The sequence below is a fragment of the Phycodurus eques genome, chromosome 2 (genome assembly GCF_024500275.1).
Source record: "Phycodurus eques isolate BA_2022a chromosome 2, UOR_Pequ_1.1, whole genome shotgun sequence".
Classification (NCBI taxonomy): Eukaryota; Metazoa; Chordata; class Actinopteri; order Syngnathiformes; family Syngnathidae; genus Phycodurus; species Phycodurus eques.
In genome coordinates, this window is record NC_084526.1 from 26006046 (window position 1) to 26150224 (window position 144179).

Here is a 144179-nt window from a genome sequence, read left to right on the forward strand (position 1 = left end):
CACCTACAAAGCTTCACCAATTAGTGTCCTCAGTTCCCAAACGTTTATTGAATGTTGTTAAAAGAAAAGGTGATGTAACACAGTGGTAAACATGACCCTGTCCCAGCTTTTTTGGAACATGTTGCAGGCATAAAATTCTAAGTTAATGATTATTTGCGAAAAACAATAAAGTTTATCAGTTTGAACATTTAATATCTTGTCTTTGTAGTGTATTCAATTAAATATAGGTTGAACATGATTTGCAAATCATTGTATTCTGTTTTTATTTATGTTTAACACAACGTCCCAACTTCATTGGAATCGGGTTTGTAATTCAAATAGCACTATTTATTATTTGTTTTAATTGTGAACCATTTTATTTTCATTACAATAAATATTATCCAGTTGTTGGCAAGCGTACTAGCTTTGTGTGGTGATACACAACAAAAACATCCTGATTGATCACATGACAACAAAAGACTACACTGTAGTTTTTTTTCTCTTGCTGTGGTCATTCATTTTTATTGGTCATTTTGGAAAATGTGAGTGGCAGCTAGCGCATAATGCGGTATGTACTCTTGACTTCGAGCAGGACCAGTGAGGGATTGTGGGGGAAAGTATATGCTCTTTCTTGACAGAGGACATGAGAAAAGCGTGGCCGCAACACACTAAGACACTTTCCCTCCATGTTTTCTTTTTCTTCGTCTCGAGCGAGGAGGCACAGACTTGATAAACCGAAGACCCATGAGTGGCATACAACAAGGTTGTGTGAGTTTCGAAGCTGAATGACCAATTGAAGGACCAGTGGATCTGACGAGGAAGCTGTGGGCGCAGGGGCAAATAAGCAAGGATGGACTAATGCTAAGCTATGACTATCGCGCCATTGCAGAGACCCAAGACTGTTGAGCAACTGAAGTTAGACATTTTTTTTAAAATGATTGAATATTTGCAAAGAAACAATAACGTTTATCAGTCTGAAGATTAAATAGTCTTTGTAGTGTATTCAATTGACTATGGGTTGAAAAGGATTTGCAAATTATTGTATTTTATTTCTATTTACATTTTACACAAGGTCCAAACTTAATTGGAATTAGTGTTTGTCCATAGAGTGGTTACACGGGTGCTACGCTGAGTATAAAATGTCCTAAATTGTAGAAAAAGCACAAAAAATAAAAGAAAAGAAAAGAAAAGGAAACGCAAGACAGCAACTGCAAAGCTCAACATGCTGCTTGCAGAAAGTACTGCACAAATTCCAGCTTTACCTATCGAACTCCACTGGGTGACAGTATTGTTATTATGTGGCTATTAGTCATCTTCAGAGACTGAGCAGTATTATTTTAGTTAGGTTTTATTAAAGCATGGTGAACTTCTCTTTATACTTGTATGACAGCATGTCAAAATGTTGTTCAAAAATTACCTTTGGAGTTATCAAGGTTTTATGATTGTGACTGTTTTTACTCTGGAGCAAATCAAATGACTTTATATTATATTTGTTATGTGTATTCTTTCTTTGGGAACGAGACCCGATGAAACATATTGTGTTCAATCTATATTGTTTACTTTGATAAGATAGGGGTAATACCAACAACATCCCATTTTATCTCATCATTAAGTGAGCGTAAAATTAGGTTTTTATTTGGTGCCTTTCACCCTTGAGATATTCAAAGCAATTTTAAAAAGTTCCCGCATGTAGCACTGATTGTTGAGGATGCTGCTCTGAACCTTCAGGTAAGGCTGTTTTTGTCAATACTATATTTGTAATATTTTGCTTCTGAAAGGCATTTGGTTTGAAAAATTGATGCTCACATCCATAACTCTTGTACCTGCCTTCACAGAGGAATGAAACCTATCCTTCCTTCTTCCTAAGCCAAGCCTTCCACACAGGTTTAAATTTTCTCCCCTTTAGCCTCTGGACATTTAGCCGTCCCATTACTCAGTGGACCTCAGCCAATTGGGTCACGTCTTATTCTTGTTCTGTCATATGAATGCATGAAAATCTTCTCTTGACTTCTCCAACATCAAGCTCAACAAAGTATTCCAAACATGAGAAATTCAGCACGCAGATCAGCCTCCTGGTAATGGAAAATTGATGAGTTCTGGACTTGTGATTTCTCCAGTGACTATGAAAGATGGTAAGATGGTGGCTTCATTGCAAATCCTGTGAGAATATCAGGTTTGCAAATTCGAGTAATCAGTCTAAACACTGAGTTCAAAGAATACAGGTTCATTGGAGTCTTGTGACATTTTTTCAGAAATCAGACAAGTTAGAGAGTCATTTGATTAAATTTACATTTCTGCATACAATATAGTCTGTGTGCCAAAGCTGCATTGGTGTTTGTCATTGTGGAGAAATCAGCCCCATTATTTTACCCTTGGTGTGTGTGTCTTTGTGTACAGTTTGGTTTAATTTGCGTGAGAGTGTCCTTGCGTGTGGCTGTGAAAATGGACTACGGAGTTTAAGCACTCTGTTCTCAGTCTTCCACAGAACGGCCTCTCTGTGTAGCAGTGCCAGGGTAGTGCAGAACAGGGAGGAAGGAGGCGGGGGTTGCTAGGGGAGGGGTCAGGGCGAGTTGGCGAGGGATGGGCATCCCACAACAAAGGGCAGTGGGGGTGATAATCCCACCTAATGCCCCCTGTCTGCACCATGTCTGCAGTGGCAGATTGAGTGCACTCATGCAAAAGGTTACTTGGGTGATCAAGTACTCTGGTCGGGGGGTGGTGCGGGCGTCACAGGCCACATGTCTTCGGTGGTCTCAGCGGGCCGTCGTCCGCGCAGATCAGCAGAGGCGGTGATGTTCGGTAGCAGCTGATTCAGCAGAGCCAGGCCCTGTGTGTCATTGGCGGTCATGCATTATGCAAGCGGTCCTGCACTGTGTCGTCATAGACTGCCACACTCTTGGACACCGCGCAAGGGTCAGTCAGGGGTGAGACCACATTTTCTGGAATAGCATCGACTTTCACAAATGATTTTCCAGTTTTAGGTATGTTTACATAATAGTCACCTTGTTACTTACAAAAAGATGACCTGAAAAAATTACACTATAATATGCATGCCAGGTTACTATAGTTGGTATTGTTTGAATAGAACACAACATTCTTGTCCACCCGCTTCTTATCCAGAAAGTACTTAACATGAATGCGCGTTTCGTCTATTTTTAAAGACAACTACTTCAGCTTTTGCAATGTAATGATAATGGTGTTGTTTTGAAAAACATACTTGGGTCTGATTCTTATACGTTCTACAATCTTTAATTTTTTTTTACCAAATTAATACAGTAGTTACCCACAGTACGGTTTAACTAGCAGTTCATGTCTGCCTCACAATTTGGAGGTTCTAAAATGTGCTTTTTTAAAAAGAAAGAATTAAAACGTGTTTCCTTACAGGATACTCTCAAGGGTCTCCTCCAAAAACCTTCGGTGTCAGCAGTGGCAAACCAAGTTGATGGAATTAGCTAGTTTGCTCTTGCTGGATTCGCACTGCCCGCTTGCCACTTCGCCAATGGCTAATTGAAACAGGATGTGGCGAAGCCAATATTTCCCACGTTCACCACGCTGGCAAATCAAAATTGCCTTCGTCAAACCTCAAAAGCCCATCCTGTTAAAAGTTCAAATGAGCGCGTTCATTTTGCCGTGTCTGAACGATGTTATTGTTTTCGTTTTCCCCCCCACTTCGTAAAATGTTTCAATCCGGCGTCCAGCCGCTGCGAGCAATTAGCAGTCAGGCTCACTTTCCTGGCGGCATGGAGGGTTGCATCGGGGAAGACACGACCCGATGCTGCTTGGCGCCGAATTGAACCATGTATATTTATGACGGCGACGTATGTTTGAAGTGTTGACGGTCAATGTGTTCTTCAATTCACGTTAGTTGTCGCGGCTAGCTAGCTGCCTTCTTCATCGATGCACAAACTGCTAATCCCACTTTGGTTGTTATGCCGAGCTGGTTTGAAGCAGGGCCGTACGTAGCGAGCTAGTCATTTGCGGGCCTACGGCAAACATATGCAACTTTTCCATTACATGTTCCAGAATGGCCTGGGCCCGCTTCTGCTCCGGGCTTGCTTGGCCTGGCCTGGCCTGGCCTCCGTTGCTTTTCCATACAGCAGGCACCAACCAAAAGTGGGAGGGATTGGAGCAGGATCAAGAAGAAGGTGACGCGATCGTTTCTAATTGCGCATTCCATTTAATCGTAAAAATGCCCGCACCTCCTAAGTCGACCACAGAACAAAAGCTGCTTTAAACCTGCTGCACACTGCGCCACGTGGTCGAACCAACCCGACAGGACCGGACCAACGTTTAGAGTTGCCCACGCGCCCCCGCACACAAGTTGATGCTCAGTGAGCCTGTCGAGGCGTTTAATGCTGTGTATTCAGTATTAAATTTTTACAAGGTATGAAGTTAAAAATCAAACAGTCAATATTCCACTGTGCTTTAAGGTTTGTCTTTTCACAATTCAAGAGTAAAATAAAGATTTGTTCTTAATATCAGTTTATCATAAAATTTAAGCCTGGTCTACGAGAAAGAGGTGTTTATTTGTTGGCTTAAACCAATGTTGTGTTGATGATACTATAGAATAATTTAATTCTTGTGTTTAGGGAATATTGCTGAAGATAACAAACTTCCTCCCAAAATCGCATGCTAAATCGTAATGGCAATATTTGTTTAAAAGCAACAGAAAAAAAAAACTCGTAATTAAGAGTATTTTCCCGTATTGTTCATCCCTACTCCTGATTGACTGAATGACTTAGGTAGATTTAATTGGTCCCACTTGGTTAAAGCTTATCGGCTTCCCAGTGACAAGGACTGGCTAAGTGTGGCTAAAGGTTTAGCCACATAAACACACGTCATTTTGTGGCTAACTACACACAAGTTTGGCTAGGATATTTTCATACAGTTTCGCCACATTGGCTAAGTCTACAGGGGTGTCAAACTCATTGTTGTCGCGGGCCACGTTGTAGTTATGGCTTCCCTCCAAGGGCCTTCATGACTGTGAAGCCATTGTGTCAACCGTCGAGACCTTCAAGTTCCTGGGAATTACAATCTCTCAGGACCTGAAGTGGGCGACCAACATCAACTCCGTCCTCAAAAAGGCCCAGCAGAGGATTTTTTTCTTCTGAGAAAGCACGGCCTGCCACCGGAGCTGCTGAGACAGTTCTACACAGCGGTCATCGAATCAGTCCTGTGTTCTTCCATCACAGTCTGGTTTGGTGCTGCTACAAAAAAGGACAAACTCCGACTGCAACGGACAATCAAAACTGCTGAAAGGATTGTCGGTACCCCCCTACCTACCCTTGAGGACTTGCACGCTGCCAGAACTAAGACAACGGCGTGCAAAACCCTCTCGGACCCTCCGCACCCCGGTCACCAGCTCTTCCAGCTCCTTCCCTCAGGTAGGCGCTACCGATCAATGCAAACTAGAACTAGTAGACATTCCAACAGCTTCTTCCCTCTTGCGATCAACTTCTTAAACACCTAACCTATAATTCCATTACAATAAGCTGGCAATTTTTTGACTTGAGTTCGTTGTCACATTTCTGTGGGGCCAATTATGTATTACTCGTGCACTCACTGTAGTTGTCTCGCCATGCTGCACTATTTGCATATACTGGCCACTCATGCCAGAGTAGCATCTGCTCCATTTGCACACTGATTGAGGAGTATCTGTAACATTTGCACAACCAACATTGTCCCAGATGATCGCACTACTCGTCACTTTAAACCCCATACACTCCTTGAAGTCTCAGCGCCCTTTGCACAATGGTCATTGCACCGGACTATTGCAATATTAGTCATTCGAACTGCTCTAAGTGCTAGAGGACTCTGCATCTTTTTGCATAATTGTTTTTTGTCAATGTCTTTATGTCCCCAAAGTGTTCTGTAAATTGACTGTCTGTTGTACTAGAGCGGCTCCAACTACCGGAGACAAATTCCTTGTGTGTTTTGGACATACTTGGCAAATAAAGATGATTCTGATTCTGATTCTGATATAAAATATTGTCTCATATAATGACATATACACAACAAATTGATGGATAACTAGTTTTAAAATCAGAAGCCAATAAAAATGTTTCAACTATTATTACATTTATTTAAAAAAGGTGATGTGGAACATAAAATGCTTGCAATACTTCAACATTATACAAGTAAAGACACCAATTTTGGTATTTTCACAAGAAACACACATGATTTGCTTTCGCGGGCCACATCAAATGATGTTGCAGGCCGGATCTGGCCCCCGGGCCACCAGTTTGACACCTGTGAGCTAAGAGTTTTCATGACCCAGTGCCAACCCTGCTATTGACCTACATTTTCTTGCTTATTAGAACCTTGTGGTTGTGATTTAAAGGTTGAAGCAAGTGGATTTAACAGGACTTTGTCTGACTGTTTATCTCGTTTTTGTGTCAATGTTTTTCTGAGAATAACTGTTGCAACTTAGATTTGATATATTTAGCTTTGCTGATTGCATAAAACTACATATAAGAAGGACGGTGAGGCTGACATGAGGCAGGCATTTTTTTTTTTTTTTACTTTTTTATGGCTAATCACCAGCACGCCCGCAACCCTTGTGAGGATAAGCGGTACAGCAAATGGATGGATGTCATTTATTTGCTGCTTCCCATTGCAGTAGGTGTTCAATTAATTTCACTTTCAGAAAGATGTTTCATGGTGGCAATGAAAAAACAAGTCCTTCAAATGACTCATTCAAACCCCCGTAATTTTGGAATGATTTTGCTCCGAGCTCAACATGGTCCCATTTATCTGTCAATACAGTCGTAAGCGACCATGCTCCTAGTCAAGGAAGCAACAAGTTCATATAGCGGATGAATAATCTTAACTGCAATCATCTGTTAAAAACACAACCACACAAAATCCTTGACACAGGATTTTGTGGTCTCATTGACACCACTGCTTTGGATGAGGAAACTACAATATATAAAATTCATTTCAGCACACTGCGCTTTGATGAGCTTAGTGTGAGGATAAATTCTGTGGTGCAATTTATATGTAGTTGATGGATAGAGACACAGCATAATCCATAGCCGGCCAGTCGGTGTGTCGTCAGGCACGGCAACCCGTGGGCGCAGGTAATAACCGTCCAGGAGAGCTAGCGGGGTGGCAGCAGACGCGACCAACCACACAGCGCGCAGGGGAGCGACACGTAAGACCCCCATACTGTAGGCCACTGGCAAAGCTAGCTTTTGGCTGAAGAGTGGTGCTGCAGTAAGCAGCAGAAAGCTAAACACTGTTTAACTCCTCTTTCGGGCTCGCACAGTGTTACATTGAGGAAGTCGAGTCTAACAAATGGGTTTGAAGTGCGGCATTCATATGAGACATCCAGCCATCCATTTTCTTTACCGCTTCTCCTCACTAGGGTCGCGGGCTGCTGGAGCCTATCCCAGCTATCTTCGGACAGGCGGCGGGGTACACCCTGAACCGGTCGCCAGCCAGTCGCAGGGCACTTAGAGACAAACAACCATTCGCACTCATATTCACACCTACGGGCAATTTAGAGTCTTCAGTGTTTTTGGTCGTATTGTATTGTCATTTACTTTTGTTTTGTTACTTTCGTATTTCCAAAATATTAAATTACATTAAATTTTATTGTATTCATTAAACTTAGGAATATTGTTTTGTTATAGTTCTCAAAGTGTATGAATTGAAAAATAAATGCTAAATAGAATTTTTTTCCCCCCGAATTTATCATTGAATAAATTAACGTTTATTACTACATAAACACACAAAACTACAGAAATTGTAACCGTTGATTACTGGTGTTGATTCCCAGGTACCGGGAATCAGTAGTGTACCGGTTCAAATGTGAAAGGTACCCATCCCTAATCAGGGCCTTGCAGAAAAAAAATAAAAAATAAATAAAAGTTGGGCCGGTGCATACCGCGTAGGCCTACTTAACGGTTATGTACAGTATGTACTTCATTTTGGTTCACAACAGTCCTGCAAAACTTTCAAAGTTAATCTGCAACAGTTTTTGATAATTACAAATTGTGGGTAGCTACACGCAAGTGGTTGAAAAGTTGAACAGTCATCTGCAAAACCGCATACTAAACCGACGCCAGAGAGGTGGATGTGTGTTTAGGAGAGCGCAGAGCTCATTGTCACATTGGCTACTTTGGACCCAGAGACCAAACATTTCTTTACTGGACCCAAAGATGGAAAATGGACAATAGCTAACATACTTAGCAAATTCAGACTGAGCTTGTTACAGCCTGTTCTCTTGCCCTAACTTCAGGAGCTTCCAGGGCAATGTGAGAAAACTCTTTTTCCTCAGACTGTGGCGCCGAATGCTGCCCAGATGCAAGGTCCATGTGGTTCAGCTTGCTTCACATGCACAAATTTCAATCTGAGTGGAAGTGTTGATGAGGACGTTCAGAAGGATATTGACACCCTACTCAAAGTAGGTTAAACGTGTGTTCATGTGTGTGTGTGTGTGTGTGTGTGTGTGGAGTGTGTTGACATTGCATGTTGAGCCCTTCAACTGCACCCACCGTGGTGCTTTTTCAGTTTGAGAATTGAATTTGAAATGAATTTGATGTGCCACCTGAAGACTGAGGTCTGATGAAGAGTCTGCGCTGCCTGTTCAGGGTGGCATGGAGCTGTAACATGTCCGAGGTGACTTTGGGTGAAAGGCAGACTCCATGGACTGGTCACCAGTCAGTCAAAGGGCACATATAGAGACAGACAACCATTCACACTTCACAAGGTGACTGAGTGGGAACTGAACCTACTCTGCCAGCACGAAGATCAGGCTACTGTATCACTACGCTGTCAGTGACTTGTTGAAAAACAGACTTTATTATCCATCTGCTGAACCACATATCATATTTGAATAGCTGTGTAAACTAAGTCGACCAACTGTGAGATAACTAAATTAAAGATGATCATGTTAAGGTTGGGTAGCAGCAGCGCATCCATAAGATCATGGTTTGAGTCCCACTTTGAACCAAAATGGGAACATTGAAAGGGTTAAATATACCCTCACAATGTCAAAAATACTGAATACACCTTCACTGAATGTGAATCAAATCTTAAGCAAAGACACATCTTTAACCTTGTGTATTAGTAAAGTGGGGCTGTGTTTCCAGGGAGATTATAAGTCATTGGTGAAAGCATGGCTGCTGAGTCCTTGACGTTGAGCTCTTCTCCGTCCGTACTAGTCCACCAGGCAGCGTGCTGCGGCTCTGGCAGATCGAAGGTTCTCGAGGTGCGCGTGTTTATGGCTGTCGCACCTCTGACAAAGGGAGCCATACATAACACAGAGTAATAGAGGAAGACAAGCCAATCAATAGCCAGAGAGGCCGTTTGACCCACGCTTTAAAATGACAAATCTCCTGCCTTGCATCACTGAGATTGTTTCTCTGCTTTGCACTGCAGCCAATAGCGGCCTGGAGGGCCAACCAGCCAAATGACCAAGAATAGACGCAATGTCTATCAGGGGAACGAAGCTTTACAGTGCTCCGCACAGCTGATGTGCATGTCCGCATGTGTGCAAAGATATCAAATATTCCAAACTGGCAGTAATGTAACACTTCACCAACTGTTGAATCATCTCTCTCCTTCCAGGCTGATAACTTACATCTTACTCACTTATTCACCTTTTCTTTACCTTTTGATCAACCTCCTCTTTGTCTCTTTTTATAAGTTCAACTTGATCAGAATCAGAATCAAGAATTTATTTGCCAAGTATGTCCAAAAAAACGCACAAGGAATTTGTCTCCGGTAGTTGGAGCCGCTCTAGTACGACAACAACAACAACAAAAAACAGTCACTGAGCAATAAAGGGTTGCTAATTATCTGGTAATGCCGGCACTTTTCTTTTTTTTTGACAATTGTGACAATTGTCCTCGAGCACTAAAAAATAAAATCATCACTTCGTTCCTCATTGCATATTGTGCATGTGGACTACTTTGTCTTTGTACTTTCTCAATTCTTCCATCCTGCCAGAGCACACACCGTCGCCTCTGCTATCATGAACTTGTGCTATTTGTCTTCAAGTGGCCTGTCCTGTAGATGACTCTGGCCTTTGTGAGGATGCAACCTCTGGGTCACATAAATCTGCGCGTGCGTATGTGTGTGGCTTCCTGAAGGGCAACTAACTCAATGGCAACAAGTCAAGGAAGTATTCATGCTTTTTTTTTCATTTTTCAATGTGGCAGACAACATGAGTTTTTTTGTTTTGTTTGTTTTTTTCAGGGGGCATCACGAAAGCCTTGTGTGCCCCGGGAGGCATTACACCTTTGTTTGCCACTGATTCACACTCACATTCACACCTACGGACAATTTAGAGTCTTCAATGAACCTGCCACGCATGTGGGAGGAAACCGGAGTATCATATAGACATTTATCGCTTTCCTAATTATTGTGACAATTCATTAACATGATCACTGTCTTCACATAAATGAATATCATTAATGATCAATAATAACATAAAATAATAATAATGTCATTAAAGTCAAGTTTGGATCAAACCGATAGCCTTTCGCATTAATCAGTACTCAAGAAGTAGATCTCAGTTTCAAAAAGGTTGGTGACCTCTGCTCTAAATTGCAGCATTCCATGTTCTCGCTGCCCTCATTTTAATTTATGTTACTGTGGCCAGCAGGCATATGCAGAGACGTCAATTCTCCATTGTTGTTGGTTGTCTGCGAGCCTTGTTCTAATTGCGCGGCAAGGTTTTTGCAGATTTCTGTGGTTCTATTTTTGTTTCAGAAAAGTTGACCCATACTGAGGTGAATAGAACCCAGTAGAACTACTGCGCACAGTGTGCAGTGGAAGAGTGTTGGCTTTCAAATTGGCAATTTCAAACTACTGCCACACTTTATAGTTAGCTGTTCTGGTATAATGCAATGGGTTTTTCAATTCAGAATGGCTCGCTCGTGGACACATTTGCAGAAATAGGCCGCAAAGAAAAAAATTGACTTGGTTGTTTAATTTCACACTTGATGCGTTGACAGGCCCTCCGGAGAGCCTAGTATTTGCATAAAAACCTAAAAAAAAGTAAATTATCCATTATATGGCCCCTTTAAGATTCTAGTCACATAATTTGAAGTGGGTTTTTTTTTCCCCTCAAAACAACAAGATGTATTTAGTAATCAGCAATTTGTAGTGTGAACATAGTATTTACTGTTTCTAATGGTGTTGCCACTTCTTAAGTAGGCATTTGAAAGAAGATCATTCTGGCGTGTTTTGTTTTCATTTTTTTTTTTTTTTTTAGTACAGTGAGGACCACAGATGGCCACAATCTTTACATTGATTGGACAAACAAGACAGAACCACAGCCATTGATTGCAAAATCCACTATTAAGGACTTAACTGGGCCGGGCACACAATGTTATCACTGCAGAGTCACAAGAGGAAGAAGAATGAATAAACATGCACAAAGACTGTCTGCTCGCAGTGAGTTACAATAAAAATACATATTCTGAAAAAGATGAAAAATTATTAGCGTGTCCTGTACTTCTATAAGCTGTGATACGGGGCAGAATTACAGGTTGCAGCCTTCCTGTATGCAAATAGATGTGGTGGTGTAAATGCATATACCATGCCTGCTGTGTGATTTTGTACCGGGGGATGGCGAGAGGGCGAAGTGTGAAGAGGGAGGAGGTGTGAAGGTGGTGGGCTGGAGGGGGTCTCATTCATCAAGTCATTACGGGAGGTGGCTCTTGTGGTATTTCTGCCTGTCCATCAGTGGAGGAGGACGGGGAGACATTCCCGGAGGACACAAGCTCCCCCTCCTCTTCTTCCTCCCCCATCTAATGCCCCTGCCCTGTTTTTCCTCTGACAGCTCACCTTCTGACTGCTATTACCCCCTCCCTCCTCTCTTCCATCACACAGGGCCCCACATTATCTGCCCCTTTTACCACATCTTCCATCTCTCCATTTTCCGCTCCCCCCTTCACACGAAGTATCCTCCCTACGCATTTTCACTCTCACTACTTCCCTGACTCTCTTTTTTACATTTCTCCCGGGAGACAGCCCCTGACTCTCAGATGTCCCTCGCATGCCAAAAATTACTATTGACATTTCAATTCAGTGGACTTTTTTTCTTCCACTGCTCTCTGCTGATGCCTTATAGCAGCAGGACATTTACATGTCAATGGGCCAGACAAAAGGGAGGCAGAGTGTACCCATCTCCATGTCCTTAAGACAGTGGCTGTGACTCCAAATTTATGGCTTCACCAGTGATGATAAACCTTTTGTGTCTGTTCTATAGATGAGTAAATGTCTTATTAAAATCGGCTTGCGGTGCCGCAACAGGACTTGTTTGTAAATACTCCCATTTGTGGATCGATGCGCTACAATGTCAGTAAACCACAAAAAGAAAAAGTACAGCATTCCACTTTAAAACAAAGCATTGTAAGTCGAAAAAAAATGGTAATGTGATTTTGGGTCCTCATTCAATAATTGTTCTCATAAACAAATGTATTCTTCCAAACTATTTAAAAATAGTTGTTGCCTAAGAACACAAAATCAGGTGTTTGTTTTGCAGCTTCACTTCATTTTCAATCGAATGATGGCATTTCTTCACGCTTCCGATGGACCGATTTGACATAGTCTGTTTTTTCAACTTGGAGTAAGGAAAAATAAAACATAGCAATGTATGGACATACTGTATAGCTTAATGCCGCTTTTATTCTCTGCTTCTCTCTGCCTCCCTGTTGGCGACTTGAGTTTCTTGCAGCCAAATCTACACATAGCATTCGAGAGTATGGTGGTGAGAGGTAAAAAAACAAAACAAATAAAAGCTCAAGTCCTTTGCAGTTGCACTTGGTCTCGGTGTTTCCTGGTAAAGGTCAGTATTGACAGTTGGGAAGAACAGTGGGTCTTATTCATTAATATAAATAAATAAATAAATAAGTTTGAGCAACTAAGCAATTGGGTGTTCTGACACTGGTGTGAACAGTTCTGCCGCTTTTTTTTTTTTTTTTAATCAAAAGAACTCAGAACTTAAAAGCAGACTTAAAAAAAAAAATACAGCTGAATAAAACCCATATGCTAAAATTTAAGTAATGCTTTAAATTATATGTTGTATAACATGGCAGTGAAATGCACTTTGCTCAAAAATGTCTCTCTCAAATCTGCTTAATGTTCGTATGAGTGTAAGAAAACAAAGTTGCGTGAAAAGTGCAGAGGTAGAACATAAGAACTGATAGAAATTACTGGCTGCACGCTTACACAACACTGCATACACTTTTGTTTGATACATCCCATTGCAGATACACACCCAGATATCCTTATTAACATATAGTTGCATTACGCTTACTCGCGCCGACACAACAAACGCACAACATATCATTATAGGGTGCGTTGGGAAGTTCACTCCGGGCGCGATCTCTGCACCCCGGAACCTTCGGTAACTCAGAGCGTTGTTAACGCGTGTGTGCCACTCGATACAAGTATAATTGACACATTCAATATGGCGGCTGTACTCATGTATCCCTAGCAATAGCCAACACGCTCATTAGAAAAGTTCTAGAAAGTGGAGCACACTCTGTCTCTGGGTGTCACGGTCTCGGTGCGCGATAGGAGCATCGCACCGAATTTCCGAACGGACATCAAACACAGGCGAAGCTAGGATTGGTCCAAGACTGCATGACGTCATGACGGGAAGCAGTTTTGGCCACAAAACAAGCAGGCTGAAGCTTGGACGGGTCTCTTCTCCATGGCCGTTGTTCTGAACCAAGTAGAGGAGACCCCAGTCAGTTGTTGCATCGTCAGTTGTAAAAGGCTAACGGTACCACCAGCTGACTGGTCCCACAGTGCCGAGGCGCCCCTCTTACTGTAATTATCGTCAAGGAGCCGCATCGCATATGTAATAGCCTTGTTTTGGAGAAGACTGGCGGCTGTTCAAGGGAGAAAAAAAAGCCTCACAGCATTGATCTGACCTTATGCGTTTAGCTTTAGCATGGGTTAAGTGTTTAGCCTTAATTGGGACCAAATTCATGCAGGCGTTTGTGTAATTACGCCAGAGTCAATCCCCATTCCTCCTTAGCGCTATCGAGCAGCTGCTCACTTCAATGAAAGCACGTGTCAAATTCTGGGAGAGGAGCTGCTGTGCATATCTGCGTGCAGCGTCCTGTATTTGCAAATTATTTCATTTAGTACACAGAGGAAGGAGAAATTTACAAGACCAACTAGTTGGAGGGCAGCAAGCAAATCAAAATTTCCCCTCGCCACCACCAGACTTCAAGTCTATACAACAACCTACCAATCTCATGCTGATCTTCCTTCATCATCATCATTTCCACCTTCAGTTCCAGGAAATTTGAGCTCTTGGTACATGTAGTTCTGGGAACTAAAACGTTCCGATCAGATATGCTCAGCTCTGTGAACACTGCCCCAAACGTTCCTGGACCTACTACCAGGTTCATCTTTGAAATTTCTCGAGGACTAAATTTAGAGCGTAGTTCCTGGGGTTCAAACACACGGGCGGGCTTCCAAATGTTCCTGCTTCAATACATTTGATTATCATTAAAAAAGTAATATATTTCCGTAGTTCAAATCAGGCACGGTGGCCGACTGGTTAGAGCGTCTGCCTCACAGTTCTGAGGACCGGGGTTCAATCCCCGGCCCCGCCTGTGTGGAGCTTGCATGTTCTCCCCGTGGCTGCGTGGGTTTTCTCCGGGAACTCCGGTTTCCTCCCACATCCCAAAAACATGCATGGTCGGTTAATTGACAACTCTAAATTGCCCGTAGGTGTGAATGTGAGTGCGAATGGTTGTTTGTTTGTTTGTATGTGCCCTGCGATTGGCTGGCAACCAGTTCAGGGTGTGCCCCGCCTCCTGCCCGATGATAGCTGGGATAGGCTCCAGCACGCCCGCGACCCTAGTGAGGAGAAGCGGCTCAGAAAATGGATGGATGAATGGATGGATGGATAGTTCAAATACACACATAATATATATATATATTTCAATTATTATTGTTACAGCCAAGGAAAACCCAAAATTTACCATCCCAGGAAATTAGAATATTCCACTAGAACGAATCTCAATTATTTTTGATGTAGAAATTTGGTAGCAATTGGTTTGGTAGGTCAGGGAGTATTTTGTTTAAAACAAATATTACTACTAATATTAAACTATACTACGATAGACTAATTTATGGAGATGAACTCATATGAAATATGTGAGTGAGACCTTGAGGGACAAATATTTATGATGCTTGGAAGAGAGTTGAAAAAGATTGCCACCCAGTCGGAGGTTTTCCCTGCATCAAAAGCCCTGTCACACTGACATTTAAATAAACAAATTAAAAAAAAAAGGTCTAAAATGCTATTTGGCGGCGCATACGTCACTACTTTGTCCTTCAAGGCTTTCACTAATCTGTTTAATTTTGTCCTGCATTTTCCACTTTAACATAAAGTTGTAAACTTGCCACACACACCTTGACTTGGCACCTTTATGCTCAGCGAATACTGACGTAATTAATTGGAAACTTCATTTCTCCGTGAGGTTTCGTGTGCTTGTTTTATCATGACAGCCCCCTGAGACAGACACGCACGCAAGCGCACACGGCCACAGACACACACACTGGCATTAGGAAAGCAACATAGAAGCTGCCACGCTTGTAGATGGAACTTCTCAATTGATCGTCTCCTCTGTTTTTACTGTGTGGATAAAGCAGGAACTGCAACACTAAAAAGCAAGCCCCCCCCCCCCCCCCCCCCCACTCCTCGCCTCTTTTTCATTATAAGTGTAAGGGTTTGAATCTCAACTCAGGCCCTTCTTTGGCAGTTTGCGCCGTCTCCTTGTGCTTGCGTGGGTTTTCTCAGTGTTCTACGGCTTCCTCGTACAAAATATATACAAAATGTACAAAATGGCTGGATGGATTGATGAATGGAACCTCCAAAACGCAATACATTTTCATATAAGGTTAAGTAAGGCATTATGCTTTTTCACAATACAGGCAAACATCCAATGCTACGGTTTTGCTCTCTTCTGGACTCATTGGGGCTCTTTCATGGGTTTATGAACGTTTACTTCGGTCCTCTTGTGCTTGCTTAAGTTGTAGGTTTCCTAGTTTTTGACAGTTTTGCAGGTTGTTGTGTGTCTTCTACAGGCACTTAGTGCTTGATTGGTTTTTCTCTCTTGGGCATGTGAACTAAGCTGCAGAAAATATGAAGTAAGTAGATTATGTTTGATGATCCACGCTTCATTTCTTACGGGATTAGCTACTCCTGACTGCCTGGGTTTATGGGTTTTTAATATAAAGTTGAAGGATTCAGCCTAGTGACTGAAATGTTGTGTTCAAGATCTTAAAAACTCACCATAACTGCTCAGCAGCTCTTTGTTTGCTGAGAGAAATTTGGCTGTGGTGAACATCAAGAAATGATCTGTTAGTCATTAAAACTGTAGTGGCTAACACACCTGACTTCCATGCAGGCAGTATAGGTCCAGTTCCCGCTGAGTGACGGCATGAACGAGATTTTTAATGGCTGTTCGATCTTTATGCAGTATGTAATGTAGTTCTAATCCAATTCATTGAATTCAGCGAGATTTGCGATTGCTCGACAGTCGTCTATCAAAAAAACTTTTGTGAGTGTGATTGGTCTCTGGGACTGCTTGTCTTCAGCCGTGTAAGATGCTCTAAAATGCTTTTCACCAACATTATCATTATCAGTGATTTAATTAGTCAGTGAACAAAGTCAACTTTTTACCTTTGCTGCACATTCAGGCTCGCTGTGTCCATCACACGGGCAGCAAGCACACCATCCATATTTTTCATCTGTTTGTCTTCTTCGTTCCATCTCACAACGAGCAGGATTATTGCAAACACGTTAATGAGCTAGCCGAATGCAAAGCCAAGCTCGCTAGCACGTTTCGACTGAGAGCAGCACCTCAACACCCGTTATGTGGGTCTGCGCATTGCCGCTTTGCTCGATAGACTTTGAATATCCTCTCCGTCTGCTTTGTGCCAACAAAGACAATAATTACACAGGCGGCCATTCAATTAAAGGAGGTCGTGCACCTACATGGCATGTCACAAAAAAAGAAGAAGCACGGTTAATTAAATTATTCAGCTGGGGTCTTTAGGCCACGGCGCAGTAACCTGTATACCCAGAGGGAGGAAATGCTGCGGGTGAGCTCCGTCTTTCAGGTAAATAAAACAGAGAAGCCAATGAATAAAACATTTTCTTTTCTTGTGTTGAGAGAACGCACAAGATCTTTTTTTAATAAGTCTAATTCATGCACATTCCAGGAGTCAAATGACTGACTGGCTGCCGGCAGATTAACATGATTATGAAAAGAATCGAGAAGTGGTTCCCAATGAAGGCAATGTCATGTTCTTTTGACGACAAGATGACTGTCATGACAGCGCATTTTAAATCACTGTCAAGGTTTGCAGAGGGAAAGTACTAATATAGAAAAATGCAGCCACAAGTGCAGACACAACTCAAGTATTTCAATTCTACTCAGAAAGGAAACAAAAGAAAATAGAGCATCGATAGCTGGAACGACGACGATTAACCTCAACACGACAGTGGCAGCAAAGATCTGAACTGAACTGAACTGAAATGAAGCATTTATTAGTCCTGCAAGTTGCAAAATGGGAAAATGATGGTTTTACAGCAGCAAAGTTCATAGTAACTGCTCACAAAAATAACACCAAGAACCAAAAACGGAAAATATCTACGCACGTATTTACAACATCAGTGTATTACAATGAGGAGAGCAACAGTGGAAAAATTTGAAATTATTACGCATTGAGGATTTTTGTTAAATCTTAGGTTTTTATTTGTGGGGAAGTGTTTACCTTTCACAGTAAAATGATTCTTATTCAAGACAAGACACCCTCCGGCACGCCATAGGATACCATTGAAGCGTTAGTTACAATTGGTATGAAGAAGGAAAAAATACTTCCAATTTGAAAAGTTAAGAGTTGTTAAGGTGATAGCTTTAGGAACTCCTATGTCTAACGTTTTTTTTTTGTTCAAATAACATTTGTTTATACTTTAAATGATCTTTGTGTAACGACAGAAATATGACGTTTTTTTTTTTTTTTTTTTTTTACAACCCACTTGACTTTTTAACTGTTGGCTATAATACTTTGGAACACTGTATTTTAAGTAATTTTACCCCCCAAAAATACTTTTTTTCATGGTGGCTTGTTCAATAAAATTCCCATTATTATAGGAGCGAATATAATTATTGATAATAAAAAAATATTCATTGTAAATTGTTGAAAGCGAAAACGAACAGATCAGCACGTTTAATCATTTGGAACACTCATTCTATGTGGCAACTGTACATTGACAAACAAATACTATACTGTATAAGCAAATGTGAGTGGCAAACTATACGAATGAAAACACGAGTGACAATGTGAGCCGCAGCAACAATAGTTAGCAGCACTGTATGTAGGACAAAATTAGGAATCTAATCTATGTATGCTATTATAGGAAACCAGCAGGAACAAAGTGTGTACATTTAGATAATTATTGCATTCATATTTATAAAGTGTGGGATGCGTTGCACGTGTGATTTCATGTTTGCTGCATGTGATGAAGAACTTGGACTTCATTCACTCCAAGGACACTCTGCGGTGGAAGGAATTGAAATTCACTGCGTGGAGCGGAGAGAGAAGAGTGTCTGGATAAACAACAGTAACATGGGGGTGAGCACACTCAATTAAGCTGCTATCACTGAGATGGAAGCACAGCTTTTGTCACGTGAAGGCAGAGGTGGCGAGGGCAAAGAGGCAACGCTTCATGTCGAGTGACTGCTGTTAACTCGCAGGGCAAACACTGTGACAGTGTGTGCCAACTCTAACAGGTGGAGTGTGTCGGGGTGAGCCTGCCTGCCTGTGTGTGTGTGTGTGTGTGTGCCGGAGGGGTTTTGAGTCAGTGGGGTAGGGCAGAAAGACTGGCGCCAAATGACCATTTCCCAGGAATTCCTCAGGATTAAATGAAAAGGCCTCCACAGATACTCTTTCACTGTTAGATCTCTGTGGCTTTACTGTCATAAGCGGCTGCTCTGTGCTATACTTTAGCTTGTGTGTATCCAGTTGCTATTAATGATATAGTGGAATGCACATTTTCAATAATAGCCCATGAAGATTTTGTGCAATTGTTTGCTTGTGATGCGTTAGAGTGGGTCTACAAATGCCACACCAACCAGCTGCAACATTATGACTGTTTGCACAATATCCATATTAAATATTATACCATTACTAAAAAAATAAATAAATGATCATTTAAATAATGTATCAAAAATAATTGAAACCCTCGGTTTTGACAAATTCAGAATTTCTTTAAACATTATATACTGTGTGTTTACAATTTTAAAGGTTCATTTTGAATTCCTCTCAAAAGGAAAATGTTTTACTGTATCTTTGTAAAGGCCAAATATTTAATACAGCTCTTGTATTGGATATCATTCTATAGTGCAAGTGGACACACAAACAACGTGACCCACACAGGACTATTTGTAGACATATTCACGAATGTACAACTCTACTTTTTGTTTAACAAACGCTATACATGCAGTACATTATTTACAAATGGAAATTGCCAATTAATAACAACAAAATAATCATTGTAGTACACAGACAGGCATTAATACCATCTGTGGAAGCTCCTGTCAGCAACAAGTTTTTGCATTTATGCATATTTGTCAACAGTTTTGCATTTTCTTCTGTCTCGAAGTTGCAAAGTTTCTATGTCGCCGTGTGGGTCAAGAAGGCACGCTCATCTACCACCGTACGTTTTTTGTTGTTGTTGTGTTTTTACAACAAATATTTACTGTAATTAAGACTTTAACGCTGCATTAGCCTGGGTTAGCGCGTTCAGATTTATGCACTAATTCAGGTTAAGTCGCTGCCTTGAGGAGCCCCTGAAAATAAGCAAAAAGAAAACAACATAATGTTTTAGAATAATATTGGTAGTGAAGCGTACTGTATTAGCCATTTGTCCTCAATCTCTTGGACAAACTGTAACACTATACTGCAATATCACTGTATTGCCACCAGTAGGAGTAAGCAGTTCCAGACCAGTCTCCAGCCCATGATGAAACCCTGCCGTTATTGATTTTTGATTTTTATTTGTGTGTGTGTGCGTGTGTCTGTGTCCATACTCTGTGCGTCTCCCAGTGACCTCTTGACCAATCCCGGCTGATAGTTGTCATCACTGGTGATGACTGAGCTGCACCAAGCCAACAGAGCCATGACGCTTCCTCCATCTGGCAGCATGTCCTGCTGAGGGACTCCCTCCTTCCCTCCTATTAATAAACGCACTGTAAGAAAGGGCTCCACTGAATGAATCTGCTTGAAGACATTAATGAGACATTAATGAAGTATTGACCCCTGAGCCACACTGCTGTTCACTCAGTCTGTTTATGTACAAGCACTTCTATCAACAGGCGGCTTAGTTTCCCCCCACCACCCCCCCGATTCTTAACAATCAGCTGCTGATTGACACATGCATTTGAAGCTACTGCAATGTTTTCATCAGGGCAAAAGTAGAATAAATGTTGCATTTATTGGACTCTAAAAACCCACGCGCCCATGACAAACTCATTCGTTGTACATGCGCTGCGTGGATGTACAAACAGAACGCCGCGTCGCTTTGCAAAGCGACGCGCAAGTTGGGTGTTTGACATCGTGGCACCGTGCCTCAAGTTGAAAAATGTTCAACCCGTTGTGATCTAATAGGTGAGGGGTTGGCGGAGTGATTTCAAAGTGTGGCAATAGACCACCCAACAGGAAAAGCATCCATGCTACTTGCTAGGAGGTCACTCAGCAACCACTTCCAAATATTGGGAACACCAAGAAAAAAGTGCTGTGTGAAAAGGCCTTTAGACAATGGTGGCTGTTCAATAGAGGGCGCTGCCCCACCGCTCAGCTGTGAGCCTCCTTGAAGAAGAAACAAATAAATAATGAAAATGAAATACTGTATTATAATGACAATATTTCAATGTAGATGCACATCTATTTTTAGATGAGAATGATGAATAGTGTACAGTTACTCGTGAGTAAAATAGTTTCATTTATCTCTGTTGTCTCATTTTGTGACTGACGGAACGAAAACCTTGACTCATTGACTCTTGTTAAAGAATAAAAGAGATAGGAGTAGTAGAGTTGCATACGATTGGACTGCGTTCTCCATTGACATATCTGGCGGTCAAGTTCACTCGCTCTCTGCTGTAATTGCTGTTGATTTATTTCAAGTTTTTACATCTGATCGGACTGCAATTTGAAAGCTAAGTTTGCAAACATCGGTTGCTAGCTTGCAATGATGCTGTTTGTGTGGCGCTCACTGCTCCATGTGCGTGCATATGTTGCAATCTTCTGTCATCGCTGCTGTTTTTGTTTGAGGTAATACATTTCAAATACATGTCAAAAATGTTATTCATATCTATCTATAGATGCATTTCTTTTTATGACTGTTTAGTGCGAAAAAGACAGAATGCCAGCAAGTATTTTCTTTATTTTTTTGACGACTTTTTGCTTTTACTCCCTACATTTGAAAACAGATACAGTATCTGAACTTTCCATTCCTTACCTTGTCAAAATAGGCTTGCAACTTGTCAAACTCTGCGGCTAGTGTAGAAAGAGTTAAGTCGTGTCGAGTTAAGTGTGTCAGGACGATGGAGTTTCAGCCAAATAGTTAGTTTACTCGCCTTCCCGTCAGAGAATGTAGGCTCCAACCGAGAGTTGGCTGCCATTGCTATTTACAGTGGGTACGGGAAGTATTCAGACCCCCTTACATTTTTCTTTTTTAATAAATTGCAGAAATTTCAGCAATTCCTTTTTTTTCTGTCCATATGGGGTGTTGTGTGTACATTAATGAGGGGAAAAAAAATACTTAAATTACTTTTGCAAATGGCTGCAATATAACAAAGAGTGAAAAACTTACTTTCCGTACCCACTGTATATACAGCTATCCATCTATGCATTTTCTCCACCGCTTATCCTCACAAGGGTCCCAGCTGACTCCGGGCGAGAGGCGGGGCACACCCTGAACTGGTCGCCAACCAATTGCAGGGCACATATAAACAAATAATCAGTCACACTCACATTCACACCTACGGTCAATTTACAGTCTTCAATTAACCTACCCTGCATGTTTTTGGAATATGGGAGGACTACAGAGTACCCAGAGATCAACATTTTTTTTTGTTCGATATTGCAATTGTCAGGTAAATGTTCTATATGAGTGAATAATAAGTCAGTGGGGACTACTAAATGTAATTACGGTTATTTTCTAAATGCCAAATAAATAGAGAGAGCAAGAATGTGAGCGGAAGTCAATGTCATAGTGATGCTTTTGTCGGCGGTGATGTTGAGACACGAAGGAAGTACTCATCATTTGCCGCAATTCAACCGATCCATCGGTGATAATCATAATCATATATTGTTGGCGCAGTTAAGGGGTTAATTCACTCCAAGTTCAATCAGCGCTCCTTTAGAAGTCGTAACATAAGGAGAGGTGACGGCATCAATTCACCCTGCGGTGGAATAATTAAATTGGAAAATAATTAGCAAAGCTGCATCATTAGCCGGTGAACTTTCCATTTAATTAAATTAAGTTTTACACTCGTGACTACATTAAACCTGAACGCCTCACTGATTTACAGATCTTTATGTGCGCTGTGAATTCCCATTTATGTGTGTGTGTGTTTATTCAATTCGACAATGTTAATTTCTTTTGCATGCCACGTAATTGATACAGAACAATGAAACGAGTTTCTTTTTAGTGGGATCACACAGAAAGAATGTGGCACCGGAAGAATGACCCTGCATGTTTGTAGTTTGTGGAATTGTTTCATTCTGATTGTGCGTGAGCCTAATGATCTCCAAATGACAGTAATGTGTACAAGTTTTGTGCGATGGGGTCCAATTATAAGTGCATGCAGTCACTTGGCAACGCACACATACACACACGGTGCCTGCTCAGAGTATGTGTTGATCAGTATCCATCAGCAGCACCCTGACACACACTCAGCATCAGCCACAGTTCACTGTTCAAATCTAATTGATAGACAGCTCAATCATAAACATCCTGAGACTTAGAAAACATGAGAACTGAAAAGGGTACTCCAAATAAAAATAATACCATGTCAATGCTCATGCAATGTTCCCCACTTAAGATATCGCAGTTCATCATTCACAACTAATTGTTTTTTTATTTATGTTTAAAAAAAAAAAAATTTATAGTACAGTGGACCCCCACTATTCGCGGTCCAGCAAATAGTGGGGCTCCACTGTACCATGGTTTCCACTCCTGCCCACTCCTGTCAGCCTCTAAGGTGCACAGCGGGTAGTGGTTAGCATGATTGCCTCAGAGTCGAGAGGTTCTGGGTTCAGGCCTTTAAATCACCACTGACTAAAACAGTGACTGTGACTTCCTAAGATATTGTCTGCTTTCTGTATATCAGCTGTGTAAGTCCAACTAGTGCTAATGTGAAGGAGGCCCTGAACGAGCTGTACCGCTAATAAACAACAAACTGCTCATGCAGATGGCATCTTTATAATTGCTGGTGACTGAAACCAGGCAGGTATGAAGACAGTTCTCCCCAATTTTTACCACCATGTGGACTCACTCTGGAGCTGTTTTACATGAGACACTTTAAGCTTTCCCTTGACCTTACCTTGGCTCATCAGATCAGTAATCTGTAATGCTAATACCAGCATACAGATCCCTGCTGATCACAGAAAGACCAACAGTGAAGCAGGTGAGGGTCTGGCCTCAGAGTGCTATGTCAGCACTACAGGACTGCATTGAATGCACTCAATGGGCATTGTTCAAAGAGGGTGCCACAGCACACCAGCTCACCGACAGACGAATGCCTCTTTGTCCGCATACATCAAGGAAAGTATTGAGGACGTTTGTGTAATCAGAAAAATTACCTTTAGGATGAACCAGAAACCCTGGATGACCAGTAAGGTGAGGCAGCATGCTGAAGGCAAGGAATGTTACATTTAAGTCTGGAGACGCAACTGCACTCAGGTCAGCAAGAGCTATTCTGAACTGGCCATCAGGGTTGCAAAATGAGGCCACTGCCAGAACGGAATCCAATCTATCAAAATTACAAAGGAAATCTACCAAACTGTAAAGAGGACACAGACTTCCGAGAAAAACTGAGCAATTGTTTTGCATGGTTTGAGGCACTGAACAACAACCAGGCAAAGAAGTCCATCCACTGCTCTGATGAGCAGGCCCTCATGCTTAAGGTAGCTGACATCTGGCAGACACTCAAGAGGGTCAACACTCAGAAAGCAGCAGGTCCCAATTAAATTTGTGGAAGACTGCTAAGGGAATGTGCTGACCAACTGGCCCAGGTACTAACAGACATTTGTAGCACCTTGCAAGATTGTTCCAAAATGTTTTACCACAGCTATCATAATAACAGTGACCGAAAAAGCCAACCAGCCTCAATGACCATCACCCAGTGACACCCACTCCTATCATGATGAAGTGTTTCGAGAAGCTGGTGAAGGACACATCAACTCCTGACTCCCCCCATTCATTTAATTCCTCTCAGCTTGCTTACCACTCCAACTGCTCCACAGAAGATGCCATCTCCTCCGCAACCTACCCGAGCCTGTCCCATCTTCAACTGGTGAGCAAACTACCCTCCTTAAGTGTTAGCACCACAGATGGGAGTGTGTGCAAGTAGGGAACAACAACTCCAGCACTATCTCCCTGAGTATCGGCTCTCCTCAAGGATGCGTCCTGACCCTGCTACTCTTCCCCCAGATGATCCATGACTGTCAGGCCAGATCCAGTACAAATGACATCATTAAGTATGCGGACGACACAACAGTGGTGCGCTTCATCAGAGAAAATAAAAGGAAGCAGATGGGTGATAGAGCAACTTGTGGATCTTGGTTTGGTCTGCAAAGCCATGTACTGGAAAGCTCTCCAGAGAGTGGTAAGGATATTGGAGACAAATGCTGTGTGGCCAGAGCACGGATGATAATCAGGGATCCAATACATCCACACCATGGACCGTTTAGCCTGCCAGCCTCTGGCAAGAGGTTCCCTAGTATCTGGTGATTCTGCAATAGCTTTAGAAGCTTTCACAGAATTAAAGCAGATAGAAAGGAAGAACAAAACCACTTTGCTGGTTATAAGTAGCACCAAATATTTTTAAAAAGACAAAAGCAAACAAATTGTAAAAAGTAATTTTTTTCCCACAATATCGTCTTCAAGGAAAGACACCCAAATAAAACAAACAAAAAGTGATCAAATTAAAGGTGAATAGGGAAAAAGATGTTTTGGACAAACAGTTGGCAAAATTCCTAGTGATCGTTGGGTGATGTAAATTAAACGGCAAATGTCATGAGATATTTTGGCACATTTCTCATTTGGCACAGGTCATCATTGAACAGGCATCATTATGAGAATTTCCCCTTCTCTATAAGTAGCAGAATTTTAGAATTTTATTTTCCTCACCAACATGAGGATCTGCATTCTCCATATACAAATGTAAATGGAGCTAAATCTTTAAAGGCCTTCATTCTAAAGCTGTCTTCTCCTTGTTTGCTGGTGGAATCTACAGTCTACTACCAACATGATGTCATCTCACCAAATCAATGTGTATATAGACATGGCGAAAATGTTGGTTTAACGTGTGCATCGCTAAATTGCCAAACAGGATTGACCTTCCACGACTTAAGTCATTGTTTTCCCAAAACATACACTTGAGGTCATTTAAGTACAAAGGTTTCTTTGTTTTTTTTTCTCTCCAGAGACACACTCCTCACAAGGATGTACAGTGTGTACAAATCCACATGGAAGCATGTATTTGTGTTTGACAATGTTTGCATTGCATGGGCCACTTACACAGCTCCACAGAGGACATACTGTAGGACTATCTCCATTAAAACAGGAATTTCAGCGAGACAAAGAGTGAAAATCCACACAGGCAAGGTGAGAAGATGCAAATTCCGCACAGGGGAGGCCGAGACCTTCAGAACTGTGAGGCGGATGTGCTAACCAGTCTTCCACTGTGCCGCCATTTTCTTTGTTTTGATCCTTATTAGGGTGTAGCCTATTCCAGCTGAGTTTCAGCGAGAGGTGTGGTCCACCCTTGATTGGTTGCCAGAAATAACCATTTCAGACTGAAGACAATTTTGTTCTTAAGTGAACCTAACATGAATGTTTTTGGAATTCGGGAGGAAGCCTGAGTACCCGGAGAAAACAAATGCAAGCATGGGAAGAACATGCAAACTTCGCAGTGGACACGCGGCTCTGGATTTGAACCCCCAACCTCCGAACTGTAAGGCCCAAAGTTGTTGATATCATTACAATTAATACTACCACAACTACAGCACTAGTACTCGTAGTATTAATATAAGAGGTGCAACAAGTAATCAATTCATCGACAACTGATTATGGAATTAATCGATAACTATTTTGCTAATCGATTAACCATTTAGGTGGCACGGTAAAAAATGGTTAGCACAGCTCTGCGGACCGGGGTTCAAATCCCGGCCTCACCTGTGTGGAATTTGCATATTCTCTCCGTGCCTGTGTGGGTTTTCTCTGGGTACTCCGGTTTCCTCCCACATCCCAAAAACATGCATGGTAGGTTAATTGAAGAATCTAAATTACCTGTAGGTATGACTGCGTGCGATTGGTTGTTTGTTTATATGTACCCTGCGATTGGCTGGCAACCAGTTCAGGGTGTACCCCGCCTCGCGCCCGCAGTTAGCTGGGACTCTCGTGAGGAGAAGCGATGCAGAAAATGGATGGATGGATGGATTAACCATTTGGAGACCATGATCCAAATCCTCCTAATTTCATTCTCTCAACAATAAATATTCTCAGATTTTTGTAGTCCTCCAGTAATCAGTCTACTTTCATGACTGATTACCTGTATCTTTGTGTTTCATCAAAATAAGAGATTTACAAACATCTTTTACTTGGGAACCTTCTTGCCTATTGTCATGTTACGGTGTAAACCATTAAATGAATCATAATCAGTTTATGTTTGTGTATTTTCTGCGCTGTCCATTTGGAATAATGTTCTGTTTTTTAATAAAGGGATGGGAATTTAATTGTTTCTTAATCTGATTCATTGATTAAGCAATAACTAAAGTCATCGTTAGTTGCAGCCAGAATTAATGTCATAGGACCTCTTAATTAGGCAACCCGTAGTTCCGACGCCAATGACAGAGAGCCAGTTCTTGCAGTATTAGAATCCAGTGAGGGGACCTTCACAATGATTTGGAAGCTATTTATATGTGAATACGAGAGTTCTACATGCTGTTGTTTTCACAAACTTCTATAATCTGTTGAATGTGCATATATACAATATAGTGTTGAGTTAATAGATCAAAAAAAGTGTTGTGCTTCATTAAAGGGTCATGGCGTACACGAAAGTATTTATTACATCCCCAAGCCTATAGAGACAGCCTCTCAATGCAGACTAGAGGTGCCTGTATGCAGCCATGTCTCCCCTTGCTCGTCTGCGGCCCGTGTTAATATGATTAGACTGGATTATGGTAATGTGCGGGGGGATCTGGTGGGTTCGAGGCCATGCTTTGCCGCTCTTGTTTCGGGGAATAGCTAATTGGTTGGGCTGCTTTGATGTTGTGGTGACGAGAGAAGGGGGTTGGTGGGAAAAAAGGATGGCAGAGGCGCCTTACAAGTCAAGCCTGTTTTATTTTTGGACTACACTAGATGTGTGTTGGCGAGAGGTGGAAAGGAAGGAAACCTGATGAAATCATGTGAGACATGAGATCCAACAATGATTTTATTGCTATGCTCTAGTTCATGGTCTGTATTTTTTTTTTTCCAAATGAATATCTCTAGAGGCTGAGTAGAGTTGGTGAGTGCAACGTAAAATGCAACATCACACGCACCATTGGGTTATAAAGTGAAACCTCCATTAGTCAAGAGTCAAAGTCATTTTTTGGAGTTCAACTACAGCTTTCGGGAAAAATATACTGCAAAAGTTCAAACCAAATCTTGTAAGACTTCATCATCCAAAAGATTAGCTCCACAAGTGTGTTGCTTGTTTTTTTTTTTTTTTTTTGTGAGGTCACCATCAAAGGAAACTAATGTTGGCAGATGAGAAGTGTGTAATAACCACTAAACCACAAATGTAAATTAATGTGCTATAAGAAAGGTCTTAAATTTAAATTTAATTCCACACCCTGGTGTGAGTTTTCATGTTATCTGGTTGGCTTCCTCTCACATTCCCAAAATATACGTTAGGTTAAATTGTTGACTTTTAGGTTTCCCTCGCCCGGACGCGGGTCACAGACCCCCCCCGTCTGGAGCCAGGCCTGGAGGTGGGGCTCGAAGGTGAGCGCCAGGTGGCTGGGCCTGCACTAATGGGGCCCGGCCAGGCACAGACCGAAAGGGTAAAATGGGTCCCCCTTCCCATGGGCTCACCACCTGTGGGAGGGGCCATAGGGGTCGGGTGCAGTGTGAGCTGGGGAGTGGCCTACGGCAGGGACCTTGGCGATCCGATCCCCGACTACAGAAGCTTGCTCTAGGGAATGTCACCTCTCCGGCAGGGAAGGAGCCCGAGCTGGTGTGTGGGGCTGAGAAGTTCCGACTATATCTAGTCGGACTCGCCGCCACACACGGCTTGGGCTCTGGTACCAGTCCTCTTGAGAGGGGTTAGACTGTCTTCCACTCTGGAGTTGCCCACAGAGAGAGGCGTCGGTCAGGAAGTCGACTCTCAGATTCAGAAGGAGCAGTGTGGTTCTCGTCCTGGCCGTGGAACAGTGGAAAGCTCTACACCCTCGCCCATGGTCCTCAGTCGGAAAAGGGTGGCGTGCCCTCTCCAGGTCAGGGATGAGATCCTGCCCCAAGTACAGGAGTTCAAGTATCTTGGGGTCTTGTTCGCGAGGGAGGGAAGAATGGAACGGGAGATCGACAGGCGGCTCGGTGCAGCGTCTGCAGTGATGCAGACTTTATATCTGTCCGTTGTGGTGAAGAAGGAGCTAAGCTGAAAGGTGAACCTCTCAATTTACCGGTCGATCTACGTTCCTACCCTCACCTATGGTCACGAGCTGTGGGTCATGACCGAAAGAACAAGATCCTGGATACAAACAGCCGAAATGACTTTCCTCCGCAGGGTGTCCGGGCTCTCAGAGATAGAGCAGCTCGGTCATCCGGGAGGAGCTCAGAGTAGAGCCGCTGCTCCTCCACATCGAGAGGAGCCAGATGAGGTGGCTGGGGCATCTGATTCGGATGCCTCCCGGACGCCTCCCTGGTGAGGTGTTCCGGGCAGGTCCCACCGGGAGGAGACCCCGGGGACGACCCAGGACACGCTGGAGAGACTGTTTCCCAGCTCGCCTGGGAATGCCTCAGGATCCTCCCGGAAGAGCTGGATGAAGTGGGTAGCGAGAAGGAAGTGTGGGCGTCTCTGCTAAAGCTACTGACCCCGCGAACCGACCTCGGATAAGTAGAATAAAATGGATGGATGGATAAATGTTATTAAAATAAAACATACAATAAAAACATAAGTTTGGCATTTAGCAAAACAAACCTTTTGCTTTGCAAAGTGACTTTCAAGTACAGACGCTTTCCACAAAACAATGTGAGTGGCATTTAGAAATATACTTTCTTTGGGATGCGGTACAAAAAATGGATGGATTTTCTATGGGTCCTTAATGACGCCATTACTGCACGTCAACAGGGACGCTTTAAAGAAAGGCTCTGCGTACCATTAAAAGTCAAGACAGTTTCATAAGTAAAAATCTGCAATTTTATTTGCATATAAAGGCAGCTAAATATATCACAATGAACTGAAAAGAGAGGACTAACATTTCCATACAATCAGAGAGAGAGCGAGAGAGAGAGAGAGAGAGAGAGAGAGAGAGAGAGAGAGAAAGAGAGAGAGAGAGCACGAAAAGAGCATTTACAGCAGCAAAGTCAAAACTACTATTGGCAATGTTTTTTTTTGTGCTAGCAAGATTGCATTTACACACAGTGCAAAATTAGAAAGAAAACAGCAAAATAAAACAGGAAAAAAAAAATCTGATTTGACACTTGAAAGGACAACTTAAGCATGTTTAGGCAGGCGCGTTGCTGGGAATAAAGAGCACCTGATGGATTGTGACTGAAAATTTTTCTTTTCCTTTCATCCAAAATGATCAAGATTAAAAAACGATTACATTTTCTGTCAAGGAAATTATAAAGGAAAATCTTTCCTCCCCCCTTCAAACAAAACTTTCAGTACAGAGGTTTTACAACATGAATATATAATATATATACTTTTTATACATTAACTTTCCAAATTAGATCAGGAGTCATTGAATGGGATTGACTATAAAGTAAACATTTGGGCTGTAATTCAATAGCTTTCGGTCCCTGCGTCCGCCAGGTGTTTGACAATAAATAAGGACATTTTTTTTTTCTCTGATCTCACAGAGAGAGAGAGTGGATCTCTAGCTGAGAACATTAAAGCTAGTTTAAGGCAGCGTCTCTGTCAGCCAATAACAAAAAATAAAAAAATGAAAACTAAACACAAAATAGATGACACAACAGTAACACATTGAGGGCATTCATTGTTCGGTCAACGTTAAACCGAACAAGGAAATTGTACAAATTCACAAAGCATCACTTATCTTACAGATGTGGACAATATTTATCAAGAGCAAGATTGTTTAATCACAAAATCCCCCTGGAAAAGGAGAATACCAGTGTCCGCCTCCCAAAATTCTTTCTGCATTCCGGTGTGGTTAATGGATTTGTCTCCCTGTGATAAAAAGAAAAGAAACTGGAGCTCTGAGATGAAATTTAAGTCAGTAATTTAAGTCAGGCCAAAAAAAGGGGCTCATAATTGGAAAATTAATGGAAAGGAAAGCCTTTATATGAAATCTGCCAAACTTGTTGATTGTGTTTGGCAAACTGAATCACAGAACATACCAGAATAATTAAAAAAAAGAACACCGATATTCTCCTTTAAGTCTACGTTGCCCTGTCTATCCTGACACGTCTCCAAATATTCATCATTTTGGAGAGGACCATCAGTTTGCAAAAAACACATTCTTTGTTTTTTGTGTTTTTAAATCGACATACTTGTAGAAAATTGTTTTCTTCTTTCCAAGTGCCACCTGCCCCCCTTTCCTCTGCTCTCAGGAGCTGGAAGGGTTGGGCAGGTCAAACACGATGGGAGGGTTGGTCGGCTGGAAGCTGACGGTGCAGGTCGACGCGTTGACGAATGTTGTGTAACCGTCTGTCATGATGCCGTAGCCTGCGACAGAGAATACCCCAACGTCACATATCGTCATGTAATCATTGAAATCAATATCAAATGTCTTAAAACTTTATCAGTTAACCATTTCATCCCTAGCTACAGTGCACCTTTCTTCATGCTACGAATTGCTAGAGATATGTGAAAACCAAAAGGGCAGCCTACCTTCATGTATGCCTCCAAAGGCATGGAGTTTGGGTCGCACCCTCTTCTGGACCGTGTTGAGCAGCTCCACACAGCCAACCCTCTGTAACTCCTTCGGAACCCAGTCTCGGAAACCTGCACGCACACAAACCAATTCAGACAATCCTTTTTGTTTTAAATATACTGTACTGTTTACAAATTTTGGCTATTCTCAAAGAGTCTTGGTGCGGAATAGCCCGAGTTCACTGTACATTTCATAGTCGAAAGGCATGCTGCTCATCCTGTCTAAGCAATTTGCAGTTTCTGCAACGCTGACAAGAATGAGACAGTAGATGGCAATGAATGGCCTTCATTGTGAAGCCACACAAAGTCAACTTAAACAACATGACTACCTCAGTAACCCATGTTATATATCATGCAGTCATTTCCACTTTTTATTATTTATGTTGCAAGTCACACCAGTTGCAATGCATTTAAACATAAGCAACCAGACAATTGAGTCATTACATATTCCTCTCGCCTTCACCATTACGAGCTTGCTTTTCCGTCTTGATTCATCATTAGATGTCTCTCGTTATAGCAGAATTACTGATTGGTAGTAATGCCACTCACAAAATGCAATTTATTTAGATTATTTATATACAATTTATTTAGGTGCAGACATTGGCTGAATTAAGATTATTTAGCGAAATTAGAACAATAGAAAGGGAGATTGGCCAAATCATATCAGGAAGAGGGAGTTTTTGTTTTTGAGCAAATTACTTTTGAAGCTTTAAAGAAAACACTTTCAGACACACAATTCAGTTGTGAAAATGTTTGTGTGCACAGAGAATATTTTCTAAAAATGATAATTTCATGTCAATTATTATGTAAAATGCCATACACCTTTGTTTTAAATTAAGCAATGTTTGCAACGCTCCAGTTTGTCAATGTCAATTTTCTTGGGTTGGATGTCATGGAAACGTTATAACATCCATCCATCCATTTTCTGAGCCGCTTATCCTCACAGGGGTCGGGGGAGTGCTGCAGCCCATCCCAGCTATCATTGGGCAGGAGGCGGGGCACACCCCGAACTGGTCGCCAGCCAATCGCAGGGCACACACAAACAAACAAACATTCGCACTCACATTCACACCTACGAGCAATTTAGAGTCTTCAATCAACATACCATGTATGTTTTTGGAATGTGGGAGGAAACCGGAGTGCCCGGAGAAAACCCACGCAGGCACGGGGAGAACATGCAAACTCCACACAGGCGGGGCCGGGGATCGAACCCGTGTCCTCAGAACTGTGAGGCAGACGCTCTAACCAGTCGTCCACCATTCCGCCACGTTATAACATAAATGTATAATTCATTCATTCATTCATCTTCCGTTCCGCTCATCCTCACTAGGGTCGCGCGCGTGCTGGAGCCTATCCCATCTATCTCTGGGCGAGAAGCGGGGTACACCCTGAACTGGTCGCCAGCCAATTGCGGGGCACATATAAACAAACAACCACTCACACTCACATTCCTACCTACGGGCAATTTAGAGTCTTCAATTAACCTACCGTGCATGTTTTTGGGATGTGGGAAGAAACGGGAGTGCCCGGAGAAAACCCATGCAGGCACGGAGAGAACATGCAAACTCCACACAGGCGGGGCCGGGATTTGAACCCCGGTCCTCAGAACTGTGAGGCGGATGTGCTAACCAGTCTTCCACAATGCCGCCTATAAATGTATAAAATAAACATAAGTAACATTGTCATGTCCAACGGCCATTAATTGAAAAAACACACTAGGACAATAGGGATAGGCACAACAACCGATTAGTCAATTAAGTGATCTTTGAGGTAAAATGGAGTGAACTACTGTAGCTGTCTACTTAAGTCTCATTTACAGGGATTCCTTGGGTTAAGACAAACTTATTACCCGAATTTGTACGTAAATTGGAATGTGCCGTAGTAATCAATAGTAATCAGTAATAATCAGTAGTAATCAATGTCAACGCAGTGGTAGAGTCATAATTACAGAAAATGTTTCTGAAAAACACATTCAGGCCATAAATATAAAACAATCAAAGGGAAAACAGCAGGTACCAAGTTAAATAAGCCAAGTCATTTACCTTTTCCTATTTTATGAAAATAATATTTAGGACAACGAGGACTCCCCATAAAAAAAATCTACTAACCGATTTATTGATCGCTAACTTAGCCCTATAGTTGATCAAGTAAATTTAGTCAAACGGCCACAAGTACAGCAAACCCCATTTTAACTACTTGTATATATCATTAAAATATTTGATTCAGACAACCAGCATATAGTATTGACGTATCTTTAGACACCCTCCAACCAAAATCTGATCATTGTGCTTGTTTGTGGCATCTGTCACAGTGGTACAAAATGGAGTTTCCATGCAATCAAACCCAGAAGCGTCAGCAGCAGCAGCAGCAGCCCCTCCGTAGGCAAGGGGGAAGGAAATCACTCAATAAAACCAGATGGAGAACACAACAAAGAAAAAAGGAGGGGAAAAAACAAGGGAGCCTAAACACCCAGAGAGAAAACGCAGTCAGCCTGTGGTGATAAAATCAACAATACATGTTTGTTCCTTTCATAAAGTCAAACAAATATTGAATCGTGAAGTGTGTTTAGGGTTCGCTCTGCTACTGTTTCACCAGCTGCGGCACCTTCAGTATACAGCCCTGCAAATTCGGAACAATGAGGTACAAACCCATTAGATACGGTGTTTGGGGGGTGCTGTGATTGGTTAATTGTACTCACCCAACGGAGGGCCGTGGGTCATCAGGATGTCGATGCCTTCTGGGACGAGGTTCCATTTATCCAGCAGAGACTGACCCCGAGGCAGATTGAAGCCCCAGCCATTGAACCACGGAGACCTGCGAGAGGCGCATGGAGAGAGCTCGCATAATCATCATTACAACAAATACCTTATTCATTTTCACTTGATCTTTGCATGCCAGTACACAGTTAAATGCAAATACATTGAATGACGTAACATACATGATAACAAGAAGCAAACTAATGATGATTATCTTTGAGCAGACTGTATAAGGGCGTACTTCCATCCCAGATAGCACTCGCAAGTCAAGGACACACGGCCGCATTCCAAAAATAAAGAGTGAATATCTAAACAGTGGGGGGCTCTTGTTATGTGTCAACATCACACCCTCCCCAGCCCAGCACCAACCCGCTTCCAGATTGATTGACAGCAGCCGGGCCACCTCCGGCAGCTTGGATCAGAGTGTGCAAGCTCCGGGGTGACAAGCTGTGTCTTCCCTGGCAGACACAAAGAGAGCTTCCATGTAGCTGAGTGGGAACGTGGGATGGACGAACAGAAACTGACGAACTAAAACAAAGGTTCTATGCACGTGCGGGAGGACAGAGAGAAATTGAGTAAATGGTGCTTGATAAATTGAGCCTTCATTTATCACAATAATGATAATAGCAATAGAGGGCTGACAAGAGGGGTAAGGAAGATAGATTATCACCATACAATCCTGCGGGGGGGGGAAACTGCACCAAACCCACAAACGATAAGTAGATATTTGCTGAAGAAGACATTATTTGGACTCTGCTATTCTATGATTGTCTGGGACAGCCACTTAAAGATGCCTCTGTGTTTAGCATAAGCACAAGGGGGAAATAAGGGCTCCGAAATAATCAGTAAGTCCTGTTACAATGAGGGATGCGTAACAAGGCTGATCAATACTGACTCCAGCACAGAGTGGGTCCAAGCAGACAAACGAAAGGTTGTCTAATGTTATATCAGTATATCTATGCAGCTCCCAAATTTAAAACACAGTACTAAATTATTTAGACGTTTTTTTAGGTGGTTAAGAAAGGAGCATGTCACAGCTGTGGATTGGAAGAAGCGTGCGTGCACTGGGAGACCAAAGGCAGCTTCGGAGCTCACTCTTCGATTGGCTCGCTCAGTGGAGAGCTGAGAAATGAGGTTAAAAATTAAACGTGAGGAGCAAGGGGAGCTAAGGCCACAGACTCAACTGATTAATTAGAACTAATCACACAAATCAGAGCTAATGGAAGTCTAATGGATTACTGGAAGGACTAAGCACTTCTGCGAGGGAAATAGGGTAGCTGCTGTGGCGGCGGCTTGAGGAATCTTAGAAAGCCGTGAATCAGAGTTGAGCTGGCCTGCTCGCTTGGCTACACACACAAGACACCAGCGCAACATTTATCTGACTAATAGCAACAAGGCCAAACTTTGAAAAATGGCGAATCACATTTATTTGCCCTCCCCAGCCAGAAAGAAAAATGCTATCGTCAAAGAAAAACACATAAAGAGCGGGGGTTTTGCTGGGTCTTTCACATCCTCTGTGTTGTATAAACGAATTCATCTGGGAGATGAAACATAAACCCCTGACATGAGCCGTGGATCCGGAGCCAAGCCAAAGGTCCTGACTGAATGCAGAACAGGGCGCTGCAGCCGCCGCCACAATGGCCCCATTGTCAGATGTCTGCATGTGAAATTTACCCTCCATGCAAGTGCATTTGTTAACCCCCACCAAGATTAATGGCATCGCAGTCAAATAAAGGGGAGATGGTTTCCTGTGCAGCATGGGCACAGCCTTTATCATATATGCACTGCTGGCTGAGTGTGTGTGATGTTTGTGGTGAGTGCATTTGTGTTGTGTGAATTTTGTATGCTCCTTAGTGGGATTTTAGAATTGCTATACTGTATACAGTGAACCCTCGTTTATCGCGGGAGGTAGGTTCCAGGACTGGGCGCGATAAGCGAATTTCCGCGAAGTAGAGACACCATATTGATTTAATTATTTAATGTGTATTTTGACCTTTTAAAACCCTCTCTATTATATTATTCATAGGATAATCATATCATAAGATATCACATTATTGCACACTACTTAGCAGTAACAATTAAAATTAAATAAAAACATAAAGATGGGTACTGTACTGTAAATAATGTCCATAGATATAACTTAAAAACCCCGCAAAAAAGTCAAACCGCGAAGTAGCGAGGGTTCACTGTATTTCAGTACTGTATATAGTTATGAAGAATAATGCTATACTAGAGTATATTATATTATAATACAGTGAAATCAGTATATGTCGAAGAGTGAGAATATATAGAGCTCTGTCATGTCTTATTGACACTTGCCATCTGGAGCTTGTTGCCATGGAAACAAAGCAGGCTCAGGATGATGCAAAATACATTAACCCCCCCAAAAAAGAACAAGTCAAAGTAACAGAAGAAGAAAGGAGGATATTCGATAACTCAAATAACAGCATTTGGCTACGACACACAAAAAGCATCACAAGCACAAAGGCGGGTAACCGTGGTAACAGGCACATTTAATGATCCCCCAGGGAATCAAATGGTGGAAATAGGTTAGAAATCAGCCTGCAGCAGAGGTGGTGCAGACAGAACCAATTTAGCCTTTGTGTGCAGAACGCCAATATTCAATTAAGCTCTTGGACATCATTAGGATGTCGTCTCTCTCTCTCAGGGCGTGACTCTGCCGTTAACCTCTTTCGGGGTCCCGAGGCAGGCAAAAATACCTCCCAACACTTGGCACCAGAGGACCTTATTGTTTTACCAAAATGAGCATACGAGGCCACAATGAATTGTAATTGAAAACCATCATAACAATAATAATAATAACATAAAAGCCTAGGTGCTCCCAAGAGGACCTCCATTCTTTGTTCACATTCTTGCTGAAGTTGGCTGGATCGGGCCTTAAAGTCTCGCTGCTGTGTCCTCGTACCTCTGGACGCATTTCACATACATTCACCAATATGAGCCCAAGATGACTCGGCTAATAAACAACACAACATTTACTGTCTTAGGTGCCATGAAAAAGTTGGAGAAAGTGATATGACAGTTTGGAAATCCCTACAACAAATGCAGTTTAAGGGGCCTGGTTCACAGCATCAAGCTGGAAAGTGAGGTAATGACACTTTTTTTAACTTATTATTATTCGAAACTCTGATTCGAAACAGAGTCTGTTGAGTGAGAAACCTGTACGCTGACCAATCTCACACCAACACACAAAGGTGACCGCATGAAAATGTTTACCATTCTTGCACATTCTCTGTCTCACACATTCAGAGGCAGACAAAACCTCACAGAACGAAACAGGAGTGTGCATGTGCTTGGGTCAAAACAGATAATATCAAAACAAGAGTCAGATACGCTCTAATCCACCACCTTTAAAAGCCAGAGACCTGCTGCACCATTGGATATCACTGTGGTGCTGGACACATGATGGCACAAACAAGCCCCACCGTGATCAGATAGATAACAAGGGAGAGGCGGGTTTTTGTGTGTGCGTGTGTGAGACTCTAGGATCAGCGATCCATCGTGTCTGGCTTCTTGAGTCAGAGAGGCCCTGAGGTCAGAGAAGGGTGGGGTCTAATTGATCAACCTGTCACAACCAATGAGGAGGGTCATGTTAATGGGACTTTTATAAGCCTCACGGGGTGCACTACCTGACACTCAGTTGTAGGAGTATGTGCAAAGCAGTCCAACGTGTGCGAATCTGTGTATGTGTGTGTAATCCCAGAGTCCAGGTAGCCTTATTAAAAGGAGCCAAGTGGAGGCTTTTGACAAATGGCCTCTCAACACCAAGGCCACCTTTGCAAATTTTAGGGACAGGGTGGAGAGTGAAGTCACAGGGCTGAAGGGTATGTGTGTGCGCGTGTGTGTTCTGTTGCAGCACTAATAACCTGTGCCTAGTGACTGATGGAGTGTGGAATGGATTAATCTTGCTGCAGTCATGCTGCCAAAGCCAAGATGCTAAGGGTTGACCACCAGACTTAAGTCCGCTTAGCTAAGGCTATAACCATAGGGACACGTTGGCGCGCACACACAGATACACAAGCACTCTCCCCAGGGTTTGTCTCCATGCTGAGATGCAGCCAGCTGCAGTTTGACCTGCAGACCAGCAACGTAAAACAACCGCTGTCTGAGCCAGCAGATGCTTCGTAGCAAACACAGCTGCTCTCACTGACCTGGCAGCTTCAAGCTATTCACAACACACAGGGCTGTCGTTCTGTGTGTGCGCGCGCACGCGTGTGTATGTCCAATGCTGTAGCAGGGAATTAAAAACAAACTGCAACATTATGCATGTACAGACGCACACAAAGTATTAGCATTTACGATACAATCACAGTCACTTATGACTGAGTGATTCTGGTTTTGGGGAAGACTGAACCAGAATCCACAACAACGGCCTGATTTACTTAAGGTTTACGCATGCAAAAACGAGGTTTAATTTGTTTGTTTATGCAAGCTCATCAACTAACTGGGCGCACCCAATATTATGTCTGCCAAATGCACAAAATTTAATATTATTTTTGTGTGTGGGACATTTTTGTTAAATGGTGTGGTGTGAGATTTTTCTGATGTAAAATGAGTGCTTTGACTCAATAAAGGTTGGAAAAAAATTACAAGTGCTGACATGTAGCCAGTCACAAGGAGTCATGCCACATCACCACTGATGAAACTGCATCAATACTGCATTTCCTTGTGTCTTTTCAGTGAATTTGGTCACAAATGGTGCTGGCCTCTCCCAGTGCATTTTCCTGGTGGGCCGTCTCTATCCCGAACTTTAAACACAATGTTACGCAGGATTGGCAATTGTCACACATGCGGGATGAATTTAAATGCATGGCTTTATGTCGATGCCGGCCGGCTTCCTCAAAATTATTGCAGCAATTGATTTATTTTCTGAAACTCTACAATATATTTGTTTGCCTTTTCCACTAACACTTCAAACTTCATTTCGTGCTTGAAGTTGTAGCATTTCGTGCTTGTAGTCAAACTTCATTTCGTGCTTGTAGTTGTAGCATTTCGTGCTTGTAGTTTCGTGCTTGTGCTTGCATAAATGCTCTATGGTGAAAACCATCACTTATCTAAAGCGCAAAATCCTCTTTTAAATATGACTGTCGCCACCACTTTTACAACTGTATAACAATCGGTTAGTGAGTGCACAGGCAATACAGTGCCCACTATTTGAGATTCTGGTAAATCAGGCCCAAATGCGGAACGATGAATGCATCATATTATCTATATGCCAGCACTCTATCCATGATAAAAAGGCATTTTGCCAACTTTGTAGGAACACAGAACCTTAAAATTAGAGAGTTTGTTGTTTTCTTGCCTTCATGACTATTCGGCCTTTATAAATTATTGATATAAAAATAGCATTTTAAAGTAGAAATTATTTCCCAGCTGTCGTTAAACCTACAACTACACCATCTGGCTAATTTAAAGCATTTTCTTGCATCTCATGACAGTTAAAATGACAGCCATAAATCTCTTGTTAAGTCTGATTTATGGTGATTTTGTCAGGCAATATAACAATGAGCTGGTAAAGTTAATGGTATGTCATTAAAATACAGTTTCCTCCTCGCTATGTTGATTGACAACAACAACATAAAATGTGATTGAAAGCAAGTGAGACAGACTATATAATGTAGTGAATTGCGCTGCAATCAAGCGACCCAGTAGAAGTGATAACAGAAAGCAGTGTTGCTATAAAATATAGATGGAACTAACAGCGTGTTCAGCAGAAGACTCACTGATGGCAGAAAACTATTTATGTGAAATATTTGTGTCTGGAGGCTTGTGAGCAGAGTGTGAGCTACTAAAATATGTGTGTATGGAGCACAGTGTAGTGTGTGTATGCTTGTGAATGTGGCAGGTGGAGCTCAGGAAGAGCAGTGAGGTGTTGTAGGAACACGGATATGAACATGGAAGTTTAGGAGGCAGGGCAGGTCCACGGAAACTAGAAACCAGACGAATAAAAAGAGGAGGAATCTGGGTCCTATTCACGGAGCCTGTATGGGGGCTCAGGGGGCAGGGGCAGAGACCTATTCAACCTGCCCTGAGACACAGGGCCATGGGTCCCATTACCCTTCTCCAGCCCCGACCGCCGTGAACTTGATCCATGAGAACAATGCAGAACAAGGGAGGGTGGCGGGGGCAAGTGGAGTGAAGGGGAGGAAGAGAGGATAATATATCTGGGAAATGAGTGAGTAGGGAAATTTGGTGACAAAAACTGACAGGCCACGTTTCATTCCCAGCTCCCCTCTTAGGACCACGTTGAAGCCTTTTGTCAGAGCAAATAAAAAAGAAAAAAACGAAATGTAAAACTGGGCCCACTTGCTGCATACATTTATTTTAGTGATGCTCCGAAATGAAAATTGTTGGCGGAAAACAAAAACCGAAAATTGGGAACCAAGGCCGAAAACTGAAACACCATAAGAAATGATGCCATTTAGTCGTAAAATTGCATTTATGGCTTTAACTGTGTACTGACCTCACTAAAAGCAAGGGATTGCCATTGCATAAATTAATACTAATGCTTCAAAGAATAAACCAATTACAAAATGTTACATTTTTCACTCTCTCTTATATTGTAGCCATTTGCTTAATCATTTAAGTTCATTTTTTCCTCATTAATGTACACACAGCACCCCATATTGACAGAAAAAAAAACGGAATTGTTGAAATTTTTGCAGATTATTGAAAAAGAAAAACTGAAATATCACACAGCCGTAAGTATTCAGACCCTTTGCTGTGACACTCAAATATTCAACTCGGGTGCTGTTAATTTCTTCTGATCAACCTTGAGATGGTTCTACATCTTCATTGGAGTCCAGCTGTGTTTGATTATACTTATTGGACTTGATTAGGACAGCGACACACATGTCTATATAAGACCTTACAGCTCACAGTGCATGTCAGAGCAAATGAGAATCATGAGGTCAAACGAACTGCCTGAAGAGCTCAGAGAAAGAATTGTGGCAAGGCACAGATCTGGCCAAGGTTACAAAAAAATTCTGATGTACTTAAGGTTCCTAGGAGCACAGTGGCCTCCATAATACTTAAATGGAAGACGTTTGGGACGACCAGAACCGTTCCTAGAGCTGGCCGTCGGGCCAAACTGAGCAAGCAGGGGAGAAGAGCCTTGGGGAGAGAGGTAAAGAAAAAACCCAAGATCACTGTGGCTGAGCTCCAGAGATGCAGTCGGGAGATGGGAGAAAGTACTAGAAAGTCAACCATCACTGCAGCGCTCCACCAGTCGGGGCTTTATGGCAGAGTGGTCTGACGGAAGCCTCTCCTCAGTGCAAGATGCATGAAAGCCCGCATGGAGTTTGCTAAAAAACACCTGAAGGACTCCAAGATGGTGAGAAATAAGATTCTCTGGTCTGATGAGACCAAGATAGAACTTTTGGCTTTAATTCTAAGTGCTATGTGTGGAGAAAACCTGGCACTGCTCATCACCTGTCCAATACAGTCCCAACAGTGAAGCATGGTGGTGGCAGCATCATGCTGTGGGGGTGTTTTTGAGCTGCAGGGACAGGACGACCGGTTGCAATCGAAGGAAAGATGAAGGCGGCCAAGTACAGGGATATCCTGGACGAAAACCTTCTCCAGAGTGCTCAGGACCTCAGACTGGGCCAAAGGTGCACCTGCCAACGAAACAACGACCCTAAGCACACAGCTAAAATAACGAAGGAGTGGCTTCAGAACAACTCCGTGACTGTTCTTGAATGGCCCAGCCAGAACCCTAACTTAAACCCAATTGAGCATCTCTGGAGAGACCTGAATATGGCTGTCCACCAATGTTCACCATCCAACCTGACAGAAGTGGAGAGGATCTGCAAGGAGGAATGGCAGATGATCCCGAAATCCAGGTGTGAAAAACTTGTTGCATCATTCCCAAAAAGACACATGGCTGTATTAGCTCAAAAGGGTGCTTCTACTAAATATTGAGCAAAGGGTCTGAATACTTATGGCAGTAGAATATTTCATTTTTCTTTTTTAATAAATCTGCAAAAATTTCAACAATTCCGTTTTTTTCTGTCAATATGGGGTGCTGTGTGTTCATTAATGAGGATGTTCATAAATGATTTATCAAATGACTGCAATATAAGAAAGTGAAAAATTTATGGGGTCTGAATACTTTCCGTACCCACTGTATATAAATATATTTTTTTCAAGTTTTCCAATTATGCCCAAGGAGTTGGTAATAAGAGTCCATTAATTTAATATTCTACTTCAATCCCTTTTCAATTGTCCTTACTGGTAGCATGCCTTTTGCGATACAATTTGTTTGTTGTGCTTAGATGAGGTGGTGCATACTACTATGCTTGTCAGACTTCACAAAACCAAAATAACGCCACACTGCCGAACTTTTCAGCCCTTTCTTGTCAACGATGTCATCTGTTGAGCCTCGGGCTGTGTCTCTTGCTGTTTCTTACGAGGGGACACTCGGTTTCCTTTTTTTCCAGCACTCTGGCATGGCTACAGCAGCAGGCTACAAACATCTCACTGCTAATGTGCTGTGTGCGTCCACCTAACTTGGCATGTTTCTATTGACGCCATATGACTATTTCAAAGCGGAGCAACTCGCCTTAGCATTGTCTGTGAAAACATGGACGGATGCAATCAATCTAATTCTATTGACCGTGTCTCATATGTTTATCAAGGAAAAGTTATTTTGAGATATGTGTCATTGTTCTATTATCGCCCAGCCCTAATTAAGATATATTTTGACGGTCCATGAAGCACGCCACCTTGTTGATGGCCCCTCCGAGCTTTATCTAGAGAAGCACGCGGTGGCTGCAATTTCTAAATGTGTCATCACAACATCCACAACAGCTTTCGAAAATTTTCGTTGACCAAATTTTATTTAAATGTATTTATTATTTAAATTTTAAATATATTTGTTTGAAAGACTCAAATAATATGAATTTAAATTTCCAGGAAGGTGGGCTACAGTACATGATTGCATGTGTACTCATCCCAGAGGAAAGCTTGAAAAATATCCACTTATTCTACATTTAACGTTCAACTGTAACCTCCGATTAATTGTATCAACAAAGCAAACACTTTGTTCCACTCAATGATTTAAACACATCTTTAAGGCGCTTTTCTTCATCAAGCTACATAATCAGTGTGATCAAAGACAGATAACAGGCTGAGATAAAAATAATTATCCTATAACTTATATTAGCCAATCAATCCACATCTGTAAAGTACTTGTACTGCAAGTATTTCCTTACATTTCCTTCTCAGCAAGTTTACAACAATTTAAACAAAGAAAGAGTCAATTGAAGTTCACTGCTTGTTGGGACTTTGCATGTGCCAAACAAAGCTCATCGATGCAGGTTATGATTATAGACTTGTTAGTTTCTCATATTAGAAAGCCAACGTTCCAAAGCCTGACCCTTTTTCACAATCTTTCACTGATGTGAAAAAAAAAGATGTGTGCCTTCATTGAATTAATCTTATACTATACAGGACAATAGAAAATGCTCTAATGGTTTGAACTTTGCAAACACAACCTTACATTTTTAAGCAATACTGATAGACCGATGCGCATATAATTAATTTGAGGGGATGAATCTTCCCATTATGTGTGTATCAGACATCAAATTCAGCAGAATGAAAAGCAGGTTTGGAATAAAACCCATCAAAATCTACACCCTGTATCACCTCTTTAGTCTTGTTTCTAAAAGCGCTCAGTCTTCTGTCAAGGACAAATGAAGCTACAGTGCAATTTTGCATATGTAGTTTTTGCTTCTATTTTTTTTGCTGTGTATTGTGCGCCACTTTCTTCCTGAGAAAGTTGGGGAAAGAAAGCTGCAGGTTTTCACAGAGACCTGTCAAAGCGCTGAGAGAACACCCTGCCTTCTACCAGCATAACAGGCTGCCAGTCTATGCTATAGAGGTCAAAGATTGAGGGTGTGCGGAGTGAAGGGGGGTGTTAAAGGCAACAGGAAGGGCTGATGGGTCAAAGCAGTGCAGATACATGCCACTCTGTCTGCAGCTATTGTCTTGACCTCACAACGAGTGGATGTTAGCGAGGGCACTGAGCAACAACAGGCACAGGAAAGCACACAAACTGGTATTGTTGGTCTCCAGGGTTTGTATACAACAGGCTGGAATGCAGACTACACATAGCAACATGTACTAAAGGCGAGTGCGGGCACAAATACACGACAAAGACAGTATTGTGACACATACAATATCAGTTAATTAATTACTCAAGTTGGACTAGACCTCTTAGTTTACCATGAATATTGCTTGCTGATCTTGACAAGACATGGTACAAGTCTACTCTCAAATGGGAACAGTTTGGGGAAGAACCCTTTCTGTTTTAGCATTGCTGGGCTTCAGTGCATACGCAGCAATCTAGTGTGGCAGAACCTCAGAACGGTGACTTCAACCACACCAATCTCAAATATCTTTTGGATAAACTACTGGACTAGTCTGCCTTTTGTCGCTTAAGTTCTATCTCCGTTAGAACTTAAGCGACAAAAGGCAGACTAGTCCAGGTTGTTTTCTGCAGGTGCCCCAATATTTGCATTGATGCATGTATGTGTGATATGACCAATATTGAAAAGAATAATTGCATACAGTATACCCCTGCATGTTTGCAGTTTGGCATTTGGGAATTCACTATTTTCTGATTATTATTATTTTTAAACCTATTCTCCCTTATTTAAGGAAAAACTTGCGTATTTGCAATTTTCTGTAACGTGGCAAAAAAAAGGTAAAATATTGTTTTTATTTTCATGGCAAACTGTCTACAGTATACATTATATTGCTGTGCTGTAGCATCTCTAATTGAGACAACAAACATTTACCATCGGCCGTAACTACGCAAAAAACATCAAACTAGTGGTCCGTCCAACCAAACTTCAGGTGAACGTTTCGCCTAAACACACGCTCACTTGATCCACTTCCAGTCCCAACTCACTGATCCACTGACAAATCTAACATTGTATTGTAGAATCACTTTAATTAATACAACAAATGCTTACTGTCGGCCGTAAACATGCCAAAAAATAAACTCGTCCGCTCAACCAAACTTTTGCGGCAGAATGCAGAAGTTCCATCTACAAACGTGATTACTTGCTCCACTCCCCAACTCGTTCATCCGATCAAATCTGACAGCAGCTCTGTTAGATTTGTGATTGACAGTCACCAGGATTGAATGGGAAGATGGGGGCGCCCATGTTTGCTGCGGCTGCATTGGCTCACGATAATTTTGCCAAACTAGGACTAAACAAGGCATCAAAACCAGTGGAATCAGTGAATAGCTCAGCAGAACTTCACTAAACCTATCTATGAATGGCAGTTCATGTTGTGACTGTGTGGATGCAGTGGTTTTGGGTCAGTAAACAGGAAAACGCAAGCCATTCTACGGAACCTTGGTCTATGAAACCGCCATTTCCCACCAGCACAGGCCGCTCCAGCAGAGTCGGCACGATTGATGTAACTGTAACGCGGTTTTGGTGTGCAGTCGAATGTTTTCGTCATTGTTTTACACTGGACTTCATCGCTACAGTAATTCTTCTTCTTCATCATCATAATTGCTGATGTGTACGTACAGGCATTGTACACGGTGTATCAGCATGCTTAGCTTTAAGCAACATGTTTACTGTGCTGTCTTTTTAAGGTTAGAACAATGTTTCAAGAGTTTGTAAAGTTCTGAAATGAATAATAAAGCATTTTGGGATCATAGTTTGTGGTACATTCATGGTTTAAACTGTTAATAGAGACAATTGTATTCACCTATAGGGGAGCTCCAATTATTTGCGTAACTATTCTGTTTGTGGTCAGGCTTGGTCCCTATCCCTCGTGAATAGCGGGGATCCATTGTTTCTACTCAGGGTTGAAATGATTAGAACCATTGTCCAATGAGGGAATAAAACCCATACCAACTGACAATGATGGAATGGATTTTTTTGTTTTGTATTTCTATGAAAAGCAACAGCTTTGCAAATAGATCATTCAAAAATGGAAACAAAATAATTTTTACTTGCTGACTGACAGTTCAATAAGTCAGATCAATAAGGGTTATTATTTCATTATTATTTTGACATTGACACCTTGCTGTAGCTGTCATCCATGCTGGTGGTCCAAACTGTAGCATATTGAGATAAGCAGTGTCCTGTTCTTGCCACGGAGAGCTGTGGAGGGGTCAGCAGGAAGGAAGGGAAGTGCAGCAGGATGATGTGAATGCTATCACAACTGAGCAGAAACCCATAGGTCGACTGCCACTCTGTTTATGAAGCTGTCGTTACTCAAGTGATTGATAGCTCACTACACACAATCCACATCTACCTTTTTGGCCACACAAAGACATTGGAGACAAAGTGGACTTTAAGTCACTATTCCATTTACAATATGCATGTAGTCTCCAGCACTGTTAGCATATTTGCTTGTTTAACGCTGGCGATCCTGCGCCATCCAGCCACAACTGAGCTCAAACCCGTGCTGACACCATGTCACCGGTTGGAAGCTGACTGCACTGATCACTGAACTAAAAGCCCTGGGCTGCAAACTCAGCGGCCAACACCCTCTTATAAGGAATGGAGAGAGGCTTCCCAATGTAAATCCGCACAGGCTAGCTGGCTATCGTTACAATCAACCCCCCAAACCTTAGTCCCAATCTGGGTCACGGCACCATTGCACACCAGGGCTCGAACCCAAGCTTCCACTGTGGCACAGGTTGGAAGTCGATTGCATTGACCTCTGAGCTAAAAGCCCTGTGCCGCTAACTCAGGAGACAGCAGAGAGTGAGGTTTCTCGACATACTTCCGCACAGCTTAGCTGGCTCCCCTTACACTTGCATGCATGGTATTTGTCAAAATAGACCCTATAAAAGGATTATTGATAGGAATTTAATCCATTTGTGGAGTAATTAATAAAATAAATAAATTAGCGGAAAAGAAACCACTTGAGACCTTCAAGATGGCGCCTACCCATGCGGTTGCCTCGTTACGTGCTCTCTAGTATTGTCTATGTTTTTGTGTTCTTCGGTCATCTTTGGAGACATTACGTGACTCACTTACACAAGGGAAGACTTGCTAAACATTAGGGAGTCTACCCCGAACATTCTTTCACCAACCTTCGCAAATCCGCTCAGTTTTTTTCTCCATGTTACTCATCGGTGGGGTGGCTGTGGTCTATGGGGGGAAGTGCGCCGGCATCCAAGTGAAGCTCCGTAAGAGAGGATACAGATTGGCGGTCCTGTCGATTCACCTTGCACATCTACGCTCCTTACCCAACAAAATGGACGATATTCATCTGACAAAGACCAGTAAAGACTTTGGACCTTCTGCCGTCTTGTGCTTCACGGAGACATGGCTTTGTGAACGCATCCCCCATGGCGCCGTAATGCTTCCGGGCTTCCAACTACACCAGCGAGTTATCAGGGAAAACAAAAGGTGGTGGGATATGCTTCTATATCAACGAAAAATGGTGTACCGACGTCACGGAGCTCGGCACACACTGCAGCCTGGACAGTCGCTGTTTTTGAACTGTAATCCATTCTACTCTCCACATGAATTTGCATCTTTCATTCTCGCCAGTGTTTACATTCCTCCTCAAGCTAACACGAATGCCGCACTGCTAATGCTCGCTGAACAAGTTAACGAAATAAAAAAAACAAAAAACGCCCTCACTCACCCCTCATTATTATTGGGGACTTTAACAAAGCCAAACTCAACCACGAACTCCCTACGTACAAGCAGCACATAGACTGTCCTCCCGGAGAAAATAACATTTTAGACCACCGCTATATTACGCTAAAAAATGCATATGCCTCCTGCTGCTCTGGGCTCTTCTGATGACTGCTTAATTCACTTAATACCAACATCCAGGAAACAACTTGAATGCGCGAAGCCTACGGTGAAAACAGTGAAGAAGTGGACCAACGAAGCAAAGACAGAACTTCAAAACTGTTTAGACTGCAAAGATTGGAGTGTCTGTAAATTCTACTGGCAGTCTAGATGACTATACGGACACTGTCACATCCTATATCAGTTTCTGTGAAGAGGTGTGTGTACCAACGAAGTCATTTTGCAAGTTCAATAACCATAAGCCGTGGTTAACTGCCAAACTTAAGCTACTTCGCCAGGCTAAAGAGGACACATATCGAAGTGGGGATAGAGCCAAGTATAATTGTGCGAGAAACACGCTGACTAAATAAATTAACATCACAAAGAGAAATTACGCGGCAAAGTTAGAAATACAGTTTAATGCTAACGACTCTAAATCAGTCTGGCATGCAATACAATCGCTAACTAATTCCAAGCGACCATCCCCCCAAGCTGATAACAATAAAAGACTAGCCGACGACTTGAACACCTTCTACTGCAGATTTGAAAAGGTCACTTTCACACCCCACACCCACCCAGCTGCACCACCGACGACCATCACACCTCTGACTCCCCCTCCTTCGTTGACCATCCACGAACAGAAGGTGAGACGCATCTTCAAACAACAAAGTGGCAGGCCCAGACCTGCCTCAAAGTCTGCGCGGACCAGCTTGCTCCAGTCTTCACACAGATTTTCAATAGATCTCTGGAACTGTGTGAAGTACCACCCTGTTTCAAAAAGCTCCACCATCATCCCAGTCCCCAAGAAACCTGCAATCTAGGGTCTGAATGACTACAGGCCTGTCCCCCTGTAGTCATGAAGTCCTTTGAACACCTCGTGCTGGACCACCTCAAGAGCGTCAGATGTCCCCTGCTGGACGCCCTGCAGTTTGGCTACCGAGCAAACAGATCTGTGGACGACGCTGTCAACATAGGACTGCAATTCATCCTAGAACACCTCGACGGTGCGGGGAAATACGGGATGATCCTGTTTGTGGACTTCAGCTCTGCGTTCAACACTATCATCCCCGAATTCCTCTCTTCCAAGCTTCTCCAGCTCAGCGTCTCGCCTGCCATCTGCCAGTGGATTCACAGCTTCCTGATGGGCAGGACACAGGTGGTGAGGCTGGGGGATACCACCTCATCTACACGCACCACCAGCACTGGGGCGCTCCAAGGTTGTGTTCTCTCCGCTGCTCTTCACTCTCTACACGAATGACTGCACCTCAACTGTCAAACTCCTGAAGTTTGCAGCCGACACCACAGTCATCGCCCTCTTCAAAGATGACAACGAGTCTGCGTATCGACAGGAAATGGAACGGCTCAAGACTGTCGAGATGATCGTGGACTTCGGGAGGCATCCTTCGCCACAGCTGCCCCTCACGCTGTCCAACTGCCCTGTGTCAACCGTCGAGACCTTCAAGTTCTTGGGAATTACAGTTTCTCAAGACCTAAAGTGGTCAATCAACTCCATCCTCAAAAAGGCCCAGCAAAGGATGTACTTCCTGCGGCTTCTGAGGAAGCACGGCCTGCCACAGGAGCTGTTGAGGCAGTTCTACACAGCAGTCATTCAATCAGTCCTGTGTTCTTCCATCACAGTCTGGTTTGATGTTGCTACAAAAAAGGACAAAGGCCGAATGCAACGGACAATCAAAACTGCTGAAGATTGTTGGTACCGCTCGACCCACCCTTGAGGAGTGGCACGCTGTCAGAACAAGGACAAGAGAATGCAAAATCCTCTTGGTCCCTGGTCACCACCTCTTCCAGTTCCTTCCCTCAAGTAGGCGCTATCGAACAATGCAAACTGAAACAAGCAGACATTCCAACAGCTTCTTGGCTCTTGCCATTAACTTCTTAAACAGTTAACTTACAATTCCATTGTAACATGCTGCCAATTTTGTCTTGAGATTGTTGTCACATCTCTGTCGGGCCAATTGTACATGACTTGTGCACTCACTGTTGTAGTTTCGCCATGCTGCACTATTTGCATATCTGTTGTTGACCCATACTGGCCACCCATGTGCTTGAGTAGCATCTGCACCATTTGCACAATTGACATTGTCCCAGATTATCGGACTACTAGTCACTTTAAACTTCAGCAATTTCTTGAAGCCTCTGCGCCCTTTTCACAATGGTCATTGCACCAGACTATTGTTCTATTTCAAACGGCTCTAATTGCTAGAGGACATTTTGCACAATTGTCAAAATCAATAAATAAATAAGTAATTGTACCGGCATTACCACATTACTGGTAACTGTCTCAAAAGTATTCTCTGTCAATTGACTATCTGTTGTCGTACTAGAGCGGCTCCAACTATGGGTGACAAATTCCTCGTGTGTTTTTGACATACTTGGCAAATACAGATGATTCTGATTCAAATTCTCTAAATTTTATAATCTCAAAGTAATATCAAGAAGAGCAAATCCTTCCCCACAAAAATACAGTTTATATACTTGTGACCTAGCTGCATTAAGTCAGTGAAATAACATCAAGTTGCAATTCTGAGCCTTTTCTCATTTCCCTTTTAAACAATGTTCTCCATCTTTTAAAGCATTAAATCAAACTCCCCTCTCTGTTTTAAAAGCCTTCCACCATTTAATGTATGTGGAACTTTATGGCTGTGTTCAGCCGTGTTGTCACTGAATGCATTACTTATTCATCTGGGCCTTTCACTTGTGCAGAAAAATAATAGGTGCCAGCACTAGGTTGGTAACCTTTCACACCAGCTACAAAAAGAATAATGCCCTATACTGTGAGACACCACTTAACATCAAACCTGTGTTTCAGCACAGAAAAAAAAGTCACAACAATTAAGGATAATGCAAGGCTACCAAACCTCAGGCCATAACAGGCAGAGACACATGGCTTCCTCTGCTGTTCAAATATTTATCCACTCAAAGCAGGAGACGCAGTGTGGGACATAAAACAAGATGGCGCCCTATTGATTTTGCCAGAATTTGCCAGCGCACATCACGACCAAACAGATGGAAGGATTCAATGTCTCTCTCTCTCTCTCTCTCTCTCTCACACACACAGACACACACGCACGCACGCACGCACACACACGCACACACACACACGCACACACACACACACACAGCTGCCCGTCCTTTAACCACATATTGATGGTGGAGGAGGCTACTGCTGCTTAGCAAGTTTGTAGCATCTTCTCTCTGGAATGAGTTGCTAGCCTGGGGTCGGGTTCTGGGTGGGAGCTTGGACTGATTGCCATGTACTACCTGGCTGAGCCGTCTTGGGCTCACTTCCAGGGGATTGTGATTGCATTTTATCGCCAAAAGCAGTCTGTCTATGCCATGTATCCCTCCTCATGTTGAAGACATCTGGCTAGCTCTGGGCTACTGTAGTTTCCCCCTGCTCCCTACAGTGCTAATTCTTTTGATTAACCCTGCATTGCTCATAATCACAACCAGAGCTCTCCTTCCAAACTTGAAATACCTGCATACCGTAAACAGAATTGGGAAAATATAGTTAAAATATGAGAATAGGGCTGAAAGGTTTGGATTGTAAGGGGAAAGGGTTACTAGGCTTGTTTGACCATCTGATTAACATCAACATCAAAGTGGAAGTTTTGTGCACAATATGAATATGATGTCTACATTGTATAAAGTGAGTCGGGCAGTTATAAGAACACAAAAAATGTGTCATATTGTCTAACACTAAGACACACTCAATGAGATCCAGCTCAGTTTTGACCGACGCTGACAGAGGGCAATTAATTTAAAATACATACAGTATATTTGTGTGATTAGTTTTCAGATGTACAGTATACAGACATTTTGCACTGCATCATAATGAAAGGTCTTTGAATGTTTTTTTCCCCTTTAATTAACTGGTTGAGAGGGCCAAAATGTACCAACTCTGAATTAAGTGGTACACTAGCTCTACACCATTTACCGGTAAAACGTAAATAAAGATGTCAATTTTAATGCTTTTCTGAAAGGGTCAAATCTTCAGATTTTCAAGTTAATTCCATAAAATTTGAAGTACCAAATTACTAAACTATTCATTATTAGGGTGACTAACCTGCCTGCCTGTTAGCAGTAAGGCTATCCATGTCCTTTTAGTTAGTGCAGGTATTCAGGTAACAGGCAGCAAACATTAATTATTTAATTAGCATTAATTGTGCAGGTACATGAGGAGGCATGACCCTTTAGCGAAGAGCTGCAGTGGTAGCGCATCATCATCACATACCTACCTTATGTTATACAGGCTTACAGGCAAAAGAGACTTACAGTGTTTACACAGTGGCATCTCTGAACTAGTATTAATGATAGAGTCACTTAGCATTCAGAGGCATTGGTCTCAGCCATGCTGTTTGTTTCACAGGTCATTAAATTTATGCCGCAGCCCTAATGTTCATTATAGCAGCAAGCTGGCCAGGAGTCTGTAACACTCGCTCACTGTCTTTAATCCCCCACTGTATTCCTCCTGCTGGCTTTCTTTTCGTCTCTTGCTCAGCCTCCCTCTTACATGTCTCGGTGCATTTGCTTGACAACAATTATTTCGTGCTTTAATTAAAGGAATTGCTGCTGCAATTCCATCTCTGCGGCACACTTTTAATTCACATAGCACACCAAGCGCTAACATTATTTTTCATCCAATTACAGGACAGATGGCAAGTGTGGAAGATTGTTGACACATTTAAGTAAAAAAAACACATTTGAAGAGCATTGGTCTTCTGAATGCAGCTTAAGCCAAACATTATTCTGTGACGCCTTTTGCAATGATAATTGGAAATAGTTAATAGCTTTTAAGGCTGTATTCCACTTCTGCTTTGAACAAAGAAAGTCAGCAGTGGTGGGAGAAAGTGTTGAAATTCAACAGCAAAATAAATGAAAGATAAAGAAATGGCTTGAACACTCAAGAGGGAAAAAAAAATCAATTGAACGTATGCTGATGAAATGACCAAACAGACCAATTTATGTATCGAAAATCCAAGTACCTAGAAATTTGTTTTATAATGTATTATCCTGGTGGCTTCTTCTCCCCACAAAAGCCATTTTTCTTTGTCGCCTTTTCAATTTCTGCATCAGTCCTTTGCCTTACTTCATGAGGTGCCTCAGAACACCTTGTTCCAGTCTCCATTCCAAAGGCTCTTAAAGGTGCAAGTTCTTTTATTGCTCCTTAAAGCCAATGTTCTACTTCTAAAACAATTACTGTCCTCCAGGATAACACAAAACCATTTAAGCAGCAAGAATCAAATCAATCCTTTTTGAAGCACTTTGAAGGGCAAGAAACTGTTCTTATTTTTTAAAGTAAAAAAAAAAAAAAACTACAAAAATCTACTTTACACTATAGTGACTTCACTGGGTATGTTTGCTTTCCCATAAAGAAATACAAACAAACATAAAATTAAATTCAGGCAAAGCTATCTACCTACAGTACTTTGAGTTCTAAAACAACAATAACATTATCTTCTTTAAACAAAATACTTTCAAAATGATTTTGGAGTGTTTTTTGGAAGTTTGCAGATCAAAGGAGGGAACTACAGACCAATTAATAAACCACTAAAATCTAATTTAAAACTGCTGTTTCCCTAATTTTACAGAGGTCTTCGAACTGAAACTTTGGACATTTATCTGTTGTCCCTTCTGCTCACTTTGACCTGGTTTGAGTCTCTGCAAGAACAACATTAAACAAACACAAGCACACACAAACAAAAGCTGATAGCTTGTGGTCCATTCATCGCCTTCAATTTGAAGGAATCTTTTCAAGAAATTAAATGCTTTATCACATTTACCCTCCAAACATCATGGGTCACAAGACAGCCTGGTACCACATCATCTACAGAAAGCTCACACTTCAGAGACCTTTGAGCACTGTGAGAAAGCTGTGTTGACACTGTGAAGGTTTAGGCCAGTGAGAGGTCAAATGTGACACAGGAAAATATAAATACTGGAGACTGAGAAGTGAACTTCCTGTTGCATCGGACAGATGAAAGAGCTGCTGTTCATCAGAACAAAAGGCACACCATTGACCTTTTTTTGTCTGTTCTTTTAGAGCAAAGTGCACTTGGATTTAATTTTTTGGTTGCAGTAGAAATAAAGGTCGTCAACGATGATGGTTTTGAGCAAAAGGGAGAAGTTGCACTGAATAAAGGCATTCATTACAACCACGGCTGGCGTATCTGGCTAAGAAAAACTGAAACATGCTTTCACAATGTCATGAAGGTCAAACTCCAACACACTGACCCCACAGGTCAGACAAGGCAGTCTGCAGAGGTCAATTTTCCGTGTTTATTTTCTCAACATTCACCTTTCTGAACTCCGGGGGGGGTGCTTGTTTCTTGGAGTGTTTAGATTTTAAAAAAGTGTCTACTGCTGTTCCTGGAAATGTGTTTCATACAGATATGAACCAAATAAATGGATTGGCAATTTGAATACTTGCACAATAGAACTAACTTTGCACAATTGACATTGTCCCAGATTATCGCTCGACTAGTCACTTTAAACTGCATACACTTCTTGAAGTCTCTGCACCATTTGCACAATGGTCACTGCACCAGACTATTGTTCTATTAGTTACTTCAAATTGCTCTAATTGCGAGAGGACTCAGCATCATGTTGCACAATTGTCACAATAAATAAATAATTGTACCGGCAATACCACGTTACTGGTAACCTTTTATTGCTCAGTGACTGTGTTTTTTTATGTTTTTATGTCACAAAAGTATTCTCTGTCAATTGACTATCTGTTGTCGTACTAGAGCGGCTCCAACTATCGGTGACAAATTCCTCGTACTGGAATTGGCTGTAAAATGCAGAGAAAAATGCACCCTGTGGTGTCCTAGCCAATGCCAGTCGTAGCGACACCCCCGACTTGGAGGACAACTGCAGCAGATTTTCAAAACAGCGTGCATGGGTTGCACTCGAGTATAAAGGCGAACTGTGCACGGGATAGCCACAGTGACGTTAGCGCAGTATAAAGAAGCCTTAAGTTAACATAAGTTTATAAGTTGATTAATATTAATACTGTTGAGGGTCAAGAAGCCCTGGTAGCCAAATTACACTCAAACAAAAATCAATTAAGTGTGTTTTCAATTTCTTGCATGTGCATTATATAAAATACATACTTTTTTCAACCCTTTTTTGGGCCTACAATCAGAAGAGTCTGGCTGTGTCAGCCCTTTTCCATGTTCAAATATGTGATGGAGCTGTCGTCTGTGTTGTGAGGCAGACCTTTGCCTTGCTGCCTGGTGACTGATGTGCACAAGGCCACTGAAGAGAGCTTTATTAGGCGGTGCCGAGGACTCATCACTCTCCCTTTGACATATTTGGGGCTTACCTTGGTGTGGGGGTTGGGGGGCATTCAGTGAGCACTCAGCGGGATGTGAAACAGGCCATACAGGGCATAACAGCCAAGTGAGAAACAGGTTGGCTTGTGTATGTGCAGCTCTGGGTGTAGGGTGAGTCATTCAGTAGGGAATGCTCTTCGTAGTCATACTGCAAAAAGTGAAAGCGCCATCACAAATCCATCACTTAACCCTCTCAGCTGACACACAGGTGAAAAAACCTCTCTCTCTGTCTCTCTCTCTCACACACACACGCGCGCGCGCACATGCACACGCGCACACACACACACACACACACACACACACAGACACACACACACACAAAAGCTGCAGAAGTGGCTTCCCCATGTTTAAGGTTGCTTCTGGTCTCAACCTCACTGTAACAGAACCGGCACACATTGGCGCACAGAGCAACAGAGAGAAAGAGAAGCATCCTACCATAATAAAGCAGCACCAACTTCCACCACAATCCATCCTTGTCAATAGTTGTTTCACGATTTTATGCTCCATTAAATATAAATTCACATTCAACGTCAAAAAATCATTAGGTCATTAATTCTGAGATACTAGTGAAATTAATATGACAGTGCTGTCAACGGAAAATTCATTTCAGAAAAGTTCAACAAACTGCAGTGACGGTACCTTGGCTGCATTTCTCTTGTAGGGATACTCTCATAACGTCCACAATAAATGTCTCTTTTTGGTCCCCACTTTTTGGTTGCACTCGAAAGCCCACACAAAGGTGAAAAATATGTCTTGGCAAATTGTTAATGTTGACCATAAATATAGTATGTAGTATATAGGTATATGAATATATATATACAGGGAATGCTATATAATGCATTTCCTATATTTCTGGTATTGGTATAGTTCATCACTGGTATAGTTCCAGGTACATCTCCAGGTACATCTAAATAAATTAGAATAGTTTCAAAAGTGTAATTAGTTAGGTAGTTCAATTCAAAAAGTGAAACTCATTATACAGATGCACTATACACAGTGAAATATTTCATATTTTCATTTATACTGTATGTATAATTTTGACAATTATAGCTTACAGCAAATGAAACCCAAGATTCACCATCTCTAGAAACTAGATTATGTAACAAACAATCAAGAACCAATGAAAATGTTTTTTAATGAAGAAATTAGGCAGAACTTTGCCCTCTGAAAAGTATTTTTCCTAGTGTTTAATGAATCAATATAATGTATGCGTACTGAAATAAAATAAAATAAATAAATTTTTATACCATATTCTAATTTATTGAGATGTACCTGTAAATTTGGTCGCACTAACCTCCACAGCTCCTGTCAGACCTTTGGTCAAATCATCAAACGCGTGAGTGTCGAGTAGGCGTGTATGAAGAATGTTGCTTGTCATCTCTCATTCCGTAGCAATATAGCGCCCGAACATGTCATGTAGTTCTGTGTAGCTCTCGACGTCCAGCTGTCTGAGGTCAGAGCAACAGCGAGGTTCGCAATGAAATCTTCAGATCAAGTGTCCTCTCTGCAGCATGTTATGAAATCCGGCGTTGTCCCAAAGTTAGAAAAGGGTCGCATGTCGACAGGAATAAAAGTCGCAATAGCCCGGTCAAGTTATTTTGCCCTGTTTGAATCATGCTGTCCAAATATGTCTGGTAAAGTTTGTTGGATGCGTGCCCCTTGTTTTTGTCTGGCACTTACTGTATTTTCTCATTGGGTTGATGTCGGTGTAAATGTGATGTTATGTTTGTTGTATTTCCACCGACGTAGTTGTAAGCACTGTGTGACACTAGCAACACACCGTTGTACTTTTGTCTACGACATGCGTGCCATCTGGGTCATACTTAACAATAAAATCAAAGTACTTCCAAATGCCAGATTTGAAGGACGGTGGAGGATTTTCAATATCAGGACAGGTCTATGGAACTAGCCATGTTGCAATGGCGCATAAAGGCCTCTTTATACTCCCGCGCTTGTGCGGTTGACAGCGCCCGCATTGCATCACGTCACCGACGCATTGGGCCGCGCGGCCCCTATGTTATATTGTTAAAGCTTGGGGTGCGTTCGGAAACATTCTCCGGTGCTGCTCTGATTGAAGACTCTAAATTGCCCGTAGGTGTGAATGTGTGCGCAAATGGTTGTTTGTTTATATGTGCTCTGCAATTGGCTGGCTACCAGTTCAGGGTGTACCCCGCCTCTCGCCCGAAGATAGCTGGGATAGGTTCCAGCACACCCGCGAAACTTGTGAGGATAAAGCGGTCGAGACAATGGATTGATGCTCTGCTACACTTGGGACCACGCACTTTGAGAATAGAGTTAGGGTGTCAGGGTGACTTTCCGAACGCACCCTTCCTTGGTCGGAATGAATGCAAGAGCAGCGTGGTGGACCTGCGCTCAACAATAAGGCGTAAGAAGGAGTAGTTTAGCACAGCTCCTCATTGTCAGAGGTTGATATAAAATGATGTGTTGTCATTTCGTGCGTACCGAACCGTGACCACTGCATCAAACAATTTGGTACACATACATGTACTTTTGTACTAGTGAACATATACTTTTCACTTTGAACGTAACTACACAAGACATAATTGACCTAAAACCGTGACCACAAAACTAAGACACGAACCGAACCGAACCATGGATGTTGTGAACCGTTCCTCACCTATTAGTAATGCACCCAAATGAAAATTCTTGTCAGGGTGAATTTCCGAACGCACGCGAAAATGAGGGAACAAAGCCCGAAAACTGAATTACTGAACTAAATTATGCCAATTATTAGTAAAATAGCACTTATTGCTTTGGTTGCCAAACCTATAGAATTTCACTTCCAGAACGACTTGTCTGGAGTTCCACATTTTTATGCACGCACGCACACACGGGTACACGAGCAAACACACACACACACACACACACACACACACACAGAGGTGACCTTTACAGCAAAAATGAATACATGAATAACACTCAAATCTGCAAATGACAAATCTGCATTTGGCCCGCCAGTATCCCCCTGAGGTGAGCTTCAGAGAACAAATGAGGGCAGTTGGATTTAATCTGCTGCCTTTGGGACACACAAATGCAAACACGCGCACACACACAGACACACACACACTCAACCATTTTTACAATGATGTCAGACAACTTCTAATCTGTATCTTTTGGGACGTGAAACAAGAGTACAAGTTCTTCATTTATTGGTACCTTTTAAATTGTGAAGTTTCTTTTTCTTTTTGTGCCCTTTCTTGTGCCCTAATTGAATATTGGTGGAAAGAGTACCACAGATGCCAAACAAATGACTTACTGATGATGCAAATAACAGTAATATTGAAATGTGGTTGCAGATCAATTAAAAATACCCTGATACTTTTTACAGCTAATGTCATCCGCCCACCCTTTGTGGTGTGTTTTTCTTAGTGACGTTACGAGATATGCTGAGTCTTCGAAATGTGTATCAGGTGATGAAGGGGGCGTTTTCCTCAAAGCGTGTATGGAGGCTTGCTTTCATTTAGGAGAAGAGCTCGAAGTGATGACGTCTGAAGCCGCGCTGCCCGGCTGGAACACGTGATGTTTTTTTAATTTTTATTTTTAAAAACTAGAGTCACAGTCAGCTCAGAGGTTGGATAAAGATTTTATAGCTTGTATAGGCTACTAGAGTTTGGAGAGTTTTTATAGCGTTTGCAGAGTTTGGAGAGAGCTTGGACAGTAGAGAGAGTGGGTGAGTATAACTCGGAATAGCCCAGAGGTAGGTGCACTTGACTCTCAACCTGGGGGATGGTGATTGCATGAGTTTCAACCTCTGGCAGGACCACACCGGATAAATAACTATCATGAGGTGAGACTTATTAATTTGTTTTGTTTATCAAGAACTGCATTTGCCACCGTTTCTCATATTTCTCAAAGGTGAGGTGTTTATTGTGTTCCAAGAAAGTAGGGTGCAATAAAACCTCACTGTGAGAGGAAAAAATACTGTACCCGAATTTATATAAACTTACTTTTGAGCGAATCACTTAAAACCAAAACAAAGTGTTGATATTTCTGAATAAGCACTTTCAAAGTCCTCTGCCCGCTTAAGCCCATGCCATTTTCCAAACGTGACAGAAAAACATGATACAACCCGCCATACCAGTGATGATGAACACTTTAAAACACAGAGTATGTTAAAAAATAATTTATAATTCAGTTTATGTCAGGAAATTACTTGGTCAGTCGGCTTTACACGATCAGGATTTTTGGGGCCGATCACCGATCCGCAAGTTTAAAAAAAACGATAATCGATCACCGATCCGATCACAAGATGGAGCAATGTGTTTATTTACACGACTTGTTCATTTATTGTAAATACTTGTGTACTGTGTACTGTATCCATTCATCCATCCAATTTTCTGTACAGCTTATCCTCACAAGGGTTGCTGGCATGCTGGAGCCGTCCCAGCTCAAATTATTCGCTAGGAGTTTAGACAAAAGTTAAAACACCAATGACCTCTAGGGGGCATTCAAGGATTGGCCACTGACATAAGTTTAGGTCAAATCAACATTACATGACAGAAATAATGGGTGCTAACTTAGTGTAATTAAATTACTTTCCATCCATCCATTTTCTGAGCCGCTTCTCCTCACTAGGGTCGCGGGCGTGCTGGAGCCTATCCCAGCTATCATCGGGCAGGAGGCAGGGTACACCCTGAACTGGTGGCCAGCCAATCGCAGGAAAAACAAACAACCATTCGCACTTGCATTCACACCTTTGGGCAATTTAGAGACGTCAATTAACCTACCATGCATGTTTTTGGGACGTGGGAGGAAATCGGAGTGCCCGTAGAAAACCCACGCAGGCACGGGGAGAACATGCAAACTCCACACAGGCGGGGCCGGGGATTGAACCCCAGTCCTCAGAACTGTGAGGCTGACGCTCTCACCAGTCGTCCACCATGCCGCTTAAATTACTTTATTGCAATTAAATTACTTTAATAAATACTGTTTATGACATGCTTACTCTAACTTTCTCACTGTCCCAGCTATATGGACGGGTGTTGTCCAGAGTTCGAGTCCGTTTGACACTTTTCTTTTTTTCCCCCACGCTGCGTTGCTTGAATGCGGCATGCTCTCGTGTACATTCTTCAAGTGCTCGATCAAATTTGTTGTGTTGAAGCATTTAGATGACGTTCCCCACGACGTACTTCAGTTGTGCACAGACTGCAAATAACCTCCGCGTTGTTTGTCTGAGACACCGCAAAATAGTTCCACACCGACGACGTGTTTTTTCACCCACAAGATATTTATTTAAGACTTTATTGGCCATCAGATAGTTACAGTACTGCGCTACAAGACACGTGACAAGGCTAAAAATAAACTAGCTTTTGGATTCATACGCGATGAAGACGCGGAGTTAAATGTCGTGTGCAGAGCCGATCGATGACGTCATTGATCGGATCGGCGACTTATGACATGAAAGCCGATCAGCCGATCAGCATAAAATGCTAATTATCGGCCGATACCGATAACACCGATCAGATCGGCGTAAAGTCTATTGGTCAGACATTGTTCTTTCATACAAAAGAGCCAAAAAGACAAAAATAGATCATATTTTCACACGTGGTTAAAATACAGCTGCCTGTGATTATATAGATGGTCAGCAGGTGGATTCATGTGCACATGAAGCATCAAGAAATGAATCATTACTCGAACCAATGGCTGAAGTGTTACGATGCCTCATGAACCGTCATCTAGATATCACAAATCTCTAATATGGTGCAGTTTTTTTTTTGAAGTGGAAAAATTCAAATGAGTAGAGATGAGCCGAGCCAGTGCTGTGCAGAGGAAAACTGGCATAAGGTAATTTATTTGAACTTCGCCATTATCTGTCTAGCTACGAGTTAGTGGCAAAAAAAAAAAAAAAAAAATTAAAAATTAAAAAAAGACAAATAAAAGTGCCCAGAAACCAACAACACATGTATTGGGCCCTACAGAAACATTATTTGCTTTATTCACTTATGCCAAGATCAGACTACAGGATTTTATCCCCAATATTTGCCCTATTAGCTATCACAGCCGATTTCCTAGATGGGGCCCAACATATTTTGTCAGGAACGACAAAACTTCTTGTAGTGTCACATAATCCACAACCAACGATTTGGCCCTACGACGCCAAGATAAATAGTCGAGCATGTGTGATTTTTTTTATCTTCCGTGTAGTTATACATACATATCAAGCGATCCTTGAATGAACAACCTGTGATGACCACCACACGTTTTTCCTCATTTTGCCCCCCGCCCCCCTGCACAATACATTGGCACACCGCGTTGTTGTCATTGCCATGGTAACCAGTGGATCCCGGTCGTGTTGACCGGTGATGTGTTTTCTGGTTCCACCTCTGCAACAGTGTTTGATTTGACAAGATAAAGCCCAGCGATCGTAAAAGACGGGATCCGGTGGTATTGGAATACATGTCGTGTAGTGTTGCCACTGTCTGACCAAGATACGGCAAGCTTTTATTGCAGTAGTATGACATACTGCAATTGATTTATTGATAATGTGTATGTGTTTGTGTGCGTGCAACAGAAAGAGAGCGAGACTGGGAGAGAGAGAGACAGGGTGAAATTAAGATTACAGTATGGCACGTATCCCCAAGAAGCATGTTTTACAGTGATTTATGACCATAAAATAGGGCTACAACAACAACACAAACATCGGCAACTTACCGCAAGGTGTTTCCTCAAGTTAGAAGTGGGATGAAAATAGCCACGTTTGGGAAGACGCAAGACTAAAAGCTTTGTTTTTCGGAGTCTGCAAAGTAAACACTCACAGGGCCTGACCTGCTCATCTATCGTGTGTGTGTGTGTGTCTGTGTGTGTGCATGCATGTGTGCGCATGTGCGTATGCTAAAGTGAGCAAGCCTTGGGAAAGAGGTTGAGGTATTTGGTCTGTTAAGCATCTGTCATTAAAAAGTGTGCGTTGTGTGTCTTTCATGGCCGACTGCTTCTACACCAGCCCATCTATTTTCTGAGGAAAGAACCAAGCCACAACAAGCACTGACTTCAATGTTTACAATAGCAAACTGTCTGTATCTATACAATATTATTAATTGTTCTATGAACCTTTATATTGAGAATGCTAATAAAGGTATGTGAATTCATTACAATAAAATAAACTAACAGGGTTTTTAAACGCTATACCTGGTTCAGTACTTTAATCTAAGCAATACAGTACTTTGTGTCATTAATTTTATTTGTTAAATGGATATACTCCGCTTCTCATTCAGTCAGCTGTCCCTGAGAGTAAGCAGAGAAGAAAATGGCTTGTTGGATGGCTAACAATAAAAGCCCTACAATGTACTGTATGTATGCCGAACTGCTAAGCTTTCTCAAGGCCAAAAGGGAATTTAGTGGTATACCTAGAATCCTTTGGGGAAGAGCAAGGCTCTTTTTTCGACTTCAGTTCTGCTGTCAACACCATTCAGCAACATGAGTTCACCTGGAAACTCCAATAACTCAAAAGGCATCAGAACAAGAGGGTTTCATTAAAATCAACTAAAAAAGCTTAATCGACCGCAGCAGTCACCCAAGTGATCATATCTAATATGGTGCTTGTTTTTTTTTCTCCCAGAACGTTAAGGGTAGGGATGTACAATAACTATCGGCCCGATATTGAGGAAAAAATATGTCACCCTTATCGGTCCAAAAAACAAAACAAAAAAACTGGACTGACAAAAAGAACCGTATCATTAAGCTGCACACTGGTAGCCACTTGCCAGACTTTTGCATGGCTCCTTACAGTCATGGATATTATGACCAAAATTCATCGCCTACCACACCAAATATTATCGCTAGCACTTGCTGAAATTATAACCATCTAGTCAGTGACTGAGTTCGTAACTGCTTGCAATGACCGCAACCACTACTTGAAAACACGACAACTTGCTAACCTGCAGATAGGGGTTGCTGTGTGCCTTCTTTATGTGGAGGCTGGAGCACCATGTAACATACACTGCCACAAGTCTAGAACCCCCCTAATTACTTGATGTTCATCACAGCTTTACACTTAGTACTTACTTCAACTGTGATAATGTTGAAAAAGAACGACTGATCAGCACTGCCAGCACACAACTCGCAACTATACAGATAAAGTGAGCACATTGAGAAATTGCAAGAGCAATTTACCAACTGACCACATTACTGAAATTCACAAAATCTGCAAACTAACAAGCCCTACCATCGACAAACTTAAAGGATGTTTTTTTCTCCTCCGTTTAATGCTGATTCATACCATGTTTCTTGATTTTGGTCCTTAATTCTTTCTGCATTTATTAGGATACACGGGTTCACATACTGCACACAATGCCTCCAAAACGAGAAGCCTCCCCACCCCCAACCTCTCAGAACTTAACAGGCCATTACAAGCAGAGCACGTACTATTACACATGACCGTCAGACCCCCCCCCCACCCTCCACACCGTGATCCTCATCAAGTCACACGTACAGAACCATGGCCTGGAAACAGGCACGTTATGTTGGGTGTGTGCTCAGCGCAATTGTATTAAACAAATCTGTAGTTATTTTAATTTTGATAAAATGTAGGCTCTCATCCAGCACTGACAATAAATATGCAATTACAAATAAATAAATTAACAAATAAGTAGCAGCAGCTGAGTTGACCATCATCAACAAGAGCTGGATACACACTAGACTTCCCGAGCGATGCTGAATTAGCTTGGCTGGCAGCACAGGACCTCAGAGGGCATGGTGGTGCTTGGCCACCCAGGCGGTGATATCGTGAGCTGCTGATGAAGTGAAGGGTCACTACGTGGCTAAGTGAGACCTCACACCGGACAAGCAGGCCAGACCTCTGGACACGGTGGCATATGGGTGTGAAGGAGGTGTGGAAGGCGAGGAGGGGGTGGCCAAGCTGTCCACTACGCCTCTCAAGAGACCCCCAGCTGTCACAACAGACACTTACCAGTCCTCACACTAAACACCCACCAGGGAGGAAAGGCAGCATCCTGCCGCTCAAAAGCAAGGAAGGAAAGGTGGAAGGATGGACAGAACAAGGAGTAATCTCTTCTTCCTGTTGCTGTGTTGTTAGTGAAACACTAGGATATGACCCACTCCTGCAACTAAATACTCCACTATTTCTCAGGCAAGGCTCCAACCCTGCTAATTATAACTGCAAAAGGATGACCTACATGATTATTTTAAGCCTGGACTAGACTTGTGAGAACCACTGAGCAGACAGTGCCAAAGCCTTAAACACAATACAACACATAGCAGCACTGCAGGAGCAAATTGAAGTTTCTTTCATCTGGAAGAGATACAAAAAGAGCCAAGCAAACACATTATTACAAATAAAAAACTTACCTTATTATTATTATTTTTTTAAATCTAGAATACTATGAACATTATGATGCAGCTGAACTTGATGGAAATGGACAATCACAAACAAATTGCAGTCGGTGCAATTTGTTTCTCGAACACCTACCAACTTGCTGCAACATACAGTATAATGCACCTGAAGCGCCACCTATATTACTTTATTGAACCACAAACATCACGACACGACTGTCAAGGAAGAGATGAATTGCCCTGGCCGCTGTGGTTATATTTTAATACAAAGAGAGGAAACGGGTAAGAAGCAAGGAGAGACTGGATATTTGAGAGGCTGCTTGTTAAATAAGCAAAGAAAAGCAAAGACAGATGTTCAATGACCGCTCTGAACACATAATTCAGTACGTCCATTCGGGTCAAAGAAAGATGCCATGATTTGCCTTTACGCCATAGGTACATAGTGAAATTATAAATATAGCAAATATGTTTTTAAATAAAACAATACAGTGGGATACGGAAAGTTTTCAGAACCCCTTAAATTTTTCACTCTTTGTTATATTGCAGCCATTTGTTAAAATCATTTAAGTTCATTTTACCTAAGTTCAACGTACACACAGCACCCCATATTGACAGGAAAAAAAACATAATTGTTGAAATTTTTGCTTATTTATTAAAAAAGAAAAACTGAAATATCACACAGCCATAAGTATTCAGACCCTCTGCTGTGACACTCATATTTAACTCGGGTACTGTCCATTTCTTCTGATCATCCTTAAAATGGTTCTACACCTTCATTGGAGTGCAGCTGTGTTTGATTATACTGATTGGACCTGATTAGGAAAGCCACACCCCTGTCTATATAAGACCTTACAGCTCAGAGTGCATGTCAGAGGAAATCAGAATCATGAGGTCAAAGGAGCTGCCTGAAGAGCTCAGAGACAGAATTGTGGCAAGGCGCAGATCTGGCCAAGGTTACAAAAATTCTGCTGCACTTAAGGTTCCTAAGAGCAAGATCTTTTTGGGGGTTGTTTGTTTGTTTAAAGCATCTTCTGTTCCAATTAAGATTCACACATGAACATAAATCTAAAATGTCTACGCAGGTTAAGTCTCTTACTTTTTGGAGATGATGTAATCAGAATGCTTTTTACCAGATTTTGTTTGTATTGCATGTTGTATGAAGTTGCATTTACAGTAATTGTAATAGTGGGACCTTATTGGCAGGAATGAGAACTATTTACTGGATTTCAACCAGTTAAATCAGCTGATTAACATGAGCACAATGACATTTGATTTGGGCTGGACAAAGCCTTTGCTTGTATTTTGGTTATATTGCTATACCTCCCTTAACTTAGCAGTGATCTCATTCAACAGGATAGTAAACACTTTCCCTTCACAAACACTTCTTATTTTAACACACTCCTCATAGCCTCTGTCTGTTGAATGCTGCCTCCAACATTCCTCCAACAATCACACTGCCCTCCACAAGTTCTTTCCACATGAGAGCCGATTGACAGTATGTCCTGGTACCATGTGTATCACTTAACCCTGTGTCAAAACACAGGTGTAATGTAAGCCCACAGTGCAGGCAAAGGTCCTTTACTCAGAAAGGAATGCAAAAGCTGGGAATAGCATCTTGCATGTAAGCGAGGCCGCTAACAGAGGGTACAGAAGTGAGCTGCAGGGAGGGGAGTTGGAACATGGCCAAACACTGACAGAAGAGAGGGCACCCCCTCCACTCCAGGGATTTAGAACACTACGGGAAGTAAATGTGACTCAGCAAAGATGAAAGGATGAAGTGACGAGGATGGCTTTGGGCCACTAATAAAATGTTTAGAGTCTTTGGTCTTACCACGGTGTGCCGTATATCCGGAATCCCTTTATGGTGACGTCCGAATCCTGCAGGTACACACAGTTTGTGAGGAGCGACTGGACATTGTCAAAGTCCTCTGGTTTGAGTTTGGAGACTGAGGGGAAACGGTAGTAATCCTGCTTGACCAGCTCAGCCATAAAGTCCTTATCAAAGGTCAACTCGTGGTTCCCGGCGATTACCACCTTAAACTCATAAGGAAGGCCACCTGGGACAAGAACAAACAGGGATATTGGTGAGCTACTGCCCCAAATCTTAAACAATTCTTTAACATCTCAGACAGGCGTTAATAATATAATATAATTTAATATAATTTAAAATTATTGTATAACAAAAGTCTGCTAAGGAGGATCATTTTGTACAATCCAATTAAAACAAAACTGTCCAAAAGAAATACAAATGGCAAATACAGTATCTGGAAATCACATAAACCCAGAATTTATTTAGAGGAAAACCTTCTTGTAGCATTTTGGGCATGGGCACATCCAAAACGTTTATGGTGTTGTGTAGCGCAAGCATATTGGATGCAATTAAAGAGGTATTATTATTGTGGCAATTGTTTAAACAGTTAATATGAAATGCAGCCCACATAGCTGGAAGACTTCCTTGTGAATAGTCTGTCTGTCCCTGATAGCTTTATACAGAGTCATAGAGGTTACAAGCACATCTGATAGTTCTGCTTGACCACAGCAGACCACTATCCATCTCAGCAGACAGCTGGAAACGCCTGAACCTGAACTTCATAGCGATGAACATCTATTACTATTCTCACCCCTCATCATTCAATGTCTCCAGTGACCTTTTTATGCTTCCCTGTCTGGGTGATTTGTCCCTGCTCCCTTTCGGCAGCACAAAACTAACTTACTACTTTATTCTAGCCGATTGAGCACTCAACAAAAGGGTCTGGCCTTTATCACCCTTCTGTTCTCCCTCTGTACATTTCTTTTTCACCACTTTTTTTCTTCTTCCACCTCAATTTTTTATTTTTTTTTAACTTGCAAGTATGTACAGATGTCATGCGTCTGATTTACATGTAGCAAAAACTGAGGGATATTTAAAAGTACAAGAACTTCACAACATAATTTGGTGGATTATTTTTACGATGTAACAATGCATTATTATTGCATTACATTATTACACATTTGCTCTGGAAACTGTTTATTACCCTTTTAAATGATGCATCTTGGTAATGAACAGAAATTTGTGGTATGAGCAGCACTTTCTATTGCACGCATGTAAAATGTTCTTTCAGTGTCTATGGAAACCTGTTTATTCTGCTGTTGTCATTAACTCTTATTTGGTGTTCGGTTGTGGATTAGGATGATTAAAGTGTTATTATTAACATCAGTAACACATGACATACTCTTTATCTTTCTGCATTGAGATTGCCTTCAATGATGACGAGCTTCGTTTTTCTCGTGATGGAGGTGGTACTCAAAAACACATCACACTGCCTCCATCAAAGGTTGTTACTCATGTTATCAATGGTGTCGTAACCAGCATAGTATTCTCCCTATGATCCAACTTCTGCATGCACAATCTGGACTCATTGCTGACCATTATGTTCAAGAGTAAACAAAAATAACATGCAGAGTCAGCGCTGCAATGCTTTGTTCACTTCCACTGCCATTTTCACTTACTGCGCATGCACATGTGTGCAGTTGTATCCACAGTTGTACCCAATCACGTGGATCATGGAGCTGTACTTTCCCCGAAACGTTTATCTCCACGAAACAAGGTGTCCGATGGCCGTGAGGAGCTGCACGGATGTTCACGGCAGACTGCGACCGCGGCATATGAATTGTACAAAGTTATGCATGACTCATTAAACACATCGTGGCAGATGATTTACGAGAACGAGCCTGCTACCTCTACCTAGTAGCTAAGCTTACTAGATGGCTTAGTAGAGGCAGATGTTGCCAGCCAGCATGGATTTATGCATTTTACAGCACTGAGACTTATAACAGACCACGGCCACGATGCGGCAAGTGATCATGGTTAAAGTAAGGCTTTAAACGATCAGGATTTTTTATCACCGATCCGATCACAAGATGGAGGAATGTGTCTATTTAAATGACCTGTTCATTTACTGTATATACTTGTGTACTTAATTATTCAAAAAATTATATTTACAATGAATAATGTATCTTTGTTCATTTATTTATGCCAGTGAGGCATAGTGACAGACGGAACAAATGAATGGTCTTCTATTAGATGGCAGGAAGTAAATACAGTCAATGTATCCACTTTTTGTGACATTTTTGTCTGTTGGTGTGCCGTGAGATTTTTCAATTGTAAAATATATTCCTTGGCTCCATAAAGGTTGGAAATCACTGCTCTAGTCAGATCGTGTATTCTAATCAGTCAGGTCAAATGACAGAAATAATGGGTGCTAACTTACTGTCATTAAATTACTTTATTGTAATTAAATTACTTCACCCACACAGAAACTTTCGAGCATGATTCGACAGAACGGCGGCATGTTTACGTACAACCGTCAGTGCTAGCAGTAGCTTGCTATGCTACATAATGTTTTGTTGCCTGCTTGCGAGCCGTATCCTATTAAAAGTACGGGAACATACCTCGAGCAAACCTTAAACGAACGTCCTCTCCTGTCCTGAGCACCGGTGACCACCAACACACGTTTTTCCCTGTTTTGTCCTTATAATACAGTTGACTGCGATCCACTCTTGTTGTCGTCGCCACGGTAACAAGTGTATCTGGTCGCATTTGAGTTAACAAAAGATAAAGCCCAATGATCGGAAAAAACGGCATGCGGTGGTATCGTAATACAAAATTGTATTGCAGTAGTCTGACATAGTGCAATCCATCCATCCATCCATTTTCTACCGCTTATCCAAGGTCGAGTAGCTTTAGCAGGGACGCCCAGACTTCCCTCTCCCCAGCCACTTCATCCAGCTCTTCCGGGGGGATCCCGAGGCGTTCCCAGGCCAGCCGAGGCGTAGTCTCTCCAGCGTGTCCTGGGTCGTCCCCGGGGTCTCGTCCAGGTGGGACGTGCCCGGAAGACCTCACTAGGGAGGCGTCCGGTACACATTCGAATCAGATGCCCCAGCCACCTCATCTGGATCCCCTCAATGTGGAGGAGCAGCGGCTCTACTCTGAGATCCTCCTCGATGACTGAGCTTCTCACCCTACCTCTAAGGGAGAGCCCAGATACCCTGCGGATGTAACTCATTTCGGCCGCTTGTACCCGGGATCTTGTTCTTTCGGTCACAACCCACAGCTCGTGACCATAGGTGGGAGTCGGAGCATAGATCGACCGGTAAATTAGTGCAATCTTGAAAGAGCACATTTGTCTTGTAGTCTGATCCGGGCATTACGTGTTGTCTGTCTCAGACGCGTTGTCTGTCCCACACCGCCGACATGTTTTTTTGTTTGTTTTGTTTTTTAAATAACTTCATTGGCCGTCAGATATTTACAGTACTACGTCAAAAGACCCTGCGACAAGGCTAAAAATAAACTAGCTTTTGTATTCAAATATACTGTGCACGATGGTTATGCGGAGTCAATGTCTTTTGCGAAGCCGATCAATGACGTCATTGATCGGATTGACGAATTATGACATGAAAGGCGATCAGCATAAAATGCTAATTATCGGCCGATACCGATCAGGCCGATAGAATCGGTGTAAAGTCTAGTTAAAGTAAGCCATTTTAAAGTAAAAATAAGCATTTTGGCACAGATAATGCTGTTGCTAAAACGCGCCAGCCAAAAGACGTCAGTTGTCTTTTCTATTGTTGTGACAAAATCTGTGACTTAACCAGGGGGCTATAGATAGTTTTCAAATAATCGAATTTGATTTTTCATTTGTTGGACAATGACATGTCTTTATTCTGGAAGAGAAAACAGAGTAACTATTCAAATATTATTCGCTCGTCATTCGTTACTAGAGATGTCCCAATGCAACTTTTTCCACTTCCGATCTGATACCGATAATGCAGCCTTGAAATTTGGCTAATACCGATTTCAGTCTGAGCCTCTATCAGCAATAATCATACATACTTTACTTATTTTGTAGTATGGAATGTTAAAAGGCTTGATGAATTGACATTACTCAAACACAGAACATTAATCAGCAAAAGTAGGTATGAGAATACCTAACCCATTTGTTATTTACCAATGGGTTACATGAAGTAACTTTAAAAATAAGAAGGTACAACAATTGAATAAAATTAATAAAAATATTAGGAAATCCTGAAAAATAACTTCAATAACACCAACAACAAAAATATAGTTAAATTGCAAAATAACCACTGCTTAACTTAAACATAAGCATATTCTACATTTCAATAGATTTTATTGACAATCACTGTTCCTGCTATGCACATCTTGGCATCTGAGGGGCAGTGTAATACGTGCAATGAGATGCACACTAGCAGTAACAAAGAAAGTAGAAGTAGTCACAATCGAATATTATTATAACTATTTTTTCAGCGTTTGAAGAACATATGCCAGAGACTATTGTTATATTGCCCGTTTTTATGCGGTTATACAGTGTTTGTGTACCAATATTTATTATTATTTTGAGGGATATAAGTCATGCAAGTTCATTGCTAATTTTCATTAGCTCATCAATTGTGTTTTTCATTCATTGTGTGTTAGCCTTGAGCTAACGAGTTTTGTGAACAAACACAAGAAAGAAATGAAGGCTGTAATGTATTTTAATATTCAATACGTGTGATTCTTTTGTTATGCAAGTTTAGTTTTACAGTGAACTTCAAATGGAGTGTCAATAAATGACTTTCAGCAAGCAACAATCACCCTTACTCCTTGCTACTATGCCGCAGTATTTTTTGAACTTTTTGTTTTAAATTTAAAACTACCTCTACGACAAATAATGACAACAATATGCTTTTCAAAAGAATGTCATTTTATCAACTAGTTTTTTTTCCACATTAGGCAATCCAAATATGAAGTACTTGTTGCATATGCAGAAAAACAAGAACTAAATTAATCCAGCTTTGAAGCTGTCTTGACAAGTACAGCACACGGTGAATTATGTAGTAGTAAAATTAAAAGAATCCTGGTTTCCTAGTCTGCATATTTAGTTCCAGTTTCTCTTAATGAGCTCTTCTCGCATCTCAAGATCATAAATTCCAGTCTAACCTTATATGACAGCTCCATCTTCCAACTGTCCAATGTGGATCACACACCACTTAGAAATACACAAACAAATAAGCAAATCAACTCTCCTCACTACATTCCCCAGCCACCACGGGAAAAGGTGGGGAAACATAATTATCATCAAAGAAATCGCCAACACAACTGGGAATTTCCGCTGCTCTTTATTGCTACCATAATACATCTTACTGAGAGCAAGTAGAGTAATACACCTAGATTTAATATTTATTCTTCCCTCATAAAGTAGAATGCACAGTATAGGAAGAAGTGTGCTTTGTTGTGCCACTTATTGTTTATTTGGGATGGCAATTGCTGTTTGGGGATTAATAATGTATAGTCATGGCCAAAGGTTTTCTCAGTGACTAAAATGTGTTTCATTAGATTTTCCATGTTTGTGATTCCAATTGCTTTTATATTTTTATATTGTTGTAATGAGCATTTAGAATTATTTTTCCAAGTTCCACAAAATGTTTGCTTGAGCCTATTGCATCAACATTGTAAATAAGTATTAACGTTTTACATAAATTGGATTTAATTTACAATAAAAGTATTTCAAAATAAATGGTTATTATTACTTTTCAGTATATAATGTATAAAAATATTGTTCTTAAAATGCAGAAGTAATGAAGTTCGTGAAAACCTGCAATTTTCTAATATTTTTGCTGGGACAGAGGTGTGAACAGTGACCGACAGTGAGACAGCAGAGCACAAGCTTTATATCCTTTGTACATTTTAAAAACACATTTAAATGTGTAAAAAGTGTATAAAATAAAAAACAAACAATACTGTATGTGTACTTGCTCATTTCTCAATTTGATGAGGTGAAAACGTTTTTGGTTTTGTGTTGATTTAAAAACAATCGTGTGTATGATCTCTTATGGAGGACTTTCAAACACAAAACATTCTCTTCCACAGCATGTGGTCTGAGGGAAAGGTCAAATGTGAACTGATCCAGGGTGTTAGGTCGCAAAGGTTAAACTACACACTTAAGCACAGCAATTGTGAGGTCACGCACAAGGGTGGGTATTCATTGTGTGGTCAATGCTTGTTATGTGTGCAATGTGTCTCGTGCCACGACGGTGTTTATATAGCTACAAAAAAATCTATAAAAACATGTGCATGTCAGCAGGCAATCAGGGCTAAAACAATGCATATATGCTAACGAATAAGGGTGTTTAAGCAGCTTAGTACCTAGCCAGTCGTTGAACTTCTTGACCTCAGAGGGCAGGCCCAGCTCCGTGAAATCCCCCATGTGCAGCAGTACATCGCCGTAGGGCATCTGGATGCCATCGGTACGCGAGTGTGTGTCTGATACGCACACAAATCTGGTGTGGCCAGCCGGCTTTGGAGTGTCATAGGGAATTGGATCCACCCTGAAAGCACAGACAGTTGTGAATGTCCAAGAATGATGCCCTTGGTTTTATTTAGTACATAATTTGGAAAAAGGTCTTGAGAGTCCCACTATAGTGATAATGCAGTTTTGCAAGATGCAAAACATACCAATCTGTCATATTTACAAGGTATACCTTTTTATGGAAACATATGGTAATTTGAAAAGAAAGAAGAATAGGAAAAAAATACCATCCATCCATTTTCCATACCGCTTATCTTCACTAGGGTCGCGGGCGTGCTGGAGCCTATCCCAGCTATCTTCGGGGAAGAGGCGGGGTACACCCTGAACTGGTCACCAACCTAATAGCAGGGCACATATAAACAAACAACCATTCACATTCACACCTACGGCCAATTTAGAGTATTCAATCAACCTATCGTGCATGTTTTTGCGATGTGGGAGGAAACCGGAGAACCCGGAGAAAGCCCATCCAGGCACAGGGAGAACATGCAAACTCCACACATGCGAGGCTGGGATTTGAACCCCGGCACTCAGAACTGTGAGGCAGATGTGCTAACCAGTCTTCCAGCGTTCCACCGGTATAAATACCAAGAAGCTTCAAAAGGAATTTAGTGTCCAAAACAAATGATACTATGTGGCCTACAGAATAATACGTGCAGCCAAGCAAAATGCATCTCAAAGAAAGGAGCCCTTACAACAGTGAAAAATGTGTCATTTGCCCTGGAAGACAACCAAACGTTGTGTTGATTGGAGCACAAAAGGAGGGCAAGGCTGCTTTGTCGTAGGACTGCTAAAGTGCTGGTGCATTAATGTCTTTTCTATCCATTTTCTAAGGGAAAAAAATCACTTAGCCTCAAGTGTGCCTGGGTTAAAAAAAATGCTTTTATTCATATTTTTTTCAATGTGGGCACATCCTTTAAAAAGCATTTTTTTTTCATTTTAAATGAAAAGAAAATCATGTTGAGTGTAATTGACGTCTACAATGTGCAATCCTCCAGATTCAGAACCCTCTGCCACTAGACCATTATTTCATTAGGAGGGATGTCACTCGGTTGACAACATCAGACACATAATCAACGCTGCAATCTTCAACTTGACAGGCGCATGTGTGCATACAGGCAGTTAACATGCATGTGAGCACAAAAATGGCATGGAAATTGGAAACAGTGGCTAATGGAATCAAAAGGCTGGAATAGACGTGATTAGCAGCGGTGGAAAACAAACATTGTTGCACAAAATAATTTTTGCAGGAAAGAGGCGACAGCATTTCTAAGGGTCTAATCTGAAATCCTGTTGTGTGTGGAGCAGAATACGACATGTTGAAGGGCATCACATATTGCCTGGAATCTGTTGTCGTTCAGTTTTTCAGCAGAGCAGTCATCTGCTAGACCATGTTAATAGTAGTACAACAGAGGACAAACTGGCCACCGTCAAGTGTAAACTAAACTTGCAGTCTGTAGCCACCATCTGTGATCAGTGTGTGTTCATATGCATAAACCACATACCTAGCCCTAGACTGTTTGTTGACAAGACAAAAAAAAGAAAATTAAGTTATCAGTTTGAGTGCTTCACATGATATGTACCAAAGCATAGTTTATCTCGAGTTCAATTTAATATTTGGGGAATGATTGATTGGGTTCCGATTGATGTTAAAAACTGCAAATGGTCTCTATGTCTATGGTCACATTGCAGGTAAATTCAGATTTGTTTTTGCCCAGTGTGACATGTACCCCATATTGTCATGCCAGCGTGAACAGTACAATTTAGAATTTTTTTCATATCCAACCCATGCCTCTTTTATATGTCGATATAAATCAGATATGTATCCGATGCGAGTGCAATATAGATGCTCACGGCGCACTGTTCCGACTTATAAGTCATCAAAAAGGCGACAAACGTCACAATTGTTCGACAAAAGTGACTTAAGAATTTACGCCGATTTTAACGGCCTGATCGACTGATCGGCTTTAATGTCAGAATTCGCCGATCCGATCAATGACGTCATCGATCGGCTCCGCAAGACATTTAGTCTGCGTCGCCATCTTGCACAGTATATTTGAATCCAAAAGCTAGTTTATTTTTAGCCTTGTCGCATGTCTTTTGACGTAGTCCTGTAAATATCTGACGGCCAATAAAGTTATTTAATTAAAAAAAAAAAAAAAAACGTCGGCGGTGTGGAATAGACAACACGTCTGAGACAGACAACACGTTCTGTCTGTCACTATGCCTCACGTAATGATCAGACTACAAGACAAATTTGCTCTTTCAAGATTGCCCTATGTCAGACTAGTGCAATCAAATCTTGTATTCTGATACCACTGCATCCCGTTTTTTACGATCATTGGGCTTTATCTTGTCAACTCAAATGCGACCGGATACACTAACGTGGCGATGACAACAAGAGTGGAGCGCGCTGACGGTATTGTAAGGACAAAAATGGGGAAAAACGTGTGTTCGTGGTCACCGGTGCTTTTGACAGGAGAGGATGTTCATTTAACGCTTGCTTGAGGTATGTTCACGTACTTTTAATACGATACGGCTCGCAAGCATGCAACAAAAACTTTATGTAGCTGAGCAAGCTATTGCTAGCGCTAACGGTTGTACATAAACATGCCGCCATTGTGTCCGAATCATGCTCCAAAGTTTCGGTGTGGGTGAAGTCATTTAAATAAAAATAAAGTAATTTAATTACAGTAGGTTAGCACCCATTATTTCTGTCATGTTGTAATGTTGGTTTGACTGATTAGAATACACGATCTGACTAGAGCAGTGATTTCCAACCTTTACGGAGCCAAAGAACATATTTTACAATTGAAAAATCTTACGGCACACCAACAAACAAAAATGTCACAAAAAGTGGATACATTAATGACTGTATTTACTTCCTGCCATCTAATAGAAGACAATTAATTTGTTCTGTCTGTCACAATGTCTCACTGGCATAAATACAGGAACAAAGATACATTATTTATTGTAAATATAATTTTTTTAGCAATTAAGTACACAAGTATATACAGTAAATGAACAGGTCATTTAAATAGACACATTCCTCCATCTTGTGATCGGTTATGGTTTTTTTAAACTCGCTGATCGGTACCCAAAAATCCTGATCGTGTCAAGCCTAACTGACTTGTGACAAAAGCAAACAGCAGGCAAAGGAGCAGAAAACAGTCAGTGGCAAAAGAAGATGCTTAAATGATAAATATAAGAAAATGTTGGCTGCGGCGGCACAAAATCCTCGAAATTGCCACAATTGCGTCATGACGAGACCTCTGCAAAGGGACACAACTTCCGTAAATAAGCCGCCTTGCAGATATGTAAATGTCTGTGATGTCACGGACAAATTCCGTCCACAATACTAGTCGCATTTATGTTTGTAACGTGAACGACTCCATAAAAAGATTAGATTTAATAAAAAATCCGAATTGGGTATCAATAGGGTTCGGCATCGAGAATCGAGAACCTATTGGAACCGGGACTAACGTTCCGGTTCTCCTGGAATCCTTCAAATTAAAAACTTTTGGGTCCCAGTTTTGATGCCTTGTCCACCCACCCCTTAGAAGAAGTGGCGAAGATCAACGAAGAAGCGACGAAAACCAACGAAGAAGAATGCACACGAAGACGGTGGCGGCGGAGAACAAAAGTGTGTCTTCACTTTGTTAAAATTGGAATACTTGCAACACTTTGACTAAGATTATTTTGTGCAAAGGAGGCTTTCAGGATGTGTAGCATCTGACGCGCTCCGAGCCTCAGCCTACATCGCGCGGAGCTTCAGTGAAGTCAACTCTCAGTCAATTGGGTGAGTGAAACAATAAAATACGTCTATGCCAACACTGACACAGCAAACAAGGTAAATGGTTAGTTGCACTTTTGCACTGATGGTTTTTAGCGTTTATTTTACTCTTCAAACCTTCGGAGACTAAAACTTCACTGTAGCAACTTTACATCACAATTAATGAGGACAAAATTCGCAAACATTGTCTCACCATATCACAAACACTAACCTTGTGCCTTATCCGTGGGTAAATAAAGGAATGGACGTTTTATAGCGTTTGGTTCCATCCATTAAAATAAAATAAAATGGCCGGTGCCATGTGAAGTTACTTTTCGTACCAAAATGCTGAGTTCTGGTGCGTGCCCTTCAAGATAAAAGGCTACAAGCTTAAAACAGCGAGTCAAGTTAAAACCTGCACATATAAAACATTTCACGTGATAAAACAGTCCCAAATAACGATTTTAACGATACTATATTTAACTTCACTATATTTAGCAGAAACAATAATTAATGAATATTAAGTCAATTGGGTTAGTTCGACACACATTGTCTTTTGGTTCATAGGTTTGATATTGATACTGGTTATAAAGAAGCCCGAGTCAAATGTTCATTTTACTCTATGCTGCGGGCTGCTAAGGATATGGATGTACATAATTTGCACACCCATTATTTAAACCATGCAAACTTTTTTGACCCAGCCCCCTAAAAGCATCGGTATCGAGAATCGTTTGGAATCGGATGCCCAAACGATGCCCAACCCTAGGTATTAAGGCCTGCAGTGTGAACGTAGTTTACCGTAATTTCTCGTGTATAATGGGCACCGGTGTACAACATATAATATGCACCCCCAAAATTGACCTAAAAATTCTGGAAAACCCTTCTACCTCTGTACAATGCATTTTTACAATGCATGATTTTGATTCTACCCATATGATCAAAACATGAAATATTATCTGTATTTTTTTAGTTTTTTCAAAGAATTATTCTGAAGCCTTTTATTTGAACATGTAATACTTTCTTTTTATTTACTTGCTTTATTTTGAAATTCACAGCCCTACCTTTATTTAGTAAATGGAAAACACACACCCCTCCTTGAGCCGTCACCTTATCGTGGTGGAGGGGTTTGTATGTCTCAATGATCCTAGGAGCTAAGTTTTCTGGGGCTGTTTGCCCCTGGCAGGGTCACCCATGGCAAACAGGTCCTAGGTGAGGGACCAGACAAAGCACGGCTCAAAGACCCCTTATGATGACGACAAAAAGTTGACTCAGGTTTCCCTTGTCCGGGCGCGGGTCACTGGGCCCCCCCCTCTGGAGACAGGCTTGGAGGTGGGGCTTGAAGGAGAGCGCCTGGTGGCCGGGCCTGCACCCATGGGGTAACGTGGGTCCCCCTTCCGATGGGCTCACCACCTGTGGGAGGGGCCATAGGGGTCGGGTGCAGTGCGAGCTGGGCGGTGGCCGAAGGCAGGGACCTTGGCGATCTGATCCCCAGCTACAGAAGCTGCCTCTAGGGACGTGGAATGTCACCTCTCTGGCAGGGAAGGAGCCCGAGCTGGTGTGTGAGGTCGAGAATTTCCGACTAGATATAGTCGGACTCGCCTCCACGCACTGCTTTGGCTCTGGTACCAGTCTTCTCGAGAGGGGTTGGACTCTCTTCCACTCTGGAGTTGCCCACGGTGAGAGGCGCCGAGCAGGTGTGGGTATATGTATTGCTCCCCTGGCTCGGCGCCTGTACGTTGGGGTTCACCCCGGTGGTAGCCTCCCTCCGCCTTCGGGTGGGGGGGCCGGGTCCTTACTGTTGTTTGTGTCCTATGCACCAAAGAGCAGTTCAGAGTGCCCACCCTTTTTGGAGTCCTTGGAGGGGTGCTGGAGAGCGCTCCCACTGGGGACTCCATCGTTCTGCTGGGGGACTTCAATGCTCATGTGGGCAATGACAGTGAGACCTGGAACAGCGTGACTGGGAGAAACGCCCCCCGATCAGAACCCGAGTGGTGTTCTGTTATTGGACTTCTGTGCTCATCACGGATTGTCCATAACGAACACCATGTTCAAGCATAAGGGTGTCCACACGTGAACCAGGACACCCTAGGTTGCAGTTTGATGATCGACTTTGTGGTTGTGTCATCGGACTTGCGGCCGCATGTCTTGGACGGAGCTGTCAACTGATCACCACCTGGTGGTGAGTTGGCTCCGATGGTGGGGGAAGATGCCGGTCCGATGTGGCAGGCCCAAACGTATTGTGAGGGTCTGCTGGGAACGTCTGGCGGAATCCCCTGTCAGAAGGAGTTTCAACTCCCACCTCCGACAGAACTTTGCTCATGTTCCGGGGGAGGCGGGGGACATCGAGTCCGAGTGGACCATGTTCCGCGCCTCCATTGCTGAGGTGGCAGACTGCCGCTGTGCCGTAAGGTGGTCGGTGCCTGTCGTGGCGGCAATACCCGAACCCGTTGGTGGACACCAACGGTGAGGGATGCCGTCAAGCTGAAGAAGGAGTCCTATTGGGCCTTTTTGGCCTGTGGGACTCCTGAGGCAGCTGATGGGTACCAGCTGGCCAAGCGGAATGCACCTTTGGTGGTCGCTTTAGCAAAAACTCGGGCATGGGAAGAGTTCGGTGAGGCCATGGAGAAAGACTTCCGGACGGCTGTGAGGAAATTCTGGTCCTCCATCCGCCGTCTCAGGAGGAGAAAGCAGTGCACCACTGTGTATAGTGGGCTTGGGGCGTTGCTGACCTCGACTCGGGACGTTGTAAGCCGGTGGGAAAAATACTTCGAAAGACCTCCTCAATTCCACCGACACGCCTTCACATGAGGGAGCAGAGTCTGGGTTATCTGAGGTTGGCTCTCCTATCTCTGGGGTTGAGGTCACCGAGATGGTTAAAAAGCTCCTCGGTGGCGAGGTCACGGGTGTGGATGAGATTCGCCCGGAGTTCCTCAAGGCTCTGGATGTTGTAGGGCTGTCCTGGTGAACACGCCTTTGCAACATCGCGTGGACATCGGGGACAGTGCCTCTGGTTTGGCAGACTGGGGTGGTGGTCCCCCTTTTAAGAAGGGGTACCGAAGGGTGTGTTCCAACTACAGGGAGATCACACTCCTCAGCCTCCCTGGTAAGGTCTATTCAGGGGTGCTGGAGAGGAGGGTCCGTCGGGAAGTTGAATCTCAGATTCAGAAGGAGCAGTGTGGTTTTCGTCCTGGCCGTACACAACAGCCTTGGCAGGGTCCTGAGGGTGCATGGGAGTTCGCCCAACCAGTCTACATGTGTTTTGTGGACTTGGAGAAGGCGTTCGACCGTTTCCCTCGGGGGGTACTGTGGGGGGTGCTTCAGGAGTATGGGGTACCGAAGCCCCTGATACGGGCTGCTTGGTCACTGTACGACCGGAGTCAGAGTTCGGTCTGCATATCCGGCAGTAGGTCGGACTCTTGTCCGGTGAGGGATGGACTCCGCCAAGGCTGCCCTTTGTCACCCATTCTGTTCATAACTTTTACAGACAGAATTTCTAGGCGCAGCCGAGGTGTAGAGGGGGTCCGGTTTGGTGGCATGAGTATTGAATCTCTGCTTTTTGCAGATGATGTGGTTCTGTTGGCTTCATCAAGCCGTGACCTCCAACTCTCACTGGAGCAGTTTGCAGCTGAGTGTGAAGCGGCTGTAATGAGAATCAGCACTTCCAAATCTGAGACCATGGTCCTCAGTCGGAAAAGGGTGGCGTGCCCTCTCCAGGTCGGGGATGAGTTCCTGCCCTAAGTGGAGGAGTTCAAGTATCTTGGGGTCTTGTTCATGAGTGAGGGAAGAATGGAACGGGAGATCGACAGGCGGATCGGTGCAGCGTCTGCAGTGATGCGGACTTTGTATCGATCCGTTGTGGTAAAGAAGGAGCTAAGCCGAAAGGCCAAGCTCTCGATTTACCGGTCGAGCTACGTTCCTACACTTAACTATGGTCACGAGCTGTGGGTCGTGACCGAAAGAACAAGATCCCGGATACAAGCGGCCGAAATGAGTTTCCTCCGCAGGGTGTCCAGGCTCTCCCTTAGAGATAGGGTGAGAAGCTCGGTCATCTGGGAGGATGTCAGAGTAAAACCTCTGCTCCTCCACATTGAGGTGAGCCAGATGAGGTGGCTGGGGCATCTGATTCGGATGCTTCCCGGACGCCTTCCTGGTGAGGTATTCCGGGCACGTCCCACCTGGAGGAGACCCTGGGGACGACCCAGGACACGCTGGAGAGACTACATCCTTCGGCTGACCTGGAACGCCTCGGGATCCCCCCGGAAGAGCTGGATGAAGTGGCTGGGGAGAGGGAAGTCTGGGCGTCCCTGCTAAAGCTACTGCCCCCGCGACCCGACCTCGGATAAGTGGTAGAAAATGGATGGATGGATGGATGGAAACCACACATTTATGCTCATATGTTTGATTACCCAGGCAGAATTTGTAAGATCTGTACAATTCTTTTACGAAAAAATGAAGGAAGAGGCGAAACACTTTTAATTTAATTTTAAAGGGATTCAAATTAAACTGTCAAGCATTATCATTAAACAAAACATAACCATAAAGTAATGAATGCTGGTTGTTGTTCAGTCATATTTAAAAAAAATAATAATAATAATTCACAATTTCTGCCTGGGTATGTAAACCTATGAGCGCAACTGTACATTTTTGCAGTCATATGTACCTCCTGTCATATTGAAATTAAAGTGTAGGCTACACCTGTTTCATAACCTCAAGGTGGCGGTGGCATACTAGAATGAAAGTGTACACCATTTTCATAACCTCTATGTGGACGGTGGCATACAAGAATGAAAGTGTACAGCTTTTTCATAACCTCTAGATTTTTCCATTTTCCCCTATACCCATGTATAATGTGCACTATTGACTTTTGACAAATTTATGTGGGGGTGGGTGGGGGGGGGTGCGCATTATACATGATAAATTACGGTAAATTCGGTTGAGATGAGGTGATTTAAGGCAGATTTAATTTCATATATAAAAATCCTTTTATTGACTAACCCTAAAATTCAATATTTAATTTTATGTAAAATTGAACTTCAGATGCATTAAAATGTGAAAACTGTAGTGAGTTATTTATTTTAAGACATTTCTATCACGGTGACTCTTGTCTGCAGATAAAACAAATTAACAAAAGACATTTATTTAAACTTTTAATTTAAGGTTCATATTAATTTGGTGTAAAAATAAAGTATGTAGAAAAAAAACATCCCATTTACTGTAAAACTGTTGCATGTAGTAACATGCAAACCTTTTTATTGCTAGTTTTGAGAGTCTATCTTTGTGTCTGGTGTAGTGAAATTCAAAAGGCTTTAATATATACACTTACATAAGCATGATTAACTTGTACACACAGTTTGTAATCTGCACTAACCCACACACTACTGTTTCTCTACACCTTGGCCATTGAAACAGAGGAACACTGTTAGCATAAGTCAGCAAGTGTGGGCTCGGTATTCAATATCTAGGACCAGAATATGCAAAGTGGATTCAAAGGTAATGATATTTGCAATTGACTTTGCAAGCTAAATTAGTGACTGTACTCTAAAAACACACTTCAAGACATGCCAAGCCAGAAGATCAGAAAATGGTATTGGAGTGTACAGTAGGTGCTGAATAGATTCAGTACTCTGTTGTGCTTGAACGTCATGCAGTTTTACAGGATTCCACAATGCACGTCATGGAAGAAAGACAAATGCAGAACCTCATGGGATGATGAAACCCACACATGCTATATATATCTACATGCTGTATGTATGTGCAGAGAAAAACAAGCTGGGAGAAAAATTACATTCTTCTCTTTCCCCTTTCCTTTGATAAACAATCCATCCTGAGAATGTAAGTCAATATTAGCAGCCCCTATCAATTAGAGCAGGTCTGAGACAAAAAAACCTCTAGAATAGTGCTGCAGTTGGTTCACAGACACACAAAGGTCCAATATATTACAATATAACAATCCAGAGATTCATTGTCAATGTTTAGTTTAGAACTGTGGCACAAACGTTTGAACTACCGGTACTATTAACTGAGACACTCTTGCTGCTCTCGAGCAGCAGGTATAAGAATATTCTTGCATGACAGATGGAAGTGTGTTAGCATGAAGGTTTGTGTGAACATATCTGTAATTCATGACATCAGACAAAAGAGGAGAAACGCAAATGCTTTCGAGGAGAGCAGTGCCACATTATCAAATCCAGCATGACATTGGAGCCGATAAAAAAAATACATATATTATTTTGTGTACAGTGGGTATGGAATGTATTCATTCTTTGTTATATTGCAGCAATTTGCTAAAGTAATTTAAGTTTATTTTTTTCCTCAATGTACAAACATCACCCCATATTGACAGACAAACAGAATTGTTGAAATTTTTGGAGATTTATTAAAAAAGAAAAACTGAAATATCACACAGCCATAAGTATTCAGACCCTTTGCTGTCACACTCATATATTTAACTCAGATACTGTCCATTTCTTCTGATCATCCTTGAGATGGTTCTCCACCTTCTTTGGAGTCCAGCTGTGTTTGATTATACTGATTGGACTTGATTAGTAAAACCACACACCTGTCTATATAAGACTTTACAGGTCATAGTGCATGTAAGAGCAAATGAGAATCATGAGGTCAAAGGAACTGCCTGAAGAGCTCAGCAACAGAATTGTGGAAAGGCACAGATCTGGCCAAGGTTACGAAAAACTTTCCACTGCACTTAAGGTTCCTAAGAGCACAGTGGCCTCCATAATCCTTAAATGGAAGAAGTTTAGGACGACCAGAACCCTTCCTAGAGCTGGCTGTCCGGCCAAACTGAGGAATCGGGGGAGAAGAGCCTTGGTGAGAGAGGTAAAGAAGAACCCAAAGATCACTGTGGCTGAGCTCCAGAGATGCAGTCGCGAGATGGGAGAAAGTTCTAGAAAGTCAACCATCACTGCAGCCCTCCACCAGTCGGGGCTTTATGGCAGAGTGGCCCGACGGAAGCCTCTCCTCAGTACAAGACACATGGAAGCCCGCATGGAGTTTGCTAAAAAACACCTGAAGGACTCCAAGATGGGGAGAAATAAGATTCTCTGGTCTGCTGAGACCAAGATAGAACTTTTGGGCCTTAATTCTAAGCGGTATGTGTGGCGTAAGCCAGGCACTGATCCTGTCCAATACAGTCCCAACGGTGAAGCATGGTGGTGACAGCATCATGCTGAGGGGGTGTTTTTCAGCTGCAGGAACAGGACAACTGGTTGCAATCGAAATAAAGATGAATGCGGCCAAGTACATTGATATCCTGGACGAAAACCTTCTCCAGAGTGGTCAAGACCTCCGACCGAGCCGAAGGTTCACCTTCCAACAAGACAATAAACCTAATCACACAGCTAAAATAATGAAGGAGTGGCTTCAGAACAACTCCATGACTGTTCTTGAATGGCCCAGCCAGAGCCCTGATTTAAACCCAATTGAGCATCTCTGGAGAGACCTGAAAATGGCTGTCTACCAATGTTTACCAGCCAACCTGACAGAACTGCAGAGGATCTGCAAAGAGGAATGGCAGAGGATTCCCAAATCCAGGTGTGAAAAACTTGTTGCATTATTCACAAAAAGACTCATAGCTGTATTAGCTCAAAAGGGTGCATCTACTAAATACTGAGCAAAGGGTCTGAATACTTATGGCTGTGTGATATTTCAGTTTTTCTTTTTTAATAAATCTGCAAAAATTTCAACAATTCAGTTTTTTTGTCTCAATATGGGGTACTGTGTGTACATTAAGGAAAAAATTAACTTAAATTACTTAAGCAAATGGCTGCAATATAACAAAGAGTGAAAGATTTAAGGGGGTCTGAATACTTTTCGTACCCACTGTAGGTATTTGTGGCTCCACAATACCTACACAATGAAGAAATGTCTGTGAGCCTTCATCAATGAAACTTTCAAGTCCCCACATATCCTCAATTGGAGTAAAAACATTACAATAAAAACTGACTGAGATACTTGAAACAAAATTTGTCTCCATTACATAAAACACAAACTAATTATTATGTTTAATTCCTGACCCAGAATGTTTTTGTTTCTTTCCATGAAATGTCTGTTACATTTAAACAAAACATCCAATTCGAAATGAAAAATGAATATGTGCAAAAAGACAATGCCGAATGTCAAATCCTACATGCATTCAGAAATGATGCTGATGCTAATTTTATGGTGTCATAACATTTAAGAGTAAGACTGATTAGCCAGCAGTTGCATACCATAATTTCTTGTGTATAATCAGAATCAGAAGCATCTTTATTTGCCAAGTATGTCCAAAAAACACACAAGGAATTTGTCTCCGGTAATTGGAGCCGCTCTAGTACGACAACAGACAGTCACTTGACAGAGAACACTTTTGTTAACAGAGAACACTTTTGAGACATAAAGACATTGAGAAAAACAGTCACTGAGTAATAAAGCGTTGCTAGTTATCTGGTAATGCCGGTACATTTTTTTGTTTGTTTATGTTTTGTTTTTGACAATTGTGCAAAAAGATGCAGAGTCCTCTAGCACTTAGAGCAGAATGTGCACCCATGTATAATAAGCACCCCCAAAGTTGACCTCAAAGTTCTGGAAAACCCTTCTACCTATGTCCATCCATCCATTTTCCGAGCCGCTTGTCCTCACTAGGGTCGCAGGCGTGCTGGAGCCTATCCCAGCTGTCATCGGGCAGGAGGCGGGGTACACCCTGAACTGGTTGCCAGCCAATCGCAGGGCAAATAGAGACAAGCAACCATTCGCACTCACAGTCACGCCTACGGGCAATTTAGAGTCTCCAATTCATGCATGTTTTTTGGGATGTGGGAGCAAACCGGAGTGCCCGGAGAACACCCACGCCGGCACGGGGAGAACATGCAAACTCCACACAGGCGGGGCCGGGGATTGAACCCGGGTCCTCAGAACTGTGAGGCTGACGCTCTAACCATTCGTCCACCGTGCCGCCCTTCTACCTATGTATAATGCATTTTTACAATGCATGAATTTGCTTCTACCCATATGACCAAAACATGAAGTATTATCTGTATTTTTTTAGTTTTTTCAAAAAATTATTTAGAAGATAAGCACTTTATTTGAACACGTAATACTTTCTTTTCATTTACTTGCTCTTATTGTGAAATTCACAGCCCTACTTTTTTTTAGTAAATAAGAAAACACACAGTTGTGCTCATATGTTTGATTACCCAGGCATAATTTGTAAGATGGTTACAATCCTTTAAAGAAAACATGAAGGGCCAGGCGAAACACATTTAATTTTATTTTAATGGGATTCAAATTAAACTATCAAGCTTTTCAGAAAAGCATTATCATTAAAGAAAACCTAACCATTAAGAATTTAATGATGGTTGTTGCTCAGTCACCAGTCGTATTTAAAAAAAGAATATTTCACAAATTCTGCCAGGGTATGTAAACTTATGAGCACAACTGTACAGTTATGCAGTCATAGGTACCACTGTTATATTGGAATGAAAGTGTAGACTACACACCTTTTTCATAATCTCTAGGTGGCGGTGGCATATTAGAATGAAAGTGTACACCTTTTTCATAACGTTGAGGTGGCGGTGGCATATTGGAATGAAAGTGTACAGCTCTTTCATTACCGCTAGATGGCGGCATGCATTTATAAAATGGGAAAGTTTTTTCCATTTCCCCCTATACCTATGTATAATGCACACTATTAACTTTTGACAATTTTTAGAGGGGGGAAAATGTGCATCATACATGGGAAATTACGGTAATTTAAAACTGTACAACAAATATCTCAACAAAATCATGGATTTGGGGATATATAACAGCCAGCAGTAGAGGCAGATACCCAAGTAAAGGGAGGTTGGGAAGACAGCTATCTGCTGTCTGTAGGAGGATATTTAATTTGACTGAGCACACTTGGCTCGCTGCCCTTTAGAAAAATACACAAGCAAACAAGGTCAAAGTTCAGCATGCGCTTGCTCCTTAAAATGTGACATTAAACTGGCAGCAGATAAGGAGGTCACCATCTCTGTCACTCTCTGACACGCTGAGCTCGCTCTGGAAGCCACATAAGCACTATGATTGATTGCACTGCTTTGCCATGCGCAAGTTTTGCTGATAAGTCTCCAGAGTCTTCATGCAGCAGACTAGATACTCGCTGCTTGCTTAATGACTAAATATTGTGTGTTCATTTTCAATCTACAACTTCAATACAGGTCATGTGGGAAAAAAAAAAAGTGGGTACAATTTACACTTTAAATTCCATGGGAAGTATGCTTATGTAATTGTTTAAAGCATAATTACAGTACATTATAATATTCATTGCTATTTTAAGGATTTAGCCATGGCCACATTTATAGAAGATTTTAGCTGTCAATTATAATCTATTTCTGATGTTGAAGACGCCTCATAGGTTATTTGTTGACATGCTTAATACCTCCCATTGTTCGAGTCTAGATTAATGGGGTCAATTTAGGGATGCACAATTAATCGACTTTTATGCGTGATCACGATTTTGGCTGAACAATGGAGCTGGACCATCCTTGATAATTCACTATATTGAAGGTAATTTTCAAATGAAAAGTTGGTGCTTGCAGCCTAATGTTATTGCTTTTATTGATAAACTGCATTTGCTTCCATTAAATTGCAATTTGTGATTGCATTCTGTAATAGTATATTTAATCAGTCAGCCCTTGGTAAATTTGAATTTCGTGAGTAAATTATTTTCTTAATTATCCATCATTTATTCTTATATAAAGATTTATTTTGTCCTGAAAACTCTACATATTGTTTGGTGAAAAGTAATGCAATAAAAGAGATTTTTCCCTAACATGAGGAATAATCATGATTACAATATTGATCAAAATAATCGTGATTCTTATTTTCGCCTAAACATGCAGCCCTATGTCAATTACTGCCCAAGACTGCTAACTTGCCTCAGAAAGGAGAACCTGCCAATCACCATTCAGTCCAACTTTCCAACTCGACCAGCAGCCATCCACTGCGATGAGATTTGCCACCTGCACCTCCGATCTACATACTCTCTGTCTTCTCATGCTAATGGAGTCATCCTGCTAATGATTTCTCATCAATAAACCAACCAGACCCCTAAAACCTCTGGGGTGAAAAGGGTGGGGGTGGGGTAGAAAATAGACTGCTAATCAACTACAGCTGACCCTTTCATACATGATAAATAGGATCAAGACTTGTGCACTGACTGGTTCACAGGCCATCACAGAGACACAGTGTGGAGCAATGTGACTCTCACTCTAGTTTGTCATGTTTCAACACAGGCAATCCTAACACTCTGTTGGTGTGGGTACTTAAATGAATGCCTATTTCATATACAATTGAAATTATTGAAAGGCCTGGAATAACAATAATGTATCTACAGTTTAAAATAATAGCAGTGCTGTTTAAAAATGTGAGAGAAGCTCAAAATCCTTATAATAGTTTTAATTTCCATGCATGGGGAACACTGCAGATATTATGGTTCAAAACGAAGAAAAATCCATATATTTTTTAATTGCGTTACAAAAAAAGATAAAAAAGTACTACCGAGCCATTTAATACAATTGCATGAACTGAAAAATCTGTAAGATTTAGCATTCCTAAGAATCGCTAAACTAATATGTATTTGTACTGGATAAATAGTGTTTTTGAGAAATTTTTCACATCTGTGTTGCATGAAGTTCCTCTGCATTTCTTGGTTTTGTCTGTGAAACATTTTTGATGTCACTCCAAAATTTTTCTATTGGATTTATCAGATTATGCCTATAATTATACCTACACGTAGGCTATTTTGAAGACAAATTTGTACCCTGAATGATTTGGAAGATACCAACATGTCCATTTGAAGATATTCACAAAATTGTATAATGATTGGATGAAGGGTCAATGAGTTATGGCCAATTTGCCACGCAGACGTTTTAGTCGATGGTGGCATATACCCTTTGCCAGATTTGGAAGCTTCTGCAGGCAATGGTGGAGGAGGAGAAGCAATTATACATTTTGGATGAGAAGGAAGAGGAGGATGAGGATGAGAAAGAGAAGAAGGATGTCTGGTCAATGCACACATTTAAAAAAGATGTAAAATCAGTCCGGTAATACATTACCACCAAGTAAAGAATGTGTTTGTCCACAAAAGCAAAATAACAATTACATGCTTAATATACATACAGCGACCTCAGACTTTCTTTATCACTAGTTCAGTGGAAACAGCAAATCAATGTTCCCCATTTCCTGCATCTATAACCTCTGCATCAGTTCCCCTCCCCCTAACCCAACAGACTCAGCCCCAAACATGCCGCTCACTCATCCATAGTGGAATACCATTTTTCAGAGGGAAGCACAGAGAGCGCCTCTCTTATCTTCTGCGTTTCAGCTGTCTGAGCTAATTCAATAAACTTCAGAGGAACAAAATGAACACAGAAATAACGGATAGGGGGATGGCAACTGGGGGTGGGTCTGCACAACGGAACAGAGAGCGGCAAAGGTGGGAGACAAGAACAAGCAAAACAAGAAAACCCAAAAGGACTGAAGAAGTGTAACAGCACAAGGAAAACGTAGATGCAGGGTGATTACAAAAATGGCACGATACACACACAAGCAAACTGCAAAAATATTCTGATGGTTTAAAGAGAATATGATGCCACGCTGCCTTTCGGCCCGCTTTCTATTCTTCATTTGTTCAGCCAGCATGAGTTGTCCTCATGCCTCCCATTACTCCTGCTATTATGGGCAAGTGTAGCACACAAAGCGCTCCCCATTGGATAATCGGCACTGGGAAAACCTTCCGGCACTACGTTGGGAAATTGTTTCTGCTAATGCTCCTTTCGTTACGACACAGGCCTTAATTGTGCTGATGACAGCATGCGTGGCCGCAGGGCTGATGAGAGGAATGTTGTGAAGACAAGCATGACATGAATGGGACAGCTGAGCATCAAGATCCAGACTAGCACGAAGAAACTTGTGAAATATAGACAAAAAAAACTACACAATATTATCTGAAAAAAAAATCATTACAAAATAAGCTAAAAATGATCTACATACTTAGATATACAATTTTAGTGAGTTGACACACCCCTAACTTTATGTTGTGGTACAATAAGTGTGGCACAACAGTGATATTATGACAAACTAGGACTTCCCTTTAAAACTAATCAAATAAAAAGGAAAATTGGGCAGGCTCGACCTCCGCCAACAGGTGAATACAAGGTCTTGCATTCTGTGATTTATAGGCTAGCTGCCAAAGAGGAGGTATTTTCTTTTGGAAAAAAACATCCAAACAAGGAAAAAAATTTATGAACAGTATGTTGCGATGAATGGTGCTAAATAGATTTGATGAGACCAATATTTATTTTGTCTTATTCTACATGGGTGTGTTCACTGTTATTTTTCGTACTGTATATTAGCATACTATAAGGACGAGTCACACCGGCTTGCAATCCACATGTGGTCCAATGTTATAACATAATGAGTTTTCAAGCAATTTTGTGACGAAAAAAATTGAAAAAACAAACAAATATAATAAAATGCCATTTTCTCACCTTACAGTGAACATTCAATTGACGGAAATAATGGTATAACCTCTCAGTACATTGTTACTTCCAAATTAACCTGTACATCAACAACATCATGCAAAATGTCTGAAACACCTAATAATACCACTACTCACTGTTGTTGTCACAACGTTGTTTGGTATCACTGATTGTAGGCTGTGACTCAAGCATATTTTTGTGAAAGTACAATACATTCCAGACTTCAAATAATTGTCACACTGCAAGTAGCAAAGTGTCTTCCATGTATGACATGTCTGTTAAAAACCAATATCGATAAACAAGAACAGATTATCAACACTTAACAAATGGAAAACACTTAAAAGTAATGGACATGCCATGTGGAGATCTTGTAGGCTCGGGCCACTTTAACTCCATTGCACATCAAGGAGGGGGTGATATGACACGGTGCACAGTAATGCCAGGCACCGACCAAAATCTCCAAAAGGGTTTTCATTCTCACAAAATACAGACCTGTACAATGTCAATTGTCACTTAACCCCACCCACCACAATCTCCAATTCCACAACCATTTTGTTGGGCTACCGAAGCAGGTCAGGTGTGAAGGGGGAACTTAATTAAGGGTTCTCCAGTTACAAAAGACCCTCCACACTGATCTACAAGCAGCAACATGCTAGACAAAACAATTGGCCGCCATAATACAGAAATGTCTGAGTCTATCTGCCCAATGTTTTACCTGATATGATTTAATATATATATACTTACATAGATTCTTAAGATGCTTCAATGATCAGTATCATGTAATGAAACCTCCTTACAACGCATGACAGCTCATGTGCATAGCAACACAGAAACTCCAGACAGCCAGTTCCAAGGCACTGTTTCATTGGAGATGTTGAAAAGCACTTAACCATCACATGTATCACTTGCGTTTACACTCGCACGCAGACTTGCCGACGTTACATGCGACTCCACTAGTCCTCGCCTCTTAAAAGCACATGCATGTACACAGATACTATGATAGGTACCGTATTTCTTATACATTTTATGCTTGAAATTAGTCTTTTTGTGTGTGTTTTAATAAGTTGTATGTCTTTAAAGACTGAGGAAGGGGTAAAACTATACATAAAAATTTTTTTAATGGTCTTTCTATCAGGTTTCAGATTTTAACCTATTGTGCGTGGGTCTGGAATGAATCGCCTGCGATAAATGGGAGTTCACTTTATATTAAAAAATTTATTCTCAATTCTTAAATAAAAAAAGAAATACAGCAATAATTGCAATAACTCGACAATAATAATAAAAACAACGGAAGAACAATGGAAAGTGATGCTACTCTTTATGTGAGCTACCAAGCAATAATTGCCGTCTGCATGTTACAATGTTCCTGTTAACACGCAGTTTCCTTCTTTTTGCACTTCTATTGAAAAGTTAAAGGTCCCATGTTATGCATAACATAGGTCAAAATGACTGTGACCTGATTTAGGTTTGACATCTACTGTATGTGGTTTGTCGATTTTTTTGCAATAGCTGATGAAAGAAAAAATTGCAAATCAGTTTCAGGCTTGTGTTTCATAGTTACGCTACTTATTATTCAAGTACCTGCTCGCTTGTTCATGGTTGGTACCAACCCACTCAACTCAACTGTAGAAAATGGCTGAACAACACAACACCTGCGTCTCACACAAAGCTAAAACTTGCAATTTCCATCACCTGCCAACCCCAGAGGAGGTTTTAAGGAGGAATAAATGGCTTCAATTTATTTTTGGAGAAACTCCTAAGCATATCGGAACCAGCATTGTGCTGGGTTCAGCACATTTTGTGGAGGATGAATTTCTAAACCTTTGGAAGTACAGCAAAACCTGGAGCTGCACCATCACATAGGTTACCCACCTCTCCACCAGCCCTAAGTACTGTTTTTTACACAAGGAAGTCATATTCTAAAAGTAATATTTAACTATATCACATCATCGGCACATTTGGATAACGCTAGCCTTAACAGTCAATGTAGAATCTGCAGCTAGAACTAGCCATCGATATTTGGTAAGATTTGGACTAGCCAGAATTGCTTGGAAAACATGCATCCTGGGCATTTTCAAACCAAATTATTTTGCAAACCAGATAAAAGGGCATCAAAGATTATGAAAAAAAACAACCCAAAAAACTAGGTGTGGCATGGGATAAAAGTATAAAAGTGTCAATTTTATTTGAAAAAAACACCTTGGTTTTGTCATACGAGTATCCAGAAAAGGCCCCCTCTGACAGCTACTTCTGTCTGACCCAGTTTTGTATCTGCTTTGTCAATATTTGGCTAAAACCGCCTGCTTACTTCTGATTGTATATATTGAATATAGCTCCGTGAAGTCAGTGTAAAAACTAAACATTACGGTGCGCCACAGTAATGTATACATTACTAAAGAACTAGTCAACTTTAGAATAATACTGCCCTGTCAAAACTATACACTAGGGTGCATCACAGCCTTAACTCTTACACACAAAGGAATAGATGAATTATAACATTTTATATGTGACCATAAATATGATGTAAACTAAAAAAAATTAAAACATTTTTTAAAAAATCACCAGATTTAACACTGATGACTCCTAAAACACATCTACTCATATACCTAATTTCACTGTGAAGGAATTTTTTTAACTTTTACTGTACCTATGTATAATGCACACTATTGACTTTTGAAGATTTTTTCGGGCAAAAAATGCGCATTATACACGAGAAATTATGGTATACTGTACTTACGTTTTTAAATCAGTGTGGTTAAAACTATAGTGCAATATAGAAATAGGTGAAAAAAAATTATAAAGAAATAAAACACTAAATAATCATGATAACAGTTTATTGCTCATTAACTTAAGCCAAGGAAGGAAAGGGGAGGAGGACTACAGCTCCTCATTAAGTATAGTATATCATATACAATAACATACGTACTGTAAATATATATATTTTTTTGATGAAAATAAAATTATCTATGGACTTCTTTTATCACGTCAATCACAAACGCTATTAGAATTGTGATGGGAGGATCGAGGATGTGGATGCAGAACTTCCGCCGAGAACAGATTTCCGCATTATGCCGCGGAGCAGGCAACTAGTTTTCATCTTACAGCAATGTGTTATGCACGGAGTCAATGATCGTCACGCAGCAAACGCACAACATAGATCCTTCCCTTTGTCCATACCAAGATTGTTTGCAAACCAAAAACAATAACTCCATTGTACAAACATTTTGGACATAACCCGAATTGTTCATAAACCTGGTCGTTCGTAACCTGAGATTCCACTGCAGTTGGTCGTTTGTTTGTTTTGAGCAAGAGTACCATGTTGGTCAATTTATGACAAATGTTCTGAATATTTAATTCTCACTTATTTGTGTTTATTCTTGTTGATGCGCTTTTGTGTTAAGCAATACTTGTGTGTCAAAACTCAGACTGATATTCTGATATATGCACGAAAATATAAAGATGGCACAGTAGGCTACTTTTTTAGCTGAAATAATTTATGTAGGGTCCATTCCTGTTCTCAATGATACTACCAGTTGGAGTTGGATCTCACTGGGGAGGCAGAAAAGAAGCATCAAAATCATCGTATGAAATATATGATGATATTATTTCTATTTCTCTTTGCCAGAGGGCACAAGTAAGATGAGGCAAAGATAACCGAATCGTGAAAGTAACCTTTCCACAAGAGGTTTGCTCAACATATTATTGCAATCACCTTACAGTAGGATGGAAAATACAATATTAAATTGGTTCAAACCTATTTACAGGAAAGGTTGCACCGGAGTGCTGTGGTATTAACAATGGCACTTTTAATGCAGTTTACATTACTTATCAGAGACAGCCATGCAGAGTAGGAGAATATTTCCGTTAGAAAAATTATTCCGTGAACTGTTCAACTGAAAATTCATCTCTTTTCTGCCCTCTTAGGTTCATCGTAAATGTACATAGAATCAAGTTAACATAATCCTGACCTGTAGGTGCAGTGTTATACTTTTACAGATTGGGTAAAACAGAGAAACAGGGAAATGTTAGCTGCAGTGGATCAAACCTGTCCTAACCATGCATTCCCTGGATAATACCAGAGTTAGGAAGGAATACAGCCATGCATCATGGTATACAATGTGCGTTAGGATGTTGGTTGACATGCCAGTATTTTAACAAGCTGACCAGTGCAGATAAGCTTGTGTTAGCATTGTACTGTACTAATACGAGTGTGAGGCACGGATAGGGTGTGTGAATTAATGTGTTGCATCTGTACCCGTTAGATTTCTGTTTTGTCCGTTACTTTGTCTAAAAGAGCACAAATGAGGGAGACTACTTTTCCTTACTCTTCCCCAGTGTTAGTAGATAATGACAAAGGGAGTGAGGAGAGATCATCCATGAGTTAAACATTCACAGAGGTAGTGTCATATACTGCCCTGCAGTTCCATTATTGGAGGTGGGAGGGCACTTTGGGTCCTCTCTCTCTCCCCCCTCCCCTCTCTGTTTTCAGCACCTGTCTCCAATCAGCCTCATCACCACCGACCGGTATATAAGCCTGTCTGTTCCAGGAAATCCTCGCCAAAGTATTGCAGTTACTTCCAGCGGTACCACGGGCGATTTACCTCACGTGAGTCCCTCTATTCCTCGTTCCTTTTTTCTTTTTACTCCTGTGTCTCCTTGTTCTCAGTGTTTTCCCCCGTGTTCCTGATCCACGTCATTCCTGCCGCCAAGCCAGCCGCCTGTCCTCACCACTGCCTTCCACCTGTCCACGCCACCGCCTGCCAACCCACCTAGGACCACCGCCATTACCTTTCCTCAATAAACTGTTCATCATTTTACATCTGCCTCTGCCTGCTCTTGGATCCAGCTGTTCACTGTATCAATTTGAGCGCTTGCTGTCATACATACATTATATTACCAAAAGTATTCGCTCACATGCCTTGACTAACATACTGTAAGAACTTAAGTGACAACCCATTCCCAATCCATAGGGTTCAATATGACGTCTGTCCACCCTTTGCAACTCTAACAGCAACTCTTCTGGGAAGGCTCTCCACAAGGTTTAGGAGTATGTTTTTGGGAATTTTTTACTATTCTTCCAGAAGCGCATTTGTGAGGTCGCACACTGATGTTGGACGAGAAGGCCTGGCTCCAAGTCTCCACTCTAATTGATCGCAAAGGTGTTCGATCGGGTTGAGGTCAGGACTCTGTGCGGCCTGGTCAAGTTCATCCACACCAGACTCTGTCATCCATGTCTTTATGGACCTTGCTTTGTGCACTGCTGCACAGTCAGGTTGGAACAGGAAGGGGCCAGCTCCAAACTGTTCCCACAAAGTTGTGAGCATGGAATTGTTCAGAATCTCTTGGTATACTTAACCATTCAGAATTCCTTTCACTGGAACTAAGGCTCAAAGCCCAACTCCTGAAAAACAACCGCACACTATAATCCTCCCTCCACCAAAATGTATTCTTAGCAAAATGCAGTCAGACAAGTACCGTTCTCCTGGCAAACGCCAAATCCAGACTCGTCCATCAGACTGACAGCTGGAGAAGTGTGATTCGTCACTCCAGAGAACATGTCTCCACTGCTCTAGAGTCCAGTGGCGGCGTGCTTTACACCACTGCATCGGACGCTTTGCATTGCACTTGGTGATGTATGGCTAGTATGCAGCTGCATGGCCATGGAAACCCATTCAATGACGCTCCCTCCACACTGTTCTTAAACTAATCTGAAGTCCACATGAAGGTTGGAGGTCTGGAGCGACTGACTTGGCAGGATGTTGCCGACCTCTTCGCACTATGCGCCTCAGCATCTGCTGACCCCTCTCCGTCAGTTTACGTGGCCTACCACTTCGTGGCTGAGTTACTGTCGTTCCCAAACACTTCCACGTTCTTATAATTCAGCTGTCAGTCGACTGTGGAATATTTAAGAGAGAGGAAGTTTCACGACTGGGCTTGTTGCACAGGTGGCAGGCATCCTATCACAGTTCCATGCTGGAATTCACTGATAAAGCTGTAATGTAATTTTGAAACCTATCATTGTGCAAAACTCATAAAACTCAACATGCTATGGTGCAAAATAGTGAAAAAGAACGCAAATAAAATTACTTAAGTTCCAATCAAAGGCAATTCGTGGACATTGAAATTAAGTCGGAACTTGGTCATTTCTCTATCGAATTGTAATTGTACGGCGTGGTATGTAACCATATGTAGCACAACGTGCTGGCATCTTTGGTTTTTTGGTTTGCTTGCGTCCACATACATGGAATGCGCTAACAACTCTGACCTCCCTAGCTTAGCGTCACCGTCGGCAGAAGTTCAAAAGGGCCGTGTCATATCTACCTATGCATATCTGTGGGGAGAGGATGTGCCTTTTTTTTTTTTAGCAGCTTGGAGCTCATTGTCCACGAGTCCATGATTGGCCACTGTACATGAGTAGCATGCCGCTTCTGATTGGTGAGTTTTTATATGTAGTTGAAATTCTGGGTTAGTTGGGAGCATTACAAAAAAATAAAACATTTATAAAAATAACGCAGCTTTGGCGATCACATGATCACATTGTCTGAAATCACAATTTCGATCTGAAAACGATAAATCTTTAAGCCCTACAAAGAGGGCATTATTCTCATGGGGCAATCAATAGTGAAACTTAGAAATGTCTAAGTGGGTCAAGAAAATATTGGCTTGCCATTGTAATACCTAGGAGACCTTCATGTAAAGTCAAAACTCAAAGGTCACAATATTAGAGACAGCTGCACAATCTAACATAAAAGCTGTATGAGAAATTGTCTTTTTCGAAGGACAGTTTAGTCACTCTAACAGGCATTGCAGGGAATATTATGGGAAATTTACTTTTTATTTCTTGTTAAAAATAAAAATAAAGTAATTGGGGCTCTAGAGGGGCTGTTCAACCATCACGTGTGAAATTAAATAACCATGAGAATCTTATCTGCTATCTTCCCATTTCTGAAAATGTATCTGTGATAAAATTGTGACATACATTATAACAACTCCCACACCTAGTTTTTTTTTGTCCATGACTTGCCAGCTGGACTGGGCACAGACTTTCACGACACTTTCAAACCACAGGTGGCCTACATTTTGTTAAACAATATGACAAAACCAAAAGGTAAGCGGAGAATGTTGGATGCACAGATTAGCGTTTCGAGTTAGCTAACAAGTGTATGAAGAGCTGTGTTCACGAGTGACAATTCTTGTATTGTTTTTATGGGGCCGGCACGGTGGAAGACTGGTTAGCACATCTGCCTCACAGTTCTGAGGACAGGGGTTCGAATCCGGGCCCCGCCTGTGCGGAGTTTGCATGTTCTCCCCGTGCCTGGTTGGGTTTTCTCCGGGCACTCCGGTTTCCTCCCACATCCCAAAACCATGCGTGGTAGGTTGATTGAAGACTCAAAATTGCCCGTAGGTGTGAATGTGAGCGCGAATGGTTGTTTGTTTCTATGAGCCCTGCGATTGGCTGATGACCGGTTCAGGGGTGTGCCCCGCCTCCCACCCGAAGATAGGTGGGATAGGCTCCAGCAGCCTGCGACCCTAGTGAGGATAAGCGGTAAAGAAAATGGATGGATGGATGTTTTTACGGACACTTGCTTTTTTCCCTACACTCTGGGCTTCCTGCAAGTAGAGTAGCTGCTTGCTTTGTTCAAACGCCTAGCTCTGTCCTCGGTCACCGCAGTAACAAAAGGTGTACTCAGCATTGCAGGATAAACTGTCACTCATTTTCACGAGACAGGACCGCCCCCACAAAATAGGCTGCATTCCGGAAGCCTGAACTAGTGGGGTGTAAACTGTGCTCTAGTTCATGATCCTTGCTGTATTTTGATGAAAGCATGTAACAGACAAGTTATTAAAACATAATAAATGTTTACAATTGTGAAAATAATTTACATCTTCTCTAATAAAGTAATGTTTGCTATTGTAATTTGAGGTTGTATACTGATTCTCACTAGATTTTGCACATACCTTCCTCAGTAGTCCCAAATGTTGTGGCAAGTAAACGTGCGTGTAAAGCTTGAGGTCAAGCTTTGTCCATTGGCTGTCATAGTTTTGATTTACGACTAATGCTAACCTTGTCAACAATTTACACTATTTGATTTGATCAAACCTTAATTCTAATTATCTGTTAAAAAACAAAAACAAAAAACACTGTCAGACATTGAGGTTTTTTTTTTGTGTCTGTTTGTATTTTCGGCTTGCAGTCTGGCCCACATTCTACTCAAATTGGATTGGAAGCCATTAGTGGCCCAACTCAAAGCATATGTTCCAAGTTGTTGACCATTTCATTTCACGAGACGATGGCGAGGGGGCTGAAGCAAGAAGAAAACACACACACAGACACACTCACACATTGAGTCTGTACAGAAAAATAAACCAGATCTGGACTCAGTCTGTCGCTCACTTCCAGGCCCTGACAGACGTCCCATGATGCCAGGAATGACCATGGACTTCAGGGTCACATTACAAAGCATTATTTCCACTGCCACTCTGACATGGATGTTTTCATATGTAGTTCATAGAGTGATACCTTCTGCATTGCACAAAAGGCACTGCTGTACTCAATCACAAAATCTAAATACTCCCTCTAGGAAAAGGAGTGGGGGGCATAAGAAGAGATTGTATTTCAAACGAGAAGAGACCGTCTCGAGTTTTTGTTCTTCTTCCTCTTTTCTTTTTGAGAAGCAACAACTTTATCCACAAATACTTTGGATGCACTGAGAGGAACCTTAAGCAAGTCGGATCATTATCTATATAAACAAGCCTTTACTGTTCCAGAGCAAAGTGCATAGTCTTTAAGCATTTAAACAAGGGGTGGGGGGGGGGGGGGTGTGATGGGTTGTGTGTATGTGAGTGAGGGATCCTCGGGTTCCCAGTCTGAGTTTTAGAATGACAGCGTAAAACACTGCTGGCTCTGTGGAAGCCAGGAAACAGCCTAAACACATATCTAGAGAGAGGCCCCCTAGCCTCATCATATCCCTTTATAACAGAGGGCTTCATCTTTGCAAAATAAAGCAAAGAAACAACAATAAATGTAATATAAACTAAATGTTGCTTATTTGAGCCACATTTCAAGAACATGTCACTGTGTCACAGTGGAAAAAGATGGAAACAGAACACAACAAATAAGCTTGTATTCCCCTTCCTCATTATCCACACTTTCGCTTTCACTTGGGTCTTTACCATTAACCATACCATTTTTCTTTGCATCAAGTCAAACCCATCTAAACACACGGCCAATTGGTGCAACACTGCCATTAAAATGCTCAGATGAAACATACCATGACACCATAAAGAAACTGCGACAAAACCTGTCAGTTTTAATCACACAGGTATGAAAATAAACTCTAGAGGGAGATAAATTGTGTGAGCAAGCTCAGACATCCCACCAGAATGTGTCCTGTGCTGTCCAGCACGGTTACCCTTAATTCAAATTGAGGTATTTGGCCTGATTTATTGCCGCCTGTGCCAACCATTAAAATGGACTGACATAACATAAACTGCTAGGTGACCTTGTCTCTTTTTCCACATTGTAAGGACCAACACTCGCTATGATGCCAGCCCTTCTCACAGCTCACAGGAATTTCAAAACAATACGGTGGGAGCTGTATGTGAACATTGCCAACACCAAACAGAAGGCATCTGTCCTATTTTCAGTCCTAAAATCTGACCACCTTGATCTAGCTAAGCTACCCACTTCAATGTGACCCCTTTTATATGCTTTCAAATTCTACTGTATTTATTAAAAAAATAAAAAATGAATGCATCTTGAGATTATCAAAAGGCACATTGTGTTGTTCAAATGCATGGTTTGGCATAACAGTAAAATGTTTAAGAGAAAAACAGAATCTAGTTTTAAGCAGAACACTATTTTGCTCAATTGTGACTGAGGGCAAATTCCCCATGCATCTTAATTAAGAAACACAGTCTGTTTAAGATTAGTTTTACAACTCGAAGCAGTTGTTACACTCACTAAAATTATTGCACAAGACAGCTGTTATTCTATAAAATCAAATCAAAATGTGTAATTTTAAGTGTTTTTTTCCCCCAAACATTAGGTAACGAAAAGATGACACATTTGGAGCAAGTTTTGTTTTCAAGATCCTGAACGTATGCACGCGCGCATGTGCGTGTGTCTGTGTCTGTGTGTGTGTGTGTGTGTGTGTGTGTGTGTGTGTGTGGATAACTTACATATGGACATGTGGAGGTTGGAAGCGGCTCTGGTTTATGTTGTAGTGTGTGAAGGCCTGTGTCGGGTTGGAGCTGTACTCATCCACTGTGATGGTCACTTTGCCATGAGCCATCCTTCCGATGTGCGGACATGAGACGCTGTTCGTTCACCGGGATTCAGCAGCAATGCGTGCAGCGGACATCCTTTGGAGCGGCTCAGAAAAAGCCCAGGAAGTCACCCACAGCAGCAGCGACAGCAAACTCCCGGCTCAGCGACCCAGCCCTCTGCACGAATGAGATAAAAAACTTTAGTGACATATCAGAGGCCAAGAAAAATATATATATACACAATTAAAATTCTAATACTGAAGCTAAATCCAAACCATTATTTTCTATTAATTTACAGATCTTTGTTAATGTGCCTTACTTTTCTTGTATTGTTTCAGACTGCCATTTAAAAGGTCAGAAATTACATTTAACTATAACTTAACTATAATGCTTTATTAATGCAAAGAGTATTGAAATGCACATGTAACTATCTCACTTTCAAACAATAAAAGTAACTGAAAATAATTTTTAAAAGAATCAGTAAAGAACACATCATTGCTTATCAGTAGCCTACAATTGAGCTACTATTAAATCCAAGGATTAAAATATGTAAAACGACTTTTCATATAAAGGAATTAGCCTGTTGACATTTAATAAAACATGAAGCAACTATGTCTCTTACAGCGGTTGGAAAACCTTATTGTGAAAAAATCGAATCAAATCAAGAAACATCCACACAGCATAGCTGAATTTGCACGAAACACAAAAACATAACTTTTGTTTTCCCTTCATTCTAAAATTATCCTGTTGCACTGAAACCCATGTGTGAAGCTCTCAAATATTCTTGCATAACTGTAACTGTTTTTAACAAAGCCAAAATGAATTATTAACATGTATGAAGAAAAAGCAGCTTAAAGATGCCTGGCCATGCATCTTCAGCACTCACTCGCCACGACAGTTGTGTCTGCTTGGACCCTGAGCCTCCATTCTGTCTGACCTCCCTGACTGGTCGTAAAGTGGCCACTGCAGGCTTTCGACACGTGTTTTATACCACAGCCCCTGATGCATACACATCAATATTAGAGGGGTTGGGAAAATATAAAAAGAAGATTGCCTTCAATTTACAGTCTGTCATTTTTTGGGAGGGAAATCAACAACTCCAGGGTTGATTTAATGGTTGCATGCAGTTAGTGAATTAGTTAAAGCAAACTGCATCTCAATTTTCCAACAAGAAAAGAGACTGTTCCAAGCCCACAATAAACAATGAACGCCATTAATTCTGGGTCAGCCGAGGATGTGTTTTATGAATTTAAGTTACCGCGAATTAGGCAAGGTAAGCAAACTCAGTTCTGGCAAATGCAGCAAAAAACAGTTACACCAATGTTTTTCATTTAATCCCAAGAACAGAGTTTTACCCTTGTAGATGATTTATGAATTTTCAAACACAAAGACCACAAAATGTACAAATTATCCTTCTAATAAAAATGCTTTTTTTTTTTTTACTGGCTGCACTGTAATAAAAACATCGTCAATATTTCTGCGTGAGTAACTCTTAAAATCCTCTGAAAAGGTGCTCCACTGCACCTTAGCTATTTTACATCAGAGATCTTAAATGACATTATAGCAAGTTCAACAAATTCTGTCTCCATCATCCTTCCAGGCCTTTCAAATATTTAAATTAATTAAAATACAATTATATTCACAGACCTTCTTTTACATCCTTACAATGAAACACCTAATAAGAACTACGCTTCTTATTTTGCAAAGACAGGCCAAGCAATTGTGCTTGAACGTGTGTGTCTAGGGATTGTGTGTGCGCGCGCTTCGCTGCTCAAAGTGTCTCTACAGTATGGCTACAGTAGCAGCGACTAGCCCTCTAGCCTAGCGTGCTAAACCTTCTCCCTTTTTATTTTATTTTATTTGAATTCTACTGCCTCGCAGCTTCCTACTCCAACCGCTTGGCTGTGGCGCCGGTGCGCACACATTTGCTGTCCGTGTAGCGTGCACCGCAAACCGCATAGGCTTCAACTTTCCGGTTGGAAATCACCCCTGTAAAGCCAAAAATGGGGTGACGGACGGCGGATAAATTGACCCTTTTTTTCAGTCAGGCACCACGCATTAGACACTCGCGATGTATGTGCTATGTGCGGCTAAAGACTACCGCCTGCTACACCAGCTGAAAGGTCCGTGTCGTCTTGAACTCTGGCCCCGCTCTCCTAAAAAGCACCCAAAGGTGGCCAGTGTCAAGACAGCCCCGCGCTAACCTCATGTTGCTCCACGGAAATCACAAGCCACCTCAAAACCAAGGCTTTGTAACGCTAACAGCAAATTGTGTCGTCCCTCTCCTTCTTCTGCCCTTCCTCCCCCTTTCTTTGCTTTTCAAAGACGAGCGGAAAGGATCCTCTACCTTCGTCTTGCGGGGTTTAGTGCGTTTTGTGTGTGTCAAGCCGGAGGAAGAGCGTCAGGTCGGGGTCGCCCTCTACGCGGCGGAGAGACAAGGGTCCATGCGGCGGCAGAGGAGAGCAAGCGGGGTAGCGCGCGGCGGCGGTCCGGACTGTCAGACGTACTGTGCAGGTAGGGCAGAACCTTCGACCCGGTGGGACCTCGGCTGGCTTCTGTGCAAAGAAACCAGACAAGAGAACGGAGGGGGAGGCGGACGAGAGACGCTGACAGACGAGCGGGAGGGGAAGAGGGAGAGGGAGAGAGAGAGAGAGAGAAAGAGAGAGAGAGACAGAGAGAGAGAAGCCTCCCGCCGACAGTGCAGAGTGTAGTGAATCGTATTTGCCACTGGGGTCAGAGAGCAGAAGCGAGCACAACCCCCAGCCACGTGCGCGCGCCCTCACCGGCGGGCACACGCGCCGAGTTGCGCTGGGCGGGCGGGAGGCAGGGAGAGCGGAGGAGGGCGCTCCAACAATTCCCGAGCTCCCGTCGTGCTGCCTTCGCTTGCAGTCGGAAATTATACTTCCCGCGTGAAAAGATCTAGCTTAGTCAGACGCTTGGATGGATGGATGGATGGATGGATGGATGGTGAGGGAAAAGTATGTGAACACTGGAATTTCCTCAATGTCTGCATAAAATGTGATCTGATCATCATCTAAATTACAAGAATAAACAAAAAAGTCTGCTTAAACTATCCATCCATCCATCCATCCATTTTCTGAGCCGCTTCTCCTCACTAGGGTCACGGGCGTGCTGGAGCCTATCCCAGCTGTCATCGGGCAGGAGGCGGGGTACACCCTGAACTGGTTGCCAGCCAATCGCAGGGCACATAGAAACAAACAACCATTTGCACTCACAGTCATGCCTACAGGATATTTAGAGTCTTCAATTAATGCATGTTTTTGGGATGTGGGAGGAAACCGGAGTGCCCGGAGAAAAACAGCAGAGTCCATATGTTTTAATTAACAGAATAGAACACATTCATTTTGTAAATGAAATGATTTTTTTTTTTAACAACATGTTTCACACATTCAGGGCCTGGACAGCTCGCTACCATCAATGGAAAGATTTATTCCGTGAAAGTTTATCAAATATTTTGCAGAAGAAAATAACTTGGGGCCATCTGTTCAACTGTTGAAGCTCAAAAGTGGATTGGTGTTGCACGAGAACAATGAGCACAGAAGAAAATGAACAACATAATGGCTTCAGAAGAAGAAAATATGTCTTACGCAGTAGCGGCATGGTGGGCGACTGGTTAGCACATCTGCCTCACAGTTCTGAGGACTGACTCTAAATTGCCCATGGGTGTGAATGTGAGTGGGAATGGTTGTTTGTTTCTATGTGCCCTGCGATTGGCTGGCGACCAATTCAGGGTGTACCCTGCCTCTCGCATGAAGATAGCTGGGATAGGCTCCAGCACGCCCGTGACCCTAGTGAGGATAAGCGGTACAGAAAATGGACAGATGGACGGAGTGGCCCAAGTCTAAGACCTGATTGACAGAATAATTATTTCACTGTGTACGTTTTATTCTTACTCAAGTAATTTTTTTGGAGGACTACTTTTTACTTTTACTTGAGTCACATTATTGTCAAGTAACAGTACTCTTACTAGAGTACAATATTTGGCGACTCTACCCACCACTTGAGCAGACATCCTCTATTGCTACTCTTACGTTAAAGCAGCATTTTTGCTCATCAGATCAGCCAGTGTCGTATTTGTTGTACTGGTCTTTTGTATTTTCGCATTGAGGTGCCCTGGTTGTGGTCCCAGCGGAACCGTAACATCGGCGACAAGAGCTGATCCGCTAGTACGTCTTGTATAAATTAGGAAACAAGCCTACAATTATCTAATTAGTTTACAGATGTTAATGTTAAATGTATTAAGCGACGGAGCGATGTTAGGGGTTATGTCATAACACAGAGTGAACTAACTTCAAATTCAGAAATGGCCAATAAAAACAGAAAAATACTGTACTTAATATTCAGATTCTTGACACCGTGATGAATAAAACTGTCTTTGAGTCGGCTAGTCCTGGCCCGCAGACTCCGCAGTCTCCTCCCTGATGGCACCAGACTGAAGAGGCTGTGTGATTGATGGGTGCCATCCCCCACTATGCGGAGGACTTTGCAGTTGCTGTAAATGTCCTGCAGCTAGGGAAGAGAGGTTCCGATGATCTTCTCAGCTGCCCTCATGATGCGATGGAGAATCTTGCGGCAGGATGTGGTGCTGGCGCCGTGCCACACAGTGATGCAGTTGGTCAGGATGCTCTCTGTTGTCCCTCTGTAGAACAAGCACATGATAAAATCTCTTTTTCAAGAGGCAGCAGAAATTATACAGTCAGTAGAAATTATACAGTAATAACATGACAATATTCATACAATAAATAAAAATAAAGACTAAAAAAATAACAGTGATATTAAAAATGTCTGCTTTTAAAACGGTGACAAAGCCCAAATGCCTTTGAGTAGATTTATTTATTTTTAGATTTTTGTTTATTTATTTTTAATCATTCAAATTTGGCAGGCTTTAAGACATTTTGGGGTCTCTTTAGTTGGCTAATGACTCTACCTATGTGCCAAATGCGAACTGAGCCTGAGTCTGATCTACATTACAATGCCAATGTTCAATGTTCTTTAGAACTGAAAGTTAATTGTTCTTAAAAAGGATGTACTTGAATTATTCTGCGCCATAATGTCATTACATCAGTGGCATAAAAAACCTCATCAATGATCCTATCGTTTATCGTGATACTGTTTGGGAAAATATATCGTCCTATAAATTTGCTATTTTGGGAGGCTGAAACATAACATATTGAGAAAGAGCAAGCTCAATGGATAACACAAAAATACTGTACAAATGTACAAATTAAAATTTGCAATTGAGCGGGACCCCGAAGCAACAACCGTCATATAGCGGAGGATCACTATATCAGTGATGATAAGTTGCAGGGACTCATTGTTCCAGAGCTGGGAATCATTGTTTCCAGGACGTGCATCCTTGGACTCACATAGTCTCAAGTATAAAATGATCTATGCATGACACAACACAATTTATCTAATTCCAATTCAAACAAAGGAGTACTGTCTGATCACCTGAATCGTTTCACAGCTAGAAATAAAACGTCTGCTAATGCCTACCTAACAACATAAATGTGACCTATGATAAATGCTGCAAAAATTAGTACTTGTAATGATAATAGTGTGTTAGGATTGAGTGGTTGAAGTGACAAAATGTGCCACATATCCTTGTTTAAACCGGTAACTTAATACTTACAACAGGGGTGTCACTCGGTTTTATGGATAGGAGGGGATTAGCCCTCAGGAGATGCACAGGATTTGAATGAATGTAACACATGGGCTCAAAACTTCACAGACAGCTAACGAAGACTCAGAAATTGTTTTTTAACATTTGTGGAAATATTTTAAAACAATACAATACTGGATAAAAGTTCAAAGTCACTGTTAGATTTGTAGTTATTTCAGTCCGTTATTTAAAAATCAGTACACAAATACAGGAAGTATGTTTATGGCATTAACCACAAAAAAGATAAATAATATGCTCACATTGTTACACTGTATGTAAAACGTTATGCAAAAAAGGTCATTGCGTTGTCAAAAAGTCAGTCAAGCCCATAATTTTCATCCATCCATCCATCCATTCTCTGAATTGCTTATCCTCACTAGGGTGGCGGGTCCGTCATTTGCAATTGACAAAAAATTACAGAAGATAATTTTACTTCGAGGAGTTAACAATGTAATAAAAATCTAATTAACAGCTGCTATCACCAGCAACTTGGTGGATGGAAGCATCAATGATTGCTGTCTATTTTTAAGGGTGGCAAATCTGTCTATCAATCTGTTGTGCTCAGATGCTTTTTTTGAATGATATTAGTGAAAGACTGTGAATTCTTCTCCTTCAAAATATGTTGAAACAGTTACCAACAGATCAATATAGAGGCTAATAACCTGCCTTTGGCTCCCAGGTACTTTTGAAGTCGCAGATATTTTATTTTGGGTGTATATGTGACTAAAATGTTTGGAGAACAATATTACCAAATTACTGGCCCAGGAGTCCACAAAATCTGGCCCGCCACATCACAGATGAACATTCTGATTTCAAAACTAGTTATCCATCAATTTGTTGTGTCTGTGTAATAATATTAGGAGGTGATGACACATTTATATGGTTTAATGGCGCTCTGTGAGAAACCGTAACTGCAATGTGGCCCGCAATAAAAATTAATTTGACACCCCTGTATTAGAAGAAGAGAAGCCCATTTTATGCTTAGTGTATTGAGTAACGTGTCTTCTATGGAGCACTTTATATTTTATAAGCTGTAAATTAGTATTTTTTGTCATCCTAAACATATCATTCAATATCTATATCCCCTAATTGCGGTCAGCAGAAATAGAAAGGTCTTCTTCCCATTTGGTGATTGGTAAGATGAATTTATAAACTTTCGAGACACTTTTTTTTCATTTGTGGGAGAAGCTTCACTATTTGCGAAACAAACTTCGACGATTCAAGGTTACCCGGAAGTGTTGGTGTTCTCTTTTTTTATTGTTGCTTTTCATTTATTGTATTGAAGGAAGTTTAAACTGTTCTCTCACAATTGGTAATCGTATGATATGGAACTGGACCCAAAAGCAGGTGGAGGCGGAGGAAGTAGATGAGTGGTTTATTTGGAAGTAGCTCAGGGGGTAGGATATCCGAGGAGTGATGGTGGTCCGTTGGAACAGGGAAGGTGCAGGAAGCAGGAGCGTGGGCAGGTGGAAGAACTTGATGGCGTGGCTGGAGGGGGCAGTGAAGCGGGAGACACTGAAGGAGCACTGGGGACGGAGGAGGAGACAAGAGAATTAGTACAATTGCGAGTTGCCAAATAATCAATAGAACACACAAGAAGGAATCATGAGTGGCTTGTGTACCATGAACGAGCGTAAATACTCTGGCGCATGAGTCCTGGATCTGGCAGACTTATATCCAGGCAGTGATGAGTGCTGTTTGAGAACAGGTGCTCGGGCGAGGAGGTGATGATTGCTGGGGAGAGAGAGCGAGGCAAAGGCGAGGCACAAAGTGCCACCCAAGTTCCAAAAAAGGAACTGCAGGGCACAGACCATGACAGTACCCCCCCTCAATGGACGCCTCCTGGCGTCCTCCCAGGCTTCTCAGGGGGTGCCGCATAAATGTCCGTAATCAAAAGACTCTTCTAAAATAAGCTTGCGAGAGTTCCAGAAGTGTTCCTCCGGACCTTCCCATTCCCAGTCTACAAGGAACTGGAAACCCCTGCCCCTGGTCCTCACATCCAGGATCGGTGGCACCGTGAAGGCAGGATGGTCATCGATGACACGGGGGGGGGGGGGGTCCGAGAGCTAAAGGTGCTGATGGAGACAGGCTTGAGCAGAGACACATGAAATGTTGGTTGGATTTTGAGAGATTGAGGGAGCTTCAACTGAACCGATGTGGGATTGAGAATTTTAGTGATCGGAAAGGGACCAATAAAGCGTAGCGTGAGCTTACTTGATTCGGTCTGGAGAGGAAGGTCACGGGAGGAGAGCCAAATCGACTGACCCACTTGTAAACAGGCGTAGGGGAGCGATGCAGATCTGCCAACCGCTTGTTTCTTTCGGCTGACCGAACCAGGGCAGCCCTGAAGTCCTTCCAAATGGATTGTACACGTCATAGGTGCTCCCTCACTGAAGGAACCGCCACAGTGTGTGCCTGTTCCTTAAACAGGGATGGTTGGAAACCTTAACAAACCATAAAGGGAGACATACCTGGTGAGGAAGTTGTGGGCATATTCCACCCACGGGATAAAGCTGCTCCAGGAGTCGGGGTTGCGAGCAGCCATGCAGCGCAGGGCAGACTCCAGACTTTGATTCGCCCGCTCCGTTTGGCCGTTATATTGTGGATGGTATCCAGAGGACAGATTGGCTGCTGCACACACCGCCTTACAGAACTCCTTCCATACCTGGGAGGAAAACTGAGGACCCCGGTCCAAGACAATATCAATGGGGATGCCGTGGAGCTTAAATAGGTGAAGGACTAGGAGGTTAGTGGTTTCAAAAGCAGAGGGTAACATGGGGAGGGATATGTAATGGACACACTTGGAAAAACGATCAATGATGGTGAGAATGATGGTGTTACCTTCAGAGGGGGGTAGGCCGATAACGAAGTCCATGGCGATGTGGGACCAAGGGCGGATCGGGATGGGTCAGAGGTGCAGCAGACCAGCTGGGGGCAGATGTGAAGTTTTTCCTCGGGCACAGACGGAGCAGGGTAGGATGAACCCCCGGGTGTCTTTAACCAGGCTGGGCCACCAGAAGTGTTGTTGGATGAACTGGATGGTGTGGGTGATTCTGGGATGACTGGTAAGTTTGGAATTGTGGGCCCACTGGAGAAAGTCAGAGTGTGCCGAATTAGGTACGAAAAGCCGGTCAGGAGGTCCAGTCTTTCGATCTGGTTGGGTTCTCTGACCCTTTTTTACCACCTGTTCAATCTCCCAAGTGGCTTCCCCAATGAAGCAGGAGGAAGGAAGGATCAGTTCCGGTTCTACTGTGCTGGAGGGGGGTGAATAAATGCAAAAGAGGGCGTCAGTCTTGCCGTTGCGGAAACCAAGGCGGAAGGAGAGGCTAAAGTTCAAACGGCTGAGAAATAGGGCCCAGCGAGCTTGTCGGGGGTTCAAACGTTTGGTGGAACGGAGATAGGCGAGATTTTTCTGATTCATCCATATAACAAAAGGAGAAACGGTCCCCTCCAGCCAATGCCTCCATTCCAAGGCCCAGACGATGGCCAGCAGCTCACGATTCCCCAGGTCGTAATTCCGTTCGGATGGGAAAGGCGACGGGAAAAGAAGGCACAAGGATTCACGGTGATGTTGTTGAGTCCGCGGAAGTCGATGCAGGGGCAGAGAAAGGTATCTTTCTTTTCAATAAAAAAAGAAGCCAGCCCCCAGGGGGGAAGAAGACAGCCGGATGAGTCCAGAAGCAAGGGAGTCACGGATATAGTCTTCCATAGCCTTCTTCTCAGGGTGGCAAGGTTTGAAGAGGCCACTGGAGGGGAGAGGGGCCACCGGCAGGAGGTCGATAGTGCAGTCATAGGGGCGGTGAGGGTGTAGTGAGATGGCAAGATCTTTACTGAACACTAGAGACAACAGTCCCTCTAGTTATTCCGCAGCATCCTGAACTCCCGGCCGCCTTCTCATCACCCCCCACTGCATTGGAGGAGCCCATGCAACTCGGCAAGACCGGACTAGACCCACAGGTTGTCTTTCTTCAGCCAGGGGATACCGAGGACTAATGGGGTCTCAGGGGAAGGAATGACAAAAAGTTGGAGTGTTTCCCGGTAATTACCTGAGATGAGTAGTGTAAACAGTGTCGTTTGTTGAGTGACCGGGGAGATGAGTGGTCCGTCCACGGCAGTGACTTTCTTAGGGACCTGAAGGGTTTCGAGGGATAGCCGGAGTTGACACTCTAAGCCCTCGTGAATAAAATTATTGTCGGCGCCAGAGTTGATGAGGGCAGAAACCGGAGTTTTGCAATCAGAGCCAAGGATAAACGAGGAAACGGTCATGCGGGCGGGAGAGCTGGGAGTAGTGTTGGTCTGGCTCACCACGGCGATCTCCGTTCGTTGGGAGTCCTGTATTTTGGTTTTAAGGAGCATGTGGTGATGAAATGGCCTGGTTGTCCAAAATAGATGCATAACTGTTGATTGAAACCATGCTAGCTTTCCTGAGGGTCTAGTCTGGTCTTGCCGAGTTGCATGGGCTCCTCCAATACAGTGAGCGGTGATGAGAAGGCGACCGGGAGTTCAGGATGCTGCGGAATAACTAGAGGGGCTGTGCCCGCAGAAGGTGCAAAACTGCATGCTCTAACCCCTTTCACCATTGCTCTTTCCCGATTGTCCAGTTTGATTGCTAACGAAATTAATTCCTCGAGTGAGGTGGCCTCGTCCCTGGCTACGAGCTCGTCTTTTAGCGACTCCGAAAGTGTCATGAGCTTGCCCTGCATTACCTCTTTTGGAGCTCGGGTGGCACCTCGCGCCTCTCTCTTTCTCCCTTCCCGTCTCTCTTGTTGCAGTAATCAGCACCTCCTCGGCCACGCACCTGTCACCAATCAGCCTTCATTACCACCTGCATTAAAGCCTGCCAGATCCTGGAAATCCTCGCCAGAGTATTAGCGTTTATCCTGCGGTACAATGGCTCTCCACTGGCACGTCAGATACGGCAATCTCAGATTCCCTGCTGACTCCCGTGTTATTCCTCCTCCTCAGTACTCTCTCCGTGTTCCCCGCCGTGCTCACCTACTCCTCCACACTCATCCAACATTTCTGGTGGCCCAGCCTGGTCAAAGACACCCAGGAATTCCTCCAAGCCTGCTCCCTCTGTGCCTGGGGACCAGCTTGGGGCACACCTGCCCCAAGCTGGTCTGCTGCGTCCCTTACCCATTCAAGGCTTCCCTTGGTCCTACAGCGCTTTGGACTTCATCACCGCCCTACCCCCCTCTGAAGGTAATACAATAATTTTCACTATTATCAATCGATTTTCTAAGTACGTCCATTACATTCCCCTTCGCAAGCTTCCGTCTGCCTTTGAAACTGCTAACCTCCTTGTTCTTCATGTTTTCAAACTCCACGATATCCCCATCGACATAGTCTCGGACCAAGGCCCCCAGTTCTCCTCCCTTGTTTGGAAGGAGTTCTGTAAAGCGGTGGGTGCAGCAGCCAGCTTGTCTTCTGGTTACCACCCGCAGACCAACGCCTAGACGGAGTGGGCGAATCAGTCTCTGGAGTCAGCTCTTCGAGCATTGCCGCACGCAACCCCACCTCCTGGATTGAGTAGACCCACAACTCCCTCACCAGCTCCGCCACTAGTATGTCTCCATTCATGGCCTGTTACGGTTTCCAACCTCTGTTATTTAAGGAACAGGAGCATGCGTGACAGATGTCAGATCGTGACAGAAAGTCCCTTAAAAAAATACCTCAGCACGGCATCATCCCACCCACACTCACCCGTGAGAATCCTAAACTCAATGGAATAGGAAGGCACAGAACTAGAGGCCTGAGTGAGGGTTAGGAGGCGACGAATGGCTTCCCTGCCCTTGAACGTGGTGGTCGAAGACCTTGAAAACCTTACCTTAAATGAATTATTTATTCTCAATGATTCCATTTAATACCACATTTAAATGATTTGAAACATTAGATTCCGCTGTTCTAAATTTTTATTAAAAAAAATAAGAAAATTAGAATTAGTCTATCCACTCTTCAGAAAATTAAACAGGTGGGAGCCCTAAATCCTCCCAACTTTAAACACTATTGAGATAACCAATTACAATACCTCATCAAATGGTTGCACCACAATGAGGAGTATCATTATTGGCTAGAATTGGAACAAATAGACTGCAACAACATCCGTTTAAGACTCCCAATAGTCTTAAATGCCATAAATGCTTCAAGAACCCAATAATCGCATCCACCTTAACGGCTTGGTGGAAAAGTTTAGAATCTACAGCATCTAAATTAGCTCCCAGTATGCTCTCCCCAATCTGGCATAATCCAGATGTCGAAATTAATAATATACCGTGTAGCGCGGACATTCTCCCGCAATTGAAAGTGCCACAGGGACTCCCAACCACTTGATAACCCCATTCCTCCACACTGCCCTGTTGTGAGACGGCCACTAGGAGAATGCCTGGTGTAGGTCAAGTGGACCTTAACCTAATTAGCAGCTTCCCGTCAAATCTTGATTCATGGCTTCAAAAGACTCCTTCCCCAACCAAATGGTTGAGGGATGCTCCCTCCAAGAACTGCAAGGAACTGCAAGCTCCAACCCGTCAACTCTCCTTCGATGTTTGTTAACGGAAGATTAAAATGTCCGTTTTGATATCTAACAAACTCTGTAGAAATATTCCGAATGTATGCCTTGGTGTCTGTGTCACTATTGTCAGATCTACAGGTCCTCTGCAAGAGTTTTGAGAACTGTTCCTCCTGATTTTAAATCAAACAGTACGAAATGTTGTATTGAACAATAAGCAACCGATCTGCCACGTCCAAAGTTTTCATGATTCTATGCGTGAGAATACAAAGATGGGAGTGTTTTAGATTAATATATGATTTTAAACCCATTTGATCAAATTTGTAGACAAGATTCAGGCTGATGGGTGTGGTCTTCTCTCAGTCGGCAATCCCTCTGGGGGATTTAACGGCGTTAACGTTTAACGGCGACCATGCAGCTTCGATCGCTTTTCCTAGCCACAGTCGGTCGGCGGAGCCTCAGCGAGCAACTACCGGCATCCCGTACCGGTCCCGCACGCCTCTGAAGAGATTCAGGCTGATGGGTGTGGTCTTCCCCCAGTCGGCAATCCCTCTTGCCCACGCCCCGCCTCTGGGGTATTTAACAGCGTTTTCAATTGAAGAAGCCGGCAATGTAGCTTCGATCGCTTTTCCTAGCCACGATCGGTCGGCGGAGCCTCAGCAAGCAACTACCGGCATCCCGTACCGGTCCTGCACGCCTCTTAGGGCCATAGCTCGGCCCGCCACCAGTTCAACCAGCAGGAAAGTTATAAGCGCATCCAAACGGGACAACAACTTTCCTTTCCCATTTGTTTTTATTTTTGTGCATCTTTTCTTCCTTCAGCCAAACCTGCTTCGTTTCTGCCTCAGGTCCGGAGGAAGACCACTCCCCAAGGATCAGCTGATCTGTGTTCGTGAGTCGACACTGCAATCCTTACTGTGATGTACAACATCAGTGCCTAATTATTTTGGGGAAATTACTAGCTTCACACGAAATCCCAACTTTGCTTTCTCTCGCTCTGATTCTTTGCAGTAAACACTCACGTTTCCAACTTTAGTCCAACACACGATGTTCTATTCCCTTTTTCGTATGCCGATTTTCCTCCTTTTTACCGTTATTAGTGTTGTTTTCTTTGTTTAGTTAGACCCCTTTTGTGTGTTACCTTTTAGATTCCTTTAGATGTCATTAAATATACCATAAAAATGTTGTGTATTTTGTGTGTGTGTTCTGAGTTTAAGCGAACCTCTGTCATCTAGAATAAAAAATTTGATAAAGTGTAGCAACCTTCAGATTACGAGACTGATAAAAGGTTTCTCGTCATTATCCTTAAATTTTATACTTGTAAGAAGTGACATGGTGCCCTTTCAAGGCATTAGTTTGATTTTAACAATTAAATTTAAAATTACGGTGAACTGCAAGTATGCAAGCGTCGCGTCCGGCTTATTCTTTTCTCCTAAATTAATAAACTTTTCATTTGATCAATATACGCTACATCCCCTTCATTTTAGCATGTGGGAACAACATGGAATTGATCACCTACAACAACTATTTAATGATAATGTTTTAGGACACGTGATGAATCAATTCCAAGAATTCAAAATAACAGGCAGAAACTTTCTTCAATACAATAAATTAAAAGCAGCTACAAAAAAAAAAAAAGAATACCAACACTCCAGAGTACCCTCGAACTGCCGGAGTTTGTCAAGCAAATAGTGACGCTTCTGCCGCAAAGTAAAAGAAATCTCTCAAAGGTTTATAAGCTAATTTCATGTACTAAATCCATGCACTTACCAATAACTAAATGGGAAGACCGTAACTACTTGATACAGATATGTAACAACATGTTTAGAATGACAAAAAACACAAATTTACAGCTTGTACAATATAAAGTGCTCCATAGAACACACTTAACTCTAAATGGGAATGCATACCAGTTCAATGCTTTTGGTCTTCGGTTACACAGAAACTCTCTTATATTTAGAATTTCTGGATTCCATTTTCCCCAAGATTGCGGATACTTTGCAACTTAAGCATAATCGACTTCCCTAATAAATATTCACAATCATTACTCGTCGCGCTAAGAAAACAATTCTATTAAACTGGAAAAACAAACAAAACATTCAGCTTCCGTTCCGTTCCGCTTATCCTCACTAGGGTTGCGTGCGTGCTGGAGCCTATCCCAGCTATCTAGGCGAGAGGCGGAGTACACCCTGAAATGGTCGCCAGCCAATCGCGGGGCACATATAAACAACCCCGACCTGCAGGAGCCATGGCTCTTAATCACTCACCGTATATATTTTTCTCACTAGGTACATCTGGGCGCACATACATATCCAGGGGTTCCTGGGGGACTGGTATGGGGTCGGGAGGGTGCGGGACACACACTCATCCCCATGTGTCTTTTCATGCACCACATACACCCATCTCTGGGGGACGGTGGGTCATGGGTGAGGGGTTTTTGGCTGTTAGGCAGCAGTGCTTGTTTACAATTCGTGCTTTGTGTTTTGTCTTCATCTCTCACTCGCCTCTAGAAACTTTGTTCTGTTTGACTGATCGACTCTGATTCTCTATAAATACCAATTATAATACTAAGAAACCACAGTGGCAGCTTAAAAACTCCACTGTGACACGTTAAAAGGGAAACAGATCCTCCATTCTGCTTGACATAACAGCCGAACAGGACAAAAAACAAAACAAAACAAAAAAACCTTAAGTTCGGCCGAAAAGAAGTCGAATGAAGCAAGTACTGGGGAGGAATTATGTCAGACCGCGGTTGCCCATTTAGCAGCTCTTCCGCGAATGAGGTTGGTGATGAATGCGACTTCAGATTTATCAGTAGGATAACTCAACGGTTGCAGATTGAATACAAGGGAACAATTTTGGAGGAATTGGCCACATGTACCTAAATCCCCAGAGTAGGGTTCAGGAGGAGGAACGTGAGGCTCTTTGTACGGTTGGAGGGGTTGGACGGAGGCTGCGGGCTCGAAAGGAATACTCGCGGGATGGTTGCCGGAGTGCATCTGGGAGGATATGAGAGATACTTGTTGTGAGATGATGTTTAAGGAGTCCATAACCTCGCAGAGAGCCTTGTCCTGTCTGCCAATGTCGGCGCCTTGGTGGGCGAGCGCATCCCTCAACGACTCCGGGGTTGCAAGGTCCATGCTGGCCAGAGTATTCTGTCACGACTGGTAATAGTATGATATGGGACTGTACCCAAAAGCAGGCGGAGGCGGAGGAAATAGATGATAATTGTTTATTAGGTAGTAGCTCATGGGGTAGGATATCCAAGAAGTGATGGTGGTCTGTTGGAACAGGGAAGGTGCAGGAAGCGGGAGCGTGGGCAGGTGGAAGAGCTTGACTGCGTGGCTGGAGCGGGAAGTGAAGTGGGAGACACGGAAGGAGCACTGGGGGCGGAGGAGGACACAAGAGGATTAGTACAATTTCGGGTAGCCAAGTAATCAATAGAACACACGAGAAGGAATCATGAGAGTTGGCTTGTGTACCACGAACGAGCGTAAATACTCTGGCGCTGGATTCCTGGATCTGGCAGACTTATATGCAGGCAGTGATGAGTGCTGATTGTGAACAGGTGCATGGGCGAGGAGGTGATGATTGCTGGGGAGAGAGAGAGAGGGAAAGGCAAGGCACAAAGTGGAAAAAAAGGAACTGCAGGGCACAGACCATGACAAGTTCATCACGTGTCATAACAACATTATTCTTAAATAGTTGTTGTTGGTGGTCAATTCCACGTTGTTCCCATATCCTAAAGTAAAGGGGTATGTTGTTCATTTCGAAATCTGGATTGTGCCAGATTGGGGAGAGCATACTGGGAGCTAATTGAGATTCTGGAGCTTCAAGACTTTTCCACCAAGCCATTAAGGTGGATGCGATTATTGGGTTCTTGAAACACTTATGGTGTTTAAGACTTTTGAGAGTTTGATGTTGGTGCAGTCTATCTGTTCCAATTCTAGCCAAGAATGATGCTCCTCATTGTGGTGCTTTGATTTTATGAGGTACTGTAATTGGTTAGCTAAATAATCGTGTTTAAAGTTGGGAGCATTTAGGCCTCCCTCCTGTTTACTTTTCTGAAGAGTGGATAAACTAATTATATTTTCTTATTTTTTGAATACAAAATTATTGTGGCAAAGCCTAAGGTTTGGAACCATTTTGATGTGGCCTTAAATAGAATCATTGAGAATAAATTATTTATTTGGGGTAAGGTTTTCATTTTAATAGTGGGTATTCTTCCAAGTAGTGATTTAGGCAATTTATTCCAGCGTATTAAATCAGATGAGATTTTTTCCAGAAGTGGTGTGTAATTTAGATTGGTTAGCTCTGTGAGTTTTGGCAAACTATTAATGCATAAATGCTTAATGTTTCCAATAGGAATGGGGTAATCTGGGATTTGATCTGCACGAGTTTGCTGTTATTGGAAGTATTGTTGATTTTGTCCAGTTGATAATCTGATAATTGTGAAAATGTTTTAATGAGATTGAAGACTGCTTGAAGAGATGACTTGGGTTTCTGTAAATAGAGAAGAATATCATCCGCATACAAATTTATTTTGTGTTCTGTCACTGGGGAGCAGATACCTTTAATATTAGCACTCTGATGTTTCGCGAGTGGTTCGATGAATATTGCAAATAGCATTGGTGAAAGTGGACACCCTTGTTTGGTTCCTCTTTGTAGAGTAAAACTTTGTGATGTGATCCCGTTCGTGGTGACTGTCGCTTTTAGCAAGTTGTATAATGCTGCTGTCCAATGTATAAAGGTGTCTCCAAAGCCAAATTTGCGAAGTAGTTTTAAGACCAGTTAACTTTATCGAAAGATTTCTCTGCCTCAAATGACATGATGATTGCTTTTCGATTTTTACGGTGTGACATTCATTCATCTTCCGTTCTGCTTATCCTCACTAGGGTCGTGGGGGCACTGGAGCCTATCTCACCTATCTTCGGGCGAGAGGTGTGGTACACCCTAAACTGGTTGCCAGCCAATCGCAGGGCACCATTTGGACTTACATTCACACCTACGGACAATTTAGAGTCTTCAATTAACCTACCCTGCATTTTTTGGGATGTGGGAGGAAACCGGAGTAGACGGAGAAAACCCACGCAGGCACGGGGAGAACATTCAAACTCCACACAGGCGGGGCCGGGATTTGAACTCAGAACTGTGAGGCGGATCTGCAAACCAGTCTTCCACCGTGCCGCACGCTGTGACATGCTTATTGAATTTAATAGACATCTGACATTATTTGTGGAACTTCTACCTTTAATGAAACCTGTCTTGTCATAGTGGATTATCGAGGGGAGTACCTTTTCAAGTCTCGCTGCAAGGGCTTTCGAGATAATCTTGATATCTAGATTAATCGGTGATTAGGGCCGATAATTAGCCGGGAGAGTGGGGTCTTTGCCTGATTTTAATAGTAATTTGATTGCAGCTGTGTTCATATGGCTACTAATTTGACCTTTATCTATTATCTCCTTGACTGTTCTAAAAAATAGAGGCGCTAGTATTGGCCAGAAGTCTTTAATGAATTCGACCGAAATTCCGTCCAGGCCAGGCGCTCTTCCCGATTGCATATTTTTAATGCATTATGTAATTCTGTGATGGTTAAAGGAGCACCAAGACTGTCTTTAATTTCTGTGTTTAATTGAGTAATGTTTAGATCATTAATAAAAGTTTAAATTTCAGTTTCATCAATTTAAACCAAGTTCTATTTAATTTTATACTGTTCTAGGTTGTTTAAAAATGACATACAGTTTATTATTATTATTATTATTATTGTCTCTCAAATTCTAGGGGTGCTGCCAGCCATTTTCAGCTGATGAGATGTTACCTGGCTTCCACCTTTTCTCTGCATCATCTTGAGAAGTTTACCACACTGCTTTCTCCGACGTCAACCCCACAAGATGCCTGGCCCACATGTCGGATCACTACTAGAATCTTTCAGGCATGCTGTCAACTGGTGTTCAATAGCTACTGACTAACATGGCGCAGGACTTTTGGGCAGCTTCTGAGGGGGTTTACAAAATGCATGAATAGTTAATTTTTTTTCATTATTATTATTTTTTAGCAAATAGCTGTTAGATTCTACAGGAAAATTCACAAGAAGGTGAGTTTGAATGGTGAATGCTGCATATATTGACAAGCTATTTGTCATGGATGGTGATCGTACGATATTTGACTGGACCCAAAAGCAGATGGAGGCGGAGGAAGTCGATGAGAATGGTTTATTTGATAGTAGCTCAGGGTAAGTATCTCCAAGACGTGGTGGTGGATCGTCAGGACAATGAACGTGCAGGAAGCGGTGGCGTGAGCAGGTGGAAGAGCTTGGTGGCGTGGCTGGAGTGGACAGCGAGGCGGGGAGCAAGGAAGAAGCCCTGGGGACGAAGAAGAACAAGGACGTAAGTACGATTGCATGGAGTGGAGTAACTCACATGCAAGAGTGCGAGAGATGGGCTGTGTACCATGGATGAACGTTAATACTCTGGTGCATACTTCTTGGATCTGGCAGGCTTAAATGCAGACAGTATAGAGTTGATTGGGAACAGGTGCGCAGGCAGTGATGAGTGCTGATTGCAGTGGAAAGAGAGAGGAAGGGAAAGCGAGGCACAAAGCGCCACCCAAGTTCCATAAAAGGAACTGAAGGGACAGACCATGACACAATTGACACTAAATGGAATGATACAAGCAGGCCATGCTGGAATACCAACAGAGCACCAAGACTAAAAACTACAATAAATATAGCCAGAGATGAACAGTTTTTAATACATACACAAAATGTGATCTCCAAATTTACTCCTTCTCAGTAATAATGCGGAAGCACACATTATTGATTTCACACAAAAGCTGTGAGCAGCTTTTCAGTGCCCCAGAAAAAGGTTAAGCCTTGCTCAAGGGCACCTCAGTCGTGACATTGCGGATATCCAGGAGGAGAAGGGACATTCCCTACCCTGACCCATATCACTATGCCAGTCAGGGGACTCAAACCTGGGGCACTTTGGTCTCACACCACATTACCACCCCACATAGCTGCCAATAGGGATATACTGTAGATCATGCGAACCAGCTATGAAAGACAGCACTGGCTTGAGCACAAAAACACAGTTGAAATGCAAGTTAAGTTAATTATTTTAATGTATCGCATGCCTTTTTCTTTTTTTTTTAAATGGAAAAAAGTAGCCAAAACTCTTGCCCCTTTGTTTGGTTTTCTTTGAGTCTTGACAAGGGGTGTTTAAATGTGATACTCCTCCTCAAGGTTGTAAAACTTTATGACATGACTTATTAAGCAGGCAATTGATTTTTATCACATCTAATCTTGTGCCGTATTCAATTATTTTAGTTGCTAAAACACGTTTGTGCTTAGCAGCAACAGAGGTCTCTTTTGGCTTCCTGGTCAATGAAGACACCAATAGCAAAATGAAGTTTCATTCATGTATTGCCAAATGACTTTATATATCACTTCATATATTTAGGACCAAACTACATTTTCCAGCCAACCAATTTTCACATGAGAAAACTGTGAGAAACAGGGTGATGGTGTGTTGACGCAAAGAGGCACATAACTAATCGTAGTTGTTACTGTATGTGTGGGAATCACAATTACTTGTGATACAATGTTACAATATCTTGCCAAAATTTACCATAAGTATGATAGAGTGATTGTGCGGAAATCAGTTGATAGTTTACAGTGCATAGTTATGAGAGAGGGGGGGACAAGTTAGTATGATTTTGTACTTAGTAACAGTCCTATGAATCTTCTTCTTTTCCTTTCGGCTTGTCCCGTTAGGGGTCGCCACAGCGCGTCATCCTTTTCCATGTAAGCCTATCTCCTGCATCCTCCTCTCGAACACCAACTGCCATCATGTCTTCCCTCACGACATCCATCAACCTTCTCTTTGGTCTTCCTCAAGCTCTCTTGCCTGGCAGCTCCATCCTCATCATCCTTCTTCCAATATACTCACTATTTCTCCTCTGGACGTGTCCAAACCATCTAAGTCTCCTCTCTCTAACTTTTTCTTCAAAACATCGAACCTTGGCTGTCCCTCTGATGAGCTCATTTCTAATTTTATCCAACGTGGTCACTCCAAGAGCGAACCTCAACATCTTCATTTCCGCCACCTCCAGCTCTGCTTCCTGTTGTCTCTTCAGTGCCACTGTCTCTAATCTGTACATCATGGCTGGCCTCACTACTGTTTTATAAACTTTGCCCTTCATCCTAGCAGAGACTCTTCTGTCACATAACACACCTGACACCTTCCTCCACCCGTTCCAACCTGCTTTGACCCGTTTCTTCACTTCCTGACCACACTCACCATTGCTCTGGACGGTTGACCCCAAGTATTTAAAGTCCTCCACCCTTGCTATCGCTTCTCCCTGTAGCCTCATTCTTCCCCCACCAGCCCTCTCATTCATGCACATATATTCTGTTTTACTTCGGCTAATCTTCATTCCTCTTCTTTCCAGTGCATGCCTCCATCTCTCTAACTGTTCCTCCAGCTGCTCCCTGCTTTCACTGCAGATCACAATGTCATCTGCAAACATCATGGTCCACGGGGATTCCAGTCTAACCTCATCTGTCAGCCTATCCATCACCACTGCAAAAAGGAAGGGGCTCAGGGCTGATCCCTGATGCAGTCCCACGTCCACCTTAAATTCTTCTGTCACACCTACAGCACACCTCACCGCTGTTCTGCTGCCCTCGTACATGTCCTGTATTATTCCAACATACTTCTCTGCCACTCCAGACTTCCGGATGCAGTACCACAGTTCTTCTCTGGGTACTCTGTCATAGGCTTTCTCTAGATCTACAAAGACACAATGTAGCTCCTTCTGACCTTCTCTGTACTTTTCCATCAACATCCTCAAGGCAAATAATGCATCTGTGGTACTCTTTCTAGGCATGAAACCATACTGTTGCTCGCAAATACTCACTTCTGTCCTGAGTCTATCCTCCACTACTCTTTCCCATAACTTCATTGTGTGGCTCATCAACTTTATTCCTCTATAGTTGCCACAGCTCTGCACATCACCTTTGTTCTTAAAAATGGGCACCAGTACACTTTTCCTCCATTCCTCAGGCATCTTCTCACCCACTAGAATTCTATTGAACAAGCTCGTCAAAAACTTCACAGCCACCTCTCCTAGATGCTTCCATACCTCCACAGGAATGTCATCAGGACCAACTGCCTTTCCATTTTTCATCCTCTTTAATGCCTTTCTAACTTCCCCCTTACTAATCATTGCCATTTCCTGGTCCACCACACTTACCTCTTCTACTCTCCCTTCTCTATCATTTTCCTCATTCATCAACTCCTCGGAGTATTCTTTCCATCTAGCAAGCACACTGCTGGCACCAGTCAACATATTTCCATCTCTATCCTTAATCACCCTAACCTGCTGCACATCCTTCCCATCTCTATCCCTCTGTCTGGCCAGCCTGTATAGATCCTTTTCTCCTTCTTTAGTGTCCAACCTGCCATACATGTCATCATATGCCTCTTGTTTTGCCTTTGCCACCTCTACCTTTGCCCTGTGTCGCATCTCAATGTATTCCTTTCGCCTCTCCTCGGTCCTCTCAGTGTCCCACTTCTTCTTAGCTAACCTCTTTCCTTGTATGATTTCCTGTACTGTGAGGTTCCACCACCAAGTCTCCTTCTCTCCTTTCCTGCCAGAAGATACACCAAGTACTCTCCTGCCTGCTTCTCTGATCACCTTGGCTGCAGTGGTCCAGTCTTCTGGAAGCTCCTGCCGTCCACCGAGAGCCTGTATCACCTCTTCCCGAAAAGCTGCACAACACTCGTCCTGTCTCAGCTTCCACCACATGGTTCTCTTCTCTGCCTTTGTCTTCCTAATTTTCCTCCCCACCACCAGAGTCATCTTACACACCACCATCCTATGCTGTCTAGCCACACTCTCCCCTACCACTACCTTACAGTTGGTAACCTCCTTCAGATTACATCGTCTGCACAAGATGTAATCCACCTGTGTGCTTCTACCTCCGCTCTTGTAGGTCACCCTATGTTCGTGCCTCTTCTGGAAAAAAGTGTTCACTACAGCCATTTGCATCCTTGTTGCAAAGTCTACCACCATCTGTCCCTCCAAGTTCCTTTCCTGGATGCCGTATTTACCAATCACTTCTTCATCACCCCTATTACCTTCACCAACATGTCCATTACAATCTGCACCAATTACGACTCTCTCTCTGTCTGGGATGCTAAGAACTACATCATCTAGCTCCTTCCAGAATTTCTCTTTCACCTCTAGGTCACATCCTACCTGTGGGGCATAGCCACTAATCACATTACACATAACACCCTCAATTTCAAATTTCAGCCTCATCACTCGAGCTGATACTCTTTTCACCTCCAAGACATTCTTAGCCAACTCTTCTTTTAAAATAACCCCGACTCCATTTCTCTTCCCATCGACACCATGGTAAAATAATTTAAACCCTGCCCCTAAACTTCTAGCCTTACTGCCTTTCCACCTGGTCTCCTGGACACACAATATATCAACCTTTCTCCTCATCATCATGTCAACCAACTCCTGAGATTTTCCTGTCATAGTCCCAACATTCAAAGTCCCCACATTCAGTTCTAGGCTCTGTGTTTTCCTCTTCTCTTTCTGCCAAAGAACCCGCTTTCCACCTCCTCTTCTTCTTTGACTTTGACCCACAGTAGCTGAATTTCCAACGGCGCCCCGCAGGTTGACGGCGCCGGTGGCGGACGTTGTTAACCCGGGCCACGACCGATCCGGTATGGAATTCTTTGGATGAACGCTCATATTTGTTTGGCAAGGTTTTAAGCCGGATGCCCTTCCTGACGCAACCCTCTGCATTTATCCGGGCTTGGGACCGGCCTACAGTTTGCACTGACTTGTGCCACCCATAGGGCTGCATTGTAACCGTCCTATGAATAATACACTATAAAGATAGAGAGAGGAGAGTTGATTTTGATGCATCATGTGAAACCCTCTGGAAGTCAATGGCTTGCGACAGCATAGCTCATGGATTATTCAGGACCAGCCTGAGCCAACCCTCTTACAGGTGTTATCAAAAAGGAACTTTTTAAGTCTTCTCTTGGAGGGAAAGAGGGTGTCTGCCCCCAGACTACATCTGGAAGATGGTTCTGCAGAAGAGGAGCCTGATACCTAAAGCTTTTGTTTTACGTGTTGTTTTTGGATAATCTGTAAATCACAAGTAGTGGACTATGGTTGGATGAGCTTGTTATTAAGGTGAAAAATGCCTTTAAATTATATTCTAGTCTAGATTTTACAAGCACATATTACATTAAAGCTAGTGTTAAAAATCTGTTCCAGTATTTAATTTGAGGGAAATCAGCAGGGAACCAAGTTGCTACCTTACATTGTTTGTTTGTAAACCACAACTGGGCACCGAGAGACTGCACATTCCCCTCAGTGCAAATGCGGACATAGAAGATTTCTTCATGAGAGCACAGACACTGTATGTGGGAAAATTCTGCCAAAGCATAGAAGGTGTTATCAGATCTATGATTAGAAAAGAACATGGCTCCAATGGGTTCACAAGTAAACAATACTAATTAGCACCTGTGGGAGTCCTTCACACAACATGAAATGGGCCAACTCTGTCTCAGAACACTGCCACTAGGATTGGGGTAGAAACAGCAGGCTGCTTTGGGGGTTTAAATGGTTAATTATCAATTCATTCAATTCTATATAAATTCTTAGAGATCTGGCTTCGTTTTGTTTGTTGGATTGATGAATCTTTTTTAAATGCAGCTTTCCCAATTCTCAGTTTGTCAATAGCTGCTTTTATGTGATAAAATGATCTTTCAAATGCTGCATATTTTTAACTTGTTAGATCTATTACTCAATTGACCCCGAAGACGATTCAGTAAAAATAATGACTGTTATGTTCGATACAAAATCACAATTAAGTGTTAAAATTAATGATGTTCTCTTCTTTTGTGTATTTTCTTTTGGGGGGACAGTTTAATTGAATTGGTAGCCATCACAGAATTTAACAGATTCACATCAGCAAGAAAAAAAATGAAAGAATTAATTTGTCATTGCCGAGGCTATACTATTTTTTTTTAATACACTGATGGGATTTTTTTATGAAAAGAGGACAATCCATAATAGACTCATCTCAGGGGTCTGCCACATTTACATGTCTGCCAGTTCAAGCGGAGCTGTGTTTTTGTAATTTTACTGACAAGCTTCAATTTCCCAGGCCCATCTGCACATTCGACACTGCCACAACAGACCCGCTAGTCATTTCCATTTGACTTTTCTCTTATCTCCACGCACACAAAAAAAAAGCATTTCCATCAACTAGCCAGCGGGTGCTAATGTGAAAATGGCCTTTGAATTTTATGTAGTGGGGCTACATTTAAACATTTGACCAGCTCCCCTCACCCTCCTGCCTATAGAAAACTGATGATAGATAGGGTGACCAAATGTCAGGTAAGAAATGGCTTTTGCCATGAATGTTTTATTCGGTCCCATGTCGCTTTGATCACATTAATACAATACAAAATGTAAATGTTATGCTGAGTGTTAAAAAAACACTATATATTATGACCTTCTTATAAAAGACGATAAAATGACTTTCCATCCCAATAAGGTGAAATGAAATTTAATGGAAACAGGAAATAGAAGGGTGAACACTTTCAGCAGGCAGAGGGTGATATTCACTTAACCCACCGGCTTTGTCATTTAGCAGCACCAACCCTCAGAGATTTATGTCTATCTGTGTAGCTGATGTTTCCTCCTGTCTGCCATGTAGACAAATAGAAATGGAGGCCTGTCTGTTAAAAAGCCCTATCCACAGATGGGCAGAAGTTCGGGTTTTTAAATGTTAATGTCATTCAGATTTATATGAGGCAGCTATAGATTGCCACTGAAGGTATGCAGAGCTAGCTAATGTTTATTTAATTGCAAAGCACACAGGCTAAAATGTTTGCCCCTGAGCCTTTGCAGCACTCGAAAGACCGAACTGCCACTGGCACCAGACGTGGGTTAAGAAATGAGCTGAAAATTTAACAGTCAATACTCCATCTAATGGGCAAGGTAAAAAAAAAAAGCTGTGCTTAGAAGTTAATTTTATTAGCACACAGAGTGCTTTTGTCCAGTGGAGCCCAAGGAGAAAAAAACAGTGTTTAATAGAAGAAAAGAGAAGAGAGAGAACGCACACTGATAGCCAAGAGTATTACTTCTCCTCCCATTCTCCTGCTGCGTTGTGATAGACAGACTAATATGCAGGCTCACTTTCAATGCCAAAGGCTAGACCAAGGCTCAGAGGAGACAAGTCCCTCTCCGATACTCTTACTCCCCTCTCATGCTTTCCAGCCCTTTTAACTGGAGCAGTGTATAAATACAACAATATACACATTATTACCCCAGAGATGGAGATTTTGCCTCAAACATTACAAACAATCTGGCTGGCCTTGCTCCCTCTCTCTTTGTGCATCTGTGTGAAACGATCAATACTGTATAAATTAGAAGAACATTGAGCCTTGCTGGTTTCCATGTGGAGTAACTGTGTATTAAATCACACCAATTGATGAGCTGAAGTTCACAGGAGGACAACACTGGATTGCAGTGAGTTATCAGCCGCCCGGTTAAAGTTCCTCATTCCTAGTGACGACCGCAGCACCTAGGCTGATAATGAATCCACTGTCTTCTGCCAATTTACCATGTTGACCACCTCATCTCATTTTGTTTATTGTTTATTGGCTCCCCAATATGTTTTGAAACATACAAAAGGTAATCTTGCTGAGATCTGTCAGAAAACAAAATGTAAAAATGAAAAAAACAAAAAACATTCTGTGCATTCAGTGTCGCACATATTCAATGCACAATTATTCCCCCCCGCATCTGCATTACTGTACATATGTACAGTATACACGTTCCCACCCCAGAGTGCCCACAAATACATATATTAATTCCAATATGTACGTGTAGACCACACAGAAGAACCCAGGAGAATAAAATGGGAATTTCCACATAGTTCACCTCACACACCCTCATAATCACCCCAAACACCAATCCCTCATGTAAGGTGGTGATTCGCAACCAAACCTCTGGTTATTGCAGACATATTTTTCATTAGGTATTCTTTTAGCTTCTTTCTGAAGGTTGATTTTGCTTTTATATTAATTATCAAATTTGGTAATGAATTCCATCCTACAATAGCTCAATAGGTTATGAAAGATTTAAAGAGGTTAGTTCTGGGGTTTGGAGCAGCTAGATAGTTCAAGTTGGATTGTCTAGCTGTATAATTATGTTTGTTTCCTATGTACACTACTTGGTCAGAGAAGAACTGTTTTGTGTTCTTTTTCATTTAAAAGATTCCTGGAAAAAAGAGGACACGGGAGTGTAATCTTTTCTCAACAAAGTCATGAAAGATTTGTGTGCATTTTAAAAATATTTGTTTGCTTTGAAAAGTTTAGAACCAGTCTAGCATCCTTATTTTGAGCTATTTGCAATTTATGTAAGTAATTTTTTTGTTGCAGATGATCAGAAGGCTGGACATTATTCAAGGTGTGACAGGACTCATGCTTGGATTGCCTCTTTCAGGACTGCAATGCAGTCTCATCTTGTTTGGTGGATTTTTTTATGTCTGGATTTTGGTGGGACCCAGTAGATCCTTTGTGCACATGTGCGAGCAGCAAGTCCACTTGGACAACATGGAGAAAAACATTGGACATTATATGGCTCTTTGTATTGCCATAATTTTCTCCATCACTGCAAACACACACGTTACAACATGTTACAACAAATTAAAATAGTAAAGTCTGGCGGTGCATATCAAATTAAATTTCAAACGTCCCCTAGTTAAATAGGCCTAGTTTACTACGTTGGATGCTGTTTAAGAAAACTAGAATTAAATATATTGTAGTGTCGGGAAAGTCGATGCTGGAATCCCCAGGATGCCGAGCGGCTTTGTGTAAATAATTGACTTATTGGTTGCCTTTATTGTTTACGTTTGATTTGTATTATTCCCTAGCAATAGCAGTAGTAGACATCGTGTGTTCATCCAAAACGTTTATTTTATTATTGTTCACTAACTGTTTTTTTTATTTATTCAAGCACCACGAGGTTCATCTTATGATTAATGACCTGCCTCATTGTCGGTCATTTATGCAGTCCAGTGGTTAATGCAGGCCCATGAAAGGTAAAGAATGTCATCATCAAAACCACAGTGCCTCTAGGTCGCCTGCACAACACATGCCATAGTTCCCATCAAACTTAACTTGCCATAGTGGCTTGTGGCATAGGCAATGTAATGTTACTAGTCATTACTGAAATCCAGCGGCATTTGGATAGTTGGTCTGTGTTAACGTAAACACTAGAAACTTAAAACATCCCAGTTCTTGGATGACCTGCAGACATGTCACCCACTGAGCATGTTTGGGATGCTCTGGCTCGGCTTGTATGACTGTTTTCCAGTTCCTCCAAATATCCAGCAACTTTGCACAGCCATTGATGAGGAGTGGACCGACATTCCCCTGGCCACAATCAACAACCTGATGAACTCTAAGCCATGGAGATGTGTTGCACTGTGTGAGGTAAATGTGGTCACATCAGACACTGGCTGCCCCCCCGCCCCCCCCACTCCATTCTGTATGTTTTATATACAATATGTGATTCAATGCAGGATTTCTTTGAAGCATATACTGTACATACTTTAAAAAATGAAACATTCATGGTTCATGAATATGGTTCATGAAAAGATAGACCACAATGCTTAATATTGAACTGAAAGTGTCCATAACATTGGTTGTTATATTTACGTTTAGTCCGTATTTACTTGTAGTAACTCAGTTTGTGTGTTAGTGCTTATGTTGGTCTGACAGGGGATTGAGAGCAATAGACAAGTAAAAACAATGGCACAAAAGCATGTCAGCAGGTCAGCTGGCACAGCGGCAAGGAGTGAACTTCCAAACATTGAAACACATTCAGGAAATAGAGTGACAGAAAGAGGGCACAGACACAGGAGGATAAAAGAAATGAATTCGACAAGAGCTGTAAGAAGAGGGAGACAGCAGAGAGAGACACTCAGTGGAAAGGAAATGTAAGTCTCAGGCTTTAGAGGTGCGGGATTGAACAGAAAAATGTAATTGTTTCACTTCACCTAAGGAAAAGCAGAGTGCATACATTTCAAAGTCATTTTACATTTTGTATGATGGACTTTGCATGTTCTTCCCGTGCATGTGTGGGTTTTCTCCGAGTGGCGACTCTCAATTGCCCATGAGTGTGCATGTGAGTATGTATTATTATTTGTCCATATGTGCGATGCAATTCGCTGGTGATTAGGTTGGGCTGTACCCTGTCTCTCGTCCAGAGTCAGCTGAAATAGGCGCCAGCACCCCCGCGACCCTAGTGAGGATAAGCGGTATGAAAAATGGATGGATGTATTGATGGATATGACTAAATCTACCTATAAATCTACCTCCCAGTGTCCTCAATGACTCATCTTGGCTTTCTGTGTGGAGTTCGCATGTTTTCTTATGCATCTTCGGGTTTTCTCTCAGTACTACTGTTTCTGTGTCACTGGTCGTGTAGTGGTAGGCAGTGTAGGTGTGCATGTGAGTGTGAATGGTTGTCTCCATGTGCCCTGCGATTAATGGGTGACCAATCCAGGCTGTTGTGTGCTCCAGTTTCCTTCAAAACCTACATGATAACCTGCATAAAAATTGGACACATGGAAGGAGTTGCAGTTTCCCTACCATCACAAACTTTAACTTTATTAAACTGTGGCTCAGTTGGTAGAGCGGGTTGGTTAAAATCCCGGCTACAACTGTTCGCATGTCGAAGTGTCCTTGGGCAAAACACTGAACCCTAATTTGCTCCCAGTGGGCCTGGGAGCGCCTTGCATGGCAGCAGTTGCTCATTGGTGTATGAATGTGTGTGAGTGGGTGAATATGAGGCTTTGTAAAGCGCTTTGGGCACTGTGATGGTGTAGATATAGCGCCATATATGTTCAGTCCATTTACCATTTTATTTTCCAGCCAGTTCCTTTGTGCAAGGTACTGACCCATGATGAGGATCTGGTCCCTGTATGGAGAACTATTTTCACTGTACACTGCCTCCAAGTGTCCAAGTGGCCGTATACGTATAGCTGCTTGCACATGTGCAAAAAGGATCTACTGGCTTCCACTAAAATCGATGAGGCTACATCGCTATTCGCTACAAACGTTGAGAAAAAAGACAGGCTTCAAAATGTCTCTCTTATAGCCGAAAAAAAAACGCAAAGTGGATGTTGAAAACCGGCAATTCAGACAGAAACGACTGAGAATTACAAGGCCAATTCCAATGAAGTTGGGACATTGTGTTAAACTTAAATAAAAACAGAATACTATGATTTGCAAATCATGCTCAACATATATTTAATTGAATACACTACAAAGACAAGATATTTAATTTTCAAACTGATCAACTATATTGTTTTTAGCACATAATCATTAACTTGGAATTTTATGGCTGCAACACGTTCCAAAAAAGCTGGGAAAGGTGGCAAAAAAGACTGAGAAAGTTGAGGAATGCTCATCAAACACCTGTTTGGAACATCCCACAGGTGAACAGGCCAATTGGGAACAGGTGGGTGCCATGATTGGGTATAAAAGGAGCTTCCCTGAATTGCTCAGTCATTCACAAGCTAAGATGGGGCGAGGTTCACCTCTTTGTGAACAAGTGCGTGAGAAAATAGTCAAACAGTTTAAGGACAATGTTCCTCAACGTACAATGGCAAGGAATTTAGGTATTTCATCATCTACGGTCCATAATATCATCAAAAGGTTCAGAGAATCTGGAGAAATCGCTGCATGTAAGCGGCAAGGCTGAAAACCAACATTGAATGCACGTGTCCTTCGATCATTGTATTCTGTTTTTATTTATGTTTAACACAACGTCCCAACTTCATTGGAATTGGGGTTGTATTTATATTTTTTATTTTATCTGCCGAACGCAAAGTATTTGACTGGTACCCTGTTACCAAATTGGAAACAGTAAACAACTGCACGCATGCTGTCATTGATTGAGTTGACAACAAGCAGCTTGTCACTTCAGCTCTTAAAAAAAGTGCCTCTCTCAGATACAGCAACTCTTCGCAGAGTGGAAGTACCTGCAAAGTATCCTGCAGGAAAGCTTCTGGAAATCTGCGAAAACAGAATAAATAGTATGTCTATTGCTGTGCGCAAATCAACTGATTATACAAACATGGCCCAGCTGAAGTGTATTGCTAAAATTAATTTCTTTTTCTATCATATTTAATTTTCTGTTTTAAAAGAGACTCACAGAAGTCTGTGTGGTGGTTCAGACTCAGAAGTCTGATATGTATGGTGGTTCTTGTAGCGTTCTTTTGGTTGTGCACATGGGTCAAATACAGTGGAACCTTGATATAACAGATATGAGATAAAACGGACCGTCGGGACTAAACAATCTGTCCAAAAATAGTTCCCTTTAGTGTGCACACCCACCTAGTGGACACCAGTTTTTGATCAACATCTTCTACCGCTTTAAATACCCCATTTTTCTTCCAGTAAATAATTTCATCACGTTTTGCATTATCAAATGAGAAATCTTCTGTGACCAACACATCATTATCCTGTATGTCAGAACATACTTCGTCACTGTCCAGAGTCTTCCACCTGACTCAGATCAGCTGACCTTGTGGTACCTGTTATGTTATCAGCTTGTGAGTACTGTAGATTGTACCAGTTCTTGTATTGGACCGTCGGGACTGAACAATGTGTTCAAAAATAGTTCCTATTTGTCACTTAAACTGCCGTTGACAAACTCTGTTAATCCAGAATTGGCCGCTGTTGTTTACTGGCACTGTGACGCAATGCAGGCAGATAGTGGGACTGACATATTTCTGGGTCACAGACATACAGAAAAATAGATCCAATTCCAAAAGTCCCATGTTGAGAGAGAGAGAGGCATGGCGGCAGTGTTAACTATGAGGAATACAAAGCACAAATCTCTGGACTCTGTTATTGGTGGTGTTTTATGCTATTTTTTGGTACAGTAAAAATTTTTGTCAAGCTGTTCGCCTTTGGCAACAGATTCAGAACTAGAAAGCACACGAATTCCTCACGGCTCATGAAAGCTGTTAGTTTCCAATGAAAATACACGTTCAAGTTGTTTTGTCCATTTATTTATCATTCTCAACAGCTTAACATGACATCACAGTTACTACCACCCACACAACAACCCCGCACACAATCATGACGTCATCAGTCTGCGCTCCCTCGTAAACAGTTAATGATGGCCGTAAATAGCAGAATAAACCCACCAACAAATTTAACTTAACAATCTCCAGTCTTTAAAAAAAATAAAATAAAATATAATTTGGAAATGAAGGTTAACATTTTGTGTGCATGTCTTTTGCAAGATAACATTGAGTACTAAATAGTCCTTTTATTTTTTTAAATGATTAATTATTATTAGGCGGAATGGTAGACGACTGGTTAGAGCGTCTGCCTCTCAGTTCTGAGGATCGGGGTTCAATCACCCAGCCCCGCCTGTGTGGCCTTTGCATGTTCTCCCCGTGCCTGCGTGGGTTTTCTCCGGGCACTCCGGTTTCCTCCCACATCCCAAAAACATGCATGGTAGGTTAATTGACAACTCTAAATTGCCCGTAGGTGTGAATGTGAGTGCGAATGGTTGTTTGTTTGTATGTGCCCTGCGATTGGCTGGCAACCAGTTCAGGGTGTACCCCGCCTCCTGCCCGATGATAGCTGGGATAGGCTCCAGCACGCCCGCGACCCTAGTGAGGAAAAGAGGCTCAGAAAATGGATGGTTGGATGGAATTATTATTAGGCGGGACGGTGGGCGACTGGTTAGAACATTTGCCTCACAGTCCGTGAGGATCGGGGTTCAAATCCCAGCCCCGCCTGTGTGGAGTTTGCATGTTTTCCCTGTGCCTGCGTGGGTTTTCTCCGGGTACTCCGGTTTCCTCCCACATCCCAAAAACATGCATGGTAGGTTGATTGAAGACTCTAAATTGCCCGTAGGTGTGAATGTGAGTGCGAATGGGTGTTTGTTTCTATGTACCCTGCGATTGGCTGGCGACCAGTTCTGGGTGTACCCCGCCTCTCGGCTGAAGATAGCAGTGATAGGCTCCAGCACACCCATGACCCTGGTAAGGATAAGCGGTACAGAAAATGGATGGATAATTATTATTATATTTTTTTAACATTGACAATTTTAACGGTCATTTGTTTTTCTTTTTTCAGCAGTCATTCTTCAAGCTCCCACTTTCCATCCTTCAGCACTTTTAGAAGCAGGAGGGGAGAAACTCCTTTTTTTTGTCAGAAAATCTGCCAGCTGTTCCTTTTTAGCCGACAGGAGGACATGTTGGATCCTTTTACTTTGGATTAATTCTTTTATTCCACTTATTTGTCGTCGTAGTCGTTTCTCTGATACAGATTTGGTTGACTTTATGGCGTTCACTAGAGAGTAGTTGTCTGTGACACATATCACTGGTAATGTATCTCCCGTGACTTTTTCCGTGGTGAGTTCAGAGTAGAGGGAAGACAAATATAGCGTTATCAATTCCGTTAGCAAGAGCAAGTGTCTCTCCTGCCAGTGTGCTCTGAACCACTCTGCTGATCTTCTTCGATTGCCAGCAAACAAGTGAAAATTTCCATTACTCATCCATCAGCACAATGAGCTGTCCACCTTGTGTTCCACCATCAGGTAGGTTTCCCATTGAGGCATCACTGAAGAGAACAAGCTTCAAGGAATCATCCTTCCCTAAATTCTGATATTTTAGGGTGACACATAGTGACTTTAGTTTCTTTAGTACTTTATTAGCTTCCTGCAAAGTTTGCACAGTGGCTTGTTTTAAACTGGATGCAAGAATACATGTATCGTACATGATATTTGGCCTACTTTGTCTGGCCACACACAGCAGCTGACCTATCTTTGACCTCACTTTGTCAGTCTTGCATTCTGTGAGAGGGGAATGATGCTCCAAAGCTCCTGATGGGTCAATAGGTTGAAGAGCCTGTATGTATCCATTCCTGTTGTATCTCCACTCCTCCTTTAACAGTGGCAAAGTTCATACCCACATAACGAAAGCAATCATGTTCCTCACGTCCCACCTGGAAAGCAGTTTTGAGGTGGGGAATAATTGTTGTGGCAAAAATGTGAGAGCCACCCCAGATGAAGTCATCCACATGACAAGCGAGGATGTCAATTTCACAGGAGTGTCCATCCAACCAGTAGAAAACAGCAGGATCTACTTGTGACATTGTGGTCCCTGTTTCCAGCAATGTGGATTTGACTTTATTGGACCAGTAAAGGGAAGCATCAGCTTGTCCATAGACACATTTATTTAGCTTCCATACTTTTCTATTACATTTGAATTCAGGAGGAGGATGAAAGTAAATGTCGCGAGACAGCTCTGCACCCTGAAGAAAAGCTGACTTAATGTCCATGGAGTGTAGCATCCACTGTCTCTGACATATAACTGACATAAGTAACTTTAGGGACTCTGATGAGCACATAGGAGAGTCTTTTGGAAGATCTGCAGAGTTATACTCCTCAAAACGCTGAGCTACTAGATGCGCTTTGGGTACTATTCCATTAGGTGTTACCTTTAGTGTACACACCCACCTAGTGGACACCTATTTTTGACCAACATCTTCTACCCCTTCAAACACACAATTTTTCTTCCAGTTACTAATTTCATCACGTTATGCATTGTCAAATGAGAAATACCTTGTGGTACCTGCTATGTTATCAGGTTGTGAGTACTGTAGATTGTACCAGTTCTTGTATTGTCTGGCAGCTTTTCCAACTCGCCCCACCACTCTAGCTGTCTGAAAAACACCAGTCTTTGTCCCGATAATTGATTGTTTGTCCTGTTTTCAATGTTATGGAGCCTCCCGCTCTTAATGCCAGTGGCTGTGGATTTTCCTGATGATAATCCTCCTCACTGTCAGCATCATTGGCTTTGTGAATATTAATATCTCCAGCATTGTCATTCTCTTCAGATTGCTGAGGATCTATAGCACCTGCTACTTCACTGGGATCAGCATCAGCATTTCTTATACTCGAGTGGTGAACCCTGACGTAGGTCCCACCATGATATCACTACTCCATCTAGCCCTATCACAACTCCAGAGCCTTTCCATTCAGCACAGTCTGTCCTTTTATAAAACACTTGTCCCCTGTTTCGTTCTTGTCATCATTTGGGCGGAGCTGCTTTCTGAGAGCCCTCCATATTTTTTTTGAGCATTCTGCTTCCGTGAATGGTTTCCTTGCAATGTGTAATAAAATATGTTGTCCCACCATGCACTGATAGTAGTGCCTTCCAAGGCCGGTGGGTTGTCAACTAGAACCGAAGGAAGATTGGGATTTTGTCCAAAACCCTACTGGTACGGACTGAAGCCATCTACATTTTGCATTGTGTTCCTTGCCATGAGTGCCCAATCCAGAGCTGTTCCCCAGTCACATCTGTTGTCCAATTTAGCTTTCAGCAGTATTTCCATGAGTGTTTAGTTATGGCGCTCAAGCAAACCATTACCCCATGGACTGTAGCCAGCAGTGGTCTTTATCTCAATATTGAACTATTCAGCTATGTCTCTGATTTCGTTGTTATTAAACTCCCCTCCGTTGTCACGAAAAAGACGCTTCTTTTCTTCTCAACTTTGCTGGAATCTTGACCTTTGTTGTAGAGTTAACAACTTTTCCATCTCCCAATTTAAAAGACTTGCTGCTTTTCACACTTGTCACTTTCTGCTTTTCACTCTCATCTAGTCCATGTACATAGTTATTCAGCCATTTATGTCCACATACTGTCCTTGTGCAGGCTGTGTCTATCACAACTGAACCTAACGCTTCAACCATGAATATTTCAGAGTCAGATTCCTTGAAAAACAGTGTGATGTTACACTCATCGGGTTGTTTATTGATTTTCACTTGTCATTTTTATATTTTCTTTCTTGTAAGGACAATCTTTCACCCAGTGGTATGTGCTTTGACAAATTCCACACTTCGTTAGTCTTCCTTTATCCAGCGGGTTGGTGCCTGCGAGTAAACCTCGAGCCTGGCCATTCCGAGCTCGTGACAGTTCTCTTTTATTGTCTATGTAATAAACTGCATCGTTGCTCACATTAATTGCTTTGCCTTTTTGCTCGCTCTTTTTGCCAAACACACGTTTGAATTTTTATTTCATATCAACGAAAGTGTGTGTTCCCCGCCCAGTTAGAGCCAACTGCTTGTCTTTCATGTCGAGTCCAGCAGTATCCAGTAGTTTAAACGCCAAAACTGCGCCGGGCAGTGCCATATTATACTTACAGATTTTATTGCAATTTTGTTCAAAGTCCACAATGTATTGCCCCATCGGGACGTCATCTTTCCTTGTGATCCGGTCAAACTCGGAATATGCTTCATAAGACCGGTCCTTTTCCTCGCTCAAGAAAATGTTGTCGAGTTCCTGAAATCAACGTGATCATGCCATTATCTTTATCCAGATCATCTGCTTGTATTTCCAGAGCGACATCGCTTGCTCTGCCTTTCAGCAACAAAGATACCGCTAAAGCATTTTTTTTTTTTTTTTTTGTCCAAGTCCGTCACACGTGTCCACATTTCCACTTCATTTTTACAGTTCTCATAGGACTTCCCTTTGTCGAAGCCCAGTGGTAATCTGTAGTTGCTAGCAGGAGCCATCCTCTGCTACCATGTTAGTTTCCAATGAAAATACAAGTTGAAGTTCAAGGTATTTTGTCCATTCCTTTATCGCTCTCAACAGATTAACATAACATCACAGGGTTAAAAGGGTTCAATGTAACAGACAATCGGCTATATAGGGACAACCCCCGGCCCTGATTAATCCGTTCTGTTGAGGTTCCACTGTACATTTAAAAGAGTTCTAAAATCATCTTCTTTAGTCTTACATAATTATCCAACCTAAATTGGCTCGATGGCCGACTGGTTAGCACATCTGCCTCACAGTTCTGAGGACTGGGGTTCAAATCCCGGCCTTGCCAGTGTAGAGTTTGCATGTTCTCCCCGTGCCTGTGTGGATTTTCTCCGGGTACTCTGGTTTCCTCCCACATCACAAAAACATGCATGGTGGGATGATTAAAGACTCTAAATTCCATCTAGGTATGAATTTGAGTGGGTGGTGAATGATTATTTGTTTAATATGTGCCCTGCGATTGACTGGCGACCAGTTCAGGGTGTACCCCGCCTCTCGCCCGATGATAGCTGGGGTAGGCTCCATCATGCCCGCGAGCCTAATGAGGATAAGAGGTACAGAAAATGGATGGATGCATATCCAACATCAAAATTGTGCATAATGAAAATGATGAGTGACTAGTAAGTCTGTAAGTACACTAGCCACAGTGACTAGTGTACAAAAATGTTAATGTCAAGTCCTGACTGCAATGAATAAATGCAGCATGCTGTAGTAACTTGCTCCAACAGCCTTCAATGAGAAAGTCTATAGTTTTGAGAAATGTTTACAAGCACTTTATGACATGGTATTTTCTCTGTTCTCAGCATCATTTTCTCTAATAATTATTCCTGATCAAATGCCCAAATTAAATTGAGGATCCCTGTACTTTGTGCCTATGAACTGTTTCTTAATATTTGCTGTATCAAAATGACTGCAGTGAAAAAGGTAATTGAAACTACAGTAGCCTACATACCCTGTTTGAGGACGGAGTTGATGTTGTTCGCCCACTTCACGTCCTGAGAGATTGTAATTCCCAGGAACTTGAAGGTCTCGACGGTTGACACAAGGCAGCTGGACAACGTGAGGGGCAGCTGTGGCGAAGGATGCCTCCTGAAGTCCACGATCATCTCTACCGTCTTGAGCGTGTTCAGCTCCAGGTTGTGTCGCCCGCACCACAGCTCCAGCCGCTCCGCTTCCTGTCGATATGCAGACTCGTCACCGTCCTTGATGAGGCCGATGACAGTGGTGTCATCTGCAAACTTCAGGAGCTTGACAGTCGGGTTCGCTGAGGTGCAGTCGTTCGTGTAGAGAGAGAAGAGCAGCGGAGAGAGGACACAACCTTGGGGCGCCCCAGTGCTGATGCTGCGTGTGGATGAGGTTGCCTCCCCCAGCCTGACCTGCTGTGTCCTGCCCGTCAGAAAGCTGTAAATCCACTGGCAGATGGCAGGTGAGACGCTGAGCTGGAGAAGCTTGGTTGCATAATACTCTCCACTGATCATAATGTGAGACTACAATGGTACAAGAAATGATGTGGAATGCTTTTCCCTATCCACCTTACATCTCTGCTTGGGGTGTATGTGTGTTGGCAGTGCATTTGCTGATGATAAGCCACCCTCAGAAAATGTGTGTGTGCCTGCGTGTGTGTGTGTGTGTGTGTGTGTGTGTGTGTGCACACGAGTGCGCATGCATGCAGGACAGAACTACAATCTAGGATGTTTCCTTATTCTGTTCCCTGCTGTGAAAGTAGATGGGTTTTCCCACAGAGGACGTGCAAAATGATCCTGGCAAGTGATTTGCAAGTGTGTGTGTGAAACGGAAGCCGAATCAGCTGTGTGATCTGGCACTGTGTGTCTGATGGGTGTGTGTTACTAGAGTGCTTGAACAGGTGAGGGAAGAAATTATTCTGATTGAAAACCCAGGTGACACGATCTCACGCTGGCTCTTGTTTTGCCACGAAACTGCCTTCAAGCCCATTTCAGTGTGGCAGTGAGAGTCATATAAATATCTTCCAATTTCCGCAACGCTGTTTCCTCTCGTACGTGGAGAGCTGGACAAATGGTATTTTCATTGAAATGAAAATAACGCAAATTTTTGCCATGAAGAAATGAGGCAATGCGTGAGAGCACTTTGGTTTTATTTAAAAATAAACACAGTTAGTTTTAGTTAAAATCATGTGGTTGTTTTATTCTAATCAATTTGATTGTTAGAGACAGAACAGAAATATAAGATGCGAAGTGGAAAGTGTCAGGTTCAGGTTTTCACGGTGTTGGAGACGAGAAGGTGGGAGGACCCAAGTGCAGGGAAGCAGAGATGCAAGGCAGGAGTGCAAGAATCTTAAGGATATTTAATTCCAAAAGGCAAACAAGGATGACGGCATAAAACGCTAAATTAACAAAGTTCATAAGTAAGGTTCCAAGTAACAAAGAAACAAGGGATAAACTCAAAATATAACGTGATTTACCGCAACAGACGACATACAGCAACCCAGACTTAAAGAAAGCAGGGAACTAAATACAAACAAATTGACAAGATAACGAGGAACACTTGGACAAGACACGAGTGGCTGGAGGAAGCTGATTGGTTGACGAGACCAGGTGGACTATAAGTAAATGAGCACACAAGACGAACAATATGGGACACAGGAAAACCTGAAACAAAACTAAATATAATCCAAACTAAAACAAAAACCATGACAACCATAACAAAGAAACAAGGGATACACTCAAAATATAACGTGACTTGGAAAACATGGCTTACCGCAACAGACGACTAAGCAGAAACCCAGACTTAAAGCAAACAGGGAACTAAATACAAACAAATTGAGACAACAAGGAACACCTGGACAAGACACGAGTGGCTGGAGGGAGCTGATTTGTTGACATAAGGTAGAGGGTTGACGAGAACAGGTGGACACAATAACTGAATGAGCACACAAGACATGAAGCACATGGGACACAGGAAAACATGAAACAAAACTAAATATAATCTAAACTAAAACCTGCAATACAGGAAGGGCCTGAAAACCTGTTTTGAAATGTTAAGTGTTTTTCTATCATTAAATATTCATGGTCATCCTGTATATGCAGTAATCAAAGTTAAAGTTTGGCTGGGAAATCATTCCTATTAAAAATTCAACGGTCACAACTTCAATTCCTTTGCTTCGTTGGGACTTTCATCAGTGTAAAGCTTGTTGAAATGTGCCAGTAGTGTCAATACAAGCAAGAAACTACAACTTTCAGAACATTCAGATTATTCAAATAGTCTGATTACATTATCATCATCTCTTACGTTCTTCAAACCAGCCGACACAACATAAATATTTGCATGTCCAGGGAGAACAAGGAATCTAAGCTCAAAACATAAAAATGTCTATTCATGTGGGACTCTCGTAAAGAAAACATATTTTCAAGGCTTTTTTTTGTATTGTTATCAAAAGTACAATATATGTGTTTATGAATACCTGGTCACCTGATGGTTGTCTCAAGAAGACCCAGTTCTGAGATTTCTTTTCATAAGCAGGAAACTGCAAAGCCAAGCATGAATGGACAGCCGCATTTACAACAGCTGAATATTATAACCCACGCTGTCCGGACCAAAGTCAGGTGAGTGTACCACTACACCCTCAGTGTGTCATGAACGGAACAGAGGATAGGACCCAAAAATGCACGACTCCAAAACAAATGGACAGTTTCCAAAAAGAGAGGTTTAATAGACGGGCATAGGTCGGTACACAGGCAGGCAATCCAAGAAAGGCAACAGTATCCAAAAACATGAGGCAAGGTCGATAATCGGAACAGGGTCAAGTCTTACTGTGAGTCTGTGACGTGGAAACAAGGAATGCTGGAACGCGACGACAAGGTACAACGAACTGGCAACGAGAGGGAATGAGACACGAGGTTAAATACAAGTGGTAATTAGGGTGAACGAGGCACAGGTGGGGAAGATGCTCACAGGAGTAGGTGTGTGTGAAACAGGGGGGAGGACAAAACCCGGAACACACACACACATGACACAGTGACCCATGACAGTTTCAATTCTAAAATGCTGGCAATCAGAGCTGTTTGTAGTTTAGTGTCACTTGAGAGCTACATTTCCTTGAGCAAGAAGAACAGTGATATCAGCAACATTAGTGTAAATGAGCTTTCTGCACATACACTACAAAGGCACTCAGTGGAGCACAGACCTCTACCAAGGTGAAAAGATTCTTCTTCTTTTCCTTTCGGCTTGTCCGGTTAGGTGTCGCCACAGCATGTCACCAACTGCCCTGTCTTCCCTCACTACATCTATCAACCTTCTCTTTGGTCTTTCTCTAGCTCACTTGCCTGGCAGCTCCATCCTCATCATCCTTCTACCAATATACTCACTCTCTCCCCTCTGGAGATGTCCAGACAATCACAGTCTGATCTCTGTAACTTTGTCTTCAAAACATCTAACATTGGCCGTCCCCCTGATGAGTTCATTTCTAATCCTATCCTATCTCATAAAGAGAACCTCAACATCTTCGTTTCCACCACCTTCTGCTCATCTTACTATTGTCTCTTCAGTGCCACTGTCTGTAATACATAGATCATGACTGGCCTTACCACTGTCTTCTAAACTCTGCCCTTCATCCTAGCAGAGACTCTTCTGTCACATAAAACACCTGACACCATCCTCACCTGTTCTAACCTGCTTGGACCCGTTTCTTCACTTCCTTACCACGCTCACCATGCTCTGGAATGTTGACCCCAGCTATTTAATGTCCTCCACCCTCGCTATCTCTTCTCTCTGAAGCCTCACTCTTCTCCCTCCACGCCTCTAATTCATGCACTTCGGCTAATCTTCATTCCTTTACTTTCCAGTCAATGCCTCCACCTTTCTAACTGTTCCTCCACCTGCTCCCTGCTTTCACTGCAGAGCACAATGTCATCTGCAAACATCATGTTCCATATGGATTCAAGTCTAAACTCATCTGTCAGCTAATCCATCACCACTGCAAACAGGAAGGGGCTCAGGGGTGATCCCTGATGCAGTCCCACCTCCACTTCCAACACCTACAGCACACCGCACCACTGTTCTGCTGCCCTCATACATATCCTGTACTATTAGTACTCTGTCCTAGGCTTTCTCTAAATCTACAAAGAAATAATGTAGCTACTTCTGACCTTCTCTGTACTTCTCCATCAACACCCTCAAGGCAAATAATGCATCGGTGGTACTCTTTCTAGGCATGAAACCATACTGTTGCTCGCAAATACTCACTTCTGTCCTGAATCTAGCCTCCACTACTCTTTCCCATAACTTCATTGTGTGGCTCATCAACTCTATTCCTCTATAGTTCCCACAGCTCTGCACATCACCCTTGTTCTTAAAAATGGGCACCAGCACACATTTCCTCCATTCCTCAGGCATCTTTTCACCCGCTAGAATTCTGTTGAACAACCTGGTCAAAAACTCCACAGCCACCTCTCCTAGATGCTTCCATACCTAAACAGATATGCCATCAGGACCAATGGCCTATTTTAAATTATCTTTAGTGCCTTTCTAACTTCCCACTTAGTAATCATTGCTACTTCCTGGTCCACCACACTTGCCTCTTCTACTCTTCCTTCTCTCTCATTTTCCTCACTCATCAACTCCTCAAAGTATTCTTTACATCTATCCAGCACACTACTGGCACCAGTCAACGCATTTCCATCTCTATTATTAATCATCCTAACCTGCTGCACATCCTTCCCATCTCTATGCCTCTGTCTGGCTATCCTGTATACAGTAGATCTTTCTCCCCTTCTTTCGTGTCCAACCTGGCATACATGTCATCATATGCCTCTTGTTTGGCCTTTGCCACCTTTACCTTACCCTATGTCAAATCGCCATTTATTCTTCTCGTCTCTCATCGAGCCTCTCTGTGTCCCACTTCTTCTTCTGAGCTAACCTCTTTCCTTATAATGTTTCCTGTACTTTGACGTTCCATCACCAAGTCTCCTTCTTCCCTTTCCTACTAGAAGATACACCAAGTACTCTCCTGCCTGTCTCTCTGATCACCTTGGCTGGAGTGATCCAGTCTTCTGGAAGCTCCTCCTGTCCACCGAGAGCCTGTCTCACCTCTTCTCGAAAAGCTGCACAACACTCTTCCTTTCTCAGCTTCCACCACGTGGTTCTCTGCTCTGCCTTTGTCTTCCTAATCTTCCTCCCTACCACCAGAGTCATTTTACACACCACCATCCTATGCTGTCGAGCCACACTCTCCCCTACCACTACCTTACACTCAGCAACCTCCTTCAGATTACATCGTCTGCAAAAGATGTCATCAACCTGCGTGTCTCTATTTTATAGGTCACCTGATGTTCCTGCCTCTTCTGGAAGAAAGTGTTCACTACAGCCATTTTCATCCTTTTTGCAAAGTCTACCACCATCTTTCCCTCCAAGTTTCTTTCCTGCAGTTGGCAGCATTTTAGCGCGAAAAGCAACTTCACACGGCACCTGTGATTTGAAAAATATATATTTTATTTATTATTTTTTTAATTATTTTTTTTATGGATGGAACCAAATGCTATACAACGTTAATTTCTGCCCTACCTACCGATGAGGCACCAGGTTAGTGTTTGTTATATTGTGAGACAACTTTATGTGAATTCTGTCCCAATTCATTGCGATGTAAAGTTGCTATGGTGAAGTTTTAGCTCAATGTTACGCTAAAAACCATCAGTGCTAAAAACGCAGCCAACCGTTTACCTTGTTAGCTGTCTCAATGCTGGCATTGACGTATTTTATTGTTTCACTCTATTGTTCACCACCGTCGCCGTTAGGCACAAGCACATCTTTGTACGCATTCTTCTTCGTTGGATTTCCGACACTTTCTTCTTCGGTGTGGGCGGACTGTGGGCATCGAAACTGGGAACCAAAATGTTAAAATTTGAACGATTCCGGGAGAACCGGAACGTTAGTCCCGGTTCCAATCTGTTCTCGATTCTCGATGCCCAACCGTAGCTAAGACCGCTCCCTTTCCTCTGATTAGTTGCCCTCGTGTAGAAGACCCACTTGTGAGAGCACACGTGTTTGTGATGTTGACAGCGCTGGCTCAGGAGCGGAGAGGTAGGCGTAGATCTTCGCTAGTGACGTAGATAAGGTTGAAAAATTCTAATGACTTGATTTCAGGCCTCAAGGCAGAAAACGTCTGGAACTCAGGAATGCGTGGATTTTAATTCATATTTCACATGAAGGCACCATAGAGCCAATATTACATCCCAAATACTAGAAAATCTTGGTTTGGTAAAATACAGAACCTTTAAAAGGTTGCTAGCTTCCGCCTCGACAAGTAAGGGCTTGGAAACATGTTGCCACGGTGCGTTGCATCGCCATTTCGGGCACTACGAGGCTATTGTTTACAACGGAAGATGTGGTAGGTTGCGGTGATCCCTCGCTGTTAACTTAATATTTTGTCATTCGAACTGTAGTATAGTGAGACGTTGCTGGGTTATGGAGCACCACTTCGCCACATAATCACAAAGGGGATAAAAAATCAACCTCAAAATTGGTTTGGGGGGAAGGGGGGTGGCATCAAAACGCAATCGAAGACAAATGAATTACCTTGGTGAAATATGCAGTTTGGAAGACAGAAAATTTCCAATTGCAAGTTGCGTATTTATTATTATTTGGCCCATTTTTACCGCTACAGCGTGCAGTTAACTAGTTAGTTATGCCTACATCCCAAAATGTATCTTCCCTGGATACCACAATTTGCAGAACAGCTCAGTGTTATTTAAATTCCCAAGCGACAAGGTGACGCTGTAGATGAGATGCCCACGGATCCAAAGCCCGTTAGCTGGTGAGCTAGCTGGGGGCTAGCGCTGCTTTTTCCTCGATATACTCC

General features: G+C 42.4%; 1 protein-coding gene across 2 annotated transcripts; it reads right to left on the reverse strand.

The window, feature by feature from the left end:
* Positions 1-29679: 29679 nt before the first annotated feature.
* Positions 29680-103116, reverse strand: mpped2a (metallophosphoesterase domain containing 2a). Of its 2 annotated transcripts, none has more exons than XM_061702200.1 (7): positions 102988-103116; positions 100394-100657; positions 72763-72944; positions 66412-66637; positions 34054-34169; positions 31314-31427; positions 29680-31148 (listed from the first exon to the last, which is right to left on the reverse strand). In XM_061702200.1, exons 2-7 carry the CDS (start codon positions 100504-100506, stop codon positions 31030-31032), a joined length of 870 nt encoding a protein of 289 aa, XP_061558184.1. In that variant the 5' UTR covers positions 100507-100657; positions 102988-103116; the 3' UTR covers positions 29680-31029. The 2 variants fall into 2 exon arrangements, with proteins under 2 accessions (XP_061558184.1, XP_061558175.1); XM_061702191.1 differs by having other exon boundaries at positions 102828-103116.
* Positions 103117-144179: the final 41063 nt, after the last annotated feature.

What these genes read in the sequence shown, in the direction of transcription:
- mpped2a (XM_061702200.1), bottom strand. Translation starts at nt 100,506, where the DNA reads ATGGCTCATGGCAAAGTGACCATCACAGTGGATGAGTACAGCTCCAAC. An exon ending in GAAGTTCAACGACTGGCTAG is followed by an intron (nt 66,638 to 72,762) that starts GTACTAAGCTGC and finishes TTCTTGTCCCAG; the next exon opens with GTGGCCTTCCTTATGAGTTT. An exon ending in GACCCACGGCCCTCCGTTGG is followed by an intron (nt 31,428 to 34,053) that starts GTGAGTACAATT and finishes GTGTGCGTGCAG; the next exon opens with GTTTCCGAGACTGGGTTCCG.